Source organism: Hyla sarda, chromosome 3 (genome assembly GCF_029499605.1).
Source record: "Hyla sarda isolate aHylSar1 chromosome 3, aHylSar1.hap1, whole genome shotgun sequence".
Lineage (NCBI taxonomy): Eukaryota > Metazoa > Chordata > Amphibia > Anura > Hylidae > Hyla > Hyla sarda.
In genome coordinates, this window is record NC_079191.1 from 283,173,715 (window position 1) to 283,317,893 (window position 144,179).

At 45.5% G+C, this 144,179-nt stretch overlaps 1 protein-coding gene across 1 annotated transcript; it reads right to left on the reverse strand.

Annotated features, from left to right (window-relative positions):
* Positions 1 to 29,966: 29,966 nt before the first annotated feature.
* NUP43 (nucleoporin 43) lies at positions 29,967 to 89,994 on the reverse strand. The gene is made up of 9 exons (XM_056566774.1): positions 89,716 to 89,994; positions 72,218 to 72,340; position 71,921; positions 44,485 to 44,561; positions 42,948 to 43,119; positions 39,837 to 39,972; positions 38,196 to 38,347; positions 37,996 to 38,115; positions 29,967 to 30,351 (listed from the first exon to the last, which is right to left on the reverse strand). Exons 1-9 carry the CDS (start codon positions 89,833 to 89,835, stop codon positions 30,131 to 30,133), a joined length of 1,122 nt encoding a protein of 373 aa, XP_056422749.1. The 5' UTR covers positions 89,836 to 89,994; the 3' UTR covers positions 29,967 to 30,130.
* Positions 89,995 to 144,179: the final 54,185 nt, after the last annotated feature.

Genomic DNA, 144,179 nt, shown 5'->3' on the forward strand with positions numbered 1-144,179 from the left:
GGGGGGTATTGGTGGTGTTGCTAGTGGATGATGGGGGTGCTACTACTGGGGGGGTGTTGCTGAAGGGTGATGAGGGTGCTACTGGCCATCCCCCCTGGCAGTATCACCACCATCATCCATCGGCAGGATCATCCTCCTGGCAGGAGCACCGCCATCATCCACCATCAGGATCTGCTGATGGAGGTGCTACTGCTGGGGTGGGGGGGGGGGGTTGCTGGTGGATGATGAGGGTGCTACTGCCAGGGGAGGAGCATTAGGTAGGGAGCAGTTCCCCCACTTTAGGTAGGGAGCAGTTCCCCCACATTAGGTAGGTAGCAGTTTCCCCACATTAGGCAGCATAGATTCCCCACATTTAGTACCAGTTCCCCCACATTAGGTAGGTAGCAATTTCCCCACATTAGGTAGCACAGATTCCCCACATTAGGTAGCAATTTCCCCACATTAGGTAGCAATTTCCCCACATTAGGTAGCACAGATACCCCACATTAGGTAGCATAGATTCCCCACATTCGGTAGCACAGATTCCCCACATTAGTTAGCATTGACTCCCCACATTTGGTAGCACAGATTGCCCACATTAGGAAGCAGTTTCCCTACATTAGGTAGCATAGACTCCCCACATCAGGTAGCATAGACTCCGCACATTTGGTAGTAGTTTCCCCACATTAGGCTGCAGGTTCCCCACAATGGGTCAAAGTCTCCCCACATTAGATCGCTGGTTCAACCCCCCCCCCCCCAAAAAAAAAAACACATACAACACAGAAAGACACACACACAAACACACACACAGTCAGAGACACACACTCAGTCACACACACAGACACAGTCACACAAACACACAGTCACATACACACAGCCACACACAGGCAGAGAGAGAGAGACAGACAGACACACACACACCCATCCAGCGCAGCGATCCTTCTCTCCGGGCGCCCTGCGAGTGACGTCACTGACGTCCTCCTGCGCGGCCATGCGGTGGGACGTCAGGCCGGCGCAACCGAAGACGTGGGAGCGGAGGCCGGGCACAGTGCTGGTGAAGGCGAGGCGGGGGGGTGATGACGGACGGGCGCACAGTGCAGGTGAAGGCTGGGGGGGGGGGGAGTGGTGCTGACGGACGGGCGCACAGCGGCGATGAAGGCCGGGGGGGGGAGTGGTGCTGACGGACGGGCGCACAGTGGCAGGTGAAGGCCGGGGGGGGGGGGGGGGGTCGAGGGGTGCTGACGGATGGGCGCACAGAGCAGGTGAAGGCCGGGGGGGGAGGTGCTGTGTAGCTGAGGAGGGGTGGGTGGGTGCTGCGGAGCATCTTGGTGTCACCACATTAGGTTGGTGTCACCCGGTGCGGGCCGCACCCGGGTCGCAACACCACTGATTCGGCCCTAATCTTCTATTTTTGGGATAAGCTAATCAGGTGCTAACTGGCACTCAGTGCCGCTGGCCGCAGCGCCGCCCAGCTCATCAATATTCCTCCCCTCCCTCTTCTCCCCGCTCTGTAATGAAGAGAGAGGGGAGGAATATTGATGAGCTGGGCGGCGCTGCGGCCAGCGCCACTGACGTCAGAGTGCCAGTTAGCCCAGCGTCATCTATAAATTACACAGAATGATCGCAACGGAACCGGGGCGATCTGTCAATTAGTACAGGTACTACTACTCCCATCATGGAACAGTGTGTGTTCCATTCTGGGAGTAGTAGTACCACCTAAAAAATAAAGAATAAAAAGTGAAAAACACACACACACTATTTTTATTATTGTTGGCTATATTTTTAGGTCCCTACCTGCGCACATAAATTGATCCCTGTTTAAAAATTTATAAAAATGTTATGAAAAAAATACATTTTGTTAAATACAGTTTTTCCATCACTACTGTATCTCTTATTATTTTTTTTAATGGTACCCTACGAAATGTTATAAAAAAAAAAGGTATCTCCATCACTTATTTGGATCGTTAAAGTCCAAAAGAGAATGAAAACCGCCTGAAAAAACACCAAAGTTAAAACCCACATGGCATTTTTCTTGGTGTTTTTTTTCTCCCATAGACTTCTATGAGAGAAAATCGCCAGGATTTCCAGGAAAAAAAAACCGCCAGTAGCTCAGCATGCTACGATTTTGCAAAACCACCAAGGAGCTGAAAAACGCCAAAAAAGATTGCAAAAAACGGCAAACTGAAAAACACCAAGTGGAAAAAGAATTGTGCGATTTCTCATTGATTTACAGCTAACATCTGGCCGCAGTGTTTTTTGGCCAAAAAACCGCCATGTGGCAGAATTGTCTTTTTACTTGGCATTTCCCTCCCCCCCCCCAAAAAAGTAGAAACTTAGCCTAAGGGTACGTTCACACTACGGAATTCCGCGAGCGGAAACTGCGGAATTTCAGCGGCGGACAATTCCGCCGCTGAAACTGTTCCGTGCAGGGAAAGAACATGTTCATTCTTTGCACGGATTCCGCGAGCACTGCTTAGCCATCAATGGTGACGGCTCAGTGCCCCGCGGCCCTAGCGCCAAAGTATTTTTGGCGGCGGCCGCCAGACGGAATCTCCGCACGCTGAGATTCCTCAGTGTGAACGCACCCTAAGAAAGATTCACACCTGTGTTGTGGCTGCGTTCTGGGCCTCCACTGCAGTATCTGTTTGACAAACACAGGTGGACAGGCTGCAGCATGGCAGGTTTCTGTCAGGTACTTATCATTTTACTGGAGCACAACCTAAGAAAAAATACTGCATGTAGCATTTTCTTATTTCAACAGATTCTAACAAATGCCCCAAAGGAAGCTTCCATCACAGATGTGAACATAGCCTAATGTGATCTCCTGCGATATTGTGTCACTTTATTTAGCTTATACAAATGGAAGGCGACCCAAACTGAGTCACTAGGTGACACTGTTAAGGGCACTGAAATGAATGACACCTGCTGTTGTATGCCACAGTATGCGCTGGAATCCTAATGCGGAACGAAGTGTGAAGCTACCCTAAGCCTATCACTTCAATTCAAATCGAATTGAGAAAATTACAGTTCCTTGCATAAGTTCTCCCCCCCTCCTGAGTGCCATCTAGTGATTTGCGGTGGTTAAGAAAACCCACTTGGTCAAAATGAATCAGTGAGGGTAGAATGTTTGCTATACGATTTGCATATAGTTTAGAATATATTTTTAAGTCTGAGTTAAGGAGGGCAATGGGTTGGAAATTTTCAGGTGTGGCGGGTGATTTCCCTGGCTTTGGTATTGTAACCACGGTTGCCTCAAGCATCTCAGACAGAATCAATCCATTTTTAGCTATTTGATTAAAGGAAAACTGTCAGCCTGTTCATCCACACTAAACCCAATACATTGGGTTATAGTGTGGGTGAACAGGAGTCCAACAGGGGGTCACTTACTTAAATATGTCCAGTAGATCCTGAGATATGTCCCCAGAAGATCCTCTGCTAAATTCATTGAATCGTGCATGGGAAGCGGTGCTCCACCCACTCAATTTACATATTCATTGAGGGAGATTTATCAAAACCTGTCCAGAGGAAAAGTTGCTGAGTTGCCCATAGCAACCAATCAGATCGCTTCTTTCATTTTTGAAAAGGCCTCTGAAAAATGAAAGCAGCAATCTGGTTGCTATGGGCAACTCAGCAACTTTTCCTCTGGACAGGTTTTGATAAATCTCCCCCATTCTCTGTGACTCCACATCGTAGTGAAGTGGAGTCCCAGACAACGAATATGTAAATTGAGTGGGTGGAGCCCAGCCCCCTGTGCGCAAATCACTGAATTTAGCAGAGGGTTTTGTGTGGATGAACAGACTGACAGTTTTCCTTTAAATAATAAATAATGTGGAGTTAAGATATCTTGGTGGAGTCTATAAAATTAATTAACCAATCTGTTTGGAATGGGGAATTTATAGCCTTTTTAATGTTTTAATCACACCCAACACCTCCTTCAAAGAAAAAGGAAGAAAATCTGAACCGGGTGACAGTGAGGAGAGACATAGAAGAGAGAAAATCAGAAATAGCCAGAGATGAAGACACCTTATATTTATCTCCCATTTTTCTCATTTACCTAAAAAATCAATGTAAATAACAGTCAGCATAATTCTCATGTTATCAACTGTTAAGAGTACAATTCAAATTTTATTGAACAAACCTCCTAATGATAACAGTATTTCTCTATCGGCTCCATTGGGGGACACAGACTGTGGGTATATGCTGCTGTCTCTAGGAGGTATGACACTATGGCAACAAAGAAGTCAGCTCCTCCCAGCAGGATATACCCGCCTCCAGGCCCTGAGCTAATCAGTTTTAGCTTAGTGTCTGAAGGAAGTGGACATGGTCTGGAATTCTCCAGGCCAGGTCTTCTGTGTTATTATTTTCCTAGTTAGGGAATGTGTTAGTTTTTTATTCCGTTTTCTTTAATTTTTTCAGGTGGGGACTCAGGAACTGCGGCTCACTGTTTCCCCATTGCGATTGAGGGGGCACAGACATTGCGTATATGCGCTGTTCACCCCCTCTCGCCAACAGTCAGCGCCTGGGGTTGTACCTCATGGGTCCTGGTCCCCCTATTCCCTACTCGCCTCGCTCGCACATGGTAGCTCGGCGTGATGCAGGTAACAGAAAGCTGACTGAAGACCTCACAGAAGACTCCATTAGGTAAGTTCTTCTGACTGAGGTGAGTATATCTTCTTCTCCCTTTAGGTGCTGACTTGCAACCTCTGGAGACTCTCATTTTTTGGCCCACCTTTCAGGGTCCAAGGGGCTGGCCTGTGTTAGGGGCTCTATCTTTTATTCTAAAAAAGGGGCGAGCAATGGCATATTGGGAATGAATGGTTTACTTTATTATTATGCACGTGTGTGTTATACTATGCGGCTGACAGCCGCGGCGCTTGTACTGTTCGGGCGCATGAAGCGCCGACTTACTTTCACTTTCGGCAGCCATCTGCTGTATATGTGTTTTGCCCGCTCACTTCCCCGTGGGTGCATATGCGGCTGACATGTGCGCTCGGGGCAAGGAGCATTTCTATTGTTCTTCTCGGCGGCCGAGGCGCTATAGCTCTGCCCACAGGGCCGCCGGAGCTTACTGGAGGCGCGAATCGCCCTCCAATCAGCACTGTGCGTGCGATGCAGGTGGCAGGGGCCAATCAGACAGTGCCCCTGCTCCAGGAAGGCCCTCTCCAGCTATTGGCTAGCCTGTTCTCCTCTCTGATAGACCAGAGTTTCCTCACAGCAGGGACAGAGTGTTACAGTGTTGGGGTTAAAATCTGTTCCTCCCTCTAAACAGACAACTGGACTGTTAATCTCCTATTTTGTCTGTATGACATGTAATTCCAAAATTCCTGGTTCTGCTGAGCCCACTGGCTCTGCCTGCTCCACTGCTCCCCCAAACCCCCTAGCTCCCATGGATGTTACAGTTCCGGTGGATTTGGCCGCGCCTCCAGCCTGGGTTTCTTCCTATCCCAGAGTATGGCTGACTTGACTCAAGTCTCCCGTTCAGTGGCTGAGGGCTCCTGTGACATGGTGTCTGCCTTGAAGAGGTCTGCCCTGCGGGCCCTCTGGAGGGTCCCGCTCCTCTTCTCCACAAGCCTCACGCTCTCACAAGCGTACAAGGGGTGCTTCTTCTGACTCTTACATTGAGTCTTCAGGTAGACGTGGGCGTCCCCCCATGAGTTTCGCCCTCCGTGTCATCTGGTCACAGGCGTCGCTCCTCCAGAGGACGTTCCCGGAGTCGCCGCTCTGCCTCTCCAGAGCCGCATGCCCAGTCAGGGTCGCCCCCCTCCAGGACTGCCTCCACTCGTTCACATTCTCCTGGTGAACTGGCGGATGAGGCTTCCGAATCGGCATCTGACTCAGAGGACCGCTCGGATACAGTTGAAACGGTGAACTCATTGATTGCGGCCATAAGAGACACCTTTCACTTAGAGGACCCAGGATCTTCGGACGTGTCTCCTGAAGTATCCTTCCATTGTGCTAAACCAGCACCTCCAAGGTTCAGCTCTCTCGCTGAAGTTCACATCCTTCTGGAATCTGCATGGAGACATCTGGACAAGAGGTTCCCGGGAATGAAGAGGGTTCAAGTGTGTTACCCATTCGCCAAGGACCTTGCCTCTAAGGTGGTTTCCCCTCTCTCGGTGGATCTACCAATTTCCCGCCTCTCCAAGGCTACTACACTACCGCTAGCAGATGCGGCTGCCTTCAAGGACTCGACAGACAAGAAGGCGGAGTCCTTAGCGAAGTTTGCCTTTGAAGCAGCAGGCTCTTCTCTGCTTCCCACCTTCACCTGGGATTCCCACCCAGAGGATCTATTTTGCCCTGGTTCTCCAATGCTCTAAAGCTGGGGACTTTCTGTGCACAGCTTCCATGCAGTCAGTCCGTTGTGCTGCCTTTGCTGTGGGTCTCCAAGCGGCCCTCCGCCGCTCCATGTGGCTTAGGGCGTGGGATGTGGATGCCGCCTCCAAAACGTCTCTTACCGAGTTTCCTTTTACTGGTACCCGTCTTTTTGACAAGCGCCTTGATGAGATTATCTCTGAGGCAACGGGGGGTAAGAGTTACTTGTTTCCTCAAAATAAGGCTCGCTTTTCTTCCCAGAAGAAGCGCTCTTCCTTTCGGTCCTTTCGGACCTTTGGCCCCAATAAGGGGTCTGGGCAGGCGCCATCGCGGGACAAGAAGTCTCCCTCGTTCCGGGCGCGTCTGTCTTGGAAGTCGGAAACCAACCGTTCCGGCCGTTTTGCGGCCAAATCGGGTAACCGCAATCCCACTTCCGCATGAAGTGAAGCCCCCACCCGCAGATTTTTCTCGGGTGGGAGGTCGTCTCTTACTTTTTCGAGACATCTGGACCACACACATTCAGGAAGTCCCGAGCCCCCCGGTCTCCTTCTCTGGCGAATCAGTTTCGGGAGGCCCTCCAGTCCCTCATTGTCCCCGTTCCTCCAAGGGAGTGTTTTCAGGGTTTTTGTTCAAATTTTTTTGTGGTCCCGAAGGAATGCGGTTCTGTGCGACCGATTCTGGACCTCAAGCGTCTCACCATCATCTTCCCCGCCACTTCCGAATGGAATCTCTCCGTTCGGTAGTGGCATCCATGGAGCAAGGGGAGTTTCTTTCTTCATTGGTCATCAAGGATGCCTACCTCCATGTTCCAATATTTCCCGGCCATCAGTGGTACCTCTGCTTTGCGGTTCCGAAGGGGCATTTTTAATTCATAGCCCTCCTCTTTGATCTGGCCTCGGCTCCTCGGGTCTTTGCGCCAGTAATAGCCCTGTTGCGGTCGAGAGGAGTCTCAATGATCCCTTACCTGGACGACCTTCTCATCAAGGTTCCCACCAGAGTCCAGACTCTAGAGAATGTGGATCTCACTCTCTAGACTCTGAATCGTTTCGGGTGGATGGTCAACCGGGACAAGTCTGTCCTCTCTCCCGCCCAGTCTCTGATTTTTCTTGGGACTTCAATTCAACTCGGCCTCTGCCCGGACTTGCCTTCCGACGTACAAACGTCTGACGCTCCTGTCCGGAGTCCGCTCTCTTCGGGCCCAGGCCCCAGTTTCCATCCGCAATTGCATTTAAGTCTTGGGTCGGATGGTAGCGGCCATGGAAGCCATACCCTTTGCCCAGTTTCATTACCGTCCCCTTCAACTGGCGATTCTCTCTCGATGGGACAGATCTCCTCTGTGTCTCGATCGCAAGATTACTCTCCCTCGTCGGATCCGTCAGTCTCTGCTCTGGTGGCTCCGCTCCCCCCTTCTTCTTCAAGGGCGATCATTTCTTCCCCTCCACTGGCAGGTAGTTACAACAGATGCCAGTCTGTCGGGCTGGGGCAGTGTGTTCAGGGACTGGATGGTTCAAGGCCTCTGGTCTCCCCGGGAAGCCCTTCTTCTGATAAACATCTTGGAACTGAGGGTGATTCTTCTTCTTTGGGAGTCCCTGCTTCACTCCCGCCCTGTCCGTGTCCAGTCGGACAATGCCACGGCCGTAGCGTACATAAATCGGCAAGGCGGCACTCGCTGCTCGGCAGCCATGGCCAAGGTTACAAAGGTTTTCATCTGGGCGAAAAACAAGGTTCCGGCCATTTGGCGATTCACATTCCGGGTGTGCTCAACTGGGAAGCGGACTTCCTCAGCCGGTACTCAGCCAACCCCGGAGAGTGGTCCCTGCGTCCAGAGGTCTTGGCGCAGATCTGCAACCACTGGGGCATTCCAGACGTGGACCTCTTCGCGTCGGCACAATCGGAAAATCCTTCCATTTGTGTCAAAGTTCCGGGACCCCCTGGCTCTAGCCGTGGACGCCCTAGTGATTCCTTGGGCGGGGGTTTGCTCTGCCCTATCTGTTCCCTCCCCTTCCACTCCTTCCCAGGTTCTGAGGAAGCTCAAAGCGGAGGACGTTCCCTCCATACTTGTAGCTCCAGATTGGCCCCGTAAGCCGTGGTACGCCAACGTAGTCAGGCTCCTGTGCGATACTCCACTGCGCCTTCCACTCCGTTCGGACCTGCTGTCTCAGGGTACTCTTTGCCACCCCAATTTACAGTCGCTGCATTTGATGGCGTGGCGGTTGAGACTGCGGTTTCTCTTCCCAAGTCATTCGCACCATGCTCAGAGCTCGCAAGCTCTCCTCGGCGCAAATTTACTACTGTACCTGGCGGTTTCATTTTCGTTGGTGTGAAGCTCAGGTCTTGTCTCCTGTTACTTTTTCTGTTCACCGTCTTCTCTCCTTCTTGCAGTCGGGATTGGAACTGGGGTTGTCTTTCAGTTCCCTTAAGGGTCAGGTTTTGACCTTTTCTATTCTTTTCCAGCGTCCTCTGGCTTCTAATTCTCATGTCCAGACCTTCCTTCAAGGAGTGGCGCATGCTACCCCTCCTTATCGGTCACCTTCTCCCCCTTGGGACTTGAATCTGGTTCTGGGGGTACTCCAAGGTGAACCTTTTGAACCCCTTGGGGAGGTGTCCCTGCGCCTCCTTTCTTGGAAAGTGGCGTTTCTTGTTGTTACCTCCTCCATTCGGAGAGTGTCTGAATTGGCAGCTCTCTCCTGCCGTTCTCCGTTTCTGGTGCTTCACCAGGACAAGGTTGTCCTCCGGCCAGATCCTTCCTTTTTGCCTAAGGTTGTTTCGGCCTTTCATCTCAATGAGGACATTGTTCTTCCGTCCTTTTGTCCCGCTCCTTCTCATTCTATGGAGCATTTACTCCACAAACTGGATGTGGTTCGGGCTGTTAGGTATTACCTCTCTATCTCTTCTTCGTTTCGTCAGTGCGATTCCTTTTTCGTCCTTACGGAAGGTCGTCGTAAGGGACAACCTGCTTCCAAGGCCACCACTTCTCGGTGGATCCGGTCTGCCATTTCGGAAGCCTATCACTGTAGTGGGAAGATTCCTCCCTTCAGGGTTGTGGCTCATTCTACCCGTTTCTGTTGGGGCATCCTGGGCTCTCCAGAACAAAGCCTCGGCCTCGCAGATTTGTAAGGCAGCTACTTGGTTGTCTTTGCACACTTTCTCGAGGTTCTACCGGGTTCATACCTTTGCATCGGCTGATGCTAGTCTGGGCCGTGAACTGCTGCAGGCGGCAGTGGAACAGCCGTGTGCCTGACTGATTATCTGCCCACCCTAGGGATGGCTTTGGTACGTCTCACGGTCTGTGTCCCCCAATGGAGCCGATAAAGAAAAGAAGATTTTTTAACACTTACCGTAAAATCTCTTTCTCGAAGGATCCATTGGGGGACACAGCTCTTTGGCTCTCTGTCCGAGGGTGTGTTCAATTATATCTTTTCTTCTGGTTCTCGGACAGTTCGTGTTTTTTCCTTGACCTGTCAGTCCTCTCCTATTGCTCTGGTACTAAAACTGATTAGCTCAGGGCCTGGAGGCGGGTATATCCTGCTGGGAGGAGCCGACTTTGTTGCCATAGTGTCACACCTCCTAGAGACAGCAGCATACACCCACGGTCTGTGTCCCCCAATGGATCCTTCGAGAAAGAGATTTTACGGTAAGTGTTAAAAAATCTCCTTTTTTTAAAACATAAAAAACTTACAATGTACTGATCCAAATTATTACGCACAGTAAGTTTCAAAACAATATATAGGTTGTAAAGAACTGAAAATTGTAATTGGTTGTGTTTGCAGTATATTTACTGAAATCAAAAGCTATTTCAATCAAACTTTTTTTATTTAAAGTATTTATTTATTAAATGTTGATGCATAAAATAAACAAACAGAACAATATAGTGCAGAACACAACCAGTGCTTCTGTAGGTCCACGAGTCAACTCCATCACTATGACAGGGATAAGATAACTGAAGGCAATCATACACTTAAGGAAAGAGCATTCCTGTTACCGTCCAGAGAAATCCCACAACAACAGACAAGCATACAGACAATATGGAACCATCCCCCCCCCCCCCCCTTAATACAGGGAATAGAAGCTGCAGGGCAACTATTTCTTGCTAAGTATGCCAAAAGTTACCCATTCTTATCACCAAATGCAAAAAGTGCCGCTTCCCTATCTGCTAACCTCAATTGAACCCTATCCTTCTGGACAACCAGTAGAGCCCTCTGCATCTTAGCCCACGTCCGTGCACCATCAGGTGTAGGATCTCAAATATAAGCCGTCTTTAAGATACCAACGTCTTGCAACATCTTATGCTCCGTGGCCAACCTGAGCTTCCGTTGTCCCGCTACCCCTGCTATAAAAGCGCCCCTAATCGTAGCCTTGTAGGCGTCCCACTGAATTAGGGGTTAGGGGATCAGGATACAGAACATAATGCTGCCAGTACTTCCACTACTTCCTCCGTCTGTAGCCAACCATGGTGCATGCGCCAAATACGGGAAGGGGGAGTAGGACTTAGAGTTAGAACTACCAATATTGCAGAGTGGTCTGAGATCTCCCTAGTGGTGTAGGAAACGCCAGAGCGAGATCAATGCAAGAGAAGGATCTGTGAGCAGCAGAGTAGAAGGAGAAAGCAGAAGGCGTAGGATTTTTCCATCTCCAGAGGTCAGTCAGGCCCAATGCCGTGCGCCATGTATAAAAATGGGAGGAGCCAGGGTCAACAGCAGTAGTGCGATTGAGTTTAGGGGTCAGGAACCACATTGAAATCTCCTACAAGTAAAACAGGATCAGGGGAAAAGGACAAAAGTTTGTTAGTAATGAACACCAAGACAGAGACCTGAAATGGAGGAGATACATAAACAGAGACAAGAACAGACGAGAAAGAGCCAATAGAACAGTGCAAAACGACAAACCTCCCAAAGTGATCACAAGCTACCTGGGAAACCACCAATGGCAGGGACTTAGTAACTAAGGCCAAGACACCCCTAGCATAACTAGAATAGGAAGCCTGATATCCCTGTGCTATCCATGCCCTCTTCAGGGCAAGTACCTTCTGGCCCATGATGTGAGTCTCCTGCAAGCAAATAATGTGGGGCGATTGTCGTTTTACAAAGTCTAAACATAAAGCCCTCTTGAACATGGAATTAAGCCCTCGGACATTCCAGCTAAGAACTTTCAAGGTACCCATCACTAATAACCAAAATAGGAGCAGTAGGAAGAAATGAAAGGCCAGGAGGAGGAAGGACGGAGCACCAGGACCACACACATACCACAAAAAGACAAACAGGGCCCAAACACTTAACAGAGAAACAACGGCAACAAAGCATAAACAAAACAATCCCATGAATTCCCTGTCTAACACTAAACGGGACATAGCTACTACTATCCCCTAACACAGTGCAGACCTTCACCCAAAAACTACAACTATTGCGGGGCATCCGCAAAACACCAAGCAAACTAGAAGACTACTTAAACAGAGCACTCCCGCTACCCCACCGACAGTAAATCAGCTGGTAGTTAAGAATTACCCAAGTACACTGGGAACCTATGGGGTCCCTAGTAACCTATCTCCCTTCCTCTAACTAAACCCAAGAACATGGTGGAAGGAGTGATGAGCAGGACAGTCCATGGCAATTCAGTCCGGAGGTCTGACAGGAGGAGCAGCATCCACCCAGTGAAGTGCTTCCATTGGGGGAGGTGAAGAACTTAGTCGAAGTTCTGTCTACCACTCGCAGGTGAGCAGGATAGAGCATGGAATAGCGATAACCTTTGGCACGTAACTTCGACTGGACCTCGGTAAAGTGCACCCTTTGCTTGCGGAGTTCCACAGAGAAGTCCGGATAGAAGGACACTCTGCTCCCTTCATAAATGACCTCTCCCTTAACTCGGACAGCTCGCAGAATAGCATCTCTATCCTTGAAATGGATATGCTTGGCCAGAAAAGGACATGGGAACCCCTGGGAGGAGGAGGTCTGGCTGGGACTCTGTGTGCTCATTCAACTGAGAAGTATTGAGAGAAAGTGTCCACAGGAAGGAGTTCTTTGAGCCACATTTCAAGGAAGAGCACTGGATCCCTCCCTTCCACCTTCTCAGGAAGGCCCACCAGGCGGATATTGTTGTGCCGCAGGCTATTTTCCATATAGTCTACCCAGAACTCCCGGTACTTGGCGCTGCAGTGAGTCCATTCTGTTTGGCAACGGCTGAAGAGTATCCTCCACTGCAGACACCCTACGTTCCACCTCTACAGTGCGCTCATGTATCTTCTGGGTCTCATGGTGCAAAATAACAAATTTTTGCCACAATTCATCAACTATTGTCACCATGATGGATTGACAGGAAGTAAAGGCAGTCAACAATTCGGAAAACCTCTGATCCAAAGCAGCTGCATTATAAACAGGTCTTTCAGAGGATAGGCTCTGTGAAGAAGTTGGAGAACCGTCCAGCAAGGATAAAGGGGGAACGGGAGAGGCACCCCCATGTCAGTCCGGAGGTCTGCAAAACTGGCTCAGTGCTTTCGCTGCATGCACAGACACTTTAGTAGCAAGCGGGGTCTGAGCTCCAGAATCCCGATGAGAGGGGCCACAGGAACGAGAGGATCCATCAATGGAGGCATCCTCATAAGAGGTCGGACTGGAGGCATCAGCATTCTGTGTAGATTTCCTATGACCACCTTTACCAAGGGAGCACCTTTACCCCCATGGCGAGCAGGGCACACTATGCAGGTAGAAAATCACTAGTATGTAAGTCCCAAAAACACTGCACTCCCTTGATGAAAGGAAGAGTTGCCCACTGCCAATGGGGAAGGCCCCACCAGTCCCAGCAATCCCCCAGGTCCCTCTCAGGGTACTCACAGTCCACCAGGCCAGCAGGATATCAGGGGAACGGAGGAAGCAAGCACCAGACAGTCCAAGGAGTGCACCCCACAATGCAGGCAAGACAGCAGCAAGGAGCCGGACAGCAGGACCAGAAGGGGTTAATATCTTTCAGCCACAGCAATCAGGATGCTCCAGCACTTTGTCCCAGCAGGGGACACTGGCACACAGCATTTGGCCGCACAGCAGGAGATATGCTTCACCTTCACAGCAGCCGCTGCGGGAGTAACCACAGGAACCAGCTAGGCCAAGCCAATGAAGGCCGAAGATGGCGCCCAGCTCCAAGGAAGGCCGGAACCCAGAATCCAATGCCACCAACAGGAAGGACTGCCACACCACTCACACCGCCACGGCCCAGGAACCAGAGGCAGCACTGGACCACACCACTTTGCAGCCTCACAGCACCACACCGCCAGGGACCGGATCCACAGGCTGCGGCAGCCGACCACCACCGCGACCACAACTGCCAACGGGACCAGACCACAGCCTCCCCACGCGCTCAGCTCCCACTGGAGACAGACCAGCACATCAGGGTAAGGGTTAATCAGGGTAAATTCACCTGGGTAGTGGGAGCTCCCACGGGATGCGACCGCTCACTCTGGCATTCAGGCCATGACCCCTTCAATCAAACTTTTAACAGCATTTTAACTTTAAACATTTAACAGGTCACTTTACATTTTAACATAGGACCTCTTATTTGATAGCAGCTTCACAAGTCTTGCATCCATTGAACTTGTGAGTGTTTGGACAGTTTCTGCTTGAATTTGTTAGCAAAATGTCAGAATGGCCTCCCAGAGCTGCTGTTTGGATGTAAACTGCCTCCCACCCTCATAGATCTTTTGCTTGAGGATGCTCCAAAGGTTTTCAATAGGATTGAGGTCAGGGGAGGATGGAGGCCACACCATGGCTTTCTCTCCTTTTATCCCCATAGCAGCCATTGATGCAGAGGTATTCTTTGAAGCATGAGATGGTGCATTGTCATGCATAAAGATGATTTTATTACTGAAAGCATAGTTCTTCCTTCTGTACCAGCGAAGAAAGTGGTCAGTCAGAAACTCCACATACTTTGCAGAGGTCATGGTTACACCTTTGGGGACCCTAAAGGGGGTGACCAGCTCTCTTCCTATGATTCTGACCCAAAACATGACTCCACCACCGCCTTGCTGAAGTCGCAGCCTTGTTGGAACAGGGTGGCCATCTGCCAGCCACCCACTACTCCCATCCATCTGGACTATCCAGGGTTGCATGGCACTCAGTGAAAATGAGTTAACATGTATTTTTCTGTCCAATGCAGTCATTTCTGCTTGTGAGCATTGGTTACTGGTGGCCGAATATAAGGTTTATGCACAGTTGCAAGACTCTGGAGGACTCTACACCTTGATGTCCGTGGGACTCCAGAGGCACCATCAGCTTTAAATATCTGTTTGCCGCTATGTAATACTATTTTAGCAGCTGCTCTCTTGATCCGATGCATGGATCTGGCAGAAATCTTCCTCAATGTGCCTTTATCTGCACATACCCATCTGCGCTCTGAATCAGCCACAAATCTCTTAATAGTGCGATGATCACGCTTAAAGGGGTACTCCAGCCCTGAGACATCTTATCCCCTAGCCAAAGGATAGGGGATAAAATGTCTCACCGCGGGGGGTCCCGCCACTGGGGACCCCCGCAATCTTGTATTCGCCACCCACCTGTTTGAGCTGCATGCCGCGGTGCCAGCTCACAAACAACCGGGTGGCAAGGCCGGAGTATCGAGACATCACGACTCCGCCCCTGCTATGCAAGTCTATGGGAGGGGGCGTGATGGTATATTACTGGTGTGATGCCTCCTCCCATAGACTTGCATAGCAGGGGCGGGGGGTGATGTCACATGGGGGCGGAGTTGTGACATCACAATACTCCGGCCCCGTGGTCGCCACCCGGCTGTTTGTGAGCTGGCACTGCGGCGTGCAGCTCAAAGAGGTGGGTGGTGAATACAAGATTGCAGGGGTCCCCAGCGGTGGGACCCCCGCGGTGAGACATCTTATCCCCTATCCTTTGGATAGGGGATAAGATGTCTCAGGGCCGGAGTACCCCTTTTAGTTTTGATGAAATATCTAATGTTTTCATACCTCGTCCAAGGCATTGAACAATTTTACTCTTTTTGGCAGCAGAGAGAGACCCTTTTTCTTCCCCATATTGCTTGAAAATGGTGCTCTACTTAAAGGGGTACTCCGGTGGAAAACTTTTTTTTTTTTTAAATCAACTGGTGCCAGAAAGTTAAACAGATTTGTAAATAACTTCTATTAAAAATCTTAATCCTTCCAGTACTTATCAGCCGCTGTATAATACAGAGGAAATTTTCTTTTTGAATTTCTTTTCTGTCTTTCTTCTCTGCTGACACCTCTGTCCATGTCAGGAACTGTCCAGAGCAGGATAGGTTTGCTATGGGGAATTGTTCCTGCTCTGGACAGTTCCTGACATGGACAGAGGTATCAGCAGAGAGCACCGTGGACAGACAGAAAATAAGTTCCTCTGTATTATACAGCAGTACTGGGAGGATTAAGATTTTTTAATAGAAGTAATTTACAAATCTGAAAAATACAATGTAGCCCGGACCTTCTAGGTGAGTAAAAAATGGGTATACAAGGATCGTGCTTCAATAATAATTATCATTTATTTATAAAAATAAAATTTCAACACTTCTCACAGGGCCCTTGTGAGAAGAGCATACATAATAAAAAGGCAACCTAACAAGATATTAGGCAATGGTATTAAAATTAAAATTCTACACTTGGCATAGAGTATAGAATAATAAAATAAAATAGCATAGCAAAATAAGAGCTGTACCATACAAATATATTAGAAAATTGCTCTTCTAGATGTTTAGGGTAAATATGTCCCTTTTTTTGGGATACAGTGACAAACAGTCTGTATTGATGGCAATTATTACCGGTCTGTTGGTTGTGGCTCAGGCGGTGGATGTTGCTCCCGCAATAGCTAAGTGTCCGTAATGTACAGTCCACTGTATGGTGCCTCCGATCATAAGCCTGGTCCAGTCGGGTCTAAGCGTGGTGGCAGTCACTGTCGGATAAGGCGCTGGCAGGCGCCAAAGATCGTGATGGTGTCCGGGGACTGCTGGCGCTGGCGTGCGCTAAAGCTGATATTCCTCACCGCTTCATTAGTTGGAAAGCAGGACCATATACTGGAAGGCTGGAGGTTCACCTCGTGGTGCCGGCGTCTGACGTCAGAGCCGGAATGGTTACAGCCAAGTAGTTGCACCGGGATGACTGTGCCGGAATGGATCCGAACCGCTGGACCGGGTAAACAGCAAAGCGTGAGCACAAATGGTGGTACAGTTCATAGAATGTAACTGGCCGTAGAATTTGGGCACAGTTTTGATACTACTATGCCAGTAGATGAAGACTAGACGCGTTTCAGGGTTGTATGGTATAACCCTTTCCTCAGTAGTCATAATGGTTGCCATAGATCATCAGTTATTTTATATGGGCACAAATCCCACCCCTTAACACATTGATAGATAATAATGAAAAGCATGGATGGATTTAATGGATCGGTTCACCTAGAGAGCAATACTAGATATAGAGTAGTGTGTCAATTTTGTTGGAAAATTGTAGCGATACGTTTTCAAAATAAATGAGTTTTTCTTGTATAGTAAAAGAACATAGTATTGTATAACGAAGTGTTGGAAATAAATAAGTGAAGGAATGCAATGAAATTAAAATAAAACAATATAGTGAGACAAAGTGAAATAAAACAGGAAGACATAAGTGAAAAATAAAATTAAATAAAAATAAAAATAAAGATAAAAATAAAAATAAAAATAAGATAAAAAAGACAAAATAACATGAAAAAAAAAAATAGAGATGAAAATGCATATGAAAATGAAAATAAAAATAAAAATAAAAATAAAAATAAAAATAGAAATAAAAATGAAAATAAAAATAATAATAAAAATAAAATAAAATGAAAATAAAAATAATAATAATAATAAGAGTAAAATAAAAATAAAAATAAATTAAGAATAAACTAAGATAAAATAAAATAAAATAAAATAAAGATAAAAATGAAAGATAAAAAATGAAAGCAAAAAATGAATAATTACATATAAAGATAATAATAACCCAAAAATAATAATAATAATAGGACGTCATTGTAGATGAATCTATAGGGGATAAGGTCAGCCCATGGGATAACCCCTTGATGACCAAATAGGGGTGTTCCGATGGGCCGAGTAAATCCCCTATAGAAATCCAAAGAGTTCAAAGTTGGAGTTGAGTCCGCCAGGTTCTAATGTTGCGAATTCAAATATTTTCTTACTTTCCGCTTTGGACATTTTCAATAGGAAACTGCCCCCACGCCAATCTTTCTTGATTAGCTGGAGACCGGTGAAGGAGAGGGAGGACATGTCACTATTATGGACTGTGGAAAAATGTGCAGACAGTGGGTGTTTCAGGTTTTTATTTTTAATATTATTAAGATGTTCAGCTATCCTCATTTTGAGGGCCCTTTTGGTTCGGCCAATATATTGCTTCTTACATCCACATTCTATGATGTACAAGACACCTTTTGAATTGCAAGTTATTAGATCTTCAATTTTCCATTTAAAAGTGTTGGTTTGAGAACATATTTCTACGACTTTTTTGGGGCCCTTTATTTTTGTACAGTTGGCACATGTTCCACACCTAATAAATCCTTTGGTGGTTAGCCAGGAGTTGTTTAGTTTTTTTGGGGGTGGTTTTATGGATGGAGCTATAGTCAAGCCTAAATTTGGGGCTCGGGTGTATACTATTGGGGGACGTGACGGTAGTAATGGGCCCACCTCTCGGTCTTGTTGTAATAGATACCAATGTTTTTTAATTATTCCTTCTATTTTTTTATATGATCTATTGAAAGGAATCACCAATTTACCTCCAAAGGTATCAGCAATAGTGGTTTTTTCTCTTTTTGAAAAAAGGTGGTCCTATCTAATGTTCTCACATGATCCAGAGATTGTTGGAGTAGCTGATCGGGATAATCTTTCTCTTTGAATTGATTGGTGAGTTGTTGTGCCTCTTCCAAAAATTGATCGTCTGAGGTACAATTTCTTTTTAACCTCCGATATTGTCCTTTTGGGACATTAGTTAACCATCTAGGAAGATGGCAACTAGTATAGCCTATAAAGCAGTTCTTGGCTGTTGGTTTGTAATATGTCTTACATATAAGGTTATCCCGATCAGCACCTACAACAATATCTAAGAATTCGATACTGGTTTTACTGATAGTGGATGTGAAGTGGAGATTGTGATCATTAGTGTTTAAATTAATTATAAAGTGTTCTAAATCAACCATATCCCCCTCCCAAATTAAAATGATATCGTCAATGTACCGCTTCCAGAGCACCAGGCCCGCGCCAAGCCGAGGCAAGATGGTACTCTCCTCCCATTTCGCCATAAATAAATTAGCGTAACTTGGCGCAAACCTGGTGCCCATCGCGGTACCAATTAACTGCAAATAAAAATCCCCTTCAAAATAAAAATAATTGTGAGTTAAAATAAAACGAATAGCTGATGTGATAAAATTAATCTGAGGTGATTTGATATGACCTTGTTGGAGAAAGTGTGTAACTGCTGCTATTCCTAAATCGTGTTTAATAATGGTGTACAATGATGATACATCTAAAGTGGCTAATATGTGTTTGTTAGTCCATTTGAATTTTTCCAAAATTTCTATGATCTGAGTGGTATCCTTTAAATACGTATGAGTTTTTTGAACAAATGGCTGGAGAAACCTATCCACGTACTGGGACAGGTTCGAAGTAATCGAACCTATCCCAGACACGATAGGTCTCCCCGGGGGGTCGATTAATGATTTGTGTGTCTTTGGGAGACAGTAAAAAACTGGGATTCGATCTGGAGTCCCAAGTATAAAAAGGTGTTCCCTTTCATTTAAGATTTCCTCTGCCGCTGCCTCTTTACACAATTGTTGTAATGTTTGAGAATATTCATGGGTGGGGTCTGATTTTAACTTCTGATAGACAGTTGTGTCTCCCAACTGTCTATTGCATTCTTGTATATAATTAATAGTATTTAATATAACCACCCCACCCCCTTTATCAGCGGGGCGAATGGTGATACCTTCCAATGTTTGGAGTTCTTTTATTGCCAATTTTTCTTTATGAGAGATGTTATTTTTATAATACTTAGTATCTTGGATACCCCTCAGATCATTTTCCACTAATTTTTTAAAAGTGGTAATATCAGGCCCCATTAGGTGTTTCGGGTAAAACCATGACTTTGGTTTACATTCAGTATGGATATATTCTGTTTCACTTGTTATACGTTCAAATGGAGTTTTCTGAAAGTGTTTTTTTAAACAAATATTGCGAATGTATTTTTCTACACCCACATATGTCTGAAATTTATCTAGTGGGTGTGATGGGGCATATTTTAAACCTTTATTTAACAGTTTTTCTTGTGCTGGTGTCAAAATGTGATTACTTAAATTTATAATAGATGTGTTCTCTAATGAGGTTTGACTATTTTTGGTGGAGGCTGTGTTGTGTGGTCGAGCTCGATATCTTCTGCGTAGCCTCTTTTTTTGTTTGGTGTTCCTAATAACTGTTGGGGAGGGGGGGCCGAGTGTATCTCTGCTGATATCATGTGGGTTTTTGGTGGGACTGTGGATAATAAGACTTCCCTGTATGTTGGTTGATTGTGTTGGTATTTTGGTTGGGATTTGTTCTGATAAGATTGGTTTTTGGAATTTTTGTAATAATTTGGGCGAGGGTGGAACGGACTGTTCCTGTATCCTGTAAATGGTCTGTAATTGTTTCTTTGGGGAGAATTTTTGTATTGGGTATCTTCCCTCACATAATGAGGTCTTTTGTAGTTGTGACTTAGTTATTTTTATTTTCATTTTTATTTCTATTTTTATTTTTATTTTTATTTTTATTTTCATTTTCATATGCATTTTCATCTCTATTTTTTTTTTCATGTTATTTTGTCTTTTTTATCTTATTTTTATTTTTATTTTTATCTTTATTTTTATTTTTATTTAATTTTATTTTTCACTTATGTCTTCCTGTTTTATTTCACTTTGTCTCACTATATTGTTTTATTTTAATTTCATTGCATTCCTTCACTTATTTATTTCCAACACTTCGTTATACAATACTATGTTCTTTTACTATACAAGAAAAACTCATTTATTTTGAAAACGTATCGCTACAATTTTCCAACAAAATTGACACACTACTCTATATCTAGTATTGCTCTCTAGGTGAACCGATCCATTAAATCCATCCATGCTTTTCATTATTATCTATCAATGTGTTAAGGGGTGGGATTTGTGCCCATATAAAATAACTGATGATCTATGGCAACCATTATGACTACTGAGGAAAGGGTTATACCATACAACCCTGAAACGCGTCTAGTCTTCATCTACTGGCATAGTAGTATCAAAACTGTGCCCAAATTCTACGGCCAGTTACATTCTATGAACTGTACCACCATTTGTGCTCACGCTTTGCTGTTTACCCGGTCCAGCGGTTCGGATCCATTCCGGCACAGTCATCCCGGTGCAACTACTTGGCTGTAACCATTCCGGCTCTGACGTCAGACGCCGGCACCACGAGGTGAACCTCCAGCCTTCCAGTATATGGTCCTGCTTTCCAACTAATGAAGCGGTGAGGAATATCAGCTTTAGCGCACGCCAGCGCCAGCAGTCCCCGGACACCATCACGATCTTTGGCGCCTGCCAGCGCCTTATCCGACAGTGACTGCCACCACGCTTAGACCCGACTGGACCAGGCTTATGATCGGAGGCACCATACAGTGGACTGTACATTACGGACACTTAGCTATTGCGGGAGCAACATCCACCGCCTGAGCCACAACCAACAGACCGGTAATAATTGCCATCAATACAGACTGTTTGTCACTGTATCCCAAAAAAAGGGACATATTTACCCTAAACATCTAGAAGAGCAATTTTCTAATATATTTGTATGGTACAGCTCTTATTTTGCTATGCTATTTTATTTTATTATTCTATACTCTATGCCAAGTGTAGAATTTTAATTTTAATACCATTGCCTAATATCTTGTTAGGTTGCCTTTTTATTATGTATGCTCTTCTCACAAGGGCCCTGTGAGAAGTGTTGAAATTTTATTTTTATAAATAAATGATAATTATTATTGAAGCACGATCCTTGTATACCCATTTTTTACTCACCTAGAAGGTCCGGGCTACATTGTATTTTTCTGGTTTCCCTTTTTTAGCAATTAAGGTATAGTTGCTTGCCCTGTTTGACCTCGGTGCGTAATAGTTGTGAGCTGCACACATCCACATTTCTTTTCCTAATTTACAAATCTGTTTAATTTTCTGGCACCAGTTGATTTAAAAAAGTAAAAATGTTTTCCACCGGAGTACCCTTTAAATAATGAGGAACACCCACCTTTAGTCGTTTTTCCTTAAATTAGGCTCACCTGGCAATCTAAATATCACAGGTGTCCAAGATTGTTTTCATTGATCAAAAGACCCCTGAGACACAATGCCATCCATGAGTTAACCCCTTAGGGACTCAGCACATATTCATCTTAAGGACCAGGGCTGCCATGAGAATTTTCAGGGCCCCTTACACAGGTGAAGGCATGGGCCCACTTCCCCCAGGTGGCCTGCCCCTCAAGTCTGCCCCCCAGGGACAACCCACCCAGTTTTTTTTTCTAATTATGTATGTTTAATTAGATTGCACCAGAGGGTAGTGCCGTAAAACACTGTGCTGCAAAGTATGTAACTGTGCAGCACTCTGCTATAATCAAATAAATCCTATTCTGGTTACTGTAAAACTGCCCTAAAAAATTGTGAATATTCCCACATACTAGGGGAGATTTGTGAAAACCTGTGAGAGTAAAGGTGGAGAAGTTGTCCTTAGCAACCAATCAGGTAGCTTCTTTAATTTTTAACTCCTTAAGGACCCAGCCCATTTATACCTTAAGGACCCGGCCATTTTTTGAACATCTGACCACTGTCACTTTAAGCATTAATAACTCTGGGATGCTTTTACCTCTCATTCTGATCCCGAGAGAGTTTTTTCGTGACATATTCTACTTCATGTTAGTGGTAAATTTTTGCCGATACTTGAATCATTTCTTGGTGAAAGATTCCAAAATTTTATGAAAAAATTGAAAATTTGGCATTTTTCTAACTTTGAAGCTCTCTGCTGGTAAGGAAAACAGACATTCACATAAACAATATGTCTACTTTATGTTTGCATCATAAAGTTGATATGTTTTTACTTTTGGACGACATCAGAGGGCTTCAAAGTTCAGCATCAATTTTCCAATTTTTAACAAAATTTTCAAAATCAGAATTGTTCAGGGACCAGTTCAGGTTTGAATACCCCATAAATTACCCCATTATAAAAACTGCACCCCACAAAGTATTCAAAATGACATTCAGAAAGTTTGTTAACCCTTAAGGTGTTTCACAGGAATAGCAGCAATGTGAAGGAGAAAATTCAAAATCTTCAATTTTTACACTCGGATGTTCTTGTAGACCCAGTTTTTGAATGTTTACAAGGGGTAATAGGAGAAAAAGCATCCAAAATTTGTAACCCATTTTCTCTCGAGTAAGGAAATACCTCATATGTGGATGTCAAGTGTTCGGCGGGTGCAGTAGAGGGCTCAGAAGGGAAGGAGCGACAATGGGATTTTGGAGAGTGAATTTTGCTGAAATGGTTTTTGGGGGACATGTCGTATTTGGGAAGCCCCTATGGTGCCAGAACAGCAGAAAACCCTCACATGGCATAACATTTTGGAAACTACACCCCTCAAGGCACGTAACAAGGGGTGGAGGGAGCCTTAACACCTCACAGGTGTTTGACGACTTTTCGCTAAAGTCAGATGTGTAAATGAAAAAAAAAATTTTTCACTTAAGTGCAGATTTTCCCCCAAATTAATCATTTTTACAAAGGGTAATGGGAGAAAATGCCCCCAAAAATTTGTAACCCCATCTCTTCTGAGCATATAAATACCCCCTATTAGGACGTAAAATGCTCTGCGGGCGAACTACAATGCTCAGAAGAGAAGGAGTCACAATTAGCTTTTGGAAAGCAAATTTAGCTGAAATGGTTTTTGGGGGCATGTCGCATTTAGGAAGCCCCTATGGTGTCAGAACAGAAAAAAAAAACATGGCATACTATTTTGGAAACTACACCCCTCAAGGAACGTAACAAGGGGTACAGTGAGCCTTAAAGGGGTTCTCCGCCCCTAGACATCTTATCCCCTATCCAAAGGATAGGGGATGAGATGTCAAATCGCCGTGGTCCCGCTGCTGGGAAGCCCCGAGTTCGCTCTGTGCGTAATGACGGGCGATACAGAGGACGGAGCAGCGTGACATCATGGCTCCGCCCCTCGTGACATCACGGTCAGTCCCCTTAATGCAAGTCTATGGCAGGGGGCGTGACGACCCCCCACGCCCCCTCCTATAGACTTGTATTGAAAGGGGCGGGCCGTGACATCACGAGGGGCAGAGCCGTGATGTAACGATGCTCCGGCCACTGTATTGCCCGTCATTACGTGCAGAGCGAACTCGCTCTGTGCTGTAATGATAGCGCAGTGCCACAGCGGGGATCCCGGGGCTCCCCAGCAGCGGGACCGCGGCGATCTGACATCCTATCCCCTATCCTTTGGATAGGGGATAAGATATCTAGGGGAAGAGTTACCCTTTAATACCCCACAGGTGTTTGACAACATTTTGTGAAAGTTGGATGTGTAAATGAAAAAATAAACTTTTTTAACGAAAATGCAGTTTTTCCCCCAAATTTTACATTTTTACAAGGGGTAATAGGAGAAAATGACCCCAATATTTGTAACCCAATTTCTTCTGGGTATGGAAATACCCCATGTGTGGACGTCAAGTGCTCTGCTGGCGAACTACAATGCTCAGAAGAGGAGGAGCGCCATTGAGCTTTTTGAAAGAGAATTTGTTTGGAATGGAAGTCGGGGGCCATGTGCGTTTACAAAGCCCACCGTGGTGCCGGAACAGTGGACCCCCCCCCACGTGACCCCATTTTGGAAACTACACCCATCACAGAATTTAATAAGGGGTGCAGTATTTACACCCCACTGACGTTTGACAGATCTTTCGAACAGTGGGCTGTGCAAATGAACGGATTACTGTTCCAAACATCTGTCAGACACCTGTGGGGTGTAAATGCTCACTGTACCCCTTATTACATTATGTGAGGGGTGTCCATTGTTCTGGCGCTATGGGGGCTGTGTAAACACACGTGGCCTTCAATTCCGGATGGTGCTCCTTCTCTTCTGAGCATTGTAGTTTGCCAGCAGAGCACTTTACATCCACATATGGGGTATGTTCTTACTCAGGAAAAAAGCCTCCCAAATTTTTTTTTACCTATTTCTTCTATTTTCACTTGTGAAAATTAAAAATTTAGGGTTACACCAGCATTTTAGTGAAAAAATGTTTTTTTCATTTTCCCATCCAACTTTAATGAAAATTCGTCAAACACCTGGGGGGGAGGGGGTGGGCGGGGGTATCCGGGTATCAGGCTCACTATACACCTTGTTAGATTCCATGAGGGGTGTAGTTTCCAAAATGGGGTCACATGTGGGTATTTGTTTTTTTGCGTTTATGTCAGAACCGCTGTAAAATCAGCAACCCTTTGCAAATCCCCAATTTAGGCCTCAAATGTTCATAGTGCGCTCTCACTCCTGAGCCTTGTTGTGCGTCCGCAGAACATTTTCCGGGGTATTTCTGAACTCGAGAAATTGCGTTACAAATTTAGGTTTTTTTTTTTTTTGCTTTTACCGCTTGTGAAAATAAAAAGTATGGGGCAACACCAGCATGTTAGTGCAAAAAAAATAAAAATGTTTTTACACTAACAGGCTGCTGTAGCCCCCAATTTTTTCTTTTTTAAGGGGTAAAAGGAAAAAGGCCCCAAAATTGGAAGTGCAATTGCTCCAGAGTCTGGAAATACCCCATATGTGACCCTAAACTGTTTCCTTGCAATACGACAGGGCTCCGAAGTGAGAGAGCGCCATGCGCATTTGAGGACTACATAGGGATTGCATAGGGGTGGACATAGGGGTATTCTACGCCAGTGATTCCCAAACAGGGTGCCTCCAGCGGTTACTAAACTCCCAGCATGCCTGGAGAGTTAGTGGCTGTTCGGAAATGCTGGGAGTTGTTGTTTTGCAACAGCTGGAGGCTCTGTTTTGGAAACACTGCCATACAATACATTTTTCATTTTTATTGGGGGAGGGGGCAGTGTAAGGGGGTGCATATGTAGTGTTTTACCCTTTATTATGTGTTAGTGTAGTATAGTGTTTTTAGGGTACATTCACACTGGCGGGCGTTTACGGTGAGTTTCCCGCTAGGAGTTTGCGCTGCGGCGAAAAATTAGCAGTCCAAACTTGAAGCAGAAAGCTAACGTAAACCTGCCCATTTGAATGTACCCTGTACATTCACATGGGGGAGGCGCAAACCTCCAGCTGTTTCAAAACTACAACTCCCAGCATGTACTGACAGACCATGCATGCTGGGAGTTGTACTTTTGCAACAGCTGGAGGCACACTGGTTGGAAAACCTTCAGTTACCTGAGTATTTTCCAACCAGTGTGCCTCCAGCTGTTGCAAAACTACAACTCCCAGCATGTACTGATTGCCGAAGGGCATGCTGGGATTTGCAGTTTTGCAACATCTGGAGGGCTACAGTTAGAGACCACTGCACAGTGATCTCCAAACTCTGGCCCTCCCGATGTTGCAAAACTACAAATCCCAGCATGCCCAGACAGCAAACTACTGTGTGGGCATGTTAGGAGTTGTAGTTTTGCAAGTTCTAGAGGGCCACAGTTGGATCACTGCACAATGATCTCCAAACTGTAGCCCTCCAGCTGTTGCAAAACTGCAAATCCCAGCATGCTCACACAGCAAATAGCTGTCTGGGCATGCTGGGAGTTGTAGTTTCGCAACATCTGGAGGGCTACAGTTTAGAGTCCATGGTATAGTGGTCTCAGACTGTAGCCCACCAGATTTTGCTAGGCAACTCACCGGCTTCCGTAGGATCCAGGGAGCCGCATCGCCATCCTCTACTTTCGCCGATCATTGCCCGCTGCTGCCATTGATCGTCGCCCGCTGCCGTCGATGGGCGAGTGGACTCCAACGCCAGTCCTCCTCGGTTTTGGCGGGGCAGAACGGGGAAGCCGAATGGGCAGAACGGAGAAACCGAAAGTTAAACCCCCCAATCTGCTATTGGACGACCAATAGCAGGGAAAGGAGGGGTGGCACCCCTGCCACCTCACTCCTATGTCTTCAGGGGGACCGTGGGTGTCATGGACAACCGCGATCCCCCTTATATTCCGGGTCACCCGTAATCGGTGCAAATTGCAGGTGTGAATTAACTTGCGATTTGCGCCGATCGCCGACACGAGGGGATCTGATGACCAGGGCTGCCTCCAGCAGTTGCTAAACTCCCAGCATACCTGGACAGTCAGTAGCTGTCCAGAAATGCTGGGAGTTGTTGTTTTGCAACAGCTGGAGGCTCCGTTTTGGAAACACTGCCGTACAATAAATTTTTCATTTTTATTGGGGGGGGGGGAGACAGTGTAAGGGGGTGTATATGTAGTGTTTTATCCTTTATTATGTGTTAGTGTAGTGTTTTTAGGATCTATTCGCACTGGCGTGTTAGTGAGTTTCCCGCTAAGAGTTTGCGCTGCGGTGAAAAATTTGCCGCAGCCCAAACTTGAAGCAGGAAACTTACTGTAAACCTGCCAGTGTGAATGTACCCTGTACGTTCACATGGGTGGGGGGCAAACCTCCAACTGTTTCAAAACTACAACTCCCAGCATTACTGACAGACCGTGCATGCTGGGAGTTGTACTTTTGCAACAGCTGTAGGCACACTGGTTGGAATTCTTCAGTTTGGTTGGAAAATTCTGAGTTAGGTAACAGAACCTAACTGAAGGTTTTCCAACCAGTGTGCCTACAGCTGTTGCAAAACTACAACTCCCATAATGTACTGATCGCCGAAGGGCATTCTGGGAGATGTAGTTATGCAACAGCTGGAGGTACGCAACTACTACTGCATGTAGATTTTCTGCCATCGGACCTCTTCGGTTTCCCCGTCCTGCCCAGTCTATTGTGGGTGGGCAGAACGGGGAAACAGAAAATCAGCCCCCCCCCCATCTGCTATTGGTCGTTGCTTTTGGCGACCAATAGCAGGGATAGGAGGGGTGGCACCCCTGCCACCTCACTCCTATCCCTTCAGGGAGATCGTGGGTGTCTTAGACAATATTCCAGGTCACCATAGACCCGTAATCGGCACAAATCGCAGGTGTGAATTCACCTGCGATTTGCGCTGATCGCCGAAATGGTGGGGTGTTGTCTGATGACCCTCCCTGGGCATTTGCGCGGGTGCCTGCTGATCGATATCAGCAGTCACCCCGATCCAGTCCCTGCCCGGCGAGGACAGAAATTCCCATGGGCGTATGGATACGCCCTTGGTCCTTAAGTACCAGGAAGCCAGAGCGCATCCATATGCCCTAGGTCCTTAAGGGGTGTATCCTCTTATATACAGAAAAGGGTGCATCCTCTTGCCCCACAGGCTAGCCCTGGGCCTGCACATACACAATCTTTTTCACAGGGAAAATAAGTTTTCCTATAGTCTTCAATATCCTCAGAAGAGGAAGAAGCCAAAAAATCTCTTTGCTCTACAATAGTACAGTCCTCCTCCACAGGTAAGGGGGAGAATCGAGAATATCTTGGCCTCTTCTTAGAAGGCGGGGCCAAGGAATTCTTCAGGGAATCTATAGATCCCTCCACAAGTTGTCTAATCCACACATACATTTCCTGGATTGTGGGTTCTTCTCCAGATGGATTACGGGGTCTACATGCATAGCAAAGGATAAACTCACAGTTATCGGGAAAAAGTATGGAACAGTTGGTACAGGCTAAGGCTAAGTTTCCACTTTTTTTTTTAGGCAGTTTTTGGAAAACTGCCACTACAGCTTTTGAGCCAAAGCCAGACGTATATTCAAAACGTATAGGACATATAAAAAGGACAGACTTATACATCTCCCTTATGGATCCACTTCTGCGCTAAAACTGCCAAAAAAAAAAAAAAAAAGTGGAAACTTGTCCTAAATGATGCCTTTTTTCCAGGACTTTGCCACCAGAGGATCTCTCTTTTATGAAGAAAAAAAAAAAAAAAAAGAGAAACTATAAGGAAAAAGTGTCAGGCACATTAAAGGTGTACTCAGTGGAAAACTTTTTTTTTTTTCAGATCAACTGGTGCCAGAAAGTTAAACAGATTAATTGCAAATAAATTCTATTTAAAAATCTTAATCCGTCCAGTACTTCTTGAGTTCTTTCAGTCTGACCACAGTGCTCTCTGCTGACACCGCTGTCCATGTCCAGAGTACAAGCAAATCCCCATAGCAAACCTCTCCTGCTCTGGACAGTTCCTGATACGGACAGAGGTGTCAGCAGAGAGCACTGTGGTCAGACAGAAAAGAACTCCAGAGTGCTGCAATGCAGGAAAGAAGACAAATATGTAATAGAGGGGTAGAATCAAGAAACTCCATGTTAGCTATAGCAGAATAGTTTCATGATCTAGGGCCTACACCATAAAGTTGAACAGTTCAGAGGACAGGAAACTTGTGTACAATGCAGCATTCAACCACCTAAATGCTGATGTCAATACATCTAGTGAAAACCGGGCGCTCCAGTTTCCCAGCCAGACCCGGCCTGTATCACATTCATTTGAATGAGCCCACCGAAGTCATATAGTGACTCTGGTTGGCTCATTTTTGCCCCGTATCCGGTTTTCGGACCAGACCTAAAACCACAGTATACCACGTACAACTTTTGCCTAATCGGCATTTCATTTATTTGTTGTACACTGATGAATTAAATCACCAGGTTTAAGATTCACTTTTTGGAAATTTACGAGAAAAGCTAAACTGATCCTCATAATATACTCTATGGACCAACAGCCCAATAAAATGTAAGACAGATTAATTGATTTGCCTGGCCAGATCTGAGCACAGGTCCCCGCTTTGTTATGCAAACGCCATACAGAATTTGCTCTTCTTCACAGTTGTCATGTCTAGATTTCCATCTAATTTTTCTGCCAGAAGTAGATCCAACAGGAAGGAGAAATAAATATTTTCTTTATATTACCCATTCCTTTTGAATCAACTCTTGACTATAGGTCAAAAACTGCAGCAGCAGATTTTGAAAATAAACCTGTCATATGTGACACCATCTTTAAAGGAAATCTGTCATCAGTATTACACACACTAACCTGCCATATAGGCTTGTAGTGTGGGTGATACTGATCAAAACGATACTTACCGTGTCCCGAACTGTCCAGCCGTTACTTTGCTTGGGGCGTGGGCGGAGCTACAGCCGAAGCTCCGGGCACCCCATCGTCATCTTAGGCTGGGTGGAGCGCTCATCCATATGCATTATCGCCCTCTCAGCTGCGCATGCACCGTAGAGTATCAGCAGCGCGAGCAGGGAGGGCGATAATGCATATAGATGAGCCCGCCCGAAGAGGACGTAGGGGTGCCCATAGCTCTGGCAGTAGCTCCGCCCGTGCCCCAAGGACCTCATTTACATATGAAGGGGAAAAAAAATAACGGCAGAACGGCTGGACGGTTTGGGACACTAAGTATCATTTTGATCAGTACCATCCATACTACAAGCTTGTTTGACAGGTTAGTGCGGGCGATACTGATGACATTTCCTTAAAGGTACTTTTCAAGTCTATATTACAGATCAAACTTTGGGCTTATGAAATTGCCACAGACATGGAAACCAAAAGTCAGATTTTTTTTTTTTTAAACAATAAGTCAGTAGTAACACAGAATTATAATAAAGTATTATAGTAATATGAATTTTAACATTGAAGTATGTTCAACTATGTACAGTGGCCAAGCTTTCCTTATAAATGGTTTAGTTTTTCTGTCAGTTCAGTATTTTTGTAGCTTAGGCAAGTGGTCGCTTGAGAACATAGAGAGATTCTGCATCAGTTCCACAGACCAGATATTCTCCTAAAACATCCAAGCTGTTCACAGAGAGGGTGGGATTGGGTAAAAGGTTGGTAATTTCCAGCTGTCCTTTTGTGGGATCACTGTTCAGCCATGCGGTCATCAATGACTGGTTGAAAGACTGCCTCAGAGTGCTCTGGTTTACATTTCCTCTTCCTCCTGTAAAATTAGAAGAAAAAAAAAAAAAACCACAAAACTTATTAAACAGAAGGGTCAAAATTGACTGATTAACCTGGAACAGGAAGCAGGGACTTGCCAGTATACTGACAGACTGCCAGTATGGGCTAAGCCTCTTCAAGCTCTTGATGACTCCTCAGACAGCCAAGTAGCGAGAAAATACACTGCTCAAAAAATATAAAGGAAAGGGAACACTAAGATAACACATCCTAGATCTGAATGAATGAACTAATCGTGTGAAATATTTTTGTCTTTAGTTGAATGTGCTGACAACAAAATCACACAAAAATTATTAATGGAAATCAAATTTATCAACCCATGGAGGTCTGGATATGGTGTCACACTCAAAATCAAAGTGGAAAACCACACTACAGGCTGATCCAACTTTGATGTAATGTCCTTAAAACAAGTCAAAATGAGCCCCAGTAGTGTGTGTGGCCTCCACGTGCCCGTATGACCTCCCTACAATGCCTGGTCATGCTCCTGATGAGGTGGCAGATGGTCTCCTGAGGGATGTCCTCCCAGACCTGGACTAAAGTATCTTCCAACTCCTGGACAGTCTGTGGTGCAACGTGGCTTTGGTGAATGTAGCGAGACATGATGTCCCAGATGTGCACAATCGGATTCAGGTCTGGGGAACTGGCGGGCCAGCCCATAGCATCAATGCCTTCCTCTTGCAGGAACTGCTGACACACTCCAGCAACATGAGGTCTAGCATTGTCTTGCATTAGGAGGAACCCAGGGCCAACCGCACCAGCATATGGTATGATAAGGGGTCTGAGGATCTCATCTCGGTACTTAATGGCAGTCAGGCTACCTCTGGCAAGCACATGATTGGTTGTGCAGCCCCCAAAGAAATGCCACCCCACACCATTACTGACCCACCGCCAAACCGGTCATGCTGGAGGATGTTGGAGGCAGCAGAATGTCTCCAGACTGTCACATGTGCTCAGTGTGAACCTGCTTTCATCTATGAAGAGCACAGGGTGCCAATGGCGAATTTGCCAATCTTTGTGTTTTCTGGCAAATTCCAAACGTCCTGCACGGTGTGGGACTGTAAGCACAACCCCACTTATGGACGTCAGGCCCTCATACCACCCTCATGGAGTGTTTCTGATCGTTTGAGTGGACACATGCACGTTTGTGGCCTGCTGGTGGTCATTTTGCAGGGCACTGGTAGTGCTCCTCCTTGCACAAAGGTGGAGGTTGCGGTCCTGCTGCTGGGCTGATGCCCTCCTACGGCCTCCTTTACGTCTCCTGATGTACTGGCCTGTCTCCTGGTAGTGCCTCCATGCTCTGGACACTATGGCAGCAAACCTTCTTGCCACAGCTCACATTGATGTGCCATCCTGGATGAGCTGCACTACCTGAGCCACTTGTGTGGGTTGTAGACTCCAAAAAAGAGAGAGAGAGACCGGTATATGGAGGGTCAAAATATCCAATAAATTCTTATAGATCATCCAAGGATGAGCCAAAAATACCCATTCTTCCCATATACCCTAAAGACACAAGTTAAAAGTGCAATCTTTATTGTATTGTACGCACGCAATTTATATTAAAATATTAGGAGCCACTGTAATCCACTTCCCTAATAATTGTGAAATAACCAACTGGTTCAGTATTGGATATTGATTACACCAGATAGCGGTGCCTGCAGAACAACACTAAACTGGATACTTGGACAGATGGCTACCTATATTAAAATCTTTCACACTGCCCCCCTCGACATGTTTCGCTGGATCACCAGCTTTATCAAGAGGTAAGCGGGCACTGGTTAAAAAACGCCGATTCTAGGGGTTTTAAAACCTCCCCTGTGACATCACAGGAAGGGGATTGTATACACCAAAGGTTAATGAGCCAATCCACCGGCCGGATTGATGATGGATTTTAGCCAGGACCAATCGGTGTGAGATACATCATTCGCAATACTATCCAATTATATCTGTCCACCATCACTTGCCAATCAGGACAGCCTGGCCATGATTGACAGAATCGCTGATGCGCTGCGCGAGAAGGATCTGCGCGCACTGTTAGACACAGATTCCGTCTCGACAAACTACTGCGCCTGCGTGGTTGCTAAGTGCTTATTAGTAAACATTCACTCACCCGTTCTTCATGGTCTCCGCCTCCGATGACATACTACCTAGCTCTAGTTCGCACGGCCCGTGCGTTGTATTCGATCTGACTGTATAGCCAATGTTTGTCACCGGCTGCACAAAAACACATATGCGGGCTGATGAGAATAATAAGTAAAAACGAATAATTAGAACAGGTGCCTGGGTGAGTGTAGGTTTCTGTAATGGTGGATATAAAGGATAAGAAGGAATTATATATATATATATATATATATATATATATATATATATATATATATATATATATATATTTTATATTTTATTTTGAAAGTAGAAATTTGGTAATCTCACAGTATCTTGATTCCTCTAGGGTATCTGATATACTGTCCTGTAATTGATAACCAGGTGTAAATGTTCTATAAACCCCTCTTTTACTATGTTGATTCGGCATGGTGCTTTAGTCCATAATATTCAGTCATTGATACGCAAATATTAAATGGCAGTACATTATTTTTCAAATGAATGCACTGAAGGTAAAGCCTTCATTTAAACCTCTTGGAGACATCGATCCCAATCTGTGGATCCATTTCGCCTCCTCACGCAAAAGCTTCTTGTCCAAGTCTCCACGTCTGGGTCCTAGCCGAGGTTTGGCAATGCCAATAAACCGTAGGCTAGACCAATCACCCCTATGAAGGGTGGCAAAATGTCTAGCTAAAGGGGTATCTGCCCCTGTACGTATAGTACTGACGTGTTTAGACACACGTCTTCTCAACTGTTGCACAGTTTTGCCCACATAGATCATAGGGCAACTACACTGTGCAATATAGATAACCCCCGTTGTTAAACAATTGATAAATTCTCTCAATACGTAAACACGTCCATCAATCGGATTACTGAATTCCTTACATTTCGGCATCATATGGCAAAAAGAGCAATTGCCACACGGAAAAGATCCAACCACAGGCGACCTTAGCCAGGTATCTGTTGTCCCTTCAGAGAAGTAGCTCTTGACCAAACTTTCTCTAATGTTAGTCCCACGTCTATATATGATAGCTGGATACGGAGTTAAAACCTCCTTCAAATCATTATCTGCAAGTAGGATTGGCCAGAATCTTTTCAATATACTTGTTACTTGACAGTTGTTATTGTCAAAAGTGCCAATGCACCTGACCCTTTTATTCTTGGATTCAATCTTAGATCTATCTGATTTTAGAAGATCACTTCTAGGAGTATCCCTGGCTCGAGAGAAGGCCCTATGGAGCACCTTCTTTGGATAGCCCCTTGCTAGAAATCTCTGGTACAGTAACTTACTCTCCCTTAGAAAGGCCTCCTGTGTAGAGCAGTTTCTTTTCGCTCTTAAGTACTGTCCAATAGGGATTCCCCTTTTTAGGGGGACAGGGTGGTGACTATTCCACTGCAGGAAACTATTCGTTGACGTTGGTTTTCGATATATCTCCGTTTGGATGCTGCCACTCGGATCCAAGGAAATTTGAAGATCTAGAAAGGTGAGAGTGCTCTGGTGTATTTCGTGCGTGAAGTGCATACCTATTTGATTAGAATTCAGTGTTGAAACAAATTGATGAAATTGTGCTCTAGTGCCATCCCAAAAAAGAACGACATCATCGATAAATCGACCCCAAAATAAAATGATTCGTGTATTCATGGTTTGTGTCAGAAAAAACTATAGTGTCTTCCCACCACCCTAAAAATAAATTTGCAAAATTAGGTGCACATGCCGTGCCCATAGCGGTGCCCTTACACTGTAAATAAAAGTGACCATCAAAAACAAAATAATTGTGAGTGAGAAGAAATTGAAGTAATGATAAAACAAACTCATTGTGTCTGGTGTGCTGTGTTCCCCGAGTGCTCAAAGTACCGTACTGCCTCCAGACCTAATTCATGTTGGATGTTTGTGTATAGCGCCTCCACATCCAGGCTTGCTATGAAAGTCTGGGGCGGGAAGGAAATTTCCTGTAAACGAGTGACAGCATCCCCTGTATCCCTAATAAATGAGGGCAAAGATGCCACAAAAGGGGCTAAGATCTGATCCACATATTTACTTATGCCTTCCGTTATATATAAAAAATTGGATTCTAACCCAACGGGTAGATATGTGACTGAATTGAAGTCGATCTTATTGGAAGCAAAAGAAGGTTCTCTCATTACGGATGATGAGTTCCGGGTTATGTTTAACCCTAAACCGGTCTTGGCAACTTTATATGCATTGCCCAAGATCCATAAACAGAGAACTCCTATTCCCGGACGTCCGATAGTCTCGGGTAATGAAAATTTGACGGAAGGCATAAGTAAATATGTGGATCAGATCTTAGCCCCTTTTGTGGCATCTTTGCCCTCATTTATTAGGGATACAGGGGATGCTGTCACTCGTTTACAGGAAATTTCCTTCCCGCCCCAGACTTTCATAGCAAGCCTGGATGTGGAGGCGCTATACACAAACATCCAACATGAATTAGGTCTGGAGGCAGTACGGTACTTTCTGAGCACTCGGGGAACACAGCACACCAGACACAATGAGTTTGTTTTATCATTACTTCAATTTCTTCTCACTCACAATTATTTTGTTTTTGATGGTCACTTTTATTTACAGTGTAAGGGCACCGCTATGGGCACGGCATGTGCACCTAATTTTGCAAATTTATTTTTAGGGTGGTGGGAAGACACTATAGTTTTTTCTGACACAAACCATGAATACACGAATCACATTTTATTTTGGGGTCGATTTATCGATGATGTCGTTCTTTTTTGGGATGGCACTAGAGCACAATTTCATCAATTTGTTTCAACACTGAATTCTAATCAAATAGGTATGCACTTCACGCACGAAATACACCAGAGCACTCTCACCTTTCTAGATCTTCAAATTTCCTTGGATCCGAGTGGCAGAATCCAAACGGAGATATATCGAAAACCAACGTCAACGAATAGTTTCCTGCAGTGGAATAGTCACCACCCTGTCCCCCTAAAAAGGGGAATCCCTACTGAACAGTACTTAAGAGCGAAAAGAAACTGCTCTACACAGGAGGCCTTTCTAAGGGAGAGTAAGTTACTGTACCAGAGATTTCTAGCAAGGGGCTATCCAAAGAAGGTGCTCCATAGGGCCTTCGCTCGAGCCAGGGATACTCCTAGAAGTGATCTTCTAAAATCAGATAGATCTAAGATTGAATCCAAGAATAAAAGGGTCAGGTGCATTGGCACTTTTGACAATAACAACTGTCAAGTAACAAGTATATTGAAAAGATTCTGGCCAATCCTACTTGCAGATAATGATTTGAAGGAGGTTTTAACTCCGTATCCAGCTATCATATATAGACGTGGGACTAACATTAGAGAAAGTTTGGTCAAGAGTTACTTCTCTGAAGGGACAACAGATACCTGGCTAAGGTCGCCTGTGGTTGGATCTTTTCCGTGTGGCAATTGCTCTTTTTGCCATATGATGCCGAAATGTAAGGAATTCAGTAATCCGATTGATGGACGTGTTTACGTATTGAGAGAATTTATCAATTGTTTAACAACGGGGGTTATCTATATTGCACAGTGTAGTTGCCCTATGATCTATGTGGGCAAAACTGTGCAACAGTTGAGAAGACGTGTGTCTAAACACGTCAGTACTATACGTACAGGGGCAGATACCCCTTTAGCTAGACATTTTGCCACCCTTCATAGGGGTGATTGGTCTAGCCTACGGTTTATTGGCATTGCCAAACCTCGGCTAGGACCCAGACGTGGAGACTTGGACAAGAAGCTTTTGCGTGAGGAGGCGAAATGGATCCACAGATTGGGATCGATGTCTCCAAGAGGTTTAAATGAAGGCTTTACCTTCAGTGCATTCATTTGAAAAATAATGTACTGCCATTTAATATTTGCGTATCAATGACTGAATATTATGGACTAAAGCACCATGCCGAATCAACATAGTAAAAGAGGGGTTTATAGAACATTTACACCTGGTTATCAATTACAGGACAGTATATCAGATACCCTAGAGGAATCAAGATACTGTGAGATTACCAAATTTCTACTTTCAAAATAAAATATAAATATAAAATATATATATATATATATATATATATATATATATATATATATATATATATATATATATATATATATATAAAATTCCTTCTTATCCTTTATATCCACCATTACAGAAACCTACACTCACCCAGGCACCTGTTCTAATTATTCGTTTTTACTTATTATTCTCATCAGCCCGCATATGTGTTTTTGTGCAGCCGGTGACAAACATTGGCTATACAGTCAGATCGAATACAACGCACGGGCCGTGCGAACTAGAGCTAGGTAGTATGTCATCGGAGGCGGAGACCATGAAGAACGGGTGAGTGAATGTTTACTAATAAGCACTTAGCAACCACGCAGGCGCAGTAGTTTGTCGAGGCGGAATCTGTGTCTAACAGTGCGCGCAGATCCTTCTCGCGCAGCGCATCAGCGATTCTGTCAATCATGACCAGGCTGTCCTGATTGGCAAGTGATGGTGGACAGATATAATTGGATAGTATTGCGAATGATGTATCTCACACAGATTGGTCCTGGCTAAAATCCATCATCAATCCGGCCGGTGGATTGGCTCATTAACCTTTGGTGTATACAATCCCCTTCCTGTGATGTCACAGGGGAGGTTTTAAAACCCCTAGAATCGGCGTTTTTTAACCAGTGCCCGCTTACCTCTTGATAAAGCTGGTGATCCAGCGAAACATGTCGAGGGGGGCAGTGTGAAAGATTTTAATATAGGTAGCCATCTGTCCAAGTATCCAGTTTAGTGTTGTTCTGCAGGCACCGCTATCTGGTGTAATCAATATCCAATACTGAACCAGTTGGTTATTTCACAATTATTAGGGAAGTGGATTACAGTGGCTCCTAATATTTTAATATAAATTGCGTGCGTACAATACAATAAAGATTGCACTTTTAACTTATGTCTTTAGGGTATATGGGAAGAATGGGTATTTTTGGCTCATCCTTGGATGATCTATAAGAATTTATTGGTTGTAGACTCCGTCTCATGCTAGCACTAAAGTGAAAGCACCTCCAGCATTCAAAAGCAACCAAAACATCAGCCAGGAAGCATAGGGACTGAGAAGTGGTCTGTGGTCTCCGCCTGCAGACCCACTCCTTTATTGGGGGTGTCTTGCTAATCTGCCTATAATTTCCACCTGTTGTCTGTTCCATTTGCACAACAGCATGTGAAATTGATTGTCAATCAGTGTTGCTTCCTGAGTGGACAGTGTGATTTCACAGAAGTGTGATTGACTTGGATTTACATTGTGTTTAAGTGTTTCCTTTATTTTTTTGAGCAGTGTACCAACAACTATCAGTGAATTGCAACAACAAATTCATCTCAGCCAACAGTGAGGATCTCAGAGACTGTCATAATTGAGCAAAAGGACAGCGACATTTTAACAAAATCAGTTAATGTAAAGTCATCAAGGATTACTGTCTTACATTTAGAACGTAATTCATAAACACATGTTTGCAATTCTGGAATCAACTCCCCAACAAATCCTATACTCACCCAGTAGAAATGAAGGCCTGTCCATAACTTCAGTTGAAGCATCCCAGTGCCACAAAGATCCATCCTCAGAACACGTGAATAAATTATCTGGTTTTGATGGGTGAAAATGGACCTCCCACACTAAAACACAAGAAGTCAATAAAAATTTTTTTTTTTTTTACTCAAGGACAGGTAATACAAATTTGACAGTGGCAACTTACTCTCTGCATCATGAGCTTTGAGGAGAGATATTGGTGTCCGGCTCTGTCTAACATCCCAGATACAAAGCATACCATCCTGACCACCTGTAGCTACAACATGCTGCTGACTTGGATGTCTGTCTAAGCAGTGTAATGGCACACGTTCATTGGCTCTGCAAGGTAAAAAGAAGACACTGAGCATTTGTTTCTAGTATATGAAGTGACCAAAAATCAGCAGTTTCGGGGAGGGGGAGAGAGAGATATGTATTTTTTTTTTGAGCCATACATTGGGCAGTTTCATTAATATTATATTTTTATAGTTCGGACATTTTCACACATGGACATACCAAAAATATTTATTTTTGTTTTATTATTTTATTTGAAAATTGGAAAAAAAGGACTGATTTAAACTCATTAGGGGAGGGGTTTATTTCACATTTATTATTAACACTTGTTTTTCACAATTTGTGTGTCCCCATAGGGGACTATCACATGCAATCATTCAATTGTACACACTGTTTAATGCTATGGCATCCCATAGAATTGATCAGTGTTATCGGCAATACAGGAATTTAGGTGCACTACTGTGGTAGATGTAAACAATGATATTGGCTAACCCTCAAAACTGAAGGTTTCTCAAGTGGCACGGGACCGAACACTAACCTACCTGTGCATGATAAGAAAAACCAGGGGCCAGTGGGCAATTATGGCAGCATTAGGCCAGCAACTATATCAGCCAACTTGGGTGGGGCTTATAGTCTGCCCTCCTCCTCCCATTGGAGGTAACCTGGGAGGAGGCTGTGAGTCGGCTTAATGCTGCCCTAATTGCCCACTGGCCCCTGGTTTTGCTTATCACGCACAGGTAGGTTAGAGTTAGGTCCGGTGCCACTTGAGAAACCTTGGCGTTGGCGTGCGGGCTCTGTGTGTCCATCTAAGGATACACTGGCTAATGTCTCAATTTTAACATCAGTGTTGAGGGTTAGCCAATGTCATTGCATACATCTACCACAGTAGTGCACCTAAATTCCTGTATTATTCTAATTGTTACACATCCACACCGTCTATCTGGTGTAGGATTCTATTGAAGCACTTAAGTCTTCTGCAGGCATCCCCCATTGTATGCATTTTAGGCTGGGGATTGCCCCTAACAGACCACAAGGGCAGGATCTGCTCCCCCAGCATAAATGCACAATTGCATTTGGGGTTGAACACCTCCAGCCATTTGAGACCACGTCTTTGTTGCAGTGTTATCGGCACACTGCATCTCCAGCCTACAGAATCAGGCTAGGGAAGCAGATCGACAAGTGGACAGCACGGAGGCAGGTAATAGCCCTCTGGCTGTCATGTTAGCTGATCTGGACCAGTCGATCGCGCAGCGGAGGTCTCAATCAGCCCACTGAGCTAGATGGTAACTATATTTTTACAGTTTAGATATTTCAATCAATTTTAATATAAGACAGCAGATCATAGCTGCATTTAGGCACATAGAACCATGGAAACATTTATGTTGCTTTGATCCTGCTGCTGAGTGTAGTGCAACCTTCAATGTTTCTCATTTTGTCGTGTTACAGCCCTAGGTTACAATGTAAACCAACTAATAACTTTTTAGATTTTAAAACACAAACAAAAAGGTTGCTGTTGATGGCTAAAATTTAAACTTACATAGAAAATATATGAGTAGGGTCATTTCCTTGTTGCCTCAAGTCCCACATCTTCAACTGACCAATGGAATTAACTGTTAAGATTTCAGTAGTACGAAGAAAAATTACAGCATGGATGGTACTACTATCTGCATCATCTAGGCAAAAAAAAAAATCAAACTTATGTTTAGCGTAAACAAAAACACTGAACCTAGCATAAGTTTAATACTTCTAAAAAAGGATAACAAAAACCCTGCCTTGCATTATAAAAAATGTCTGTATACCTTTTTTTGCAGTACACAATAGCCTAGTCACCTACACTTAAATGTAATGAAATGGGAACTAGTGAAACTGACACAAAACGCAGTGTGAACCTAACCTTATATTTACGAATATTATCAAATACTTCTCTATAGTATCATGTGTGACAAACATTAGATGTAGCCAAACCCTAGAGCGACTAGTAATGAGAGACCAACACACCCTCAGTTGGTAAACTTGCAATGGAAAGTGCCCTGCCCTGTGATCGAGTGTGCATTTCCTTGATGTAGCGATGGAGATCAGGAAGCTCTAAGCAGTGGGGCAGGCACCGTCATGGGAATGGTAGCAGGCGAGGAGAGTATGTATATAAACATATTTACTGAGACAGCCACTTTAAGGTTTGCCCAGAAGTGTTATAAACTGGACATTAAAAAGAGGAGTACAAGGGAGATCACAGAACTAAGAATATATTCATACCTAGCAACGTACTCACATAGTAAGCAGTAGGGCTGCAACGATTATTCGATAAAATTCAGCTGATTCATTGGCAGCAGTGGTCATAAGGCTTCTGCGGGCGGGGCGGTCAGATGCTAGGCAGCACCGCTGCAGCCTCTGTTCATCAAGTACCTGTCCCAACCTCCACTGACCCAATGCTTAATCCCGACCGCTGAACGCCCTCCTCGCATGCGCAGTCACAGGCCCACCCACCACTCACATTACAAGCAGCACCCAACCCCCCTCCCCCCGGGACACTGAGCGCTCCAGCAATTGCCACAGTGGTCCCCCCAGTCCAGCAGTGTAAGCAAATATCTCCATCCCCCCCCCTCCACCCACACAGTCCCACAGTGTGAGTGTGCGTGCAAACATCTTATGCAAAGGATAGGGGATAAGGTCTCTGATCACGGGGATCCTGCCACTGGGACACCCCGCGATCTCTCCTGCAGTACCCCTGTACATCAGCAGCCTGGAGCTCCGTTGCTGATGACAGGCGATGCAGGGGACGGGGTATCGTTAAATCACCCCCCCCCCCATAGGCTTACATTGCAGGGGCGGGGCCGTGATGTCACGATACCCACGTCTCCTGTATCGCCATCAGAAGCCACGGAGCAAACATAGCTCCAGGCTGCTGATGTATGGGGGTGCAGCAGGAGAGATTGCGGGGGTCCCCAGCAGCAGGATCCCTGCGATCAGACATCTTATCCCCTATCATTTGGAGTACCCCTTTAAATGACAGTGTTTGCGCACTACATAAAGGGCACTTGTCACAGCCCGAACCATGGTCACGCGCTCCCTTATCACAGCGATCTGATTCAGTCTAAACAGCTGAGCCAATTCAGAGTAATTATAGTTGTAACTATGGCAGGGAATGGGGCTTCAGGCCCTAAAAGTATATAGGGAGAGATTTGTCAGTCAGGACCGGCAGATAGTGTTGAAGACTCACACCCTATTTCAAACACAAGTAATTATGATTTCTTTGAAACTGTGCAGCCGTTCTAAGTTTTTCATCCTTTCCTTTATTTAGGCAGCATTAAACTAGTAAGAAGGCTATTTTTCCCCTTTACTGATTACAAACATAATAAAACATGTTTTTTTTCCAATCTGTTTCTCTTTAATGATTGTAATTTTTTTTATTTACTTTTCTTTTTTACTTTTGGGGCAACCATCCTGCCCAGGCTTCTGCATTCTGAGATATGCTTTACAGTAGACACAAGGACAATAGGAAAAAATAGAATGGCGTTGCCTAAATGACTTGTATGGGCAAGCATTCTAGCCTTGCTTTAAAGGAAAATTGTCAGTAAACTCCCCCCCCCTAAGGTACTGGTGTGTAGTGCGGGGGACGCTGATCAATTTTCTGCCTACCATGCCCGGATCCGTCCAGCTGTTCGCCCACTTTCTTTTTTGTGGATATGCAAATGAGGTAATAACTGCTGGCACGGGCAGGTTTACAAGGCTCCTTCTGGCACTCTGACGCCAGTGCAGCACCGCACAGCTTGTGAATATTCCTCCCTCCGACTGTTCCTCCCCGCTCTGTACTGGGCTCCACTGAGGAGGGAGGGGGAGAATATTCATAAGCCGGGCTGTGCTGCGGACGAGTGGCACTGACGTCAGAGTGCCCAAAGGTGCCTTGTAACCCCGCCCATGCCAGTTAGCAGCTCATTTGCATATCCACAAAAAAGAGGATAACAGGCGAACGGCAGGACGGATCTGGGCATGGTAGGCAGCAAATTGATTAGCGTCCCCCGCACTACCAGACAGTACCTCTGGTTACACAGGTCTTAAAGGAAAACTGTTGGTAAACCCCCCCCACACACACTAGAGGATATAGTGCCATCAAAAAACATTCAACATGAAAACTTGATTTAAAGGAAATCTGCAGTGAAAGAAAAAAAATGTAAAAAAAAATGTATCCCCTATCCACAGGATAAGTGTCTGATGGCCGGGGGTGGGGGGGGGGGGGTCGAATGCTGGGACCCCCCTTGATCTCCTGCACGGAGCAGGAAGTGCGTTTGCTGACACGCCCCCTCCATGTATCTCTGTGGAAGAGGCAATGATACACCTATCCCTTAGAGCTTTATGAACTGAGTTTGTCAAGCTCCGTGAACTCGACACTACGCACATTAGCCAAACACAGCGCAGCAAATTTAAACCAGTTTTTCCGATGACACTTTCCCTTTAATGTAGATGCCAGCAAAAAACATTTATAGGCCTCCATTCTCTTGACTCTTGCCAGGCCAGTATAGTATATGGTTTTTCAGCTGTAGATGAAATCACAACAGACTGTCTTCCTGTAGGGCCACAAAAATGCATTGCATACAGAGCCTTTTAGTTTTTAACTAAAGGTTAGCTTTATCATGGCAGTGACTGAACATACCAATTCTCCTCACTGTTTCTTTGCTGTCAGCTCTGAAAAGATTTATACGGCCATCTTCGCCAACAGACACTATTTCGGGATTGTTGCACACGATACCAGTGCAGGGAGCTCCTGCGCCTTCAGAACCAAAATGGCTATGAGCATACTCCCATTTCTGCTTTTCTGACAAAGTCTTTGTAAAAAGAAAGAGATTTAATTTAGTATACATTGGCAAACAAAAGTATTCAATGATCTGAAAGATTGAATCATATGCACATATATTAATGTATTAAAAAGGTATAATTCATGGTGCGGGAGTGGGGCTCCAGGGGTCTTTTTTGCTGGGTTGATGTTTATCCTCTGTCTCACACTCTTTTGACCGGCTTGCTTCTTGCAGTGGCCTTCCCTCCTCCGAGCGGCTTCATTATTTGCAACTTAGCCACTATATGTCCTCTAAATTGGGGTTGGCTGTTGTATCTCTACGCACGGGTTTTGAGCGATTGTGTCGTCAAGGTCCGCAGGTGAAGGGGATGCTTTCTGATGTATATTCCTTGCTTAATGTCCCTTCTGATGGTGCAGCCCCGTCCCATCATTATATGCACCACTGGGAGGAGGTCCTGAACGCTACTTTGATCCTTCAGTGGAGAATTATTTGGGAGAGAGCCTCTAAGGCTTCCATCTGCACGGCATATAAGGAGACCCAGTTTAAAATGCTTATGGGATGGTATCATACACCAGAGTTGTTAAATAGGCCTCACCCAGCTATACCTCCTCAATGCTGGCATTGTGGGGTGCGTCTAGGCTCTGTCTTTCACATCTTCTTGTCCTGTCTGCTCATTGTAGATTAGTGGAAGGGGGTGCAGCGTCTGATTTGTAATGTATTGAGTGTAACTGTCCCCTTGGATCCCATGACTTATCGCCTTCATCTTCCCTATAGGGCTTTGTCTAAGCGCCCTTTTAAACTTTTTATGCATATTGTTTTGGCGGCTAAGACCCTCGTTGCTAAATGGTTGGGAAAGCATTCTGCCTCATTCGGAGGATGCTCTTATGGCCAGCATTCATGAGATATGCTCTCGAGTCTCTTACTGCCTCCTTAAATAACTCCATACCATTGTTTCTGTCTGGGAACCATGGGATCAATTCTCTGATAGACAACCTCCTTTACCTCTCCTCCTTTTCATTCTTCTTGCCTCCATTTCCCCCCCCCCCCCCCCCCCCCCCACTTGTTTTTATGTTTTTTTTGTCTTTATGTGTCTGTTTTTGTCTAATGGTTTTACGGGGGCTTACTGCCTCTGGATTAGTGCCTCTATTTGCCCGTTTTGATGGTTGGTCTGTTTTTGTATTGTTTTCATAATCATTTTTTGGGGCTCTTTGGACCCTCTGTTATTTGCATTGTTGTTTTTATTATTGTTTTGACAAATTTCAATAAAAATTTACTAAAAAAAAAAAGGTGAAATTCAAGTTACTACAGGCATATACTAGTAAAAAACCATAGTTTTAACAAAAGGATAAATTACACAGTAATTATATAATTATTATAATTATATTGACAGATTACCTGATTGCCTTGATGGTGACGGAAGATAGTCACTCTTCCAGTTGAAGATGCAGTTACAATTCTCTCTTGATCTAAAACTGAAAATAAAATAAACATTACATTAGCCACTAAGAGAAAGTTTTATAGAATCTCAGTAGGAACTTTCCCCTATCCCCTCGGATACCAGGAATTACAATATACTGCTTTAACCCCTTGGGACGGAGCCCATTATGGGAGCATTTTTTGCAAATCTGACCACTGTCATTTTAAGCATTAACTCTGGGATGCTTTTACTTATAAAATTGTTTCAGAGATTGTTTTTTCGTCACATTCTACTTTATAGTAGTGGTAAATTTTTGTCGATGCTTGCATCATTTCTTGGTGAAAAATTGAAAATTTTGCATTTTTCTAACTTTGAAGCTCTCTGCTTGTAAGGAAAATAGACATTCCAAATAAATTATATATTGATTCACAAATACAATGGGGGAGATTTATCAAAACCTGTGCAAAGGAAAAGTGGCCCAGTTGCCCATAGCAACCAGATTGCTTCTTTCATTTTGCAGAGGCTTGTTAAAAATGAAAGAAGCAATCTGATTGGTTGCTATGGGCAACTGGGACAACTTTTCCTCTGCACAGGTTTTGATAAATCTCCCCCAATATGTCTACTTTATATTTGCATCATAAAGATGACATGTTTTTACTTTTGGAAGACATCAGAGGGCTTCAAAGTTCAGCAGCAATTTTCCAATTTTTCACAAAATTTTCAAAATCTGAATTTTTCAGGGACTAGTTCAGTTTTGAAGTGGATTTGAAGGGCCTTCAAATGAGAAATACCCCACAAATGACCCAATTACAAAAACTGCACCCCCCAAAGTATCCAAAATGAAATTCAGTAAATTTGTTAACTCTTTAGGTGTTTCACAGGAATAGCAGCAAAGTGAAGGAGAAAATTCAAAATCTTCATTTTTTACACTTGCATGTTCTTGTAGACCCAGTTTTTGAATTTTTACAAGTGGTAATAGGAGAAAAAGCCCCCCAAAATTTGTAACCCAATTTCTCTCAAATAAAGAAATACCTCATATGTGTATGTCAAGTGTTTGGCGTGGAAGAATATCGGTTCCGTGGTCCCGAGAAAAAAAGAGAAGTGCTTCTGTGGGCGCTCACCTCCATCACAGGTATGTGGAAGTTTCCGAGAACTTGGTAAAATAAAACCGCTTGGACACGGATGTATTTTGGAAAATAAAAAGAAGGTTTATTCCTTCAGTATGCAATACAGCAACGCGTTTCGAGGGGCGGGGACCCCCTCTTCATCAGGCTGTCTGATTGGGCAGTGTGGATGTCCTTTATTTATACCTCATTTGCCCACGAAAATCACGTGTGTGTTACATAACATGAAAATAAAACAATAAAGAAGAAAAAAAAATAAAAAATAAAATCAAAATAAATAAATAAATAAAATCCATAGAAAAGACGACATTTACATTAAAAATGAATGTGAGCATTCTGTAAAATAACCCACAGATGGTCAGTTTGACTAACCATTATATTATGCACCTTATCTTGTATTGCATATGTGATATGTAATAATTCTGCAGACGTCGGGCCATTTCAAACGCTCTCCCTTCGGAGATCTACAGTGGCTGGGTGAGAGGTCTGAGGCACCGACCGCCGGTCTGTCCACACATCCGTCCTCCTGGCCGCTTATTGGATGGGGGACCGGCGTCAAACCCATTTCCCCACACAGGGATGATTACATTTATTTAATGCATATGTGTATGTACATACACACACATCCATACGCATGGTGGATGGATGTGTACTTATCAGCTGTTTGTTTTGTTTTAATTCAGTTTGTTTGTTGTGGTTGTTGTGTCCGTTGTTAACTATCTCATCTTTTTAAGATATTAATTCCATCGCTTCATTCAGGCCATGTGGTTGTAATGTCTGGAGGCTGTAAATCCAGAACATTTCTTTGCGTGACAGGATTTCAAACCTATTTTTCTTTCCCGGTGGAATGTGCTCAATTGGGGTTATGGATATGGCTGTCATGTTTCCCTCATGCATCAGGTTCAGATGTCTAGATAGGCTATGGTGCATGAATCTCTTCTTTATGTTGGAACGATGCTGATTCAATCTCAAATGTAATGGTTGTGTTGTTCTTCCAACATATTGTTTACCACATTGGCACTCTATGAGGTAGATGACATTCCGTTTGGCATGTCATCAGATGTTTGATGGGGAAGGTTTCACCCGAATGGGTACTGGAAAAACATTTTTGGTTATGGCGTATGGTAAAGCAACATAGGCATCTAGGTTTTCTGCATTTGTATGTTCCCACGTTTCCAGTTTTGTCGTTTTTCTGGGAGGATTTGTTGTGGCATTTGAGATTGCTTGGGGCTATCATACCCTTTATGGTTGGTGCCCGCCTGAAAGTCAATCCCAGATTTTTTGGGAGAATTTTTCCTAGATGTGGATCACTTAGTAGTATTCCCCAATGTTTCTTCATGATGTTTCTGATTTTTGTTTGACCCGCTGAATATGTGGTGATGAAATTGCATCTGGTTTTTTCCTCATTCTCCTTTTCTTTTTCTTTCTTTTGTAGGTGGAAGACTCCCGGGTCCGTTGCCTCAAGACATTCCTCTTGGGTAAGTGCACATGTTTTTTCATATGCATTTTCAATTAATTCTTTCGGATATCCTTTTGCTATGAATCTGGACTTTAAGATTTTGGACTGTTCAAGAGATTAAGAAAAAATTGTACAGATATTGCCACCTTTTCCGAATTGTCCAAAGGGGATGTTTTGTTTCCACTTCTTATAGTGGCCACTGGTAAAGGATATATCATTATTGGAATCAACTTTCTTGAAAAAGGTGGATGTGATGAATCTATCCCCTTTATGGGTGATGTGGAGGTCCAAAAACTCAATTGAAGTGGAGGAAAAAGCGGGGGTGAATGTCAAACCCCAGTGGTTGGTATTAATATCCGTGACAAAAGATTTGATGTTCTCTGGGTGGCCACGCCATAATAAAAACAAATCATCTATATACCTTTTGTATATAGTAACATTTTTTTTTTTTTTTTTTTTACAGGGGATGTTTTTTTATCACCTGTTCTTCGAAGCAACCCATAAAGAGGTTCGCATATGATGGTGCCACTCTGGTCCCCATGGCCATCCCCCTTATTTGATGGTATAGGGTGCCATTGTATGAGAAAAAATTGTATTCCAGAATGAATTTCAGACAATTGGTAAGGAAAATAACCTGTTCGTTTGGGGTGTTTTTGTCTTTTTCCAGAAAGGAAATGGTGGATCGAATTCCCAGATCATGTTGGATATTCGTGTATAACGACGTTACATCCATGGTGAGTAAAACCATGTCATCTTCCCAGGGTGTATCATTTAAGATGGTGATCAGCTGATCTGAATTCTTCAGGTAACTTGGTAGATCTGCCACATATTCCTGCAATATCCTATCTAGATATTGGGACATGTTACATGTGGGACTATGTATCCCAGAAATGATGGGTCTGCCCGGGGGGTTTTGAGTGTCCTTGTGTACTTTTGGTAGATGGTAATAATATGGTGTCCCAGGGTTAGGATTAAAAAGAAATTTCTTTTCATTCTTTGATATGATTTTATCCTCCAGAGCTTTGTTTAAAAGACTTAGAATGTCTTTCTGTAATTTTGGAAAAGGATCTGTGCTGATTGTTTTATAGTAGTTATTGTCTCCAAGAATCCGGTTGGCTTCTTTGTTGTAATCTGTGTAATTTTGGATTACTATGCTTCCTCCTTTGTCGGCCGCACGAATGACAATGTCTTAATTCTTTTTCAGATTTCTCAGGGAGTTTTGCCCACCTTTGCTCAATCTTCCTTCGCTTTGTTTTCTTGGGAAAGCTTCTGGTAGGCTTTTGAATTCATCTGCCACCATTTCATGGAATGTTTTTATAAAATTGCCCTGACTCTCAGTGGGATAAAATTTAGTTTTTATATGAATTTCTGGGTGCTTCCCCAGGAGAATTTGTTCGTCTTTTTTCTCAGGACCTACGGTCCGTTCAGGATCCTTCTGGTTTTTTGGAAGGGAGAAATGCCGTTTTAAAGTTAGGCGGCGTGTGAATCGGTGGAGGTCTAAAAATAGATCAAATTTTTTGGGGTTATAGTGTGGACAAAAAGACAACCCCTTTTGTAAAAGGGATTTTTCATCTACTTCTAAAGTGTGGTTGGATAGATTGAAAATCTTGATTAGAGAATCTTCATCCTTTTTCCCCCTCTATTCGGAGTATTTTTTATTTTCTGTCTTTTTTGATGCAGCTTTCTAGATTTGGCCGTTGTTCCTCCTCTGGTTCCTCTTCTAGTTTTCTTTTTGTTGGTTTTCTTACAAAGAAGTAATCTTTGATAGTCCTGTTTCGTGCAGGACTGGCCCCTAAAAAAGACTCTCCGTGTGTGGAAGAGACAGGGATGTCAAGATGGTTTTGACTGGGACCTTCTCCAGGGTTTAAATCGACCTCACTCTGGTCTATCGGTATTGTATTTTCTTTAGTTCCATCTTTTGCTGTTTTGTTGTTTAGGGGTTTTAGAAAAGGGACTGACGCTCCTCTTCCTGCTTCTGTATTATCAATCAGGGTGATCCCTGATGTGTTCTGTGGTGGAGCGTGGCATGGGACCAAGTGTTGGAGCGGGGTGCATATTTTCTCCGATTCCTGGTCCTTTTTATTACTCTCTAAAAGGGAATTTGAATTAGAGCTCTCATTATGCGTGGGGGTGGGACATATGGAGACATCTAATAGAGAAAAACCCGTGGCTTCAGTGGGAGATGGAGAAAGGAACAATACTGTGGGGGTGAAATTTTCAGCCTCTGCATTGATGTTCTCCTTTAATTTCTTCTTTATTTGTTCGACCGTACTTCTCAGGTCCTTTAGGGGATCCTCCAGGATCAGAGGGGGGGGATCGGATTTGCAGGTGTTTTCTGTGTTTCATTGCCCCTCCTTGTGTTGTTATTTTTGTTGTTGTGGAGTGGGGTCGCTGGTTTCTTATTGTATGTGTTAGAATTGTGCCAGGTTTTTTTGTGGGTATATGTTCCTTTAAGATGTTTGAAAGTTTTTTTGTGGAATCTATGTATCCCTGGTGTACGGGCTGTGTTTGGGTCCCTGTTTGTACCTGCTCCAGGATCCGCATATTCACTTCGGGCAGGGTGGATTGTGGTGTTGGATGTGGAATTGTTCTTTTTATGCCAACATCTGTAAATCCCTTAATTTCTGTCGCCTCTATCTCGCACCAGTTTGCCTGCTTTTTTCGTGATGATTTCAAGTGTTTGGCAGGCACAGTAGAGGGCTCAGAAGGGAAGGAGCAACAATGGGATTTTGGAGAGTGAATTTTGCTGAAATGGTTTTTGGGGGGCATGTCACATTTAGGAAGCCCCTATGGTGCCAGAACAGCAGAAACCACCACATGGCATACCATTTTGAAAACTACACCCCTCAAGGCACGTAACATGGAAATACCCCATGTTAGGACGTAAAATGCTCTGCGGCGAACTACAACGCCATACTGTGTTTGTGATGGTTCGGATGGAGAAGCGGCTAGGGAAAACAGGCAGGAGCAAGTTTTAAATGCTCCATGAACCGCACATACCCGTTTCTCATTCGTAGCCTGTGACCCGCATAGTTCCGCCAGATATCATGATCCCGGAAGTGGCGTCACATACGCCACTTCCAGTCACAGCATATACACGATATAATAGCCGCTATGATCCCGGAGATGACATGAGACACGTCATTTCCGTTCTCGCCGTCGCTAGGCTACACTTGATAAAAACAAAACAGAGGGGAGGAGTCTACATGTAAACAAAAGGTGAGATGTTCAGCTCTGTTATTGAGATTCGTCCGCTCACCCGTGATCCATCTGATAGTAGATACATGTCCAGATCTGAGTAACTGAACTTTAAGTGATCAAGGGTCAGGAGCAGTTTTTAGAAAGGTAATTGGTACAATTACCCAATAATGAGCAGCCAGACAATAAATCAATCCATAAACCGTTCAAGATTTCACATATCTGGGCGCAAGGAAATGAGAGAGAGAGAGAGAGAGCGAGAGATCAATTATGCAATAGGTGATATTCCCTCCGGATATATCCCTGATGGAAAATCTGGATCAGGGATCATCAAGGGGTGCTTTTGCACACCTCCTGATAGGAATTTCGTGAAGATACTAATTTACTACGTCAAATGCATAAATAATATTAAATAAAGCAACCAAAAGATAGAGCCAAATGGGGTAAATGAGTGCATACGGTATATCTAGAGCTGGGCGGTATGAGCAAAAATGCGTATCACGGTATTTTTGTAACTTATGGAGGTTCCACGGTATATAATGGTATTTCTCCCCCACCCCCCCAACTAATCATGTCACCCGCAAGCGCTGCTCTCCTGGTCCTCCTGTTTGTTGCGGGCTGCCGGCGCTGGAACTCTATACTGTACGCTGTATCCCTATGCCAGGGATGCAAAAGATACACAAAATAAACTAACTCACCTCCCGTTGGTCTGGTACCGGCCTCACCTGCTTCCTGGGGATGGGAACGTTGGAGAGCCGTCAGCCGGCTTCTTACATGACAGTGCGCTCAACCTATCACCGGCCGAGGGGGAAGGAGAGTTAAACAAAATAAACTTTAACTTTTGCAGCCCAGGCAAACAGGAGGACGAGGAGGGCAGCGCTTGCGGGTGGCGTGATTAGTTCCCCGATGGGGACAGTGCAGCGCTGGGCTGATAATTTGGGGGGGGGGGGGGGGGGGGTGTTGAAGCAGAACAGTGCTCGAAGGTCATATATGATTAGTTCCCCGCAGCACTGGGCTGATAATTCATTCATTCCCGAGGGGGAAGGGCCCAACCGGTATTGCGGTATAGGAAAAATTCATATCGTACAGGACAAAAATTTCGGTATGAACTGGCATACCGCCCAGCACAAGGTATATCCATCCAAGTTCTCTCTGTAGGAGTAACCTGTTGTAATCGCCCCCTCTTGGCGACTGTGGTACTACCTCAATAACCATGAAGTTGATACCAGTCACATTCTCTTGATGTTTTTCATGCATATGTCTTGCAATAGGAGTTTTTCACTTGTGCCCAATGTCTCCTAAGTGTTCCGCTACACGTCTTCTCAGTTCTCAATGTCTTGCCCATAATCCATGGGGCATTGGCACAGATAGACCAGTCCTTTGGTTTTACAATTTGTAAGGTTCCTAGAGGAGAACCTTTCCCCCGTACTGGAGCTTATCCTTTGGTTGGAATGCATCATATATGGGCACATAAGTCATTACATGGCTACAATGGACAACATTCGGTAATTTACCAAGTATCCTGGCCCAGGGGTCTCGTATCATGGCTGTGTACCAGTCGATCTTTAAGGCTTTTGCCTTTTCGATACATAATCAATGGACGCTCCGCTATTACTTCCTCGATCTGAGGGTCAGATTGCAAAATATTGCATTATTTGAAAAATTATGTTATAGACTAAAGAGGATTTGTCATCACATGTCCCTATGATGCGCAAAAAGCCGTCCGCATTCCTCTTTTCTCGAGAGGTTAGCAGTTGGTTCCTATCAAGGCTTTTTGAGTGTGTAAAAGCTGATTTTAAACAGTTCATTGGGTATCCCCTAGCTCTGAACCGATCACGCAGGCTTCTTGGCTGCTTATGGAATTCTGCATCGGACGAGCAATTCCTCCGCATATACTGTCCTTTGGGGATACCACGTTTTAATGAGGTAGGATGATGGCTGGTCCAATGGAGTAGGGGGTTCATGGCAGTGGACTTCCTATAGAGAGTAGTAGATAGTGTGCCAGATTCACCTTTAGTTGCTTTTACATCAAGAAGAGATGGATTTTCTTGGATTTCCTATGTGAAATATAGTCAAATAGGGTTTTGGTTAAGAGTATCAATAAATTGATTAAACTCTGTCACTGGCCCAGAAGATAAAAACATAGTCTATGAAGCAAATCCATAATAGGATTCAAGAGGACCAACTGTTTTCGTCCGGTGGTAAAACAATTGTGTCCCCATGGCGGCCCCCCTGAGCTGGTGATAGACTATCGAAAAAAAAAAAAAAAAAAAAAAAAAAAAAAAAAAATTGTTGTGTGTTAACGTGAATTGGAGTAATGCTAGTATGAATTGGTTGTGTGCCGAAAATTGATTCGCTCTCATTTATAAAAAGTACTCAACAGCTTTGAGCCCGATTGTGGGGTATCTAGCTATAGAGCGACTCCACGTCAATGCTTGCAAGGACCGTGGAGTTCTCTACCGGGACATCAATACGTCATAAGAAATCAATTGTATCTCTTACATATGACGGAAGAGACAACGAATGGACGAAGAATCTGGTCAATGTAAGTACTAATACCTTGTGTAAGGGAATTGTTACCAGACACTATGGGCCTGCCCTTCAAGGGGGTGATATAGAATGTGGCTACCATAGGTGTTTTCGGATATAAGTTAAATTCCTGGCTATTGATTAATCCACTCTTGCCTGTGCTAGCATTTGATAAATTGTTGTTTCAGAAAGGTCACGTGTAGGGGAACACTTAGGAGACATTAGGCACAAGCGAAATACTCCTATTGCAATATATATGCATAAAAAACATCAAGAGAATGTGCCTCTTATCAAATTCATGGTTATTGAGGTAGTAACACCGTCACCAAGAGGGGGCGATTACAACAGGTTACTCCTACAGAGAGAACTTAGATGGATATACCGTACGCGCTCATTTACCCCATATGGCCTCAATGACGCTCTATCTTTTGGTTGCTTGATTTAATATTTTACCTAACTTAGTTTTGAACTGGTCCAGACCTATTTATGCATTGGATGTAGCAAATTAGTATCTTTATTCACGAAATTCCTGCCAGGAGGGGCACAAAAGCACCCCTTTATGATCCCTGATCCAGATTTCCCAGAGATATATCCAGAGAGAATCACCTGTTATATAATTGACAACACTCTTTCTGTATATATGTGTATATAATATATACACACACACACACACACACACACACACATATATATTAATTTTTTTATTTCTTCTCCTCGCGTTCCGTTATGACAATTGGATTTCCTTCTATATTTAAGAAACCCGCCCAGATATGAGAACTCCTGAATAATTTTTTACACCCAATTTATGGATTTATTTTTGTCTGGCTGCTCAATACTGTATTGGGTAATTGTACCGATTACCTTCCTAAAAACTGCTCCTGACCCTTGATCACTTAAAGTTCAGTTACTCAGATCTGGACATGTATCTACTATCAGATGGATCACGGGTGAGAGGACGAGTCTCAATAGCAGAGCTGAACATCTGACCTTTGTTTACATGTAGACTCCTCCCCTCTGTTTTGTTTATATCGGGTGTAGCCTAGCGACGGTGAGAACGGAGAGGACGTGTATCACGTCATCTCCGGGATCATAGCGGCTATTCTATCTTGTATATGCTGCGACCGGATGTGACGCCACTTCCGGGAATTATGTCGGGCGGAAGTATGCGGGTCACAGGCTACGAATGAGAAACAGGTACGTGTGGTTCATGGGGCATTTAAAACTTGCTCCCGCCTGTTTTCCCTAGCCGCTTCTCCATCCGGACCATCACAAACACAGTATGGCGTGCTCATGGTATCCTGCTCCTCTCAGTTTTCTGACAATCTGAGCAATGAAACGTGTTGAGACGAAACGTTTACATCCTCATAATCTGGACACAAAAGTTTCACTCCTATTATGGCATTACTGCGATTGTTGGTTACCCTGCTTCTTTTTTATCTGCTCTGTTGATAAGCAGGGTTTTAAACCTGGGGGCTCTGTGCTATATGCAGCCAACGGCTAATTTATCAATGGCATACTGGTCATGATAGGTGCGCTGCGGAATCTGTAGGCGCTATATAAATAAATAAATAAAATATAGTTCGGGCCGCAATACATTAGCATATATGCACCACTATATTGCAGCATATCATCAGTTACTTTAATTGTTGGTCTCTACCTGGATAGGATGGGCTGTATCTATTACATATAAAGCACAATCCTACCATCTGTTATAACTTACTCATCTCTCAATTCTACTGTATATAGAAATACCAGGTACTACTAATTTTGAGTACTTCTGTGCTTTTCTAGAGTTAACAACCATACTGGTATATTCTTATCTACAATTTTTACCATAAGGGGGACTCCTACATATGCATTTTATATTATATTAAAAAAAAATGAGTATGCATAGGGTCTGACCCAGATGACAGATAGCCCACCCATCTAGCCAGTGAGCTAGTTCTTGTAGGGACATCTAGTAAGAACAGGGCAGGGCCGTCCTCATCAGGGCAGGTGTACATTACTGATACCATAGGGCTCTATAGGTTCCCGTGCCCTGCCCTCCCTGTTGTCCTCACCCTTCCACTCCCCGAGCCATGGGGTTAGGGCTAGTGATAGTCAGATGTGATACTTTGTATAACTTATCTGTAGTATTATCTACATTCCTATATCACCTTATTTGAGGCACAAGTTTATCCTTGTTTCAGTTTTGTGCACTTTATTTGGTGTATTACTTTTTGATGGTAGCCCTGGATTTATGGGCATTTTATAGGAGATCCATAGGTCTATGGCTAACTATGGCTAACTACTCCTAACACTCCTCCTGCGCTTAAAAAAAAAATTGAGCTTTAAAAAAGCTCTGTATCATACCTTTCCCCTTGCTCACATTATGTAAGCAGGAGAAAGTGGGCATTCCCCAGCAGGCGTGAAGTCACTGAAGCCTGCGAGAGCTGCGCCTCGCCATGCCCCACACGCACTTCCTGAGTTTGGTCTTCTGCCAGGCCGGGAGGAGACCAAACTTGATGGTGGTTGATGTCTGAGGAAAATTATGACAGTGGGTATAAGACTTGGTTGGACGATAGCGGTCACTGGATGGTCAACATACAGGGTTATAGCCTATTCAGGAAGGATCGGACAAAACAGAAAGGGGGAGGAGTTTGTCTTTATGTGAAAGAGTCTGAAGGCCGCACTGCGTGAGGATATATATACGGGAGTGAAACAATAATGTGGAGGCATTATGGGTAGAAATATATGTATATATATATAAAAATAATTCTGATAAGGGTTTGCTATAAGCCACCAAACATAATGGAAGAGGCAGAAGAGCAAATACTGAGGCAAATAAACAAGGCAGAAAATCAGAATGAGGTGATAATGGGGGACTTCAACTATCCTGATATAAATTGGGAGACAGACCTGTGAATCTCATAAAAGAAACAGGTTTCTGACTATAGCTAGAGACAATTATCTGTCCCAAATGGTGCAGAGCCCAACCAGAGGGGGCACCCTACTAGACTTACTATTAACCAACAGACCTGAGAGTAACTAATGTGCAAGTAGAAGAATACCTAGGAAATAGTGATCATAATATAATACATTATAGCTTGTTCTTCAATAAGGGAATCTCTCTAGGGGCCACGAAAACAATGATCTTTAGGAAGGCAAAGTTTGATCAACTCAGAGAAGCCCGTAACAATATAAATTGGGATAATGTCCTCAAAAAGAAGAATACTGACACTAACTGGGAGACTTAAGAATATCTTAGATTCTCACTGTAAGAGGTATATATACCTTACGGGAATAAAAGGGTCAGGAATAAAAGAAAACCAATAAGGATGAATAGGAACATTAAGGGGGCAATAAATGACAAAAATAAAACAATTTAAACTACTAAAAACAGGACGGCAGTGAAGAAGCATTAGAAAGCTATAGAGGAAAAATTTAAAATGAGTAAAAAACAACGATAAAAGCCGCAAAAATAGAGACAGACACTCATTACCAAAGAGTTAAACTCTTTTTTTTTTTAACTACCGTATTTATCGGGGTATACCACGCACCGGCCTATAACACGCACCCTCATTTTACCAAGGATATTTGGGTAAAAAAAGTTTTTTACCCAAATATCCATGATAAAATGAGGGTGCGTGTGTGCGCGTGTATACCCCGATATACCCCCAGGAAAGGCAGGGGGAGAGAGGCCGTCGCTGCCCGCTTCTCTCCCCCTGCCTTTCCTGGGGTCTAGAGCGCTGCTGTCGGCCCTTTTCACCCCCTGGTTATCGGCGCCGCTGCCCGTTCTGTCCCCCTGACTATCGGTGCTGGCGCCGATAGCCAGGGGGAGAGAAGCGGCGCCGACAGCCAGGGGGAGAGAAGGGGCAGCGGCACCCATTGCCGGCGCCGCTGCCCCGTTGCCTCCCCCCATCCCCGGTGGCATAATTACCTGAGTCGGGTCCGCGCTGCTCCAAGCCTCCGTCGTGCGTCCCCGGTGTCATTGCTATGCGCTGAACGGCGCGGCGCTCTGACGTCATGCGCGCGCCGTTCAGCGCATAGCAATGACGCCGGGGACGCACGGAGGGCTGGAGCAGCGCGGACCCGACTAAGGTAATTATGCCACCGGGGATGGGGGGAGGCAACGGGGCAGCGGCGCCGGCAATGGGTGCCGCTGCCCCTTCTCTCCCCCTGGCTGTCGGCGCCGCTTCTCTCCCCCCTGGCTATCGGCGCCGGCACCGATAGTCAGGGGGACAGAACGGGCAGCGGCGCCGATAACCAGGGGGTGAAAAGGGCCGACAGCAGCGCTCTAGACCTCAGGAAAGGCAGGGGGAGAGAAGCGGGCAGCGACGGCCTCTCTCCCCCTGCCTTTCCTGGGGGTGTATCGGCGTATAACACGCACACAGACTTTAGGCTAAAAATTTTAGCCTAAAAAGTGCGTGTTATACGCCGATAAATACGGTATATAAACAGCAAAAAGGTTAAAATTAAAGTGTTGGCCCTTTAAAAAATGATGAGGAATTATAAACGGGGATCAGGAAAAAGCAAATATATTAACCCCTTAACCTTTTAAGGACCCAGGGTTTTTCCATTTTCGTTTTTCTGCCTTACCTTTAACCCCTTAAGGACGCAGACCATTTTCAGCTCTAGGACGCAGCCCTTTTTGCACATCTGACCACTGTCACTTTGAACATTAATAACTCTGGAATGCTTTTACTTATCAATCTGATTCAGAGATTGTTTTTTCGTGACATTCTACTTTAACACAGTGGTAAATTTTGTGGTAACTTGCATCCTTTCTTGGTGAAAAATCCCCAAATGTGATGAAAAAAAGAGAAAATTTTGCATTTTTCTAACTTTGAAGCTCTCTCCTTGTAAGGAAAATGGATATTCCAAATAATTTTTTTTGGATTCACATATACAATATGTCTACTTTATGATTGCATCATAAAATTGAGGTGTTTTTACTTTTGGAAGACATCAGATGGCTTCAAAGTTCAGCAGCAATTTAAAAAATTTTCACAAAATTTTCTAACTCACTATTTTTCAGGGACCAGTTCAGGTTTGAAGTGGATTTGAAAGGTCTTCATATTAGAAATACCCAATAAATGACCCCATTATGAAAACTGCACCCCCAAAGTATTCAAAATGACATTCAGTAAGTGTTTTAACCCTTTAAGTGTTTCACAGGAAAAGCAGCAAAGTGAAGGAGAAAATTCAAAATCTTCATTTTTTTACACTTGCATGTTCTTGTAGATCCAATTTTTGAATTTTTACAAGGGGTAAAAGGATAAAATTTATACTTGAATTTGTAGCCCAATTTCTCTCGAGTAAGCACATACCTCATATGTCTATGTAAATTGTTCGGCGGGCGCAGTAGAGGGCTCAGAAGCGAAGGAGCGACAAGGGGATTTTGGAGAGTACGTTTTTCTGAAATGGTTTTTGGGGGGCATGTTGCATTTAGGAAGCCCCTATGGTGCCAGGACAGCAAAAAAAACATAAAAAAAACAAAAAACACATGCCATACCATTTTGGAAACTAGACCCCTTGGGGAACGTAACAAGGAATTAAGTGAGCCTTAATACCCCACAGGTGTTTCACGACTTTTGCATATGTAAAAAAAAAATGTTTTTTTCACTAAAATGTGAGTTTCCCCCCAAATTTCACATTTTTGCAAGTGTTAATAGCAGAAAATACCCCCCAAAATGTGTAACCCCATCTCTTCTGAGTATGGAGGTACCCCATAAGTTGACCTGAAGTGCACTACGGGCGAACTACAATGCTCAGAAGAGAAGGAGTCATATTTGGCTTTTTGAGAGCAAATTTTGCTCGGGGGGCATGTCGCTTTTAGGAAGCCCCTACGGTGCACGGACAGCAAAAAAAAAAAAAAAAAAAACATGGCATACCATTTTGGAAACTAGACCCCTTGAGGAACATAACAAGGGATAAAGTGAACCTTAATACCACACAGGTGTTTCACGACTTTTGCATATGTAAAAAAAATATATATATATTTTTTTAACCAAAACTGCTTGGTTTAGCAAAAATTTAACATTTAAAAAAAAAAAAAAAGGTAATAGAAGAAAATACCCCCCAAAATTTGAAGCCCAATGTTTCCCGATTTAGAAAACACCCCATATGGGGATGAAAAGTGCTCTGCTGGCGCACTACAGGTCTCAGAAGAGAAGGAGTCATATTTGGCTTTTCGGAAGCAAATTTTGCTCTGGGGGCATGCCGCATTTAGGAAGCCCCTATGGTGCCAGGACAGCAAAAAAAAAAAAAAAAAAAAAAAACACATGGCATACAATTTTGGAAACTAGACCCCTTGAGGAACGTAACAAGGAATAAAGAGAGCCTTAATACCCCACAGGTGTTTCACGACTTTTGCAAAAAAAAAAAAAATTTTTTTTTTTTTTTTTTACACTAAAATGCTTGTTTTCCCCCAAATTTTACATTTTTTACAAGGGATAATAGCAGAAAATACCCCCCAAAATTTGTAACCCCATCTCTTCCGAGTATGGAAATACCCCATAAGTAGATGTGAAGTGCACTGGGGCGAACTACAATGCTCAGAAGAGAAGGAGCATCATTGAACTTTTGGAGAGAGAATTTGGCCATGTGCATTTTACAAAGCCCCCCGCAAAACTACACCCCTCACGGAATGTAATAAGGGGTGCAGTGAGAATTTACACCCCACTGGCATTTGACAGATCTTTGGAACAGTGGGCTGTGCAAATTAAAAATGTTATTTTTCAATTTCACAGACCCCTGTTTCAAAGATCTGTCAGACACCTGTGGGGTGTAAATGCTCACTATACCCCTTGTTACATTCCGTGAGGTGGGTATTTATTGTTATGCTTATGGCAGAATCGCTGTAAAATCAGCCACCCCGGTGCAAATCACCAATTTAGACCTCAAATGTACATGGTGCACTCTCCCTTCTGAGCCTTGATGTGCGCCCGCAGAGCACTTTGCGCCCACATATGGGGTATCTTCGTACTCAGGAAAAATTGCGTTACAAATTTTGGTGGCTTTTTTTCTTTTACCGCTTGTGAAATTTAAAAGTATGGGGCAACACCAGCATGTTAGTGTACAAAATTTTTTTTTTTTTTTACACTAATATGCTGGTGTAGACCCCAACTTTACCTTTTCATAAGGGGTAAAAGGAGAAAAAGCCCCCAAAATTTGTTAGGCAATTTCTCCCGAGTACAGCGATACCCCATATGTGGCCCTAAACTGTTGCCTTGATATACAACAGGGCTCCAAAGTGAGAGCGCCATGCGCATTTGAGGCCTAAATTAGGGATTGCATAAGGGTGGACATTGGGAATCACTGGCTTAGAATACCCCTAACAGGGTGCCTCCAGCTGTTGCAAAACTCCCAGCATGCTTGGACAGTCAATGGCTGTCCGGAAATGCTGGGAGTTTTTGTTTTGCACCAGCTGGAGGCTCCGTTTTGGAAACACTGTCGTAGGATACGTTTTTTCATTTTTATTGGGGGGGCAGTGTATGTGTGTATATGTAGTGTTTTACTCTTTATTTTGTGTTAGTGTAGCATAGTGTGTTTTTAGGCTACATTCACACTGGCGGCGGATTACACTGAGTCTCCCGCTAGGAGTTTGAGCTGCGGCGGAAAATTTGCCGCAGCTCAAGCTTGAAGCGGGGAACTCGCTGTAATCCGCCGCCAGTGTGAATGTAACCTGTACATTCACATGGGGGCAAAACTACAACTCTCAGCATGCACTGACAGAACGTGCATGCTGGGAGTTGTAGTTTTGCAACAGCTGGTGGCACACTGGTTGGAAAATACTGAGTTAGGTAATAGAACCTATTACCTAACTCGGTATTTCCCAAACAGTGTGCCTCCAGCTGTTGCAGAACTACAACTCTCAGCATGTACTGATTGCCAAAGGGAATGCTGGGAGATGTAGTTATGCAACAGCTGGAGGCACGCAAGTACAACTCCCAGCATGCCGAGACAGCCTTTTTCTACAACTACAACTCCCAGCCTGAATGCTGGGAGTAGTAGTTTTGCGAGATTTAGAGGGCTACAGTTTAGAGACCACTGTCAGTGATCTCTAGCCTGAACCCCATCTTGCAAAACTACAAATCCCAGCATGCCAACACAGCAAATAGCTGTCAAGGCATAGTGGGAGTCTCCAAACTGTCGCCCTGCAGATGTTGCTAGGCAACAGGCTCCCGGACACGCCGCCGCCATACTCACCTCCACCGCCGCCATGATCACAGTAAGTGACCGCCGCTACTACACGGTTCCCCCGCTGTGCCCAGACACCGATGGGTGGGCATAGCGGGGTGAACCGAACTTTAACCCCCCCCCCCCCCCCCCCCCCCCAGTCTGCTATTGGTCGGTCGCTCCGCCGATCAATAGCAGGGATAGGAGGGGGTAGCACCCCTGCCACCTCACTCCTATCTCTTCACAGGGATCGAGGGTGTCTTGGACACCCCCGATCCCCCTTATTTTATCGCGGCGCCGCCGTTAGTGGGCAGGGGGAGAGCGCTCCCCCTGCAAACACCATAGATGCCATGATCAGAGCTGATCACGGCATCTATGGGGTTAATGCTGCCGGGACCGGCGCGATCGCGGCCCCGGCAGCTGCGGTAGGACTCAGGCTGTGATTGACAGCTGAGTCCCGCCGGCGATCTCCTGCGCTGCCCGCGGTAGAGCAGGAGATCGCTTGGACGTATGCATACGTCCATTTGCACGAACGTGTATGCATACGTCCAATAGTGGGAAGGGGTTAAAAATTCATAACTTTCAATTGTGCACCTAAAAATCCATATGAGGGCTTATTTTTTGCACCACCAATTCTACTTTGTAATGACGTCAGTAATTTTACCCAAAAATCTACAGCGAAACGGAAAAGAAAAATCATTGTGAGACAAAATTGACAAAAATAAACGCCATTTTGTAACTTTTGGGGGCTTTTGTTTCTACACAGTAAATTTTTCGGTAAAAATTACCCCTTTTTCTTCTATAGGTCCATACGATTAAAATGATGCCCTATACTTATGTAGGTTTGATTTTGTCGTAATTCTGGAAAAAACATAACTACATGCAGGAAAATTTATACGTTTAAAATTGTCATCTGCTGACCATTATAATTTTTTTATTTTTCCGCGTATGGAACGGTATGAGGGCTAATTTTTTGCGCCCTAATCTGAAGTTTTTAGCGGTACCATTTTTGTATTGATCTGACTTTTTGATCGCTTTTTATTCATTTTTTGATATAAAAAGTGACCAAAATACACTATTTAGGACTTTGGAATTTTTTTGCATGTACGCCATTGACTGTGCAGTTTAATTAATGATATATTTTTATAATTCGGACATTTCCGCACGCGGCGATACCACATGTTTATATTTACACTTTTTTTTATGGGAAAAGGGGGTGATTCAAACGTTTATTAGGGGAGGTGTTAAATGATCTTTATTCACAATGTTATAGCTCCCATTGAGGGCTATAACACTGCACACACTGATCTTTTACATTGATCAGTGGTTTCTCATAAGAAACTACTGATCGATGATTCTGGGAGAACACTTGGGACAACTGACGTGGAAAAGGACTTGGGAGTCTTATTTAACAGTAAATTTAGCTGTAGTGACCAGTGTCGGGCAGCTGCTGCAAAGGCAAATAAAGTCATGGGTTGCATCAATAGGGGCATAGATGCCCACGACAAGGAAATAATTCTACAGCTGTACAAATCACTAGTCAGACCACACATAGAACTATGTACAGTACTGGGCACCAGTGTACAAGAAAGAAATAGTGGAGCTGGAGAGGGTTCAAAGATGGGCAACCAGGGTAATACGGGGAAAGGGATTATCAGAATTAGGGTTATATAACTTAGAAAAAATAAGGCTTAGGGGGAGATTAAATATGTCAGGAGGCAGTACAGAGATCTCTCCCATGATCCATTTATACCCAGGACTGTATCTATAAGAAGGGGGGGGATCCTCTATGTTTAGAGGAAAGAAGGCTTCTATACCAGCACAGACGGGGGTTCTTCACTGTAAGAGCAGTGAGACTGTGGAACTCTCTCCCGGAGGAGGTGGTAAGGTTAACTCAGTAAAAGAATTTAAAAGGCGTCTGGATGCATTTTTTGGAGAGTGATAACATTACAGATTATGGATTCTAGATCTATAGGGACATAACGTTGAACCAGGGATTTATTCTGCAGTCGGGAAGGAATTATCTCTAGTATGAGGGTTTTTTGTCTTCCTCTGGATCAACTCAGTCGGGACTCAATAGGGATATAGGTTGAACTTAATGGACTCTGGTCTTTTTTCAACCTTATGAACTATATTACAATGTTCCAGTACTTAGCTGCTGTATACTACAGAGGAAGTTCTTTTCTTTTTGAGATTCCTTTCTGCCTGACCACAATCCTCTCTGCTGACACCTCTGTCCATTTTAGGAACTGTCCAGAGTAGGAGCCAATCCCCATAGCAAAACTCTCTTGCTCTGGACAGTTCCTGACATGGACAGAGGTGTCAGCAGAGAGCACTTGTGGTCAGGCAAAAAAGAAATTCAAAAATAAAAGAACTTCCTCTGTAGTATACTGCAGCTGATAAGTACCGGAAGGAATAAGATTTTTTTTAATAGAAGTCATTTACAAATCTGTTTAACTTTCTGGCACCAGTGGATTTAAAAGAAAATGTTTTCCAGTAGAGTACCCCTTTAACAGCAAGTAAATAGCAAGGGTCTTATAATTACATAAGGAACAATATATCAAAAGTTTAGTTTGGTGACAGGTACTCTTAACATTGAGGTCTATGGATGACGTATGACAACTAATAGCATCCATTAGTGTCCGTTATTTGTATATTCCGTTATGGTCCGTTTTTGCTACTGAGCATGCTCAGTAAAGCCTCACAACCAGGAAGTCAAATCGGAAAAAGGGAGGTGTTAAAAAGGGGTTAAAATTAGCAGACAATAACAGATCATAAAGGATGGCCAATGTCCATTATTTTAACAGATTGTATGTTAAAACAACAGACATTGGCCATCTGTTATGATCCATTGTGATCAGTTATTTTATCCGTTTATTCATAAACCGTTATGAACGGATAACGGGCAGGTCTATGAGGGCAGTGTGAAACTAGCCTTCGTGTGCTTCTTACATATATATATTTTTTTTAAATTGTTTATTAGCTTTATTAGAAGGGGAAAAAAAATAAAATTTAATATAAAAAGACAGTCATGGCCGTAAATGTTGGCACCCCTGAAACTTTTCTAGAAAAATTTAAGTATTTCTCACAGAAAAGGATTGCAGTAACATGTTTTGCTATACACATGTTTATTCCCTTTGTGTGTATTGGAACTAAACCAAAAAAAGGGAGGAAAAAAAAGCAAAATTGGACATAATGTCACACCAAACTCGAAATGGGCTGGACAAAATTATTGGCACCCTTTCAAAATTGTGGAGAAATAAGTATGTTTCAAGCATGTGATGCTCCATTAAACTCACCTGGGGCAAGTAACCGGTGCGGGCAATATAAAAATCACACCTGAAAGCAGATAAGGAGAGAAGTTCACTTAGTCTTTGAATTGTGTGTCTGTGTGTGCCACACTAAGCATGGACAACAGAAACAGGAGAAGAGAACTGTCTGAGGACTTGATAAACAAAATTGTGGAAAAATATCAACAATCTCAAAGTTATAAGTCCATCTCCAGAGATCTAGATTTGCCTTGTCCACAGTGTGCAACATTATCAAGAAGTTTGCAACCCATGGCACTGTAGCTAATCTCCCTGGGCGCGGATGGAAGAGAAAAATTGATGAAAGGTGTCAACGCTGGAAAGTACGGATGGTGGATAAGCAGCCCCAAACAAGTTCCAAAGATATTCAAGCTGTCCTGCAGGCTCAGGGAGCATCAGTGTAAACGTGAAATATCCGTCGAAATTTAAATGAAACGCTATGGCAGGAGACCCAGGAGGACACCACTGCTGATACAGAGACATGAAAAAGAAAGACTACATTTTGCCAAAATGAACTTGAGTAAGCCAAAATCCTTCTGGGAAAATGTCTTGTGGACAGATGAGACCAAGATAGAGCTTTTTGGTAAAGCACATCATTCTACTGTTTACCGAAAACGGAATGAGGCCTACAAAGAAAAGAACACAGTACCTACAGTGAAATATGGTGGAGGTTCAATGATGTTTTGGGGTTGTTTTGCTGCCTCTGGCACTGGGTGCCTTCAATGTGTACAAAGCATCATGAAATCTGAGGCTTACCAACAGATTTTGGGTCGCACTGTACAGCCCAGTGTCAGAAAGCTGGGTTTGTGTCCGAGATCTTGGGTCTCCCAACAGGACAATGACCCCAAACATACGTCAAAAAGCACCCAGAAATGGATGGTAACAAAGCCAGAGTTCTGAAGTGGCAAGCAATGAGTCCAGATCTAATTCCCATTGAACACCTGTGGTGAGATCTTAAAATTGTTGTTGGGAAAAGGCGCCCTTCCAATAAGAGACCTGGAGCAGTTTGCAAAGGAAGAGTGGTCCAACATTCCGGCTGAGAGGTGTAAGAAGCTTTTTGATGGTTATAGGAAGCCACTGATTTCAGTTACTTTTTCCAAAGGGTGGGCAACTAAATATCAAGTTAAGGGTGCCAATAATTTTGTCCAGACCATTTTTGGAGTCTGGTGTGACGACATGTCCAAGTTTCCTTTTTTCCTCCCTTTTTTGGTTTAGTTCAAATACACACAAAGGCAATCAACACATGATAGCAAAACGTGTTACTGTAATCCTTTTCTGTGAGAAATTACATTTTCTAGAAAAATTTCAGGGGGGACAACATTTACAGCCATGACTGTAATAGGTATTTTTGGGATATTTGTAAATTATTTATAGCCTTTCCTCAGGATAGGCCATCAACTGATCAGTGTGCAACTTACATAAACTGTGTAAAACAGCTCTTAGCTTTTCTGGACACCTGTGGCAGCCACAAGCAGGCCGGCTTTTTTCCTGAGGATAGGTGCAGGTCCCAGAGGTGGGACACACATCTATCATGTAGATATGCCATAAATATTAAGAGGCTGGAAGAATAAAAATTGGAGGAGCGGACACACTTTTCCGCACAGCAGCTGAAAACACAGAAAATTAGTAAGTCGATCCACTTCATCGAGGGGAGCTGAAGTCCATTTTGCTCCCCTCGTGACGGCAAGCCTATCTTTCCAGCTGTTCTCTCAGCCGATACTCCAAAGTTGATATTCTGCCTGGAGATCTCTCTCAGAAATTTATCAGGACAGGCTTCACTTCATGTAAGAAGATAATGACATTACACATAAAAAAAAGTTATACATCTGACACGTTGCGGAGTTGCCTCCTGCCTCCAAAACTCTAATTTTCCTCTGTCACCAGAAATGACATATATAAAATATATTTATCTCCCTCACACCCCAGGGATGTGGAAATCCTATAGCCCGACGCCCGGGACAAGTAGTTTTGGGCTTCGGGCAGGTGAATTGTTTATAGATTTAGCCCTGTATCGGGCAGGGACAGACAGACAGACTTCCTTCCCCCTTATTTTTCTTTAATGTCGGTGTGAGGCGCAGTCTGTACCTCACACCGGGGTGTATGGAGTGTATGGAGGGGGCGGCGGCCTCCAGCTGACTGCAGAGCCCCCTTATCTCCCCTCCCGGAGGATGGATGGAGCTCAGAAGACAGCAGGGGGAGAGAGAGGATGTAGACAGCTCCGTGCACAGCTCCATCCCCCGCACACAGCTCCCCCCTCCCCCGCTCTGTCTAGACAGGACCTAATCCACCACGGGGCGGTTGCTTGTTTGCACGGGGAAAACACAGAGCAGGGGTGAGGGGAGAGGACGGAAATCTCACCTCACACCGGCGGTGACTACAGCTCTGATGTCCACTCATGGCCGGATCAGGTGAGGAGGCCGAGAATACAGGCGGCGGCAGGAAGGGTGGTTGTATATGTAGGGTGTGAGTGTATGTGTGATGTGTGTATGTAATGTATGATGGGGGGGCAGCGGCAGGTGTATGTATGATGTGTGCATATGTATGGTGTATATCAGTGTTTCCCAACCAGGGTGCCTCCAGCCCTGGGCATGCTGGGAGTTGACGTTTTGCAACAGCTGGAGGCACCCTGGTTGGGAAACACTGGTGGATATGTATGGTGTGAGTGTATGTGTGTATGATGTCTATGTGTGATGTGTATGTAATGTATGATGTGTGTATAATGTCTAAGTGTGATGTGTATGTATGTGATGTATGATGTGGGGTGGGCAGCGGCAGGTGTATGTATGGTGTATATGTATGGTGTATATGTATGGTGTGAGTGTATGTGTGTATGTAATGTATGATGTGGGGGGGGCAGTGGCGGGTGTGTGTGTGTGTATATGTATATGGGGCAGTGGCTGGTGTATGTATGATGTATGCATATGTATGGTGTATATGTATGGTGTGAGTGTATGTGTGATGTGTGTATGATGTCTATGTGTGATGTGTATGTAATGTGTGATGTATCTGTGATGTGTATATGTAATGTATGATGTAGGGGGGGCAGTAGCGGGGGTGTGTGTGTATGTATGATATGGGGGCAGTGGCTGGTGTATGTGTGATATGTGTATGCATGAATGTTTTGTATAGGAGCGGACTGTCACGTCGGGCATTAGGGCAGTTGTGCCATCTAATTTTATTTATCTTTAGTGGCACCCGCACTAAATTACACCCCCAGAATCCCCCCCTTCATACTCACCCGCCAACCAAGAGCCCCACGGATGCAGACAAACACGCCCGAACCAAAACTACAACTCCCAGCATGTTGGACCATAACCTAAACTATAGAACTATAAAGTGTAACATGCTGGGAGTTGTAGTTTTGGTTCGGGTCAGCTTCAGAGCTGTAGGCTGCATCAGGGCATGCTGGGTGTTGTAGTTACTAACTGTAATTCCCAGTATTCCTTGACACAGACTATGGCTCTGCAGCTGACACAAACCAAAACTACAACTCCCAGCATGTTACACAATAACCTTAACTGTAACACTATACAGTGCAACATGCTGCAACACCCACACAACCATAGACTGTATCAGGGCATGCTGGGAGTTGTAGTTATCTACTAACTAAATGCAACTTCCAGCATTTTCTGACACAAAATGCACCATATAAACTGGAGAAGCAGAACCCCCCCCAGTAACACATAAGTCCCTATTGAGACTGAAAAATAGTGATTAAAATATTTTAAAAAGTGCGTATATATGTGAATAAGCCCCTTTCCTAATAAAAGTTTCCAATTTTCTTTAAATAAAAATAATGTACAAAAAGAAACATAAGTGGTATCTCTGCATGTGGAAATGTCCAGACTATTAAAGTATAATGTTAATTAAACCGTACGGTGAACGGTGTAAATGTAAAGAATAGTCCAGAATTGCTCATTTTTGGTCACTTCATATTAGAAATTTTTTATAAGGTGATCATAAAGTTATATCTAGACTTTTCTGGGCTTGTCTGGGGGGGTAAGAGGATCTACAGCTCTCCCGCCGCTAATAGCCTGACATGCTGCGATCACCTATTAACCCATTAGATCACCGCTGTCAGCAGTGTCTAAAGGAATCTTCTATCCATCCCTGGTGGTCTAGTGGGGGGGGGGGGGGGATCAGACTATTTTGGTTGAAATTATTTTATCTACCAGGACAAGTAGATTTTCTTGAGGGACAAGTAGATTGTGTTCCGCTTTAGTCCCTTGGACAAGTAGTTTTTTTTTTTTATTTCCACACCCCTGCACCCGTTCCAACATTTCATTAAAACCTTTTGGGGATAAATCAAAATTTAAATATAGAAAAACTCTTTTACACAATGTTGAAAATCTATTCAAGCTTTTTTTCTATTTGCTCTATTGGAATAACTTAACAGTTCGGGATTGGCATCGCAGGGATTGGCATAGCAGGGATTGCGATGTCCTCCCTACATATTGGATCCCACATGGGTATTCTAAAACATAAATTACATATTCAGAACTGCAGTTTAAAAGTGTTTTAAATTTCTCTCTCTTCACCTGCAGAATTACAAATAACTGACTTTGCACCATGTTTAATATTTTTACATGTTCCACATTTTTTTTATGTCCACATTTTTGAACTCCTATTCCTGAACTTTTAATGGCTTTAGTGTTTTTAATGTCCCTTAAACAGGGATAAGAAGAGGCAATTTGTTGGGCAATGGTTTTCGCTTTCCTATAAATACATCTCGGTCTATTTCCATCTCCTAATGCTTTTAAAAAAGGTAATTTTCTAAAATATTCCAGTGTTTAAAAATGTTTTCTATTTGTTTGCCATTTTGGGAGAACCGTGAAATAAAAGCTGTCCCATAATCTTTTCTGCTTTTTATTTTTCTATCCTAATTTTTGATTTTCTATTTGTTCATCTCGATTTATATTATCTGCTTTTCTTGCTCCTTTAACTACTTCTCTTGGGTAATTCTTTTCCATAAAACATTTTTCTATAATAATTTTAGCCTGTATTTTGTAATTTTTCTCTTCCGAACAGTTTCTTCTTATCCTTATTAGTTGACCAAACGGAATATTTATCTTCCAACTTTTAAGATGACCACTCGCAAAATGCAGGTACTCATTCGCATCCACTGTTTTAAAAAGTGTCTTCGTATGAAATAAATTATTCTTCACATAAATCTCTAGATCTAAAAAATAGTGATGCTTTTTTTTTTCTTACTTACAGTCTCCGTGAACTTCAAACCCCAATCGTTCTGATTGAGCGCATATAAAAATTCATTATTCTTTACTCCCATGCCAAATAATAATGAGGTCTTCTATGTATCGTTTAAAAAAACTTATGGCATAAAAAAAAAACTGTCTTCTATAAAATACTTTTCAAATGCCCTCATATATAAATTAGCGAAAACTGGTGCGCATTTCGAGACCATCGCCGTCCCATTATGTTGTATAAAAAATTCTTCATAAAAAAAAAAAAGTTTTTGTTTTTAAGTATAAAATCTAAACTGTCTATTAAGAAAGCTTTGTGTGTTATGGGCATTAAAAGATCTTCCCTTAAAAATTCTGAAACTACTTGTACTCCTTTATTATGTGGGAAATTCGAGTATAATGACCCCACATCTAGCGTAACTAGCCACAATTCCTCATTCCATTCTATATTTTTTTTATTTCTGCCAGGAGTTGACCCGAATCCCTCAAATATGAGGGCAGCGAGATGACATAAGGCTGCAATATCCGATCGATGAATTCTCCTAAATGGTTAGTAAGAGAATCCACCCCTGCTATGATTGGTCTCAGTGGATGCGAATGAGTACCTGTATTTTGCAAGTGATCATCTTAAAAGTTGGAAGATAAATATTCCGTTTGGTCAACTATCAAGGATAAGAAGAAACTGTTCGGAAGGGAAAAATTATGAAATACAGGCTAAAATTATAGAAAATCGTTTTATAAAAATTACCCAAGAGAAGTAGGCAAAGGAGCAAGAAGAAAAGCAGATAATATAAATCGGGATGAACAAATAGAAAATCAAACAATAGGAAAGAAAAAGTAAAAGCAGAAAAAAGAAGAAGATTATGGGACAGCTTTTATTTCACGGTTCTCCAAAAAAGCCAAACAAGTCGAAAAAATTATTTTTAAACACTGGAATATTTTAGAAAATTACCTTTTTAAAAGCATTAGGAGATTGAAATAGACCGAGATGTATTTATAGGAAAGCGAAAACCATTGCCCAACAAATTGCCTCTTATCCCCGTTTAAAGGACATTAAAAACACTAAAGCCATTAAAAGTTCAGGAATAGGAGTTCAAAATTGTAGACAAATGTGGAACGTGTAAAAATATTAAACATGGTGCAAAGTCAGTTATTTGTAATTCTACAGGTGAAGAGATAGAAATTAAAACACTTTTAAACTGCAGTCCTGAATATGTAATTTATGTTTTAGAATGGGCATGTGGGATCCAATATGTAGGGAGGACATCGCAATCCCTGAGAAAAAGAATTACATCCCATAGATTTAATATTAGACACCGTTATTCCAAACATAGTGGCTTCCGACATTTTGCTGTAGCCCACAATGCGAATCCTGAACTGTTAACCGTTATTCCATTAGAGCAAATAGAAAAAAGCGTGAACAGATTTTCAACATTGTGTAAGAGAGAGATTTTCTATATTTAAATTTGATACTTTACCCCAAAAGGTTTTAATGAAATGTTGGAATGGGTGTGAGGGGTTTTTGTATATATTTTTCTATATATATGTCACAAGTGGTTTTAGATTGTATATATGGCATTTCCGTCGAGAGAGGAAAATTAGAGTAGAAATAGGAGCTTTGTATTTCCAAGTATAATTCCCTGAGGAAGAGGCAACTCCGCAACGCGTCGGATGTATAACTGTTTTTTTATGTGCAATAAATGTCATTATCTTACATAAAGTGAAGCCTGTCCTGAAATATTTCTGAAAAGAGGAGATCGCCAGGCAGAATATCAACTTTGAAGTATCGGCTGAGAGAACAGCTGGAGGAATGAAAGTGGGAAAGATAGGTTTGATGGCACGAGAGGAGCAAAATGGACTTCGGCTCCCCTCGTTGAAGTGGATCGACTTACTAATTTTCTGTGTTTTCAGCTGCTCTGTGGAAAGGTGTGTCCGCTCCTTCAATTTTTTTCCTTTCTTCCAGTCTTGTTCATTTTCGGATGGAAATTCTTCCACCAGAGAGGAGTGTAGCGGCAACCGAAGATTTCTCCATTTTTATCGAAGACGTCCGTTAACAATTGTGAGTGGTCCCTGTCGGCCACTCTCAGAGTAAGTTTGGATACTTAAATTGTGTTGTTGAAGTTTCTGGTATTAAGAGGATCTGAGACCTGCAGCTGCTCCCAGTTTTTTTGTGTTTATTTTTAATAAATGTTAAGAGGAAACACTCTTTTTAAAGTATATATGAACTTATGAATGTGCTTCTCTCATTTAGGAGCTGTGTAGCAATTCTTACACAGGACAAGTTCAAGTGAACATAAGGGGTGCATTTGTGTGTGTATTATAGTCAGAAATCACCCAAACTAATAGCATCATGTCCCATTTTACAGTCGCGAAACACTGGCCTAAAGGAAAAGTAGGGTTAAAAGGGGTCCTGCTTCTTGCGATCTACTCACCACACTGCCGCTCATCTAAATCGCCTGCAACAATTATGTCCTGCTCCAGCCAGTGATAGGCTGAGCGGTAGTGTAATATATTGAGCCCCAGTCTTGTTCTTGTTGCCAGGGATGAATACATCTGACTAGCACTCATGAAGAGGAGCAGTGAGAAGTCTCCTTCATTTCTACATTTTTATGTTTAACCTTTCTTTAATGGCAAAAAAATAAAAAGTATCACAATGCAAAACAAAAAAGAACAATGACCTCTTATATCTACATTTTTATTGGAATGAGACAAGAGTAATGTTAGACAGATACCTGCAGGTCCATCACATCTCCTTTATGTTGGATATCACACAACAATTTAAGGTCAGCTAGGTAATCTTCCTCCACACTGATTGTGCCAAAGTCTCCTGTAGACCATATGGATACCTTGTTCTCCTACAAAATTACAAAAAAAAAAAAAAATATTAAAAGGGTTGTTCTGACCACAAAAAGATCATAGCCATAGGATGTGTCATAAGTACATGATCGGTCCGAGAACCCTATGACATTTAGTACGTATGGAATTCCATTAAATCAAGCAAAATGGCAGGCACAGCATGCACAATGGGACAATGCTACAATAACTATTTCAGCTAGAGTTTCTCTGGTATAGGCAAGAAAATAAAATACATGATTACACTGGGTACTATGGGTCACTGCCACTGGTTTTCAAACATGATGTGTCTTGTGTATAGCTATACTTACTTGTTGCACTACAATGTGGACACCTTTAGACATGCTTGAGACACAAACCGGAAAAATACTGCTTTTTATAGATCAGGGTCCGAGTGTTCAGACCAACCAATATTCCAAACGAACCAGAAGCGTGCGTCTGAGTGCTTCACTCCCTGGCTTGCTGCGATCTTTGTCTCACCACAAAAGATGAACTCATAATAAGCGAAAAGGCCGCGAGTCGGAGAGGGAGGTGCATAACTGCATGCTTCTCATGGCACATTTTAGATATAGGTGGGGGCCTGAACACGCTGACCCTAACCAATCAAACTTTTGAAACTTTTTTTCTACCCATTGAAGTCAATGGGGGAGATTTATCAAAACTTGTCCAGAAGAAAAGTTACTGAGTTGCCCATAGCAATCAGAGTGCTTTGACTTCTAAGAGGCCTCTTCAGAAATGAGAAGCGATCTGATTGGTTACTATGGGCAACTCAGCAACTTTTCCTCTGGAAAGGTTATGATGAATCTAACCCAATGGGTAGCAAAATCATCTGTAAAAAATATGCAGCAAAATATGGCATGTGACCCCCACCCTTGAAATGAATTGCAGCTTCTGGCCCCACCCACTTTATACATTCACAACTTTATATGGAGATCGATATAGATATATATATATATATAATATGTATAAAAAGGTCTTGAAAGCTTGCAATCTATATCCTCTCAGCCAATAAAGGCATCATCACTTCTTCACTCGTCTACTATATTTCTATGGCTAACACGGTACAAACTCTCATCTGATTTTTTATTTTAGACATTATTGTGGAGATTCATAAAGACCTGTGCTGAGGAAAAGTTGACCAGTTGCCCATAGCAACTAGATTGCTTTTTTTTCCCCCACAGGCATTTAAAAAAAATGAAAGATATCCGATTGGTTGCTATGGGCAAATGGTCGACTTTTCCTCTGCACAGGTTTTAATGAATCTTCCCCTATGACTTTTAGTGGCCCAAAAGACCCAAGGAGCATTTTACAATTACAACAATTTTTTTTTTTATTGCCGATTGTCTCTGTAACTGGGTCTGACATAATCCCAGTTACATGTCACATGTTCCTCTAGATGGGAAGCAAAAAGCTTAATCCCTCAGGGAATCAGCCTATTTTCACCTTAAGGACTCGTTATTTTTCTTTTTGCATCATCGTTTTATCGTCCTTCTAAAAACCATAATGCTTTCAATTTACAACCTACAGAACCATAAAAAGGCTTGTTTCTTTTGCGTCACCAATTGTACTTTGTAATGACATCACTTATTTTATAATATAACCTGCTGCGAAACAGAAAAATTATTTGTGGGGTGAAATGAAAAAAAGAAACGCCATTTTGTAACTTTTGGGGGCTTCCGTTTCTACGCAGTGCACTTTTCGGTAAAAATGACACCATATATTTATTCTGTAGGGCCATACGGTTACAAGGATACCTAATTTATATAGGTTTTATTTTATTTTAATACTAAAATTATAAGCTACATGCATCAAAATTTGTATGTTTAAAATTGGCCTCTTCTGACCCCTATAACTTATTTTTCCGTGTATGGGGCTTATTTTTTGCGCTGTCTGTAGTTTTTATCGGTACCATTTTTGTTTTGATGGGACTTTTTGATTAATATTTTGATTAATATTTTTATGGTATATGAAGTGACCAAAAATGCACAATTTTGGACTTTGGTATTTTTTTTACGTGTAAGCCATCGACTGTTTGGATTAGCTAACTTTATATTTTAATAGTTCGGACATTTACGCACGCAGCAGTACCAGATATGATTATTCTTATTATTACACTATTTAAAAATTGGGAAAAGGGGGGTGATTTTAATTTAATAGGGAAGGGGTTAATGAACTTTTATTACATAGTTCCACTTTGAGTTTAGACGCTGCAATCAACTGATCACGGCGTCTAAAGGGTTAATGCCAGGCATCGGCCCGATCAGCGGTGCACGGCATTAGCAGCAGGTCCTAGCTGCCCGTAGCAACTGGGACCCACAGGGTTTAACCCGTTCTCCGCTAGTGAGAACAGCTTAAACCCAGTTAGAAGTACCAGAGCGTGCAGGTACCCCGAGTCCTTAACATCTTAAGGACCCAGGTCATTTTCACCTTAAGGACCAGAGTGTTTTTTTCCCACATCTGACCACTGTCACTTTAACACCTTAAGAACCCAACCCATTTATACCTTAAGGACCTGGCCATTTTTTTAAAATCTGACCACTGTCACTTTAAGCATTAACCTGTTGGGGACGTATCCCCAAGGGCGTATCCATAAGCCCGTGGGAATTTCGGTCCCCACCGGACCGAGGTGACTGCTGTTATCAGCAGGCACCCCGTGCAAATGCCCAGGGGGGTCATTAGACCCCCCCCATGTCGGCGATCGGCGCATATCGCAAGTGAATTCACACTTGCAATTTGCACCGATTCCGGGTCAATGGTGACCCGGAAAATAAGGGGGATCACGGTTGTCTAAGACACCTACGATCCCCCTGAAGGGATAGGAGTGAGGTGGCAGGGGTGCCACCCCTCCTATTGGTGGTCTAGACGTGACCACCAATAGCCGATCAGGGGCGGGGCAGGACGGGGAAACCGGCGCCGAAGATCCACTTACCGATCCGGAGGCAGCGGGCGACTGATCGGCGATGTCGTGCGGCAGAAGAGGACGACTCCCTGGATCCTACGGAAGCCGGTAAGTTGCCTAGCAACATCTGGAGGGCTACCGTCAGACCATTATACAGTGATCTCTAACCTGTAGTCCTCCAGATGTTGCAAAACTACAACTCCCAGCATGCCCAAACAGCTGTTTGGGCATGCTGGAATATGTAGTTTTACAAAAGTTGGAGGGCTACAGTTTGAGACCATTATACAGTGGTCTCTAAACTGTAACCCTCCAGATTTTGTTTGCTGTCTGGGCATGCTGGAATTTGTAGTTTTGCAACACCTGGAGGGTCACAGTTTGGAGCAGTGGTCTATAAACTGTAGTCCTCCAGATGTTGCATAACTACATCTCCAAGCATGCCCTTAGTTTTGCAACAGCTGGAGGAACACTGGTTGGAAAATACTGAGTTAGGTAACAGAACCTAACTGAAGGTTTTCCAACCAGTGTGCCTCCAGCTGTTGCAAAAGTACAACTCCCAGCATGCACGGTCTGTCAGTACATGCTGGGAGTTGTAGTTTTGAAACAGCTGGAGGTTTGCCACCCCATGTGAACGTACAGGGTACATTCACAAAGGCAGGTTTACAGTAAGTTTCCTGCTTCAAGTTTGGGCTGTGGCAAATTTCTCGCCGCAGCGCAAACTCCTAGCGGGAAACTCAACGTAACACGCCAGTGCAAATGTACCCTTAAAACACTACCCTAACAAAATAAAGGGTAAAACACTACATATACACCCCCTTACACTGTCTCCCCCCCCCCCCCCATAAAAATGAAAAACATATTGTACGGCAGTGTTTCCAAAAATGAGCCTCCAGCTGTTGCAAAACAACAACTCCCAGCATTTCTGGACAGCCACTGACTGTCCAGGCATGCTGGGGGTTAAGCAACAGCTGGAGGCACCCTGTTTGGGAATCACTGGCGTAGAATACCCCTATGTCCACCCCTATGCAATCCCTAATTTAGTCCTCAAATGCGCATGGCGCTCTCTCACTTCGGAGCCCTGTCGTATTTCAAGGTAACAGTTTAGGGCCACATATGGGGTATTTCCGTACTCGGGAGAAATTGCACTACACATTTTGGGGGGCTTTTTCTCCTTTTACCCCTTATGAAAAGGAAAAGTTGGGGGTTACACCAGCCTGTTCGTGTAAAAAAAAATAAAAAAAAATGTACACTAACATGCTGAAGTTGCCCCATACTTTTTATTTTCACAAGCAGTAAAAGGAAAAAAAGACCCCCAAAATTTGTAACACAATTTCTCCTGAGTACGGAAATACCCCATATGTGGACGTAAAATGCTCTGCAGACGTACAACATGGCTCAGGATTGAGAGCGCACCATGTACATTTGAGGCCTAAATTGGTGATTTGCTCAGGGGTGGCTGATTTTACAGCAGTTCTGACAAACGCAAAAAAATACCTACATGTGACCCCATTTTGGAAACTACACCCCTAACGGAACGTGACAAGGGGTATAATGAGCCTTAACACCCCACAGGTGTTTGACGAATTTTCATTAAAATTGGATGGGGAAAATGAAAAAAAAATTTCACAAATGCTGGTGTTACCCTAAATTTTTCATGTTCACAACGGAAAATAGGAAAAAAGCCCCCCAAAATTTGTAGCCATTTCTTCTAAGAAAATACCCCATATGTGGATGTTAAGTGCTCTGCTGGTGCACAACAATGCTCAGAAGAGAAGGAGCACCATTGGGATTTTGAAGAGAAAATTTGCCAGGAATTGAAGCACACGTGTGTTTACAAAGCCCCCATAGTGCCAGAACAATGGACCCCCCCCCCCCCCCCACATGTGATCCCATTTTGGAAACTACAACCCTTATGTAATGTATTAAGGGGTGCAGTGAGCATTTACGCCCCACAGGTGTCTGACAGATTTTTGCAACAGTGGTCCAGGAAAATTAAAAATTAAATTTTTCATTTGCACAGCCCACTGTTCCAAAGATCTGTCAAACAACAGTGGGGTGTAAATACTCACTGCACCCCTTATAAAATTCTGTGAGGGGTGTAGTTTCCAAAATGGGGTCACATGTGGGGGGGGTCCACTGTTCTGGCACCACGGGGGGGGGGGGCTTTGTAAACACACACTGCCCCGACTAGGGATCGACCGACTATCGGTTTGGCCGATAATCCCGATTTAGGGCATTATCGGTATCGGCAATTACCTTGCCAATAAGCCGATAATGCCCCCCGACCCGCCGCACCCCCACGGCCCCATTGCCTCCCCTATCCCCAGTTTTATAATTACCTGTTCCAGGGGCCCACGCTACTTCTGGCTCCTGTTGCGTCCTGCATTCCGCTGTGCGCAATGACGAGTGACGTGACGTCACCGTCAGTGCGCACAGTGACAGCTCAGGAGGACGCCAATGTAGCCAGATGTAGAGTGGACCCCGGAAACAGGTAATTATAAAATCGGAGATGGGGAGGGGCGGTACGGCGGAAGGACTAGGGACCCCCAGACAGGCAGGGGGAGAGAAGCGGGTGGCCGCGGCGGTCTATGGCACCGCAAAAGCCACTGCAGTTCATTGATTTAAAGCGCCCGGAATATCGGTATAAGTTATCGACTATCGGCCCTAACCTCCACCGATTATCGGTATCGGCCCTAAAAAAATAATATCAGTCGATCCCTACCCCCGACTACCATTCCAAAAGGAATTCTCTTTCCAAAAGCTCAATGGCGCTCCTTCTCTTCTGAGCATTGTAGTTCGCCCGCAGAGCATTTTACATTCTAACATGGGGTATTTCCATACTCAGAAGGGATGGGGTAACAAATTTTGGGGGCATTTTCTCCCATTACCCTTTGTAAAAATGGTAAATCTGGGGAAAAAACTGCACTTTAGTGATAATTTTTTTTTCCATTTACACATCTGATTTTAACGAAAAGTCGTCAAACACCTGTGGGGTGTTAAGGCTAACTGGACCCCTTGTTACGTGCCTTGAGGGGTGTAGTTTCCATAATGGTATGCCATGTGGGGGTTTTCTGCTGTTCTGGCACCATAGGGGCTTTCTAAATGTGACATGCCCCCCAAAAACCATTTCAGCAAAATTCACTTTCCAAAATCCCATTGTGGCTTCTTCCCTTCTGAGGCCTCTACTGTGCCCGCCGAACACTTGACATACACATATGAGGTATTTCCTCACTCGAGAGAAAGTGGGTTACAAATTTTAGGGTGCTTTTTCTCCTATTACCTCCTATCAAAAACAGACTACAAGAACATGCGAGTGTAAAAATGAAGATTTTGAATTTTCTCCTTCACTTTGCTGCTGCTATTCCTGTGAAACACCTAAAGGGTTAACACACTTACTGAATGTCATTTTGGATACTTTGAGGGGGTGCAGTTTTTATAATTGGGTATTTCTAATATGAAGGCCCGTCAAATCCACTTCAAAACTGAACTGGGCCCTGAAAAATTCCGATTTTGAAAATTGTGAAAAATTGGAAAATTGCTGCTATACTTTAAAGCCCTCTGGTGTCTTCCAAAAGTAAAAACATGCCAACTTTATGATGCAAATATAAAGTAGACATATTGTATATGTGAATCAATATATAATTTATTTCGAATGTCTATTTTCCTTACAAGCAGAGGGCTTTGTGGTACCTTGGTGGAGGTATAGGGTAGTTTGGGTGTTGCTTTCTTGAATTATAAAGGGCGCTGTTAACCCTTGTCACTCGTGACGCCAGGATGAGGGTTAAATACTATAACGGTGCTGGGCCTATCGTCACCCTTCCCAAGACCGATAGGTGAATGCGTAATAAATGGATTGTCCACAACCACTGTCAACTGAAACTTGCAGGAACTTTTACTGAAGATTTTCTGAAGCAGACAATAGCAATAACAGTCCATGAACAAAGTCTATTTGTATTTGAGCAGCGATTGACAGTTGGTCGAGATCAGGTATACTTAATTTAGCTTTAGGAAGATTCAGTTGCATAGATCCGCTGGATTAAGGGGTTAATTAGGTCCAGTGATCTTGCGGTGAGTAGCAGGGAATTAGATATCTATAACCGCGGTGATGCAGGCCGAGGCTGCAAGACTTTGGCCTAATAAACGTACTTGAAAGTTGCGGAGGTCCTACCTCATTCAGCGTCAGCAACCCAAGAGAGCGATTATTGGCCGCAGCTCCCTTATATGGGCAGGGGCGGGCCGTTTTGGATTGGTCCGAAACAACTGTCACTCACCGTTACATGGCATTATGGGAAAAACGTGACTCAAGAACCACCTAAGGTCCTTTAACATACCATAGAGTTCTGAACCATGTCACATGACCCGCAGGTCCTGCGACGCTAAGACAAGTGAGCAACACCATACATATTTACATGGATAATATTTATAAATATCAAGTTACTAAGGGGTGACTAGGGGTTAATTAGGGAAGTGAACCCCGACAGTCCTAGGGACTCTGACGACTAATAACTAAGGCACAGTATGAAATACGGTGCCAGGACACCACAAACCCCCTTACTTAAAACAAGGCGACCCCGACGCCTGTCCCCTAAGGTAGAGGGACTAGGACAAGGACAGAATTATTAAAACATTCTATATACATTCTGACAAAATTTTCTTTTACTCTGACTAGTATCCTTACTAGATAATTATGAAGCTATCTAGACATTATGAAGCTCTCTAGACAGTTTCTAGCTACTTAGACATTTTTATAGCTCTCTATACATTTGTGAGGCTAACTAGACATTAGTACAGCTCTTTATACCTTTAGTTTCAAGCTGACTAAACATTTTTGAAATCTCACCACATTTACTTTTGTTTTGCCACGATGAGTCACCTGTTAGTACACAAAAGGGTATATTGGCTTGCCTGAGGCTATCTACCAATAAGGTTAGCTACTAGGGTCTATCGGCTACACGCTACTTACCCCTAGAACATAACAGTATAACCTTACCTAGGTTACCTTTAGAAATACGTGTTTAATGTTAAGCTCGCAAGAGCACCTACTGGCCAGGTAGAGCATCTCACACACGAAATAAAGAGAAGAAAGATTAGTGTACCTAACAGTGGCAGGAATTGAATATCAATAGGCTAAAGTGTTTCTTAAGTGTGAGACATTTTTATTTTGTGTATGTACTGAAGACGACTGAGGTAGTACATTTAAGTGGGCAATTAAAGGTACTATGTGTGCAAGTACTGCTAAGTAGTCAGTCTTGGTATCTTAAGGGTAGTATTTTTTTATGACAGGTGCTAGCGATTGGCGACTGGAATGCTACTCTCGGAGGAGCCGGGAGAGTCACCTATTTAGCAACTACTAAAACACCTTTCTTAGTATTTTTATACATTTGTATGTACATGTATACAAGAATTATTAACATTTTTGTTTTTAGTGTACACTTGCATCTAGCGGACATTTTCTCGTGTACAACATTTACCTACTTTTTATGTACACAGACACAAGGCTATTTTTTTGTGTACAAGAACCATATACATTTTTATTACACAGATTTACATATTTATTAACACTCCAACAAGGTTCAGGTGCATACACCTGATAAGTGCAATTTTTACCAAGAAAGTCTCATGAATATAGGAATATATACACAAACGGACGTGTAAGGATCTGCAGTCTACCTACACTAGGAGTCTATGTTTCACGGCTGCCACAAATCAGCCGGGCACAAAACCTACAAATCTCCTACTGGCTAGAAGTCTCTTGACCTGATGGTCAGGCACAAAGCTTAATGGTTACGTTACTGAACTTGGAACTGGAACAGCCTTAGCATAGTCCTGCTAGGCACAGTTTTTCTTGAACTTGGTTACTGGAAAACAAATGGTTAGCAAAGAAAACAACAGCCATTACTTTACAGTCCTTTAAAAAATATTCTTCCGCACTCTTCTTGTGCCTCTTGTAGACCCCCTAGCCCTTCCAACATCAGGGACTGGCTGGGAGTTAATGTAACTCTCCCACACCACATTGGTGAGAGTAGAATGGGTAACAGGGGGATTCAAAGTGACCAGGGGTTTACTGGTCGGGATCAAGGTTGGTGCATAAGGTTTTAGCCCCATCTTCATGCCAGGAGTGGGCCAGAGCACTTTCGTTGGTACCCTTGCAGGAGGCAAACTCTCATTGCTCCGAGAGGGTCTAGGTACGGTCTTTGGTGCCCGCAATTTGGGCCTACTTTCTTGGTCTTGAGCAGGCCTTGGCACTGTGCTGCATTCTGAAGAAATTGACTGATGTTGTAGAGGCTCCTCCTCCTTTAGTACGTTGGTGGAGGCATCAGGGGCAGACCATTTCAGCCTCAGGTTAAAGAGATCCGATTCCCTATCTATAGACGGAAAGTATTTGAAAGGAAGCTGTGTTGGGGAGGTTGGTCTGGTGACCGCAGCAGCCCATTCTCCACGCAGGCCCTGGACGGGGGTGTACTCCACTATCTCACCCACCTCTAGAGAGTAGAACTTTTTATGTAGCTATGGCCTCTGTACTTCTCGCCGGTTTACGAGGATGTTTGCCCTGCATGGCAATCTAGGAGTGTCCAATAACCTCTGACCATGACGAACTTGGCCACAGTTGCTCTTTGTCCTAGAGGCCCCTACCCTTCTCGGGGATGATCCCACTTGCGGATGTAGAGTGACTCAATTTCTTTAGTCTCCTGATAACGAATTCTTTCCTCAGGAGGCAAATGCACATGCTTAGGGGCGTACAGTTCTGTGTCAGGCCTTTAATTTGTCCATCAACTCAGCCAGCTCGGCTTCCTGACGGGCCCTTTCTCTTTGTGTGGTTGGAATTGGTGGGAGTGGCTTCCCAGGTATAGGTTGTAGAGCCGCGTGCATATACTCGATGAGTCCCGGCTCGTCCCCAAAAATCCACTGGGGCAAATCTGGTGAGCGCGGTCGCGCACATGGCAAGCTGGATAGGGGTATTTCAGGCTCAGGGCTGGAGGAGGAAGAAAAGGCCGCCTCTGGCGGGGTACTCACTGCAGACTCCTCCAATGGGATCTCGGCCCACGAGCCCCAAGTCCTGTGGTGAGGGGACAATCTCACCGGCGATGCTACTCCAGGTGTCCCAGCGCAGTCTCCTGGAGGTGTATCCGGCCAGTCATCATCATCATCATCGGGCAGTGGGGGAAGATTGCAGGCCCCCTCTTCGTCCAATGACAACCGCTGCAGACTGTCGGCAATCTCCTGGAATAGTTAGGCTGCGACTGCCACAACTTTCCGTTGCTCCGGCGCCATTTTGCTGTTCTCACCACGTGGAACACTGCTCTCCTCCATGTCTGTACTCTCCGGCTCCTTGTGCAGACTGAAGAGGTCGCTGTGCAGGGTGTCTTATATTGGGCTTCCCCAAAATGGCGGCCGACAGGAAGGACGTCATCGGTGCAGCCCCGACTTCCTGTCCTCTCAGAAACGACTCCCCTGTTTCCAAGTTCCCTTTTGGCTGTGACAAAGCAACTTGATAGCCACGCCCAGGGGCGGGACGTGGCTCAGCACGGGACTTTCGCGCGCTTCTCCGGCAGCAGGTTAGCTCTTCCTGTGCTGACCGGACCAGAGGATCGGAGCATATATTCATTTCGCAGTTTACACATTCTTGCAGCAAATAAATCTTCGTCTCCCCCTTACTTTTCGCGGAAATGTGGTTTGCAGCACATGAATAAAGTCCGTTATATTAGGAGAGGGGGGGGGGGGGGTGTGAGTACAATTTCATTAGTGGCAACAGCAGCAGGCACACACCCGAATCATGTTCATCAGATGCCAAAAAGGCTTTGTGGTACATTGGTGGAGGTATAGGGTAGTTGGGGTGTTGCCTTCTTGAATTATAAAGGGCGCTGTTAACCCTTGTCAATCGTGATGCCAGGGTGAGGGTTAAATACTGTAACGGTGCTTGGCCTATCGCCACCCTTCCCAAGAACGATCGTGGTTGTGGACAATCCATTTATTACGCATTCACCTGTCAACTGAAGCTTGCAGGAACTTTTACTTTAGATTTTCTGAAGCAGACAATTGCAATAACAGTCCATGAACAAAGTCTATTTGTATTTGAGCAGCGATTGACAGTTGGTTGAGATAAGGTATACTTAATTTATCTATGGGGGCGCATAGACGTAACTTGTGTAGACGTTACTCGTCTGGGGTAGGAGGAAATATGTTCGGACAATATCACAAAAATCAAGAACAACATATTTCATATGCAATATATTTATTGCATTGTAGTGTAGGCCTAGGTCATTAGGACAGGGGACCTACAGTATCGCCAGGCAGGGCTACTAGATAGGGATATACCAGTCACCCTATACTCACCTATGATCCAATGTATACTATCCATTTTTGTGAATGTAAATAATACTTGCCCACACCAGTCACTACACGAATATAGTGTTGTACTTTAATAAATATATTGCATATGAAATATGTTGTACTTGATTTTTTAATTTAGCTTTAGGAAGATTCCGTTGCATAGATCCGCTGGATTTAGGGGTTAATTAGGTCCAGTGATCTTGCGGTGAGTAGCAGGGAATTAGATATCTATAACCGCGGTGATGTAGGCCGAGGCCGCAAGGCTTTGGCCTAATAAACGTACTTGAAAGTTGCGGAGGACCTACCTCATTCAGCGTCAGCAACCCAAGAAAGCGATTATTGGCCGCAGCTCCCTTATATGGGCAGGGGCGGGCCGTTTTGGATTGGTCCGAAACAACTGTCACTCACCGTTACACGGCATTATGGGAAACATGTGACTCAAGAACCACCTAAGGACATACCATAGAGTTCTGAACCATGTCACATGACCCGCAGGTCATGCAACGCTAACACAAGTGAGTAACACCATATACATATTTACATAGATAATATTTATAAATATCAAGTTACTAAGGGGTGACTAGGGGTTAATTAGGGAAGCGAACCCCGACAGTCCTAGGGACTGACAACTAATAACTAAGGCACAGTATGAAATACGGTGCCGGGACACCACAGATTCAAAGTTAGAAAAATGCTAAATTTTAACATTTTTCATAAAATTTTAGCATTTTTCACCCAAAAAAATCATGCCAGTATCGACAAAAATTTACCACTACCATAAAGTAGAATGTATCACGAAAAAACTATCTCGGAGTCATATTTATTAGTAAAAGCATCCCAGAGTTATTAATGTTTAAAGTGATCAGTGGTCAGATTTGCAAAAAATGCTCCCGTCCTTAGGGTCATAATGGGCTCCATCTCCAAGGGGTTAAAGGGGTTCTCCGGTGCTTAGACATCTTATCCCCTATCCAAAGGATAGGGGATAAGATGCCTGATCGCGGGAGTCCCGCCGCTGGGGACCCCCGTGATCTTGCACGCGGCACCCCCGTTTATAATCAGTACCCGGAGCGTGTTCGTGACATATTCTACTTTATGTTAGTGGTAAATTTTTGCCGATACTTGAATCATTTCAAAATTTTATGAAAAAAATTTAAAATTTAGCATTTTTCTAACTTTGAAGCTCTCTGCTTGTAAGGAAAACAGACTTTCAAAATACATTATATTTTGATTCACAAATACAATATGTCTACTTTATATTTTCATCATAAAGTTGGCATGTTTTTACTTTTGCAAGACATCAGAGGGCTTAAAAGTTCAGAAGCAATTTTCCAATTTTTCAAAAAAAATTTCTAAATCGGAATTTTTCAGGGACCAGTTCAGTTTTGAAGTGGATTTGAAGGGCTTTCTTAAAAATACCCCATAAATGACCCCATTATAAAAACTGCAAAATGACATTCAGAAAGTTAACCCTTCAGGTGTTTCACAGGAATAGCAGCAAAGTGAAGGAGAAAATTCTAAATCTTCATTTTTTACACTCACATGTTCTTTTAGACTCCGTTTTTGAATTTTTACAAGGGGTAATAGAAGAAAAGGCCCCCAAAAATTTGTAGCCCAATTTCTCTCGAGTAAGGAAATACCTCATATGTGGATGTCAAGTGTTCAGCAGGCGCAGTAAAGGGCTCAGAAGGGAAGGAGCGACGATGGGATTTTGGAGAGTGAATTTTGCTGAAATGGTTTTTGGGGGCATGTCATATTTAGGAAGCCTCTATGGTGCCAGAACAGCAGAAAACCCCCCCATGGCATACCATTTTGGAAACTACACTCCTCAAGGCACGTAACAAGGGGTACAGTGAGCCTTAACACCCCACAGGTGTTTGACGACTTTTCGTGAATTTTTCCGGCCCTTAGCCCGGCTTCGGGCGCTCAGAGGAGTGTATGGAGTGGGCTCCCGACTCGTGCCTGCTCCATACTCTGCAGCCCCCAGCTGTTCTCAGTAGCCGGGGGCCGACGCTAATAGCCAGCATGCGGCGATTGCCACGGCTGGCTATTAACCCTTTAGATCACCGCTGACAGCAGCATCTAAAGAGACACGTGAATGCTCCCTGGTGGGCTACTGGGGTTTATCGATCCACTATAGAGGTAGCCAGAGGGCTTACCTCTGCTTCCCTGGCGTCCCGTGGCTCTGTCATTGATAGAGCCTGGCTGGACTAGGCTCCATCAATGGAGCACAGAGCACACAGATCAGTGGGGTTCAATAGAACTCTATTGGTCTGTATGAGGAATCTAATGATTCCTCCTAAAAGTCTAATAAAGTGTTAAAAAAAAGTTTTAATAAACGTTTAAAAGACCCACATTAACCCCTTCCATGTTAAAAGTTCAAATCCCCCCCCCTTTTCCTATATAAAAACAAACATTTAGTATCGCTACGTGCGTAATTGTACGAACTATTAAAATATAATATTATGTATCCCATAAGGTAAATGACGTAAATGTAAATAAAAAATACCAAACCACAGAATTGCAATTTTTAGAATATCCCAGAAAAAAAAATTAAAAAGGCATTAAAAAGTCAGATCAATACCAAAATAATAATACAAAAAACAGATTATGGCGCAAAAAATTAGCCCTCATAACACCTGGTATGAGAATTTTTTTTTTTTAAAGGCTACAGGGGTAAAAAAAAATGGCAATTAAAAAAAATTCTAAAAAAGTTCACAATATGACCCCGCGTCATATCAGGTCGGTCCCGGCATGTATCTGATGCCGGGACCTGGGGCTAATAGCGCGCGGCAGCGATCGCGGTGCAGCGCGCTATTAACCCTTTAGACGCTGCGTTCAAGGTTGAACGCCGCGTCTAAACCGAAAGTGAAAGCTGCCCGGCTGCTCAGCGGGGCTGATCGGGACTACTGCAGTGAAAATGCGCTGTCCCGACCAGCTGGGACACGAGCGGAGGTCCTCTTACCTGCCTCCGGTGTGTCCCCTCAGCGATTGATTGCTCCAAGCCTGAGATGCAGGCTTGAGCAATCGACAGCCGATAACGCTGACCATTGCAACAGTGCTGGCCATCAGTGTGTGCAGTGTTATAGGTCCCTATGGGAGCTATAACACTGTAAAAAAAAGTTAATAAATGTGATTTAACCCTTTCCTTAAAAGTTCCAATCACCCCCCTTTTCCCATAAAAAAAAACACCACATAAATAAAAATAAATAGAAACATGTGGTATTGCCGCGTGCGTAAATGTCCAAACTATAAAAAATATATCGTTAATTAAACCGCACGATCAATGGCATACGCGCAAAATAAATTCCAATGTCCAAAATAATGTATTTTTGGTCGCTTTTTAAATCATGAAAAAATGAATAAAAAGCGATCAGCAAGTCCGATCAATACAAAAAACATCAGATCACGGCGCAAAAAATTAGCCCTCATACCGCCCCATATGCGGAAAAATAAAAAAGTTATAGGGGTCAGAAGATGACAATTTTAAACATATAAATTTTCCCTCATGTAGTTATGATTTTTTTTTTACAGAAGTACAACAAAATCAAACCTATATAAGTAGGGTATCATTTTAACCATATGGACCTACAGAATAAATATCAGGTGTAATTTTTACCGAAAAATGTACTGCTTAGAAACGGAAGCCCCCAAAATTTACAAAATGGCGTTTTTTCTTCAATTTCGTCGCACAATGATTTTTTGTTTCCGTTTCGCCGTAGATTTTTGGGTAAAATGACTGATGTCACTGCAAAGTAGAATTGGTGGCGCAAAAAATAAGCCCTCATATGGATTTTTAGGTGCAAAATTGAAAGGGTTATGATTTTTAAAAGGTGAGGAGGAAAAAACGAGAGTGCAAAAACGGAAAAACCCGTGGTCCTTAAGGGGTTAAAAGGGTAGTCCAGCGGTGAAAAACGTATCCTCTATCCTAAGGATAGGGGATAAGTTTCAGATGGCGGGGGTCCGACTGCTGGGGCGCCCCACGATCTCTCTGTACGGGGGCCAGGCTCGCTGGCCAGATAGCGCGTGTTTACCACCACACGAAGCGGCAGCTGACACGCCCCCTCAATACAACTCTATGGTAGAGTCAGAGATGGTCGAAGGCAGCGCTCCGGCTCTGCCATAGAGTTGTATTGAGTGGTCGTGTCAGCCGCTGCTTAGGATAGGGGATAAGTTTTTCCCCACTGGATATCTCCTTAGTAAAACATGACGTAAACTATACAAATCTGGTATCACTGTAATCAGGCGCCTAAAGTATCAAAACAACATGTTATCACAACCACAAGGTAAATGGCGTAGAAAAGAAAACCACCAAATCTGCAAAATTATCTTTTATTATTTCTATTTCACTTCACCGATTATATATTTATTTTTTGGTTCGGGGGAATATGTTATTGAAAAGTTAAAAGGTATCATTATAGTAGGTAGTTATGGCTATTATAGGGCGAGGAGGAAAAAACGAGAGTGTAAAAGTGAAAATTGGCCCGGACAAGTGGATCGTCATGAGGGACAAGTAGATTTTGCTCCGGTTTAGTCCCATGGACAAGTAGTTTTTTTTTTTTTATTTTTTTTTTTTAAATTAACCCCTTAAGGACGCAGCACGTAAATGTACGTCCTGGTGAGGTGGTACTTAACGCACCAGGACGTACATTTACATCCTGTGCATAACCGCAGGAATCAGAGCGATGCCCGTGTCATGCGCGGCTGATCCCAGCTGCTGATCGCAGCCAGGGACCCGCCGGCAATGGCCGACGCCCGCGCTCTCGCGGGCGTCCGCCATTAACCCCTCAGGTGCCGGGATCAATACAGATCCCGGCATCTGCGGCAGTGCGCGATTTGAATGAATGATCGGATCGACCGCAGCGCTGCTGCGGGGATCCGATCATTCAGAACGCCGCACGGAGGTCCCCTCTCCTTCCTCGGTCCGGCTCCCGGCGTCTCCTGCTCTGGTCTGTGATCGAGCAGACCAGAGCAGAAGATAGCCGATAACACTGATCTGTTCTATGTCCTATACATAGAACAGATCAGTATTAGCAATCATGGTATTGCTATGAATAGTCCCCTATGGGGACTATTCAAGTGTAAAAAAAAAATGTAAAAAAATGTAAAAGTAAAAAAAAAAAAGTGAAAAATCCCCTCCCCCAATAAAAAAGTAAAACTTCCGTTTTTTCCTATTTTACCCCCAAAAAGCATAATTTTTTTTATAGACATATTTGGTATAGCCGCGTGCGTAAATGTCCGAAATATTAAAATAAAATGTTAATGATCCCGTACGGTGCACGGCGTGAACGAAAAAAAATATATAAAAGTCCAAAATTCCTACTTTTTAATACATTTTATTAAAAAAAATAAAAATTTTTTTTTTTTTTATAAAAAAATAAAGTTTTTTATATGCAAATGTGGTATAAAAAAAAGTACAGATCATGGCGCAAAAAATGAGCCCCCATACCGCCACTTATACGGAAAAATAAAAAAAGTTAGAGGTCATCAAAATAAAGGGATCATAAACGTACTAATTTGGTTAAAAAGTTTGTGATTTTTTTTAAGCGCAACAATAATAGAAATGTAATAATGGGTATCATTTTCATCGTATTGACCCTCAGAATAAAGAACACACGTCATTTTTACCATAAATTGTACGGCGTGAAAACAAAACCTTCCAAAATTAGCAAAGTTGCGTTTTTCTTTTTAATTTCCCCACAAAAATAGTGTTTTTTTGGTTGCGCCATACATTTTATGGTAAAATGAGTGATATCATTACAAAGGACAACTGGTCGCGCAAAAAACAAGCCCTCATACTAGTCTGTGGATGAAAATATAAAAGAGTTATGATTTTTAGAAGGCGAGGAGGAAAAAATTATAATGTAAAAATTAAATTGTCTGAGTCCTTAAGGCCAAAATGGGCTGAGTCCTTAAGGGGTTAAATTTCCACACCCCTGCAGCTAGTACGTGTTATCAGGGGGGAAAGCATAATCACTAAACGGTTTATAAGATCTGATGCTGAAAAGTTTTTGCACCACTTCCATAGTGAAAACTAATAGAAAACAATATTCGCCAAAATGTGCAATACATCATCTCTGGACCCACGTGAAGGCATCCTGGACATGTGTCAGGCTGTAAGAACCCGATTGCTGCCGTGCCCGCTGCACCCACCTCGTTATCCCACGAGCCCGCCGCAAACAAATCCGGCTGCTGCAAAGAGGAGGCCGGTACCGGACGCCATCGCGTTTTACTGATCTTCTGGGACACGTATTTAGCGACCATGTTCTCCATGTTGTTTCCCAGTATATCAGGCGCCTGGCTGGAAGTGAAGACAGATGTTTCTACCTCCCGCTCTTCAACGCACACAGGGCGACCTATCAGGCGGCTTCACTGACGGCTCCGGCGTGGACCCAGAGGCGCGAATCACTTCCTGCCCACATCAGACTGTTGCGCATGCGCGTGAGCACCGTGGAGCAAATCAAACCCTCTGTTGTTAGGAACCTGTCCGTGTCTTCAACAAGATGGCGAAGACTAAATAGGACGCCATTTTTCCTGTGATTTTCTTAATAAGTTTTCCAAAGATTGACATTTCCCATGTTGTTGCTTACATTGAAATAATACACCATTGAATACTCAACACTATAAAGATACAGCAAAAGGTGTCTACCTTATCAATGTCAGGTACAATTCTGGACAACAGATAAAAAGCCTCCATGTAAACCCTTAGCAGAAGTACAAGCTGTGACAATGACAGGCAAAGTGACCCCATTAGGAGTGCCATAAGGTGCCAGCTGCTATAAAGCCCAGAGGATGAGGCGGTAGAACATTAGTTAAAACCAGTGATTCCCAACCGGGGTGCCCCGACACACTGGGGTGCCAATAGGCACTGCCCGGGATGCTGCCGCATTTTGCAGTGAATCTTTACTTTTTTTTAAATTTCCCGGCCTGCGCGCCTGTGACTTACAGTGCCGCAGGGGAGAAGGTAAGCCGGCATGCGCACAGCGTCTCTCAGCGTCCCCCTCCCCCCTGCGGCGCAGTGAGACGAAAATGGTGCCCTGCTACACTGAAGAGGGGAAGGTGCCGTGGAACTGCAAGCTGCACCGGATACCCGTGCCGTGGAACTGCAAGCTGCCCCAGATTCTCATGCCGCCTTGCTTAAGATACTTTACCCTTTCCACCCCTCTGTTACCCCTTCTCAATCCTGTCCAACCCCCGCCCCCGTCACCCATGTCCACCCCCTGTAACACATGTCCACCCCCTGTCACCCCTTCTCAACACTGTCCAACCCCCGCCCCCGTCACCCATGTCCACCCCCTATTCACCCCTCATTCACCCCAGTCCACCCCTCTCTGTCACTCCTGTCCACCCCTCTTTTACCCCCTTTCCCACCCCTCTGACCACCTGTCTCCCATGTCCACCCTCCTGTCATCCATGTCCACCTTGACCACTCCCCCTATCCACCCCTCTGTCACACCTGTCCTCTGTACACCCCTCTATAACCCCCTAAACCCCTCTGTCACCCATGTACACTCCTCTGTTATCCATGTATACTCCTGTCACTCATGTACACTCCTCTACACCCTCAACACCCCTCTGTCACCCATGTACACCCCTCTATCACCCCCTACACCCCTCTGTCACCCCCTACGCCCCCTGTCACCCATGTACAGTCTTCTACACTCCTCTTCACCCCTCTGTCACCCATGTACACGCCTCTACACCCCTCTGCCACCCATGTGCACTCTTCTACAACCCCAACACCCCTCTGTCACCCATGTACACCCCTCTATCACCCCTACACGCCTCTGTCACCCCTTATGCCCCTGTCACCCATGTACACTCTCCTACACCCCTCTGTCACCCATGTGCACTCCTCTAAATTACTCTGCCACCCATGTACACTCCTCTACACCCCTCTGCTACCCATGTACACTTCTCTACACCCCTCTGTCACCCATGTACACCCCTCTACACTCCTGTCACCCATGTACACTCCTCTACACCCCCAACACCCCTCTCACCCATGTACACCCCTCTGTCACCCCATATGCCCCTTGTCACCCATGTACACTACACCCCTCTATCCCCATTGACACTCCTCAGCCACCCATGTATACTCTTCTACACCCATCTGTCACCCCTCTGCCACCCATGTACACTCCTCTACATCTCTCTGCCACCCATGTACACTCCTCTACACCCCCTCTGTCACCCATGTACACTCCTCTACACCTCTCTGCCACCCATATGCACCCATCTATCAACCATGTACACACCTCTGTCACCCATGTAAAAAGAAATTGTCATGATGGCCCGGACCAGATGGAGAAGAAAAGGGAACGATGCTGATTAGAGAAGATGTCATTTGTGAATTGCTGTCTAAAGCAGCACTGTAATCTACATACCCACAGATACAGTGGGGCAAAAAAGTATTTAGTCAGCCACCAATTGTGCAAGTTCTCCCACTTAAAAAGATGAGAGAGGCCTGTAATTTTCATCATAGGTATACCTCAAAGGGGTTCTCCACCATAAGGTGAGTTTAGTACGTGCTTGGCAGACAGTAATGGACATGCTTAGGAAGTATCTGTGCTTGTCTTGGGGCTAAATGGCTATGTTGTGAGATTACCATACTACTGTGGCTAGCTTTTTGTGAACTGGTGTTTCCTGTTTGAGTTTTCTTTTTTTGCCTGCAAATCCTGTAATTCCATTTTCCTCCCTCCCACGCATCAGCCACCCTACTCATTGAAACATAAATGAGCTGCATCCATTCCAAAGACCTGTGGTTTTCAATCAGTGTGCCTACAGCTGTTGTATTTGTTGCAGATTGAGCTCTCTCCCACCAAGCGATCCCTCCAGCCATTGAAGCAGACAGGCTCACTGTCATCAGCTGACTAGTGAGGTCAGGTCTCGACCGCACTGCAACCTGGGAAAAATCTGAGACAACAGACATTTTGTATGCTGTTAAAAATAAATATTGGGGTAAAAATCACAAAGGAATTGTGAGAAAACCGTCACACACAGGTACAGACACTATATTATGAACTACACTAACTTTACAGCCCCTGTAGCATAGTCAAATAAACAAAATTCCTGGAACACCCATTCAACTATGAGAAACATAATGAGAAAAAAAATCCATAAAATCACATTGTCTGATTTTTAAAGAATTTATTTGCAAATTATGGTGGAAAATAAGTATTTGGTCAATAACAAAAGTTCATCTCAATATTTTTGTTATATACCCTTTGTTGGCAGTGACAGAGGTTAAATGTTTTCTGTAAGTCTTCACAACGTTTTCACACATTGTTGCTGGTGTTTTGGCCCATTCTTCCATGCTGATCTCCTCTAGAGCAGTGATGTTTTGGGGCTGTCGCTGGGCAACACTGACTTTCAACTCCCTCCAAAGGTTTTCTATGAGGTTGAGATCTGGACACTGGCTAGGCCACTCCAGGACCTTGAAATGCTTCTTACAAAGCCACTGCTTCGTTGCCCAGGGGTGTGTGTTTGGGATCATTGTCATGCTGAAAGACCCAGCTATGTTTAATCTTCAATCCCCTTGCTGATGGAAGGAGGTTTTCACTCAAAATCTCACAATACATGGCCCCATTCGTTCTTTCCTTTATACGGATCAGTCATCCTGGTCCCTTATCAGAAAAACAGCCCGAAAGCATGATTTTTCCACCCCCAAGCTTCACAGTAGGTATGGTGTTCTTTGGATGCAACTCAGCATTCTTTCTCTCCCAAACATGACAAGTTAAGTTTTTACCAAAAAGTTCTACTTTGGTTTCATCTGACCATATGACATTCTCCCAATCCTCTTCTGGATCATCCAAATGCTCTCTAGCAAACTTCAGACAGGTCCAGACATGTACTGGCTTAGGCAGGGGGACACGTCTGGCACTGTATGATTTGAGTTCCGAGCGGTGTAGTGTGTTACTTATGGTAGCCTTTTTTACTTTGGTCCCAGCTCTCTGCAGGTCATTCACTAGGTCCCCCCATGTGGTTCTGGTATTTTTGATCACCGTTCTTGTAATCATTTTGACACCACAGGGTGAGATCTTGCATGGTGCTCCAGATCGAGGGAGATTATCAGTGGCCTTGTATGTCTTCCATTTTCTAATAATTGCTCCCACAGTTGATTTATTCACAACAAGCTGCTTGCCTATTGCAGATTCAGTCTTCCCAGGCTGGTGCAGGTCTACAATTTTGTTTCTGGTGTCCTTCGAAAACACTTTGGTCTTTACCATAGTGAAGTTTGGAGTGTGACTGAGGTTATGAACAGGTGTCTTTTATACTGATAACAAGTTCAAACAGGTGCCATTAATATAGGTAACGAGTGCAGGACAGAGGAGACTCTTAAAGGGGTACTCCGCCCCTAGACATCTTATCTCCTATCCAAAGGATAGGAGATAAGATGTCTAGAGGCGGAGTACCCCTTTAAAGAAGAAGTTACAGGTCTGTGAGAGCCAGAAATCTTCCTTGTTAGTAGGTGACCAAAAACTTATTTTCCACCATAATTTGCTAATAAATTCTTTAAAAATCAGACAATGTGATTTTATGGATTTTTTTTTCTAATTATGTCTCTTATAGTTGAAGTATACTATGATGAAAATTACAGGCCTCTCTCATCATTTTAAGTGGGAGAACTTGCACAATTGGTGGCTGACTAAATACTTTTTTGTCCCACTGTAAATAGATATTGTGCATTGCAGCTTTTTCCTTTTTTCTTTGCTTGTGAACTTCTGTAGGGGTGCCCCGCAGAAAAAAAAAATGTCCTCTTCGGACTCCTATAACTTTTATTTTTCTGCATATGGGGATGTATGAGGGCAAATTGCGCCGTGATCTGAAGTTTTTATCGGTACCATTTTTGTTTTGTTCTGACTTTTTGATCGCTTATACATTTTTTTATGGTATAAAAAGTGACAAAAAATACGCTATTTTGGACTTTGGAATGGTTTTATGTGTACGCCATTGACAGTGCAGTTTAATTAAGGATATATTTTTTATAGTTCAGACATTTACCACATGGTAATACCACATAAGTTTATATTTATTTTTATTTACATGTTTTTTTTTATGGGAAAATTATTAGGGAAGGGGTTATTCACACATTTATTAACTCTTTTTACACTTTTATTTGCAATGTTATAGCCCCCGTTGATTGTCAGCACTGATCAATGCTATGCCATAGATTGCATTGATCAGTGTTATCGGCGGTCGATTGCTCAAGCCTGGATCTCAGGCTTGGAGCAATCAATCGCCGATCAGACACTCAAGAGGCAGGTAAGGGATCCTCAGCTTGCATCCTAGCTGATTGGAACACTGCGGTTTCATCGTGGTGGTCCCGATCAGCCCAACCGAGTTTCTGGGAGTGCTTTTTCTTAAATTTTTGACGTGGTGATCATTGAAGTCCGGTATTAGCCCGTGACCCCATGTTATATGACGGGAGCAGGTGCAGGACGTACAGGTTAAGGGTACATTCACAGGTACGCAGATTTGATGCACAGGATTTTCTGCTGCAGATTTCAATGTAAACTAAATGACTGCGCACAGCTTCTAATCGGCAGTTACAAATCCTGAGTATCAAATCTGCGCAGGATCCTATATTTGTGAACGTACCCTATAGGAAATCTATCATCAGTGTCACCTGCACTAATCTGTTACAGACAAGTAGTGCAGGTGACACTGATGACAACAATACTTTCCTAGTCCTGTGCTGTGGTTTTTTGGCCATCCCCTTTAGTATCTTCAGCTCCGGGCCCGACTTGGAGCATGGGAGCAGCTTAGTGACGTCACCGCTGCTGTTCTCTGCTGGCTCCAGCATCGGTGACGTCACTAAGTTTCACCCATGCTCCAAGTCGGGCTCGGCGCTGAAGAAACAGCAGAAGATTGCTGTAGAGCAACAGTAGGGAACAGGACCAGGTAAGAATCATTGTCATGAGTGTCACCTGCACTACCTGTCTGTACCAAAAAATGTTGGGGAGTTCACAACACGGTAAATATGTTATGTTAACTCTATGCTATGGGTATGTACGATTCCAATGATACTAAAAAAAATTTTTGTTGTATGGTAAAAAAAGAAAACTAGAAAAATAAAATAAAGTTTGTTTAATGCCATGTTTTGCCCTCTATAACTTCCTGTAGAGCTGTGCTACGGTTTATTTTTTGTGGTTCTTATGATTCCAAACTTAGATTTAAAATTTTCATTACGGTTTGTTACGGTTTATTTTTTGCGCCATGAGCTGTAGTTTTTAACTGTACTTTTGCGTACATGTGACTTTTTGGTCACTTTTATTACTTTTTTCTGGGACTTAATGTGACCAGAAATCAGCAATTTTGGTGTTTACGCCATTCACTATGCAGAATCAGTAACATCATAATTTATTAGTGCGGACAATTAAGCATGCGGCAATACTAAATATGTTTTTTTTTTTGTGTTTTATTTGTAAAATGGGAAAAGGGGGTGATTACATTTTTTATTATGTAGAAAAGCAGGTGGAGCAGCACTCACGAATAGAACTAGGTGCAGTGGGTGCAAGCTGTGGATGGGCCCTGGTCCTCGAGCCCCAATTAGATACAGCAACCAAGTAGACGCAGCAGCACTCCAGCGTAGTGAAGAATAGTGACTTTTATTTATCACCAAAATGCAATAGCGACGTTTCAACCACCTCACGTGGCCGTCCTCAAGCAGTTCAAGTTACATAATACGTGCTTTAAATAAGGAGAGACAATGTGACCTCACTTCCTGTGGGCGTACAATAATTCGCATGTGTAAACAAACAAGTAGGTACACAGTAATAGACCTCTATACATCTCATGTACAGGGACCCTGTTATACTGCAAAATTAACCCGATAACGACCAAGGACGAGTATAGACGTCCAGGTTGGCGGGCGTTCCCGCCCCTGGATGTCTATACTCGTCCATTCTTCTCATGGGTGCTGCCCAGTGCACCCACGAGATCGCGGCAGGGACTCAGCTGTATCACACAGCCGGGACCCTGCTGCATTGCCAGGACCGAAGTAAACTTCGGTCCCGGCAGTTTTAACCCTTACAGCCGCGGTCGGAAGTGACCGCGGGCTGTAAGTGTTATGACAGAGGGAGGGAGCTCCCTCTGTCACTCCTGCAGCACCCCGCATCGCGATCGCGGGGTGCTGCGTGTAATACGCGGCTGGCCGGGATCTGCCGCACTGCCGGGAGTGAAGTTCACTTCACTCCCGGCAGTTTAACCCTTACAGCCGCGGTCAGAAGTGACCGCGGCTGTAAGGAGTTCTGACAGAGGGAGGGGGCTCCCTCTGTCTCCTCTGCAGCACCCCGCAGCGCGATCGCGGGGTTCTGTTTGTGGCCGCACTGCCGGGAGTGAAGTTCACTTCACTCCCGACAGTTTAACCCCTACAGCCGCGGTCAGAAGTGACCGCGCGCTGTAAGGAGTTCTGACAGAGGGAGGGGGCTCCCTCTGTCTCTCCTGCAGCACCCCGCATCGCGATCGCAGGGTGCTGCTGCATACCTGGGCTGCCGGGGGTCCTACAAAGACCCCCAGGTCTGCCCTGGGTATTGCCTGCCAGTGAAATATGCTGCCTGCTAGTGAAAACTGGCAGGCAGCATATAACTGCAATGCTTTGGAATACTAAGTATTCCAAAGCATTAAAAAGTGTAAAAATAAATAAAAATGTAATAAAAGTGTAAAAAAAAAATATATATTAAATATACATTTATTAAATGAATCTAATAAAAAAAAAAAGCATAATGTGTAGGATCGCATTGGCGGACATCCGCAGCATGTAATATGCTGCGGATGTCCGCCACGTGATCCTACACATTATGCAGCAGTCACGGTAATGAGCTCGCTGCTGCGGCTGGGTAGCTTTGTGCGTCCACTCATAGCGGCGGATTTTCCGCCAGCAGTCATGAGCGGACACACTGAGCTACCCAGCCGCAGCAGTGATGGATATATTCGCCATGAGCGGGTGCTTATTCCCACAACATGGCGGATATATCCATCAGGAGCCTTAACTGTCACAGACAGACGCGTTATACTGCCAGCCGACCAGCCAATAACTTGTAGGGGTGCGGTATATAAATGGGGTCACTTGTGGGGGTGGGGGTACTGTTCTGCCCTGAAAGCCAAATGGCGCTCCTCTCCTTCTGAGTCCTACCACGCGGCCAAGGAACCATATATGGCCAAAGCGGGGGTATTTCCGAACATGGGACAAGCAGCTAAATAAAATATAGGGTGCATTTCTTTCAATATCAGAAGTGATGTACAAAAAATATGCCCCCCAAATGATGCATTTGTGAAAAATTGCAATTTTCGAATTTTTAACACTGACTTTGTAATAATTCCTGCCAAAAAACTATGGTGTTAAAATACTCACTGTACCCCCTAGCGAATACCTTGAGGGGTCTAGTTTTTAAAATGGGGTCATTTGGGGGGTGTTCCTATGTTCTACTACCTTTTAATTTCTGCAAACCTTGCATAGCACATAAAAAAAATTTACTTTTCAAATTTTCAAAATTTTCAAAATTTCAAGTTAAATTGTTAGGGTTCTAACTAATTTAAAATGTTAATTAAAAACTAAAAAATGACGTAAAAATAAAGTAGACATCTGAAAGTATAAGTTTCATGAACTATTTGGTCAGTAAGTATAAATATATGCAACCAATTAGTGTTAAAATAGCAAAAAATCGTAATTTTTTGTAAAAATTTCATGATTTTTTGCATTGTAAAAAAAAACTACAAATGATATCGGCTTACTTTTACTATGTACATGAAGGACAACTTGTGACAAAAAAACAATGTCAGAATTATCGTGATTGGCAAAACGTTACCAGAGTTATTCTCTAATAAAGACAGACATCCCCGATTTGAAAAAACAGGCCTGGTCTTTCAGGGGCGTACAGGTTTATTTGCATTGGTCCTTAAGGGGTTAAGTGTAACAACAAATAAAGTGTAGAAAAACAAAACACTTGTGCTAAACACACAATATACAATTACTATGCAGTACAGTGTTGTAAAACAATGTTCCGTGTCAATCAGTCCATACCTCCAGTCCCGGACGTGGGACCCGAACACAGAGATCTCAAACATACCCCTGACTCCTCCATAGGAACGAAAAAAAGCAATAATATAGATAATCGGCGTTCTTGCCGACTGTAGTACTTTCCGGTGACCGGATCCAAGCTTCCGGTTCCCAGGCCTGTGGTGTTCCAATTTACGCATGCGTGGTGTACCAGCTGGAGACTTCAGGTCATCTTGGGTGTTGGCAGGCCCTCTCTCGGAGTATTGGCGCCTGCCCACTAGTCGGCCGAGCTCGCGCCTGCGCCTCGGCACCTTGAGCTCCCGGTCAGCCATCTTAGGTGCTGGAAAGTGGACAATTTAAGGCTTGACATAATCCCTGTGTTGCCAGTACTTCTCCCAGCGGGCCCACGGTGTCAGTGCAACTGGTGATTGGCTCCCCACTGTTAGGGGTTGTTCATCAGTGTACCGTAATTCTTGCTTGACCACCTAAATGGTACGGATATAGCGGAGAAAACACCGGCCCCTGATATGGAGATTTAATGTACCTGATGAATGTCTAGCCCGTCCACAGCATCCAGTTCTCCATGACAGGAAAAACACCACTCTAGTTAAATTGGAGTCCACATCTTGGCCCAAAGTAAATAGTGAAAAGAAATTTTTTTTTTGAAAAGAGGATAATCCTAATGGAGGTTTCAACTTTCAGGTGGATGATGGAGATCTGGTCGGGTTTCCACGTCGGACCTGGGTCGGAACACAAAAAAAAAAAAAAATACAATAGAATAGAAGGGGGATCGCGGATGTCCTAGACACCCACGATCCCCCTATAGCGATAGGAGTGAGGTGGCAGAGGTGCCACCCCTCCTATCTCTGCTATTGGTGGTCTAGACGAGACCACCAATAGCAGATGGGGGGCGGAGGGGTTTACTTTCGGTTTCCCCGTTCTGCCCACCCACAATAGGCGGGGCAGGACGGGGAAACGACGGAGACCAAACGCCGAAGATCCACTTACCCATCGGCGACAGCAGCGGGTGACGATCAGCAGCGGCAGCGGGTGACGATCGGCGGAAGAAGAGGACGACGACGCAGCTCCCCGGATCCGACGGAAGCCGGTGAGTTACTTAGCAACATCTGGAGGGCTACAGTCTGAGACCACTATAGTGGTCTCTAAACTGTAACCCTCCAGATGTTGCAAAACTACAACTCCCAGCATGCCCAGAGAGCTGTTTAGGCTTGCTGGGAGTTGCAGTTTTGCAACAGCTGGAGGTCTACAGTTTGAGACCACTGCACAGTGATCTCTATACTGTGCACCTCCAGATCTTGCAAAACTACAACTCCCAGCATGCCCACACAGCAGTTTGCTGTCTGGGCATGCTGGGAGTTGTAGTTTTTCAACATCTGGAGGTCCACAGTATGGAGACCACTGTGCAGTGGTCTCTAAACTATAGCTCTCCAGATGTTGCAAAACTGCAACTACCAGCATGCCTAAACAGCAAACAGCTGTCTCTGCATGCTGGGAGTTGTAGTTGCGATCTCTCCAGCTGTTACATAACTATATCTCCCAGCATGCTTTTTGGCGATCAGTACATGCTGGGAGTTGAAGTTTTGCAACAGCTGGAGGCACACTGGTTGGAAAATACTGAGTTAGGTAACAGAACCTAACTGAAGGTTTTCCAACCAGTGTGCCTCCAGCTGTTGCAAAAGTACAACTCCCAGCATGCACGGTCTGTCAGTACATGCTGGGAGTTGTAGTTTTGAAACAGCTGAAGGTTTGCCCCCCCATGTGAACGTACAGGGTACATTCACACTGGCGGGTTTACAGTAAGTTTTCTGCTTCAAGTATGAGCTGCGGCAAATTTTTCGCCGCAGCGCAAACTCCTAGCGGTAAATTCACTGTAAACCTCCGCCAGTGTGAACGTACCCTAAAAATACTACACTACACAACACTTACACATAATAAAGGGTAAAACACTACATTTACACCCCCTTACACTGTCCCCCCAATAAAAAAAAAAAACGTATTGTACGCAGGGTTTCCAAAACAGAGCCTCCAGCTGTTGCAAAACAACAAATCACAGCATTTCCGGACAGCCACTGACTGTCCAGGCATGCTGGGAGTTAAGCAACAGCTGGAGGCACCCTGTTTGGGAATCACTGGAGTAGAATACCCCTATGTCCACCCCTGTGCAATCCCTAATTTAGTCCTCAAATGCGCATGGCGCTCTCTCACTTCAGAGCCCTGTCGTATTTCAAGGAAACAGTTTAGTGCCACATATGGGGTATCTCCGTACTCGGGAGAAATTGCACTACTAATTTTGTGGGCTTTTTTTCCTTTTACCCTTTATGAAAAAGAAAAGTTGGGGTCTGTTGGTGATTTGCACAGGGGTGGCTGATTTTACAGTGGTTCTGACATAAATCCAAAAAAATAAATACCCACATGTGACCCCATTTTGGAAACGACACCCCTCACGGAACGTAACAAGGGGTATAGTGAGCCTGAACACCCCACAGGTGTTTGACAAATTTTCATTAAAGTTGGATGGGAAAATGAAAAAAAAAATGTTTTTTTCACTAAAATGCTGGTGTCACCCTAAATTTTTCATTTTCACAAGGGAAAATAAAAAAAAAGCCCCCCAAAATTTGTAACCCAATTTCTTCTGAGTAAGAATATACCCATATGTGGATGTAAAGTGCTCTATGGGTGCACTACAATGCTCAGAAGAGAAGGAGCGCCATTGGGATTTTGAAGAGAAAATTTGTCCGGAATTGAAGGCCACTTGTGTTTACAAAGCCCCCATGGTACCAGAACAATGGACCCCCCCATATGTGACCCCATTTTGGAAACTACACCCCTCATGTAATGTAATAAGGGGTACAGTGAGCATTTACGCCCCACAGGTGTCTGACAGATTTTTGGAACAGTGATCCGTGAAAATGAAAAATTTAATTTTCCATTTGCACAGCCCACTGTTCCAAAGATCTGTCAAACGCCAGTGGGGTGTAAATGCTCACTGCACCACTTATTAAATTCTCTGAGGGGTATAGTTTCCAAAATAGGGTCACATGTGGGGGGGGGGTCCACTGTTCTGGCACCACGGGGGGCTTTGTAAATGCACATGGCCCCTGACTACCATTCCAAACAAATTCTCTTTCCAAAAGCTCAATGGTGTTCCTTGTCACGATGCCGGCTGGCAGGTAGTGGATCCTCTGTGCCAGAGAGGGATTGGCGTGGACCGTGCTAGAGGATCGGTTCTAAGTCACTACTGGTATTCACCAGAGCCCGCCGCAAAGCGGGATGGTCTTGCTGCGGCGGTAGTGACCAGGTCGTATCCCCTAGCAACGGCTCAACCTCTCTGGCTGCTGAAGATAGGCGCGGTACAAGGGAGTAGACAGAAGCAAGGTCGGACGTAGCAGAAGGTCGGGGCAGGCAGCAAGGATCGTAGTCAGGGGCAACAGCAGGAGGTCTGGAACACAGGCTAGGAACACACAAGGAAACGCTTTCACTGGCACTAAGGCAACAAGATCCGGCGAGGGAGTGAAGGGGAAGTGAGGTGATATAGGGAAGTGCACAGGTGTAAACACTAATTGGAACCACTGCGCCAATCAGCGGCGCAGTGGCCCTTTAAATCGCAGAGACCCGGCGCGCGCGCGCCCTAGGGAGCGGGGCCGCGCGCGCCGGGACAGAACTGACGGAGAGCGAGTCAGGTACGGGAGCCGGGGTGCGCATCGCGAGCGGGCGCTACCCGCATCGCGAATCGCATCCCGGCCAGAGGCGGTATCGCAGCGCCCCGGGTCCGTGGAACCGACCGGAGCGCTGCAGTGAGAGGAGTGTAGCGAGCGCTCCGGGGAGGAGCGGGGACCCGGAGCGCTCGGCGTAACAGTACCCCCCCCCTTGGGTCTCCCCCTCTTCTTGGAGCCTGAGAACCTGAGGACCAGACTTTTGTCCAGGATATTGTCCTCAGGTTCCCAGGACCTCTCTTCAGGACCACAACCCTCCCAATCCACTAAAAAGAAGGTTTTCCCTCTGACCTTTTTAGATGCCAAAATTTCCTTGACGGAGAAGATGTCCGAGGAGCCGGAGACAGGAGTGGGGGGAACAGATTTGGGAGAGAAACGGTTAATGATAAGTGGTTTAAGAAGAGAAACATGAAAGGCATTAGGAATACGAAGAGAAGGAGGAAGAAGAAGTTTGTAAGAGACAGGATTAATCTGGCGCAAAATCTTGAAAGGACCAAGATAGCGTGGTCCCAACTTATAGCTAGGGACACGGAATCGGACATATTTGGCGGAGAGCCATACCTTGTCTCCAGGGGAAAAAATGGGAGGAGCTCTTCTTTTCTTATCCGCGAATCTCTTCATGCGTGAAGAAGCCTGTAAGAGAGAATTTTGGGTCTCTCTCCATATGATGGAAAGATCACGAGAAATTTCATCCACAGCGGGCAGACCAGAGGGCAAGGGGGTAGGGAGGGGGGGAAGAGGGTGACGGCCGTACACCACGAAAAACGGGGATTTGGAGGAAGATTCAGAGATTCTGAAATTATACGAGAATTCGGCCCAAGGTAGAAGATCTGCCCAGTCATCCTGGCGGGAGGAAACAAAATGTCGTAAATAGTCACCCAAGATCTGGTTAATTCTTTCTACTTGTCCATTGGATTGAGGATGGTATGCAGAAGAAAAATTTAATTTAATCTTGAGTTGTTTACAGAGAGCCCTCCAGAATTTAGACACAAATTGGACGCCTCTATCCGAGACGATCTGCGTAGGCAACCCGTGAAGACGAAAAATGTGTACAAAAAATTGTTTAGCCAACTGAGGCGCTGAAGGAAGACCAGGAAGAGGGATGAAATGTGCCATTTTGGAGAATCGATCAACGACCACCCAAATAACAGTGTTGCCATGGGATGGGGGTAAGTCAGTAATAAAATCCATACCAATCAGAGACCAAGGTTGTTCGGGAACAGGCAGAGGAAGAAGAAAACCAGCGGGCTTCTGGCGAGGAGTCTTATCCCGGGCACAGATAGTGCAGGCTCGCACAAAGTCCACCACATCAGTCTCTAGAGTCGGCCACCAATAGAAGCGAGAGATGAGTTGCACAGATTTCTTGATGCCCGCATGACCTGCGAGATGGGAGGAGTGACCCCATTTGAGGATTCCGAGGCGTTGGCGTGGAGAAACAAAGGTCTTTCCTGGAGGAGTTTGCCTGATGGAGGCTGGAGAAGTGGAAATCAGGCAGTCAGGAGGAATGATGTGTTGAGGGGAGAGTTCAATTTCAGAAGCATCTGAGGAACGAGAGAGAGCATCGGCCCTAATGTTCTTATCAGCAGGCCGAAAGTGAATTTCAAAATTAAATCGGGCAAAGAACAGAGACCACCTGGCCTGACGAGGATTCAGCCGTTGGGCAGACTCGAGGTATGAGAGGTTCTTGTGATCGGTGTAAATAATAACTGGAAATCTTGATCCCTCTAGCAGATGCCTCCATTCCTCAAGTGCTAATTTAATGGCTAGAAGCTCTCGATCCCCGATGGAGTAGTTCCTCTCCGCCGGAGAGAAGGTCCTAGAAAAAAACCCACAAGTAACAGCATGCCCGGAAGAGTTTTTTTGTAGAAGGACAGCTCCAGCTCCCACTGAGGAGGCATCAACCTCCAATAGGAAGGGTTTAGATGGGTCAGGTCTGGAGAGCACGGGAGCCGAAGAGAAGGCAGACTTGAGTCGTTTAAAGGCGTCTTCCGCTTGAGGAGGCCAAGACTTGGGATCGGCATTTTTTTTGGTTAAAGCCACAATAGGAGCCACAATGGTAGAAAAATGTGGAATAAATTGCCTGTAATAATTGGCGAACCCCAAAAAACGTTGGATGGCACGGAGTCCGGAGGGGCGTGGCCAATCTAAGACGGCAGAGAGTTTATCTGGATCCATTTGTAGTCCCTGGCCAGAGACCAAGTATCCTAGAAAAGGAAGAGATTGGCATTCAAACAGACATTTCTCAATTTTAGCATAGAGTTGATTGTCACGAAGTCTCTGAAGAACCATACGGACATGCTGGCGGTGTTCTTCTAGATTGGCCGAAAAAATTAGGATATCATCAAGATATACAACAACACAGGAGTATAACAGATCACGAAAAATTTCATTAACAAAGTCTTGGAAGACAGCAGGGGCGTTGCACAGGCCAAAGGGCATGACCAGATACTCAAAGTGTCCATCTCTGGTGTTAAATGCTGTTTTCCACTCATCCCCCTCTCTGATGCGGATGAGGTTATAGGCGCCTCTTAAGTCCAATTTAGTAAAGATGTGGGCACCTTGGAGGCGATCAAAGAGTTCAGAGATGAGGGGTAAGGGGTAGCGGTTCTTAACCGTGATTTTATTAAGTCCGCGGTAGTCAATGCAAGGACGTAGAGAGCCATCTTTTTTGGACACAAAGAAAAATCCGGCTCCGGCAGGAGAGGAGGATTTACGGATAAAGCCCTTTTTTAGATTCTCCTGGACGTATTCAGACATGGCAAGAGTCTCTGGGGCAGAGAGAGGATAAATTCTGCCCCGGGGTGGAGTAGTGCCCGGGAGGAGGTCGATAGGACAATCATAAGGCCTGTGAGGAGGTAGAGTCTCCGCTTGTTTTTTGCAGAAAACATCCGCGAAGTCCGTATAGGCCTTAGGGAGACCGGTTACTGGAGGAAGCAGAGAGTTACGGCAAGGGTTACTGGGAACCGGTTTTAGACAGTACTTGGAACAAGAGGGCCCCCAACTCTTGATCTCCCCAGTGGACCAATCCAGGGTTGGGGAATGAAGTTGAAGCCAGGGAAGTCCAAGGAGAATTTCCGAGGTGCAATTGGGGAGGACCAAAAGTTCAATCCTCTCGTGATGAGATCCGATGCTCATTAGAAGGGGCTCCGTGCGGAAACGTATGGAACAGTCCAATCTTTCATTGTTTATACAATTGATGTAAAGGGGTCTGGTGAGGCTGGTCACTGGGATGTTGAACCTGTTGACGAGAGAGGCCAAAATAAAATTTCCTGCAGATCCAGAGTCCAAGAAGGCCACAGAAGAGAAGGAGAAGGCAGAGGCAGACATCTGCACAGGCACAGTAAGACGTGGAGAAGCAGAGTGGACATCAAGGATTGTCACACCTTTGTGCGGAGTCAGGGTACGTCTTTCCAGGCGGGGAGGGCGGATAGGACAATCCCTCAGGAAGTGTTCGGTACTAGCACAGTACAGGCAGAGGTTCTCCATGCGGCGTCGTGTCCTCTCTTGAGATGTCAGGCGAGACCGGTCGACCTGCATAGCCTCCACGGCGGGAGACACAGGAACAGATTGCAGGGAACCAGAGGAGAGAGGAGCCGAGGAGAAGAAACGCCTCGTGCGAACAGAGTCCATATCTTGGCGGAGCTCCTGACGCCTTTCGGAAAAACGCATGTCAATGCGAGTGGCTAGGTGAATAAGTTCATGAAGATTAGCAGGCATTTCTCGTGCGGCCAGAACATCTTTAATGTTGCTGGATAGGCCTTTTTTAAAGGTCGCGCAGAGGGCCTCATCGTTCCAGGATAATTCAGAAGCAAGAGTACGGAATTGTACGGCATACTCGCCAACGGAAGAATTACCCTGGACCAGGTTCAACAGGGCAGTCTCAGCAGAAGAGGCTCGGGCAGGTTCCTCAAAGACACTTCGAATTTCCGAGAAGAAGGAGTGTACAGAGGCAGTGACGGGGTCATTGCGGTCCCAGAGCGGTGTGGCCCAAGCCAGGGCTTTTCCAGACAGCAGGCTGACTACGAAAGCCACCTTAGACCTTTCAGTGGGGAACTGGTCCGACATCATCTCCAAGTGTAATGAACATTGGGAAAGGAAGCCACGGCAAAACTTAGAGTCCCCATCAAATTTATCCGGCAAGGATAGTCGTAGTCCAGAAGCGGCCACTCGCTGCGGGGGAGGTACAGGAGCTGGCGGAGGAGATGGTTGCTGGAGCTGTGGTAGTAACTGTTGTAGCATAACAGTCAGTTGAGACAGCTGTTGGCCTTGTTGCGCAATCTGTTGTGACTGCTGGGCGACCACCGTGGTGAGGTCAGCGACAACTGGCAGAGGAACTTCAGCGGGATCCATGGCCGGATCTACTGTCACGATGCCGGCTGGCAGGTAGTGGATCCTCTGTGCCAGAGAGGGATTGGCGTGGACCGTGCTAGAGGATCGGTTCTAAGTCACTACTGGTATTCACCAGAGCCCGCCGCAAAGCGGGATGGTCTTGCTGCGGCGGTAGTGACCAGGTCGTATCCCCTAGCAACGGCTCAACCTCTCTGGCTGCTGAAGATAGGCGCGGTACAAGGGAGTAGACAGAAGCAAGGTCGGACGTAGCAGAAGGTCGGGGCAGGCAGCAAGGATCGTAGTCAGGGGCAACAGCAGGAGGTCTGGAACACAGGCTAGGAACACACAAGGAAACGCTTTCACTGGCACTAAGGCAACAAGATCCGGCGAGGGAGTGAAGGGGAAGTGAGGTGATATAGGGAAGTGCACAGGTGTAAACACTAATTGGAACCACTGCGCCAATCAGCGGCGCAGTGGCCCTTTAAATCGCAGAGACCCGGCGCGCGCGCGCCCTAGGGAGCGGGGCCGCGCGCGCCGGGACAGAACTGACGGAGAGCGAGTCAGGTACGGGAGCCGGGGTGCGCATCGCGAGCGGGCGCTACCCGCATCGCGAATCGCATCCCGGCCAGAGGCGGTATCGCAGCGCCCCGGGTCCGTGGAACCGACCGGAGCGCTGCAGTGAGAGGAGTGTAGCGAGCGCTCCGGGGAGGAGCGGGGACCCGGAGCGCTCGGCGTAACATTCCTCCTCTTCTGAGCATTGTAGTTCGCCCGTAGTGCACTTCAGGTCAACTTATGGGGTACCTCCATACTCAGAAGAGATGGGGTTACAAATTTTGGGGGGTATTTTCTGCTATTAACCCTTGCAAAAATGTGAAATTTGGGGGGGAAACACACATTTTAGTGAAAATAATATATAATTTTTTTACATATGCAAAAGTCGTGAAACCCCTGTGGGGTATTAAGGCTCACTTTATTCTTTGTTACATTCCTCAAGGGGTCTAGTTTCCAAAATTATATGACACGTGTTTTTTTTTTTTGCTGTTCTGGCATTATAGGGGCTTCCTAAATGCAACATGCCCCCCGAGCAAAATTTGCTCTCAAAAAGCCAAATATCACTCCTCTTCTGAGCATTGTAGTTCGCCCGTAGTGCACTTCAGGCCAACTTATGGGGTACCTCCATACTCAGAAGAGATGGGGTTATAAATTTTGGGGGGTATTTTCTGCTATTAACCCTTGCAAAAATGTGAAATTTGGGGGGAAACACACATTTTAGTGAAAAAAAAATATATTTTTTTTACATATGCAAAAGTCGTGAAACACCTGTGGGGTATTAAGGCTCACTTTATTCCTTGTTACGTTCCCCAATGGGTCTAGTTTTCAAAATGGTATGCCATGTGTTTTTTTTTACTGTTCTGGCACTATAGGGGCTTCCTAAATGCAACATGCCCCCCAAAAATCATTTCTGAAAAACGTACTCTCCAAAATCCCCTTGTCGCTCTTTTGCTTCTGAGCCCTCTACTGCGCCCGCCGAACAATTTACATAGACATATGAGGTATGTCCTTACTCGAGAGAAATTGGGCTACAAATATAAGTATACATTTTCTCCTTTTACCCCTTGTAAAAATTCAAAAATTGGGTTTACAAGAACATGCGAGTGTAAAAAATGAAGATTGTGAATTTTCTCCTTCACTTTGCTGCTATTCCTGTGAAACACCTAAAGGGTTAAAACACTTACTGATTGTCATTTTGAATATTTGGGGGGTGTAGTTTTTATAATGGGGCCATTTGTGGGGTATTTCTAATATGAAGACCCTTCAAATCCACTTCAAACCTGAACTGGTCCCTGAAAAACCAGCGAGGTTCAAAATTTTGTGAAAAATTGGAAAATTGCTGCGGAACTTTGAAGCCCTCTGGTGTCTTCCAAAAGTAAAAACACATCAATTTTATGATGCAAACATAAAGTAGACATATTGGAAATGTGAATTAAAAAAAATATTTTGAATATCCATTTTCCTTACAAGCAGAAAGCTTCAAAGTTAGAAAAATGCTAAATTTTCTAATTTTTCATCAAATTTTTTGATTTTTCACCAAGAAAGGATGCAAGTTACCACAACATTTTACCACTATGTTAAAGTAGAATATGTCAGGAAAAAACAATCTCGGAATCAGAATGATAACTAAAAGCATTCCAGAGTTATTAATGTTTAAAGTGACAGTGGTCAGATGTGCAAAAAATGCTCTGGTCCTAAGGTGTAAAATGGCCTGGTCCTTAAGGGGTTAAAACATTTTTAGTTAGGATTTACCTTTATCTAGTATGAATGAGCTGCTTTATACCAAATAGGCCTATACAGGTCTATGGTATTATTCTTGGCCTGATTGTATAGCTGAACAGCTTAGAGGCTGGCAGCAAACTGTATGGGAGACCGACTGTTGAAGGGGTGAAGTTGTTACAATTTAACTTTAACTGTCATGTAAGGTCAATAGGTTAAGGGGTTTGTGGTTGGAATGGATACAAAAGGAAATGTTCATCCAATTGAGTTATTGCTTAAAGACTTTGTGGTTACAAATCATTGACAATTTCTCAGGCTTGGAACAGTGTTGTGAATACTGTGTTCTGCCAGTTGGTGGTGCTACAAACTTGTACATCATATAAGTGTGTGAGATGGTTATTCTGTTTGCAGAAACTTACGGAGGGATTTTCAATGGGTTATGTTTGGATTTATTTTAATGTTGTTAGTTTGATGTTAATCCCTTTTTGTATTTTTTAGGGTTTGGGATTACATTTTTGATTAAATGTTTGATTAAATTGAGCAGTATTCTTTGTATTTAGGTTATTAATTCTGTTGCATCATTAAGACCATGGGGCTGTAGTGTACCTAGTCGGTAGATCCAGTACATCTCCCTTTTCTTCAGGGAGGTGAATCTGTCATTTTGGTGTAGCGGGATGTAATCTATGGGACAGAAGTCTGGATGCTTTTCGGAGCAGTGTCTTGATACACTGTGTAATGTGAATTTCCGTTTGATGTTATTCCTGTGGTTATTGAGTCTGGTGTGTAGTTTCTGGGTGGTTCTTCCGATATACTGTTTATTACAGACACAGGTGATGAGATAGATGACATAACTGGATTTACAGTTTAGGTGAAATTTAATGTTGAATGTTTCCTTCGTTCTTGAGTTAGAAAAAGTTGTTTTTCTGTGGTCAATGGTGGTGCAACATAGGCATCTTTTGGTTTTGCAGCGGAATGCCCCTTTAGGTTTGAAGTTGGAGTCAGTGCTCTGACGCTTAGTGTGGCGTCGAAGTCTGCTTGGGGCTATTAGATTTCGGATGGTGGGTGCTCGCTGGAAGGTGAGTCCTGGTTTGTTCGCTAAAGTGCTTTTCAGGATGGGGTCATGTTACGCCTAGCGCTCCGGGTCCCCGCTCCTCCCCGGAGCGCTCACGGCGTCTTTCTCCCTGCAGCGCCCCGGTCAGTCCCGCTGACCGGGAGCGCTGCACTGTTTTGGCCGTTGGGGATGCGATTCGCACAGCGGGACGCGCCCGCTCGCGAGTCGCATCCCAGGTCACTTACCCGTCCCGGTCCCCTGCTGTCATGTGCTGGCGCGCGCGGCTCCGCTCTCTAGGGCGCGCGCGCGCCAGCTCTCTGAGACTTAAAGGGCCAGTGCACCAATGATTGGTGCCTGGCCCAATTAGCTTAATTGGCTCCCACCTGCTCCCTGCCTTTATCTAGTCTCCTCCCTTGCACTCCCTTGCCGGATCTTGTTGCCTTGTGCCAGTGAAAGCGTTTAGTGTGTCCAAAGCCTGTGTACCTGAACTTCTGCTACCCATCCTGACTACGAACCTCGCCGCCTGCCCCCGACCTTCTGCTACGTCTGACCTTGCTTCTGCCTATTCCCTTGTACCGCGCCTATCTTCAGCAGCCAGAGAGGTGAGCCGTTGCTAGTGGATACGACCTGGTCACTACCGCCGCAGCAAGACCATCCCGCTTTGCGGCGGGCTCTGGTGAAAACCAGTAGTGGCTTAGAACCGGTCCACTAGCACGGTCCACGCCAATCCCTCTCTGGCACAGAGGATCCACTACCTGGAAGCCGAATCGTGACAGTAGATCCGGCCATGGATCCCGCTGAGGTGCCGCTGCCAAGTCTCGCTGATCTTCCCACGGTGGTCGCTCAGCAATCGCAGCAGATTGCCCAACAGGGACAGCAGCTGTCGCAGTTGACCGCCATGTTACAGCAAATTCTGCCTCTGCTACAGCAGCAACCATCTCCTCCGCCAGCTCCTGCACCTCCTCCGCAGCGAGTGGCCGCTCCTAACCTCCGCTTGTCCCTGCCGGACAAATTTGATGGGGACTCCAGACTCTGCCGTGGATTTTTGTCTCAGTGTTCCCTGCATATGGAGATGTTGTCAGACTTGTTTCCTACTGAACGGTCTAAGGTGGCATTCGTAGTAAGTCTTCTTTCAGGAAAGGCCTTGTCTTGGGCCACACCGCTCTGGGACCGCAATGATCCTGCCACAGCCACAGTCCAGTCCTTCTTTGCTGAAGTCCGAAGTGTCTTTGAGGAACCTGCCCGAGCCTCTTCTGCTGAGACTGCCTTGCTGAACCTGGTCCAGGGTAATTCTTCCGTTGGCGAGTACGCCATACAATTCCGTACTTTTGCTTCTGAACTATCCTGGAATAATGAGGCTCTCTGCGCGACCTTTAAAAAAGGCCTATCCAGTCGCATCAAGGATGTGCTGGCCGCACGAGAGATTTCTGCCAACCTCCAAGAACTCATCCATTTGGCTACCCGCATTGACATGCGTTTTTCTGAGCGACACCAAGAGCTCCGCCAGGAAAAAGACTTAGATCTCTGGGCACCTCTCCCACAGCATCCTTTGCAGTCTTCGCCTGGGCCTCCCGCCGAGGAGGCCATGCAAGTGGATCGGTCTCGCCTGACCCAGGAAGAGAGGAATCGCCGTAGAGAAGAAAATCTCTGTCTGTACTGTGCCAGTACTGAGCATTTCTTGGTGGATTGCCCTATCCGTCCTCCACGCCTGGGAAACGCACGCACGCACCCAGCTCACGTGGGTGTGGCATCTTTTGCTTCTAAGTCTTCTTCTCCACGTCTCACGGTGCCCGTGCGGATTTCCTCTACAGCCAACTCCTCCATCTCAGCCGTGGCCTGCTTGGACTCTGGTGCCTCCGGGAATTTTATGTTGGAGTCCTTTGTTAATAGATTCAGCATCCCGGTGACCCGTCTCGTCAAACCGCTCTACATTTCCGCGGTCAACGGAGCCAGATTGGACTGCACCGTGCGTTACCGCACAGAACCCCTCCTGATGTCTATCGGACCCCACCACGAAAGGATTGAGTTCTTCATTCTCCCCAACTGTACCTCTGAGGTCCTCCTCGGTCTGCCTTGGCTCCGGCTTCATTCCCCCACCATTGATTGGACCACCGGGGAGATCAGGAACTGGGACTCTGCCTGCCACAGGAAGTGTCTCTCCCCCCCTCCCAGTCCCATCAGGCAAGCCTCTGTGCCTCCCCATGGCCCCCGTCCTGGTGTCACACTGCCCCGTGCCAGGCCTCGCCCTCTGCCCTCCCTCCCCATTCCCACTCCTGCTGTACTGCCTGCCGTTGAGGAAACCCTCCATTCTTTCCCGGTGTCCTCATCCCAGGGGAGGCAGTTACCGGACAAAGAGAAGGGGAGACCTAAGGGGGGGGGTACTGTTACGCCTAGCGCTCCGGGTCCCCGCTCCTCCCCGGAGCGCTCACGGCGTCTTTCTCCCTGCAGCGCCCCGGTCAGTCCCGCTGACCGGGAGCGCTGCACTGTTTTGGCCGTTGGGGATGCGATTCGCACAGCGGGACGCGCCCGCTCGCGAGTCGCATCCCAGGTCACTTACCCGTCCCGGTCCCCTGCTGTCATGTGCTGGCGCGCGCGGCTCCGCTCTCTAGGGCGCGCGCGCGCCAGCTCTCTGAGACTTAAAGGGCCAGTGCACCAATGATTGGTGCCTGGCCCAATTAGCTTAATTGGCTCCCACCTGCTCCCTGCCTTTATCTAGTCTCCTCCCTTGCACTCCCTTGCCGGATCTTGTTGCCTTGTGCCAGTGAAAGCGTTTAGTGTGTCCAAAGCCTGTGTACCTGAACTTCTGCTACCCATCCTGACTACGAACCTCGCCGCCTGCCCCCGACCTTCTGCTACGTCTGACCTTGCTTCTGCCTATTCCCTTGTACCGCGCCTATCTTCAGCAGCCAGAGAGGTGAGCCGTTGCTAGTGGATACGACCTGGTCACTACCGCCGCAGCAAGACCATCCCGCTTTGCGGCGGGCTCTGGTGAAAACCAGTAGTGGCTTAGAACCGGTCCACTAGCACGGTCCACGCCAATCCCTCTCTGGCACAGAGGATCCACTACCTGGAAGCCGAATCGTGACAGGTCATTTTGAAGTATGTGCCAATGTTTGTTGAGAAGAGATCTGATGTTGTTGTGTGAATAATTGTAGGTGGTTATGAAATTTAGTTTGCTCCTTTCTTCTGAGTTTTCTTGGTTCTTTTTTGGTAGTAGGCATTCTTCTTGAGTTAGTGTTTTAGTTTTGTTGTACGCTTCATTAAGTAATTCTTTTGGGTATCCTTTCGATAAAAATCGATTTTGCTGAGTTTTTGCCTGAGATCTGAAGGTGCTGTTGGATGAGCAGTTTTTTCTAATGCGTCTGTATTGGTTGAATGGTATGTTGAGTTTCCATTTTTTGAAATGTCCACTGTCAAAAGAGAGGTAGCTGTTTGAGTCAACTTTTTTTTAAATGGGTGGATGTAATGATATTGGTGCCCTCATGGGATATCTGAAGATCTAAGAAGTTGATTTTTTCAGAGGATAGGTTTAAAGTGAGCGTGACGCCCCAGTTGTTGTCATTGATATGATTGATGAGTTCTTGGATTGAATGGACGGGTCTGTTCCATAGGAGAAATAAATCATCTATGTAGCGGTGGTAGATTATTGCATGTTGTTTGAAAAGAGGGTGGGAGGTGATGAAGGATGTCTCAAAGGCTCCCATTACCAGATTTGCGTACGACGGTGCCACCCTCGTCCCCATCGCGGTGCCCCGCGTCTGGTGGTAGGTGGCACTGTCGTACGTGAAATAGTTGTGGTTCAAGATGATATTCAGGCATTCAAGCAGAAATGAACATTGTTCTAGTGGAATTTCGGAGTCTCCTTCCAGTGTTGATTTTATGCAAGACAGTCCGATGTTGTGCCTGATATTAGAATATAAGGCTGTAACGTCCAATGTAATGAAGAAAAGATTGTTCTGTCAGGGTATGGGTCGTAATAATTTAATGAGGTCATCTGAGCTTTTTTTCGGGAGTGCTTGTACATATTCTTGCAGGATGAGATCTAGATAGTGGGAGATGTGTGAAGTATGGCTGTTTATGCCCGAGATGATGGGTCTGCCTGGTGGATGAGTTTGGTCTTTGTGAATTTTTGGTAGATGATAATAAAAAGATATTGAAGGGTTGTCGATATAGAGAAATCTTTTCCTTAATCATTTCTTGTATTCCTAGATAGGGGTTGTGGGTTAGTTTCCGGTAGTAATCAGGGTCTTGGAGGGTTCTCAGAGCTTCCGTGTGGTTATCTTCATAGTTTTATAAAACTATACCTCCACCTTTATCCGCTGCTCTTATCACGAAGTTTTTGTTCTCTTTCAAATTATTCAAGGCTTCTTTCTCTTTTTTTGTGAGTCATCCATTTTTAGTTTTTATTATTATTGATGGGTAGTTGTTGGAGATCTTGTGCTACCAAGTCATGAAATGTTTTAATCAGGTGTCCCTGACTTTGAATTGGGTAGAATGTGGATTTATTTTTGACCGGCGGGTGTTTCCCTTCTGGAGGGTTGGATGTTGTAGGATCAGAAGTCTGTTGGTTGGGAAGTAAAAAATGTCTCTGTAGTGTTAATTTTCTGGTAAATTTGTGTAAATCCAGAAATAAGGAAAAGTCATCTGGTTTGTTTGCTGGGCAGTAGGATAAACCTTTTCTTAGAAGTGATAGTTCATAAGGATTTAGAGTGTGTTTTGATAGTTTGAAAATTTTCACGGATGTTTGTTTCCTCTTTTACATTTGTAGGTATTATTGGTGAACTTCTGATTTTCTTTCTCTCTTGCGTTCTTTTTCCTCCTCTGTTGCCATAGATAGACCATAGACCTGTATAGGCCTATTTGGTATAAAGCAGCGATTCATACTAGATAAAGGTAAATCCTTACTAAATTTTTTTTTAAAGCGTAGTGGAAGGTCATGGAGGCTGACGTCATGACCCAGACCCCCATGACCCCACTTACCCGCCAAATTTTGAAATCCTAATGCACCTACACTGTATATAAGGACACCAATCACATAATACCACAGACCTGAGGAAGAAAGTGTTACCTTTCGAAACGCGTAGTCTCCTGTAAACCCCCCCTGTTTTTTGTTTTATAACCTGTATTATAATAAATACATTTTTAATTATAATACTATAGTCCGCAGTCCTATTTCAAAGGTACCAGTGAAGCGCTCCAGCACTGTCGGTTATTTGGGGAAGCCTCCTGCCAGAGACACCCCGCACTCATCCTATTGAACTTTACCGCTCTCCAGCGGTTCCGACATCCAGCCGCTCCTTATAAATAAAGTGGTCCCCCACCGACCCCTGCACACTACCCGTGCAGTGAGACGTGTGACCTCCATCACCCTCCAAGCTCGGCCATCCCTAAGGGCTGAGGTGTACAGGGATCTCCCGATATCTGCCCCGCATCTGGATACCTCTGCCTGCATCTTGCAATCAACATCAGAGGACTTAAGCACCTCCCCCCGCAGTACCGCTGCCTGCAGCACCGCTTTTCCAGCCGACGAGACCAGCAGTAACCTTGCTCCTGCAGAACATCCACGGCCAGCGGAGAAGATTCAGCAGCAGAGAAAACCTCCAGCGGCATCGGGACTCCCGCTGCACTCCCCCCAAAGCGTTGTCCCGAGTTGTGCCTGCCCTCTAGCACAACTTCAAAAGGTGAGCAGGCATTTCATTCATTTTTTTCTACCTCTGCATACCTAATGCTCTTGTTAGCAAAGGTAAAGGCACCATCACGGCGCCATCTCTGTGTTTTTTTTATCCACATATATCCTATATATATTATGTTATAACTTTAAGAAATGTTCCCATGTGATCTTCAGTTGTCATGTGAGTGTTTCCCAGGAGGTATCAGTGTCCAGGTGACTTAAGGGTGAACAATGGGATCCCACCAGAGTCTCCCCCATAAAATCCCTGGGAGGAGTCTCTTCTCGCTCTTTCTGCTAAGCTGAGGTCCAGTGCTGTTGAGTCTAGGAGTGTGTCTGGAGTCATAGGAGGCCTCAAGCCAAGTCTGCAGCCACAAGCTACAAGTAAGCCACACAGTCACAATCATTGTAAGTCACAAGTCAGACAAGTCAAAGTCATCTGTCAAGTCAACGTGGCCTGTACTAAATTGTCCCAAACCACTGCAAGTCCCAACAAGCCCTTAATGTCTCTGAAGTCACTGGTCACCTCTGTGGACCTGGCTACACTATACCATCTGTCACCCAGTAAAGCTACTTGACTTCGGAGTAATTATTGCCCCCGAGCCTAGCCCAGGATCCAGCAGTATACCTTCGGGTGGTATTGAGGATAAACTACGCCCTGGTGTCAAGAATACAAGGGGTTGATGCCATCTGCCCCAAGGGTAATTCCATCTGCCCTGCATCACACCCCATACCACATATTGATCTATGTTATCTGCGCTTGATTCAGCAATCACAGAGCCAGGGAATCCCGATTTGCAGAGGTAAGTCGATGTGACCACTAGACAAAAAGGAATAGCAACACTGAATGTTTAAATGTTGTGTTCTGTATAGATCACGGTATTAAACCAATTAAAAGGGTACTCTGGGGAACTTAACCCATAGCCCATCCTTTTCCCTCTCACCAAGCTATGTATTTGTCTAAATATCATTCATTAGCTATATAGAGCAGTTTTCCTCTTTCAGCTGTCACTTACATGCAGGGAATGAGAGAAAAATATTATTCTCAGATCCACTTTGTCTCCTCAGTGAGACCTAGCCCCCTCCATTCAAGACAAAGCCACCTGATTTCTGTCTGTACAGCCACACCTCCCCTCCCCCTCCTCTCCCTGTGTGCCATGTGATAAGATAAGTGAAGTTTTTCAGTCACAGCTTATCACATGGCACACACGGAGACCCATATGACCTGGAATCGCCACAAATCGCCAGTCTGAATTAACCAGGGGGGCATCCCGGTCTGGACCCCACCCGTCGAACGTCGGGGATCAGAATTCCCACGGATGTACAGGGTCCCTAAGGATCGGGGATGCAGGACGTATGCATACGCCCTGTGTCCCCAAGAGGTTAAACTTATGAGAGGTGGACTATATGCTCCACTATAAACTGTATAAGGCCACAGAAACAAGCGTGTAGCTTTGGCTGGCCTTTCACAGTAACTAAGCCCAAATTAGTTTTACAAGAAAATATATCAAAAGACAGCACGTAGGTGTACATACAGTTTAAACTTATGAGAGGAGGACTATGTGCTCCACTGCAAATTGTATAAGGCTACAGAAAATTGGGTAGCTTTGGCTGGCCTTTCCCAGTAACTAGGCCAAAATTAGTTTTTCTTGAAAAAAAAAAAAATGTACACCACGTAGGTGTACTTACAGTTTACATTTATGAGAGGTGGACAATACTCTCCATTTAAAACTGTATTAGGTTTCAAAAACAAGTGTCACGATGCCGGCTGGCAGGTAGTGGATCCTCTGTGCCAGAGAGGGATTGGCGTGGACCGTGCTAGTGGATCGGTTCTAAGTCACTACTGGTTTTCACCAGAGCCCGCCGCAAAGCGGGATGGTCTTGCTGCGGCGGTAGTGACCAGGTCGTATCCACTAGCAACGGCTCAACCTCTCTGACTGCTGAAGATAGGCGCGGTACAAGGGAGTAGACAGAAGCAAGGTCGGACGTAGCAGAAGGTCGGGGCAGGCAGCAAGGTTCGTAGTCAGGGTGGATAGCAGAAGTTCTGGTACACAGGCTTTAGACACACAAAACGCTTTCACTAGGCACAAGGGCAACAAGATCCGGCAAGGGAGTGCATGGGAGGAGGTTAGATATAGTCAGGGACCAGGTGGAAGCCAATTAAGCTGATTGGGCCAGGCACCAATCATTGGTGCACTGGCCCTTTAAGTCTCAGGGAGCTGGCGCGCGCGCGCCCTAGAGAGCGGAGCCGCGCGCGCCAGCACATGACAGCAGGGGACGGGAACGGGTAAGTGACCTGGGATGCGATTCGCGAGCGGGCGCGTCCCGCTGTGCGAATCGCATCCCCAACGGCCATGACAGTGCAGCGCTCCCGGTCAGCGGGACTGACCGGGGAGCTGCAGGGAGAAAGACGCCGTGAGCGCTCCGGGGAGGAGCGGGGACCCGGAGCGCTAGGCGTAACAGTACCCCCCCCCTTAGGTCTCCCCTTTTTTTTGTCCGGTGACTGCCTCCCCTGGGATGAGGACACCGGGAAGGAATGGATGGTTTCCTCAATGACAGGCAGTACAGCAGGAGTAGGAATGGGGAGGGAGGGCAGAGGGTGAAGCTTGGCACGGGGCAGGGAGACACAAGGACGGGAGCCATGAGGGGACACAGAGGCTTGCCTGAAGGGACTGGGAGGGGGGGGAGAGGCATTTTCTGTGGCAGGCAGAGTCCCTAACGACCTTAGGGGGACCGGATACAGGAAGAACCACAGGGTCACGGCAGGGAGTACTGGGAACTGGTTTAAGGCAGTCCTTGGAACAAGAGGGACCCCAACTCTTGATCTCCCCAGTGGACCAGTCCAGGGTTGGGGAATGGTGTAGAAGCCAGGGTAGTCCAAGGAGAATTTCGGAAGTGCAATTGGGAAGGACCAAAAATTCAATTTTCTCGTGATGAGGTCCGATGCACATTAGGAGGGGCTCCGTGCGGTAACGCACGGTGCAATCCAACCTGGCTCCGTTGACCGCGGAAATGTGGAGTGGCTTGACAAGACGGGTCACCGGAATGCGGAATTTATTCACCAAGGACTCCCGAATAAAATTCCCAGAAGCACCAGAGTCCAGGCAGGCCACGGCTGAGAGGGAAGAGCTGGCTGAAGTAGAAATCCGTACAGGCACCGTGAGACGTGGAGAAGCCGACTTAGCATCAAGAGACGCCACACCCACGAGAGCTGGGTGCGAGCGTGCGTTTCCCAGACGTGGAGGACGGATAGGGCAATCCACCAAAAAATGTTCGGTACTGGCACAGTACAGACAAAGATTCTCTTCCTTACGGCGATTCCTCTCTTCCAGGGTCAGGCGAGACCGATCCACTTGCATGGCTTCCTCGGCGGGAGGCCTAGGCGCAGATTGCAGTGGAGACTGTGGGAGAGGTGTCCAGAGATCTAAGTCTTTTTCCTGGCGGAGCTCTTGATGTCTCTCAGAAAAACGCATGTCAATGCGAGTGGCTAGATGAATGAGTTCATGCAGGTTAGCAGGAGTTTCTCGTGCGGCCAGAACATCTTTAATGTTGCTGGATAGGCCTTTTTTAAAGGTCGCGCAGAGGGCCTCATTATTCCAGGATAGTTCAGAAGCAAGAGTACGGAATTGTATGGCGTACTCGCCAACGGAAGAATTACCCTGGACCAGGTTCAGCAGGGCAGTCTCAGCAGAAGAGGCTCGGGCAGGTTCCTCAAAGACACTTCGAATTTCCGAGAAGAAGGAGTGTACAGAGGCAGTGACGGGGTCATTGCGGTCCCAGAGCGGTGTGGCCCATGACAGGGCTTTTCCAGACAGAAGGCTGACTACGAAAGCCACCTTAGACCTTTCAGTAGGAAACTGGTCCGACATCATCTCCAAGTGCAGGGAACATTGCGAAAGAAAGCCACGGCAAAACTTAGAGTCCCCATTAAATTTGTCCGGCAAGGACAGGCGGAGGCTAGGAGTGGCCACTCGCTGCGGAAGGGGTGCAGGAGCTGGCGGAGGAGATGATTGCTGCTGAAGTTGCGACTGAAGTTGCTGCACAATGGTGAATACTTCCGACAGCTGGTGGGTTAGATGGGCGATCTGTCGGGATTGCTGGGCGACCACCGTGGTGATATCAGAGATATAAGGCAGAGGGACGTCAGCGGGATCAATGGCCGGATCTACTGTCACGATGCCGGCTGGCAGGTAGTGGATCCTCTGTGCCAGAGAGGGATTGGCGTGGACCGTGCTAGTGGATCGGTTCTAAGTCACTACTGGTTTTCACCAGAGCCCGCCGCAAAGCGGGATGGTCTTGCTGCGGCGGTAGTGACCAGGTCGTATCCACTAGCAACGGCTCAACCTCTCTGACTGCTGAAGATAGGCGCGGTACAAGGGAGTAGACAGAAGCAAGGTCGGACGTAGCAGAAGGTCGGGGCAGGCAGCAAGGTTCGTAGTCAGGGTGGATAGCAGAAGTTCTGGTACACAGGCTTTAGACACACAAAACGCTTTCACTAGGCACAAGGGCAACAAGATCCGGCAAGGGAGTGCATGGGAGGAGGTTAGACATAGTCAGGGACCAGGTGGAAGCCAATTAAGCTGATTGGGCCAGGCACCAATCATTGGTGCACTGGCCCTTTAAGTCTCAGGGAGCTGGCGCGCGCGCGCCCTAGAGAGCGGAGCCGCGCGCGCCAGCACATGACAGCAGGGGACGGGAACGGGTAAGTGACCTGGGATGCGATTCGCGAGCGGGCGCGTCCCGCTGTGCGAATCGCATCCCCAACGGCCATGACAGTGCAGCGCTCCCGGTCAGCGGGACTGACCGGGGAGCTGCAGGGAGAAAGACGTCGTGAGCGCTCCGGGGAGGAGCGGGGACCCGGAGCGCTAGGCGTAACAACAAGGGTCTAGCTTTGGCTGGTCAATCACATTAACTAGGCCCAAATTAGTTTTACAGGAAAAAAAAAATGTACACCACCTATGTACACACAGGTTACACTTATGAGAGGACAATAAGCTCCGCTACGCAACCTGTATTAGGCACTGTAATCAGGTGACTATGGCTTTTCGTGCTCACCCTAACTGGCCCCTGTTAGCTTTACAGTTGTTGTACACCCAACTGCAACAGTACAGAATCGCTGTGTAGTAGAGCCCAGTACAGTATTATTAGGCACTAATAGCAGGTGACAATGGCTTTTAGTGCTCAGCCTAAGTGGCCCCTATAAGCTTTAGTGTTGCTGTACACCACTGCAGCAGTAGAGTCACTGTGCTTTTTACTCAAAAGTGTACTTTCTCTCTCCCTTTCCTGTTAGTGCTTTTCTGCAGTGATTTTGGCTTGTGCTGAATCACTGCTGTCAAGCTATTTTTTTGTGCAATGCACACTCTGCTCTATCTCTTCCTAATAAAATGCTTTCTCTGAAATAGAATGCTGGAATGCCTGGCCGCAAGATGGCTGCCTATTATATAGGGCTGTGACATCACAGGGCTGTCTGTCTGCTGATAGGCTGCATGCTGCATGTGATTCAGGGTCATCCTGCCTACCAGCCTTCCCAGAGTTCCTTGCCCCATGCCATCACATGTGGATCCGCCATTTTAGATGCCCTGGAGCTTGGACCGCACTAAATACAGTTTAATGAAGCAATTTGTGCAATAAAATCGCGGTAATATTCGTAGCGAAGCAAATTTTTCCTGAAATTTGTAACGAATTCGGATTTGTCAGATTCGTTGGGACAGGGTGGCCAGGGTGGCCATCCACTACTCCATCCATCTGGACCATCCAAGGTTGCACGGCACTCATCAATGAACAGTACTGTTTGTAAATGAGTCTTTATGTATTTTTCTGTCCAAGCCAGCCATTTCTGCTTGTGAGCATTGGTTAGTGGTGGCCAGATAGAAGGTTTATGCAAAGTTATTAGACTCTGGAGGACTCTACACCTTGATGTCCATGGGACTCCAGAGGCACCAGCAGCTGCAAATATCTGTTTGCTGCTTTGTAAGGCTAAGTTTCTACTTGTTTTTTTGTGCTGCATTTTTTGGGATAAAAAAAAAAAAAAAACGCCTGAAAAAACACCAGTGCAATTTCCGGCACCTTTTGGCGTTTTTCTTTTTTGGTACCCTAAATTTTGGGTACCAAAAAAAGAAAAAAAAAAAAAAAAAAAAAAAGGATGCAGCAGTGATGGAAAAAATGATATTAAACGAAATGTATATATTTTATAACAAAATTGTTATTTTTTAATAAAGTGTGTGTTTCACTTTTTTTCCTCTATTTTTTACATTTTTTTTAGGTAGTACTACTGTACTGTACATCTGTTCCATGATGGGAGTAGTAGTACCAGTACTGGGGTGTCAGTCTGACACCCGATGCGATCGTCCATTATATAGCAGAGATGCGGCTCTAAACAGCGCTCACATCTCTGCTCTATACTCCGGCTGGTGATGTTAATAGAACATTGCTCATTCATCTTTTCTGCCCAGAGTGGTGATTGGCCAGATGGTTGCAGCCAATCACAGCTCTGAGGGAAATATCAATGAGTGAGTGGCTGCAGTACAGAGCAGAGATGCAAGTACTGTATACAGTCACTCCATCTCTGCTATAGACAGGACGATCACAGCGGGTGTCAGTAGTGACATCCACCGTGATGTGTCCTTAACTGCAGGTACTACTTCTCCCAACATGGAGCACACTCTTCTCCATGCTGGGAGCTGTAGTATCTGCATTAATAGACAGATCGCAGCGAGTGTAACTTCTGAATGCAGATACTACAGCTCCCAGCATTGAGCAGAGTGTGCTCCATGTTGGGAGTAGTAGTACCTGCAGTTAAGGAAAGATCAAAGCGGGTATCACTACTGACACCCGCTGTGATCCTCCTGTATAATGTATAGATGCAGCGGCCGCTCTCCTATGGTCCCCTGCACTGCTGTATATATACACACATTCCGATTTCCCACAGAGAGCTGTGATTGGCTGGAAGCATCTGGCCAATCACAGCTCTCTGCGGGAAATATGAATATGTGTATATATATATATATATACACGTCAGTGCAGGAGACCAAAGAAGAGCGGCTGGCCGCATCTCTACATTATAGAGGAGGATCGCAATGGGCGACCTGTCAATTAGTACAGGTACTACTATTCCCATCATGGAACAATGTGTTCTGCTGGGAGCAGTAGTACTACCAAAAAAAAAAAAAAAAAAAATTAATAAAAAAATTAAGTGAAAAAAAAAAAAAAAAAAAAAACAGACACACACACACTACATTTTTATTATTGTGGGCTACATTTTTAGGTCCCCGCCCGCCCACATAAATTGATCCCTGTTTAAAAATGTATAAAATTGTAATAAAAAAGATACATTTCGTTAGAAATCATTTTGTTCTTCACTTTTTTTTTTTTTTTTAAATGATACCCTACGAAATTTTATTAAAAAAAGGTCCATCACTTTTTTGGATCTCTAAAGTCACCCCCCCCCCCAAAAAAAAAAAGATCAAAACCGCCTGCAAAAACGACAAAGTTAAAACCCACATATTGTTCTTCTTGGCATTTTTTCACTCCCATAGACTTCTATGGGAGAAAAACACCACGATTTTGAAAATAAATAAATAAAAAAAACGCCAGTGGCTCAACATGTTGCGATTACCAACGATTTCAAAAATGCAAGAAAAGAGTGAAAAAAATCCAAAAGGATATAAAAAAAAAACATAGTGAAAAACTCCAAGTGGAATAAGAATTTTGCGATTTCTCAATGATTTACAGCTAACATCTGGCCGCAGAGTTTTTTTGCCAGAAAAAACGCTGTGCGTTTTGGCAGAAAAAAGAAGTAGAAACTTAGCCTAATGGTATTTTAGTAGCTGCTCTCTTGATCTGATAAATGGATCTGGCAGAAATCTTCCTCAATGTGCCTTTATCTGCACAAACCAGTCTGTGCTCTGAATCAGCCACAAATCTCTTAATAGTGCGATGATCATGCTTAAGTTTTCATGAAATATCTAATGTTTTCATACCTCATCCAAGGCATTGAACTATTTCACTCTTTTCAGCAGCAGAGTGATCCTTTTCCTTCCCCATATTGCTTGAAAATGGTTCTCTGCTTAATAATGTGGAACACCCATCTTTAGTAGTTTTTCCTTAAATTGGGCTCACCTGGCAATCTAAGTATAACAGGTGTCCGAGATTGTTTTCAGTGATCAAAATAGCCCTGAGACACAATGCCATCCATCAAAATATTTAATCTTTGTGACACTTAAATAGAATCTGCATAATAATTTGGAACAGGGTGTACAGACCCATATGATGGCTTGTTTTATGCGTTACCAATTTTACTTTGTAACGACATCAGTCATTTTACCAAAAAATTTACGGCAAAACCCCCCAAAAATTATTTGTGGGACAAAATTGAAAAGAAAAAAACCCCACCATTGTGGGGGCTTCCGTTTCTACGCAGTGCACTTTTCATGCAAAAATTACACCTTAAATTTATTCTGTAGGTCCATATGATTAACCTCTTCAGGACGCCGGGCGTATGCATATGCTCTGCATCCCGAGTCCTTAATGCGTATGCATTCGCCCGTGGGAATTCCGATCCCCGCCGCCCCGTTGGGGACCGGACCGGGATGCTTGCTGAAATTCAGCAGGCATCCCGGCACATCGCCGAGGGGGGCCAACGTGCACTCCCTAGTAGCTCCCCCTCCAATCCCTGCAAGGCACTCCATCTAAAAAGCAGCTCCACCTATCCTCTGATGCCTTAGCAATAATGTAGTTTCCTGCACAGCTTAGCTCTCTGAGTTATCTGCTGATCGAGAGTTCCTGACCATTGCCTGACTACTGGACCTTGCCCCTGTCTTATCACTTGGAACCTGACCTGTCTCTCCTTGCTGCACCTGTAGCCATCTTGTTCTCACAGTTTCTGCTATAAACACTTGTTCAGCTCTGCTGTGTCTGACATTATCTATAGTGTTGGTTTGCCCCATTCTGCCTGCCTGGCCAGCTGACACTTGTGGCACAGTGGTTCCACACCCGTGGGATGTTACAGTTCTCTAAGGCTACAAGTGGGCACTCAACACTCTAAGGAGTTTAGCTTTTATGTCTTGCCAGACTCTACTGATCCTGTACTTTTGGGACTGCTCTGCTTGCAACAACATTCTCCAGTTCTATATTGGCATATGGGTAATATTCTCCTCTGGGTACCTCAGAGCCATGCCTTGTGCCAGTCTGAGGTTTATTCAGCATCCTCCTATATGCCTATTCCTGTAGGAGCTAAACCTGAGGCTGCTCGAGGAAAGCTGAATCCTAGCTCCGCATCTATGTTCCAGAGACGTATTCAGACCCCTGCTCCTGCCCTCCAAAAGGAATCCTTCTCTCCTGCTGGTTCCAAGAAGAGGGGGTGTAAGTAGGGTTGGGGGAGTACTGTAATGCCAGTGGTTTTCAACCTTTGCTGCAGTTTCCATCTAGTCCACTAGGACTGCGTGAGCACTGCCTGGAACATATAGGGCCAAAGTCTACTCCCTAGTAGTTCCCCCTCCAATCCCTACAAGGCGATCCATATAAAAAGCATCTCCACCTGTCCCCTGATGCCTGATAGTTTAGTTTCTTACAAAAGTAGGTCTCTGAGTTATCTGCTGATTAAGTGCTCCTGACCATTGCCAGGCTACTGGACCTTGCCTCTATCTTATCCCCTGGAACCTGAACTGTTACTCCTTGCTGCACCTGTAGTCATCTTGGCTAGTTATTTTTACAACTTTTGCTATAAACACCTGTTCAGCACCTGTGGGGCGTTACAATTACGATGGTGTCACCACCATGCTTTAAAGTAGGGATGGTATAAGCAAGTGATAAGCAGTGCCTGGGTTCCTCCACGCAAAAAATCAGTTTTTGTTTTATCAAATCAGAGAATCTTCTTGTTTCTCACAGTATGTGTTTTTTGCAAACTCCAGGTGGCCCTCCTCCATCAAAATGACGTAATTTGGTAGGGACGGCCAGCTCTACCTGGTTGTTCCAAACTGTGCTCTTGCAGCTTTTCAGACTTCATTTCTCCCTCATAGCTTGACTTATGCTTTAATCTGCATTGTCAGCTGTGAGGCCTTACATAAGGGGTCTGAAGCATCATGGCAAAGGGTCCGAATATTTATGTCTACATGAAATTTTAGTTTTTTCTTTTAATAAATTTGCATACATTTCAAAAATGCTGTTTTCATTGTCATTATTGTATGCTACTATATAGCTGTGCAGTGGAATATGTCAGAAGTATACAACAGAGGTGTATGGTAATAAACATGGCTCCATATCTTTTATCTAAAAGATTCCCCAGCTAATCCAATAAAAACATTTACTGTGCTTACACATAATAGAAAAGATGTGCAAAATCTCAGTAGTTTCTTGATGTATGCTGACACGTTTTACCACAAGGTGGCAATGGCGTGCCAAACAATTTCATACCTTATTTTCCTGAAAAACACATTTTTTGCGGCCTTTTCCATGACATTTTTGTGAGCATTTTTATTGGACAAAAACCAGCAGCTGTTACATTACAATCTATTGTAAAAAAAAGCATTAGAAACAATTGGGGCAGATTTAAAAAAAAAAAAAAAAAAAAAAAATGTTTGCCAATAGCACCAACCACAGCTCAGCTTTTATTTTGGAAATTGCTCTGTGAAACTTTTGTTTGTGGCATTTTATAGCCTTTTTTTATTTTTACTGTTTTTTTTTCTTCAAAATATTGCATGTTCTTTAAACCATAGGCTTTTCTATAGATGTTACGCCGAGCGCTCCGGGTCCCCGCTCCTCCCCGGAGCGCTCGCTACACTCTCTCCGCTGCAGCGCTCCGGTCAGATCCACTGACCCGGGGCGCTGCGATTCTGCTGCCAGCCGGGATGCGGTTCGCGATGCGGGTAGCGCCCGCTCGCGATGCGCACCCCGGCTCCCGTACCTGACTCGCTCTCCCTCGGTCCTGTCCCGGCGCGCGCGGCCCCGCTCCCTAGGGCGCGCGCGCGCCGGGTCTTTGCGATTTAAAGGGCCACTGCGCCGCTGATTGGCGCAGTGATTCCAATTAGTGTCTTCACCTGTGCACTTCCCTATATCACCTCACTTCCCCTGCACTTCCCTGCCGGATCTTGTTGCCATTGTGCCAGTGAAAGCGTTCCTTGTATGTTCCTAGCCTGTGTTCCAGACCTCCTGCCGCTGCCCCTGACTACGATCCTTGCTGCCTGCCCCGACCTTCTGCTACGTCCGACCTTGCTTCTGTCTACTCCCTTGTACCGCGCCTATCTTCAGCAGCCAGAGAGGTTGAGCCGTTGCTAGTGGATACGACCTGGTCACTACCGCCGCAGCAAGACCATCCCGCTTTGCGGCGGGCTCTGGTGAAAACCAGTAGTGACTTAGAACCGATCCACTAGCACGGTCCACGCCAATCCCTCTCTGGCACAGAGGATCCACTACCTGCCAGCCGGCATCGTGACAGTAGATCCGGCCATGGATCCCGCTGAAGTTCCTCTGCCAGTTGTCGCTGACCTCACCACGGTGGTCGCCCAGCAGTCACAACAGATAGCGCAACAAGGCCAACAGCTGTCTCAACTGACCGTTATGCTACAACAGTTACTACCACAGCTTCAGCAGTCATCTCCTCCGCCAGCTCCTGCACCTCCTCCGCAGCGAGTGGCCGCTCCTGGGCTACGCCTATCCTTGCCGGATAAATTTGATGGGGACTCTAAGTTTTGCCGTGGCTTTCTTTCCCAATGTTCCCTGCATCTGGAGATGATGTCGGACCTGTTTCCCACTGAAAGGTCTAAGGTGGCTTTCGTAGTCAGCCTTCTGTCCGGAAAAGCCCTGTCATGGGCCACACCGCTCTGGGACCGCAATGACCCTGTCACTGCCTCTGTACACTCCTTCTTCTCGGAAGTCCGAAGTGTCTTTGAGGAACCTGCCCGAGCCTCTTCTGCTGAGACTGCCCTGTTGAACCTGGTCCAGGGTAATTCTTCTGTTGGCGAGTATGCCGTACAATTCCGTACTCTTGCTTCAGAATTGTCCTGGAATAATGAGGCCCTCTGCGCGACCTTTAAAAAAGGCCTATCCAGCAACATTAAAGATGTTCTGGCCGCACGAGAAATTCCTGCTAATCTACATGAACTTATTCACCTAGCCACTCGCATTGACATGCGTTTTTCCGAAAGGCGTCAGGAGCTCCGCCAAGATATGGACTCTGTTCGCACGAGGCGTTTCTTCTCCTCGGCTCCTCTCTCCCCTGGTCCCCTGCAATCTGTTCCTGTGCCTCCCGCCGTGGAGGCTATGCAGGTCGACCGGTCTCGCCTGACACCTCAAGAGAGGACACGACGCCGCATGGAGAACCTCTGCCTGTACTGTGCTAGTACCGAACACTTCCTGAGGGATTGTCCTATCCGTCCTCCCCGCCTGGAAAGACGTCCGCTGACTCCGCACAAAGGAGAGACAGTCCTTGATGTCTACTCTGCTTCTCCACGTCTTACTGTGCCTGTGCGGATGTCTGCCTCTGCCTTCTCCTTCTCTACCGTGGCCTTCTTGGACTCTGGATCTGCAGGAAATTTTATTTTGGCCTCTCTCGTCAACAGGTTCAACATCCCAGTGACCAGTCTCGCCAGACCCCTTTACATCAATTGTGTAAACAATGAAAGATTGGACTGTACCATACGCTTCCGCACGGAGCCCCTTCTAATGAGCATCGGATCTCATCACGAGAGGATTGAACTTTTGGTCCTCCCCAATTGCACCTCGGAAATTCTCCTTGGACTTCCCTGGCTTCAACTTCATTCCCCAACCCTGGATTGGTCCACTGGGGAGATCAAGAGTTGGGGGCCCTCTTGTTCCAAGGACTGTCTAAGACCGGTTCCCAGTAACCCTTGCCGTGACTCTGTGGTTCCCTCAGTAACCGGTCTCCCTAAGGCCTATATGGACTTCGCGGATGTTTTCTGCAAAAAACAAGCTGAGACTCTACCTCCTCACAGGCCTTATGATTGCCCTATCGACCTCCTCCCGGGTACTACTCCACCCCGGGGCAGAATTTATCCTCTCTCTGCCCCAGAGACTCTTGCCATGTCTGAGTATGTCCAGGAAAATTTAAAAAAAGGCTTTATCCGTAAATCCTCCTCTCCTGCCGGAGCTGGATTTTTCTTTGTGTCCAAAAAAGATGGCTCCCTACGTCCTTGCATTGACTACCGCGGTCTTAATAAAATCACGGTTAAGAACCGCTACCCCCTACCCCTCATCTCTGAACTCTTTGATCGCCTCCAAGGTGCCCACATCTTTACTAAATTGGACTTAAGAGGCGCCTATAACCTCATCCGCATCAGAGAGGGGGATGAGTGGAAAACGGCGTTTAACACCAGAGATGGACACTTTGAGTATCTGGTCATGCCCTTTGGCCTGTGCAACGCCCCTGCTGTCTTCCAAGACTTTGTCAATGAAATTTTTCGTGATCTGTTATACTCCTGTGTTGTTGTATATCTGGACGATATCCTAATTTTTTCTGCCAATCTAGAAGAACACCGCCAGCATGTCCGTATGGTTCTTCAGAGACTTCGTGACAATCAACTCTATGCCAAAATTGAGAAATGTCTGTTTGAATGCCAATCTCTTCCTTTTCTAGGATATTTGGTCTCTGGCCAGGGACTACAAATGGATCCAGACAAACTCTCTGCCGTCTTAGATTGGCCACGCCCCTCCGGACTCCGTGCTATCCAACGCTTTTTGGGGTTCGCCAATTATTACAGGCAATTTATTCCACATTTTTCTACCGTTGTGGCCCCTATCGTGGCTTTAACCAAAAAAAATGCCGATCCCAAGTCGTGGCCTCCTCAAGCGGAAGACGCCTTTAAACGACTCAAGTCTGCCTTTTCTTCGGCTCCCGTGCTCTCCAGACCTGACCCTTCCAAACCCTTCCTATTGGAGGTTGATGCCTCCTCAGTGGGAGCTGGAGCTGTTCTTTTACAAAAAAATTCTTCCGGGCATGCTGTCACTTGTGGTTTTTTTTCTAGGACCTTCTCTCCGGCGGAGAGGAACTACTCCATCGGGGATCGAGAGCTTCTAGCCATTAAATTAGCACTTGAGGAATGGAGGCATCTGCTGGAGGGATCAAGATTTCCAGTTATTATTTACACCGACCACAAGAACCTCTCCTACCTCCAGTCTGCCCAACGACTGAATCCTCGCCAGGCCCGGTGGTCTCTGTTCTTTGCCCGATTTAATTTTGAGATTCACTTTCGTCCTGCCGATAAGAACATTAGGGCCGATGCTCTCTCTCGTTCCTCGGATGCCTCAGAAGTTGAACTCTCTCCGCAACACATCATTCCACCTGACTGCCTGATCTCCACTTCTCCAGCCTCCATCAGGCAAACTCCTCCAGGAAAGACCTTTGTTTCTCCACGCCAACGCCTCGGAATCCTCAAATGGGGTCACTCCTCCCATCTCGCTGGTCATGGGGGCATCAAGAAATCTGTGCAACTCATCTCCCGCTTCTATTGGTGGCCGACTCTGGAGACGGATGTTGTGGACTTTGTGCGAGCCTGCACTATCTGTGCCCGGGATAAGACTCCTCGCCAGAAGCCCGCTGGTTTTCTTCATCCCCTGCCTGTCCCCGAACAGCCTTGGTCTCTGATTGGTATGGATTTTATTACTGATTTACCCCCTTCCCGTGGCAACACTGTTATTTGGGTGGTCGTTGATCGATTCTCCAAAATGGCACATTTCATCCCTCTTCCTGGTCTTCCTTCAGCGCCTCAGTTGGCTAAACAATTTTTTGTACACATTTTTCGTCTTCACGGGTTGCCTACGCAGATCGTCTCGGATAGAGGCGTCCAATTCGTGTCTAAATTCTGGAGGGCTCTCTGTAAACAACTCAAGATTAAATTAAATTTTTCTTCTGCATATCATCCCCAGTCCAATGGACAAGTAGAAAGAATTAACCAAGTCTTGGGTGATTATTTGCGACATTTTGTTTCCTCCCGCCAGGATGACTGGGCAGATCTCCTTCCATGGGCCGAATTCTCGTATAACTTCAGAGTCTCTGAATCTTCCTCCAAATCCCCATTTTTCGTGGTGTACGGCCGTCACCCTCTTCCCCCCCTCCCTACCCCCTTGCCCTCTGGTCTGCCCGCTGTGGATGAAATTTCTCGTGACCTTTCCATTATATGGAGAGAGACCCAAAATTCTCTCTTACAGGCTTCTTCACGCATGAAGAGGTTCACGGATAAGAAAAGAAGAGCTCCTCCCGTTTTTTCCCCTGGAGACAAGGTATGGCTCTCCGCTAAATATGTCCGCTTCCGTGTCCCTAGCTACAAGTTGGGACCACGCTATCTTGGTCCTTTCAAAATTTTGTGTCAAATTAATCCTGTCTCTTACAAACTTCTTCTTCCTCCTTCTCTTCGTATCCCTAATGCCTTTCACGTCTCTCTTCTTAAACCACTCATCCTCAACCGTTTTTCTCCCAAATCTGTTCCTCCCACTCCTGTTTCCGGCTCCTCGGACATCTTCTCTGTCAAAGAGATCTTAGCCTCTAAAAAGGTCAGAGGGAAAACTTTTTTTTTAGTGGACTGGGAGGGTTGTGGTCCTGAAGAGAGATCCTGGGAACCTGAGGACAACATCCTAGATAAAAGTCTGCTCCTCAGGTTCTCAGGCCCTAAAAAGAGGGGGAGACCCAAGGGGGGGGGTACTGTTACGCCGAGCGCTCCGGGTCCCCGCTCCTCCCCGGAGCGCTCGCTACACTCTCTCCGCTGCAGCGCTCCGGTCAGATCCACTGACCCGGGGCGCTGCGATTCTGCTGCCAGCCGGGATGCGGTTCGCGATGCGGGTAGCGCCCGCTCGCGATGCGCACCCCGGCTCCCGTACCTGACTCGCTCTCCCTCGGTCCTGTCCCGGCGCGCGCGGCCCCGCTCCCTAGGGCGCGCGCGCGCCGGGTCTTTGCGATTTAAAGGGCCACTGCGCCGCTGATTGGCGCAGTGATTCCAATTAGTGTCTTCACCTGTGCACTTCCCTATATCACCTCACTTCCCCTGCACTTCCCTGCCGGATCTTGTTGCCATTGTGCCAGTGAAAGCGTTCCTTGTATGTTCCTAGCCTGTGTTCCAGACCTCCTGCCGTTGCCCCTGACTACGATCCTTGCTGCCTGCCCCGACCTTCTGCTACGTCCGACCTTGCTTCTGTCTACTCCCTTGTACCGCGCCTATCTTCAGCAGCCAGAGAGGTTGAGCCGTTGCTAGTGGATACGACCTGGTCACTACCGCCGCAGCAAGACCATCCCGCTTTGCGGCGGGCTCTGGTGAAAACCAGTAGTGACTTAGAACCGATCCACTAGCACGGTCCACGCCAATCCCTCTCTGGCACAGAGGATCCACTACCTGCCAGCCGGCATCGTGACAATAGAAAAACACATAGTAAGTGAAATAAAATAAATAATGCCCCCCAAAAACAGATAAAGCTAGATTCCTATTGCACCATGCTGATGGCAGGGTAAGAATTGGGTGCATTCAGTATGAATTCAATGAACCCTCCTTGTCAGGTGTATGACTAATAGGGTCAGTAAAGTAGTGTGACCCTACCCTAACACACAGGCGGGGTTTAGAATAAGTGTGGCCCTGGGCAAAAAATAAAAATGGGGCACATGGGTCACATGACCAAAGATCCCCTTGTAGATTTGTGCTGCATCTCAGCTGAAGGCTATAACACAAATGCAATATAGGGTCCAAATCTAAGATATAGAGTGGGAGATTTATGAAAACCTGTCCAGGGGATCAATGGTGGAGTTGCCCATAGCAGCCAGAGTCCTTTTTAAAAATGAGAGTAGTAATCTGACTGGTTGCTATGGGCAACTGCACTACTGATCCTCTACATAGGCTTTTATAAATTCCCCCTATAGTGAATACTTTCTTTGTTTAAAGTGCAACTGTCACATTAAAATAGGTCAATAACCTGTCAGCACAGCACAGGCTGATCATTGGTATACTGCAACCATACATTTGTTTTGGCAATCCGTGTCTTCTTTGCTGTAAAAACCACTTTTATCCACAGTTTCCAAAAATCAGAGAGGCGTAGTCAGGGATCTACAGTCTCTTTTCCGACGTCACAGCACCGCACAAGTGACATAACAGAAAGAAACAGAGCTGCCTGTCAGTCAGACTGGGGCCGTGCTTTGACGCCAGAGAAGAGAGGCTTAGCAGCCCAGGGGCATTGTAGATCCCTGACTACGACTCTCTGACTTTTGGCGACTGTGAATAAAAGTAATTTTTACAGCACAGAAAACAGGGAGTGCCAAAACAAAGGTTTTTGACTTATTTTTATGCTACAGTTGCGCTTCAACCATTAAAATAAATCAGACCCTAAAATACTCCTGTATTCTGGGCATGTAAGAAAACCTCTCACCTGATCAGACGCAGTTACAGAATACAGGTCAATTACATCCAGTGACCACAGGGTGCGTCTTCTCTGATTGTTTATGTTCTCTTCTCCATCCAGCCCAAGCAAATTGTTACGCCTAGCGCTCCGGGTCCCCGCTCCTCCCCGGAGCGCTCACGGCGTCTTTCTCCCTGCAGCTCCCCGGTCAGTCCCGCTGACCGGGAGCGCTGCTCTGTCATGGCCGTTGGGGATGCGATTCGCACAGCGGGACGCGCCCGCTCGCGAATCGCATCCCAGGTCACTTACCCGTTCCCGTCCCCTGCTGTCATGTGCTGGCGCGCGCGGCTCCGCTCTCTAGGGCGCGCGCGCGCCAGCTCCCTGAGACTTAAAGGGCCAGTGCACCAATGATTGGTGCCTGGCCCAATTAGCTTAATTGGCTCCCACCTGGTCCCTGACTATATCTAACCTCCTCCCTTGCACTTCCCTGCCGGATCTTGTTGCCCTTGTGCCTAGTGAAAGCGTTTTGTGTGTTTAAACCCTGTGTACCAGAACTTCTGCTATCTCCCCTGACTACGAACCTTGCCGCCTGCCCCCGACCTTCTGCTACGTCCGACTTTGCTTCTGCCTACTCCCTTGTACCTCGCCTTTCTTCAGCAGCCAGAGAGGTGAGCCGTTGCTAGTGGATACGACCTGGTCACTACCGCCGCAGCAAGACCATCCCGCTTTGCGGCGGGCTCTGGTGAAAACCAGTAGTGTCTTAGAACCGGTCCACTAGCACGGTCCTCGCTATCCCTCTCTGGCACAGAGGATCCACCTCCTGCCAGCCGGCATCGTGACAGTAGATCCGGCCATGGATCCCGCTGAAGTTCCTCTGCCAGTTGTCGCTGACCTCCCTACGCTGGTCGCCCAGCAAGCTCGTCAGATCGCCCAGCAGTCGCAACAGATAGCGCAACAAGATCACCAGCTGTCGTACTTGACCACCATGACACAGCAACTCCAGTCACAACTACAGCAAGTACAGTCGCAGCTACAGCAGCAACAACCATCTCCTCCGCCAGCTCCAGCACCCCTTCCGCGGCGAGTGGCCGCTCCTAGCCTCCGCCTGTCCTTGCCGGACAAATTTAATGGGGACTCTAAGTTTTGCCGTGGCTTTCTTTCGCAATGTTCCTTGCACTTAGAGATGATGTCGGATCAGTTTCCTACTGAAAGGTCTAAGGTGGCTTTCGTAGTCAGCCTTCTGTCTGGAAAAGCCCTGTCATGGGCCACACCGCTCTGGGACCGCGATGACCCCGTCACTGCCTCTGTACACTCCTTCTTCTCGGAAATTCGAAGTGTCTTTGAGGAACCTGCCCGAGCCTCTTCTGCTGAGACTGCCCTGCTGAACCTGGTCCAGGGTAATTCCTCCGTTGGCGAGTACGCCATACAATTCCGTACTCTTGCTTCTGAACTATCCTGGAATAATGAGGCTCTCTGCGCGACCTTTAAAAAAGGCCTATCCAGCAACATTAAGGATGTTCTGGCCGCACGAGAGACTCCTGCTAACCTGCATGAACTCATTCATCTAGCCACTCGCATTGACATGCGTTTTTCTGAGAGGCATCAAGAGCTCCGCCAGGAAAAAGACTTAGATCTCTGGACACCTCTCCCACAGTCTCCACTGCAATCTGCGCCTAGGCCTCCCGCCGAGGAGGCCATGCAAGTGGATCGGTCTCGCCTGACCCTGGAAGAGAGGAATCGCCGTAAGGAAGAGAATCTTTGTCTGTACTGTGCCAGTACTGAACATTTTTTGGTGGATTGCCCAATCCGTCCTCCACGTCTGGGAAACGCACGCTCGCACTCAGCTCTCGTGGGTGTGGCGTCTCTTGATGCCAAGTCGGCTTCTCCACGTCTCACGGTACCTGTTCGGATTTCCACTTCAGCCAGCTCTCCCCTCTCAGCCGTGGCCTGCCTGGACTCTGGAGCTTCTGGGAATTTTATTCGGGAGTCCTTTGTGAATAAATTCCGCATTCCGGTGACCCGTCTTGTCAAGCCACTCCACATTTCCGCGGTCAACGGAGCCAGGTTGGATTGCACCGTGCGTTACCGCACGGAGCCCCTCCTAATGTGCATCGGACCTCATCACGAGGAGATTATATTTTTTGTCCTTCCTAATTGCTCTTCTGAAGTTCTCCTTGGACTACCCTGGCTTCAACACCATTCCCCAACCCTGGATTGGTCCACTGGGGAGATCAAGAGTTGGGGTCCCTCTTGTTCCAAGGACTGCCTTCAACCGGTTCCCAGTACTCCCTGCCGTGACCCTGTGGTTCCTCCTGTATCCGGTCCCCCTAAGGTCATTAAGGACTCTGCCTGCCACAGGAAATGCCCCTCCCCCCTCCCAGTTCCATCAGGCAAGCTTCTGTGTCCCCTCATGGCCCTCGTCCTGGTGTCACACTGCCCCGTGCCAGGTCTCGCCCTCTGCCCTCTCTCCCCATTCCTACTCCTGCGGTCCTGCCTGCCGTTGAGGAATCCCTCCATCCTTTCCCGGTGTCCTCATCCCAGGGGAGGCAGTTACCCGATAAAGAGAAGGGGAGACCTAAGGGGGGGGGTACTGTTACGCCTAGCGCTCCGGGTCCCCGCTCCTCCCCGGAGCGCTCACGGCGTCTTTCTCCCTGCAGCTCCCCGGTCAGTCCCGCTGACCGGGAGCGCTGCTCTGTCATGGCCGTTGGGGATGCGATTCGCACAGCGGGACGCGCCCGCTCGCGAATCGCATCCCAGGTCACTTACCCGTTCCCGTCCCCTGCTGTCATGTGCTGGCGCGCGCGGCTCCGCTCTCTAGGGCGCGCGCGCGCCAGCTCCCTGAGACTTAAAGGGCCAGTGCACCAATGATTGGTGCCTGGCCCAATTAGCTTAATTGGCTCCCACCTGGTCCCTGACTATATCTAACCTCCTCCCTTGCACTTCCCTGCCGGATCTTGTTGCCCTTGTGCCTAGTGAAAGCGTTTTGTGTGTTTAAACCCTGTGTACCAGAACTTCTGCTATCTCCCCTGACTACGAACCTTGCCGCCTGCCCCCGACCTTCTGCTACGTCCGACTTTGCTTCTGCCTACTCCCTTGTACCTCGCCTTTCTTCAGCAGCCAGAGAGGTGAGCCGTTGCTAGTGGATACGACCTGGTCACTACCGCCGCAGCAAGACCATCCCGCTTTGCGGCGGGCTCTGGTGAAAACCAGTAGTGTCTTAGAACCGGTCCACTAGCACGGTCCTCGCTATCCCTCTCTGGCACAGAGGATCCACCTCCTGCCAGCCGGCATCGTGACACAAATATTGTGAGGTCTCCTGATGTCTGAAGACTATACCAATACATCTGTGGCCCCTCACTTCTAAAATCTACCCTGAACTCTATAGTAACACAAACTCCATCTTTACACTGCCATCCTGCTCCACTAATGCTGTGCTTGCTGCTGCCCCATTACCTTGCCTACAGCATACCCAGGGGACAGTGTAAAAATCTAATCGGTAGGATCCGACCACTGGAACCCATGGTGACTGGAGCAGCAGCACATTCTCTATAGGGTCTCCATACATGTGAGTGCAGCGATCAGCAATGTTCCTAACTCCCATAGAGAACAAGCAGGTGACCATGTGCTGCTGCTCCATTCATTTTGGGGGACAAGGGACCTCTATTCTCATGATCGGTGGTGGTCCCAGGGGTCAGGTCTCACCGGTCAGATATTCTGTGTATAAGTGATGACCTTTGGTGTACAGATCCCAGATTGGACCAGTTTGCTGCTCCTCTGCTGCCGTATGACTACGTCGCGGCTGCCCTACACTGTTGCTCTCCATCGCCGCTCACGCCGCCCCTACTGGACGATGGAGTGTCGTGATGATGGCGCAGAGAGTGATGGCGCAGGGCAGCGGCAGCAGTGGAGCGGTGAAATAATGGGCTGGAGCGGCGGGAACATGTAAGTATCATTCAGCGGGCACATGGGGCACATTAAACGGATATCCTGTAGCAGCTGAAGCAGTCAGCACTGCCATATAGCCGTTTTTGCGAAGGCCCAGACACATAGAAGCATTGTATGTTGATGTTGCCTTTAACATAATGGCTTCTGAGAGGCCATCGTATGTTGAAATGATCGTATGTCAGGGCCTTCGTATGTTAGGGGACAACTGTATACTTTTCTGTATGACCACCTATCTCACATATACTGCTCTGTATGATCCCCTATCTAACATATGCTGCTCCATATGACCCCCTATCACATACAGTACAGACCAAAAGTTTGGACACACCTTCTCATTCAAAGAGTTTTCTTTATTTTCATGACTATGAAAATTGTAGATTCACACTGAAGGCATCAAAACTATGAATTAACACATGTGAAATTATAGACATAACAAAAAAGTGTGAAACAACTGAAAATATGTCATATTCTAGGTTCTTCAAAGTAGCCACCTTTTGCTTTGATTACTGCTTTGCACACTCTTGGCATTCTCTTGATGAGCTTCAAGAGGTAGTCACCTGAAATGGTCTTCCAACAGTCTTGAAGGAGTTCCCAGAGTTGCCTTCATTGGGTTCAGGTCTGGTGACTGTGGGGGCCAGGTCATCTGGCGCCGCACCCCATCACTCTCCTGCTTGGTCAAATAGCCCTTACACAGCCTGGAGGTGTGTTTGGGGTCATTGTCCTGTTGAAAAATAAATGATGGGCCAACTAAATGTAAACCGGATGGAATAGCGTGCCGCTGCAAGATGCTGTGGTAGCCATGCTGGTTCAGTATGCCTTCAATTTTGAATAAATCCCCAACAGAGTCACCAGCACCCCCACACCATCACACCTCCTCCTCCATGCTTCACGGTGGGAACCAGGCATGTAGAGTCCATCCGTTCACCTTTTCTGCGTCGCACAAAGACACGGTGGTTGGAGCCAAAGATCTGAAATTTGGACTCATCAGATCAAAACACAGATTTCCACTGGTCTAATGTCCATTCCGTGTTTTCTTTAGCGCAAACAAGTCTCTTCTGCTTGTTGCCTGTCCATAGCAGTGGTTTCCTAGCAGATATTATACTATGAAGGCCTGATTCACACAGTCTCCACTTAACAGTTGTTCTAGAGATGTACAACAACCTACATAAATAAGACCACCCAATACATAGAACAATACTGGAAAGAATGATTTAAAAAAAAAAAACAAGGTCCAATACCCAATATATATGACCTACAGAAAAGACCCCATACCATAACACTATCAATTAAAGAATATACACATCTGTGCCACAAAATACATTTTTATTAGTACAAAAAATTGTTGAACAACTAGACCCCCCATCAGGGCCGGACTGGGTGTGAAAACCAGCCCTGGAAAAAATTACATACCAGCCCCATAGTGTTGCGTCATTATACCAGCACGTCATCATTTTCTTGTTCATAAAAGGTAAAATCATGCATTTTAAAGCATATTAGTTTCCCCCACATTAGGTGCAGTATAGTTCCCCCCACATTAGGTGCAGAATAGTTCCCCCCACATTAGGTGCAGTATAGTTCCCCCACATTAGGTGCAGTATAGTTCACCCCACATTAGCTGCAGTATAGTTCCCCCACATTAGGTGCAGTATTGTTCCCCCACATTAGGTGCAGTATAGTTCCCCCACATTAGGTGCAGTATAGTTCCCCCACATTAGGTGCAGTATAGTTCACCCCACATTAGGTGCAGTATAGTTCCCCCACATTAGGTGCAGTATAGTTCCCCCACATTAGGTGCAGTATAGTTCCCCCACATTGGGTGCAGTATAGTTCACCCCACGTTAGGTGCAGTATAGTTCCCCCACATTAGGTGCAGTATAGTTCCCCCACATTAGGTGCAGTATAGCTCCCCACATTAGGTGCAGTATAGTTCCCCACATTAGGTGCAGTACAGTTTCCCACATTAGGTTCAGTACAGTCCCCATATTAGGTGTAGTATAGTTCCCCACATTAGGTGCAGTCATTGAGGACAAGCAGTGCTCTGTACACTGAGGACAAGCAGGGCTCTTTACACTGAGGACAAGCAGGGCTTTGTACCTGAGGACAAGTGGGGTTCTGTACACTGAGGACAAGCAGGGCTCTGTACACTGAGGACAAGCGGGGCTCTGTACACTGAGGACAAGCGGGGCTCTGTACACTGAGGACAAGCAGGGCTCTGTACACTGAGGACAAGCAGGGCTCTGTACACTGAGGACAAACAGGGCTCTGTATACTGAGATCAAGCAGTGCTATGTACACTGAGGACAAGCAGGGCTCTGTACACTGACGACAAGCAGGGCCCTGTACACTGAGGACAAGCAGGGCTCTGTACACTGAGGACAGCCCCCCCCCAATCCTCAAGTAGAAAAACAAAGCCACCCCCCCTGCCCGCATCTCCCACCTGCCAGCTAGCTGTTGGAAGACTAAACTCCCAGCGTGCTCTTACAGTGAGGACATGCTAGGAGTTGTCGTTCTACCAGCTAGCCAGTGGGAGGTAGATGCGGGCAGATGGCCGGGGAGCGGAGCTTCACAAAAAGTTGTACAAAAAGTAGCAGTTTGCGACTTTTTTGTGCACCTTTTTTTTTAAATGCTACAGCACGTTTTGTAAGCCAGGTCTGACCTGGCTTAAATTTGCAACTTTTTTTAAGGGGGTTTGGACTGGGACCAAAAATACACTCTGACATTTAAGAATAAGCAGTCCATTTTTTTTTTTGTTGGCGGGGTCTGAATGCTGGGACCTCCACCGGTCACCTCGCTTCAAGTTGCTCTCCAGCTGTTGCAAAGCTACAACTCCCATCATGTCTGGAGCCTCAGGCATTATGGTATGCAGTTTTGTAACAGCTGAAGGCCACAGATTGGAGTACAGTGTCCCCATCATCACTGCAGAACTTACAAATTACAGCAGTGATGGGACAGTCAGGAGAATACAGAATGTGATCACTGACCTGAGTGATGTCTTCTCTGTTGTCGTTCCTTTTCCTCTGGTCCAGATGCCAGGTCTTCTTCCAGCTCCATCTTCTCTGCAGAGTCTGAGGCCCAAACTTCATTGTCTCCTCACTATGTCAGCAGATCCTCATCCTCTGTATAACGACAATAATCATTATAATACTGCCAGATACTGTGCCCTAAATAAAATACTGCCACACACTGCACCCACTGAATGTAATACTGCCACACACAGTACCCACTGAATATAATACAGCCATACACTGAGCCCTGAATATAATACTGCCATACACTGCACCCACTGAATGTAATACATCCATACACTGAGCCCTGAATATAATGCAGCCATACACTGAGCCCTGAATATAATACAGCCATACACTGAGCCCTGAATATAATACAGCCATACACTGAGCCCTGAATATAATACAGCCATACACTGCACCCACTGAATGTAATACAGCCATACACTGAGCCCTGAATATAATACTGCCATACACTGCACCCACTGAATGTAATACAGCCACACACTGAGCCCTGAATATAATACAGCCATACACTGAGCCCTGAATATAATACTGCAATACACTGCGCCCTGAATATAATACTGCCATACACTGCACCCTGAATATAATACTGCCATACACTGCGCCCTGAATATAATACTGCCATACACTGCGCCCTGAATATAATACTGCCATAGACTGCGCCCTGAATACAATACTGCCATACACTGTGCCCTGAATATAATAATGCTATGCACTGTGCCCTGAATATAATAATGCCATGCACTGTGCCCTGCATATAATGCTGCCATACACTGAGCCCTGAATATAATACTGCCATACACTGCACCCTGAATATAATACTGCCATACACTGCACCCTGAATATCATACTGCCATACACTGTGCCCTGAATATAATACTGCCATACACTGCACCCTGAATATAATACAGTCATACACTGCGCCCTGAATACTGCCATACACTGCGCCCTGAATATAATACTGCCATACACTGCACCCTGAATATAATACAGTCATACACTGCGCCCTGAATACTGCCATACACTGCGCCCTGAATATAATACAGTCATACACTGCGCCCTGAATACTGCCATACACTGCGCCCCGGAATATAATACTGCCATACACTGCACCCTGAATATAATACAGTCATACACTGCGCCCTGAATACTGCCATACACTGCGCCCTGAATATAATACTGCCATACACTGCACCCTGAATACAATACAGTCATACACTGCGCCCTGAATACTGCCATACACTGCACCCTGAATATAATACAGTCATACACTGCGCCCTGAATACTGCCATACACTGCGCCCTGAATATAATACTGCCATACACTGCACCCTGAATATAATACTGCCATACACTGCGCCCTGAATATAATATTGCCATACACTACGCCCTGAATATAATACTGCCATACACTGCGCGCTGAATATAATACTGCCATACACTGCACCCTGAATATAATACTGCCATACACTGCGCTCTGAATATAATACTGCCATACACTGCACCGTGAATATAATACTGCCATACACTGCGCGCTGAATATAATACTACCATGCACTGCGCCTTAAACATAATACTGCCATTAGTCTTTGGATTAGCCTTTGGATAGGAGATAAGTTATAGATTGCGGGGGGTCCAAGCATTGAGAACCTCCACGATCTCCTGCGCGGGGGCCCAGTCATTATGCCAGAAGCCGACGTCTGACCCCACAGGAAGCCGTGGTCGGCACGCTCCCTCCATGTATCTCTATGGAGTATACGGAGGGGTGTGTCGACCGGCACTTAGTGCGGGGTCGGCATACCTCTTTTCCAGCTGACTGCCAAGGCCCGTACTGGAGATCGCGGGGGTCCCAGCGCTTGGACCCCCCCACAATCTATAACTTATCCCATATTCTTTGGACCCCGCATCTATCAATCATGCATATACACCTCCCCCCTTATCCTTGGTTTCCTCAGCCTCACACCTCCCCAAACTCCCCCATTCTTGTTATCCTGACCAACACTCCCCAGCCTCCCCCCTTCAATCATAAATATATACCCCTCCCCTCATCCTTGGTCCTAACCCCCCAGCCTCCCCCCATCAATCATAAATATACACCCCCCCCCCTCATCCTTGGTCCTAACCCCCCAGCCTGCCATCAATCATAAATATACACCCTCCCCTCATCCTTGGTCCTAACCCCCCAGCCTGCCATCAATCATAAATATACACCCTCCCCTCATCCTTGGTCCTAACCCCCCAGCCTCCCCCCTATTAATCATAAATATACACACCCCCCTCATCCTTGGTCATAACCCCCCAGCCTCCCCCCCATCAATCATAAATATACACCCCCCTCCTCATCCTTGGTCCTAACCCCCAAGCCTCCCCCCCCATCAATCATAAATACACACCCCCCCTCCCCATCCTTGGTCCTAACCCCCCACATTAATCATAATTATACACCCTCCCTCCTCATCCTTGGTCCTAACCCCCCAGCCTCCCCCCATCAATCATAAATATACACCCCCCTCCTCATCCTTGGTCCTAACCCCCCCAGCCTCCCCCCATCAATCATAATTATACACCCCCCCTCCTCATCCTTGGTCCTAACCCCACCAGCCTCCCCCCATCAATCATAAATATACACCCCCCTCATCCTTGGTCCTAACCCCCAGCCTCCCCCATCAATCATAAATATACACCCCCCCTCATCCTTGGTCCTAACCCCCCAGCCTCCCCCATCAATCATAAATATACACCCCCCTCCTCATCCTTGGTCCTATCCCCCCAGCCTCCCCCCATCAATCATAATTATACACCCCCCCTCCTCATCCTTGGTCCTAACCCCCCAACCCCCCCATCAATCATAAATATACACCCCCGTCCTCATTCTTGGTCCTAACCCCCCAGCCTCCCCCCATCAATCATAAGTATACACCCCTTCCTCCTTGATCGTCACCCCCAGCCTCCCCCCATCAATAATACATATACAACACCCCCCCTCCTCAGTCTTACCTTAATCACACGCAGATCCGTCCCGCGGTCGGCAGCAGTTCCGGGCTCCCAGCTTAACGGCGTGAAGACGCAGGGGGGAATGAAGCCGCACGTGACGTCGCACGTGACTCCCCTGCGCTCCCAAGGCTGGACAGGGTGGCAGACAGAGCGGGCGGACACAGACCCCCCCCCCCCCGGACTGCGTACCTGGCCACCCCTAAGCGGGCGCTTGGTCCGCCTGGTTAAAGAGCCGGGCCTGCAGGCGGCCTATGCGGCCGCCTGTGCAGCCCGCTGATCCTATTTTCATGTAAGGGCCTGGAGCCCCTATGTTAATCCGACCCCAAAGCGGCCCCAGGCCCAGCAGCCCACCGGAATTTAGGCAGTATGCATGTATAACAAAACTGAAAATGAATCAGCAAATTATAAAGTGCACCAAACTGTATATATATAGTTATCAAGGTACTATAGCAAAAAACACAGTAATAATGTCATATAGATTGCAACTTGCCCATACGTATAATGGCAGTGAGAGTAATGTCCCACTGTCAATGAACACATATACTGACCAATAGTGAATGTGATGCCTGTCGCAGTGTTCCCCCACCTCTCACTCCAACGCGTTACGCTCGCTTCGTCCGGGAGTGATGAGGAGGGGGGACACTCTGAGCTATATATAGGGGAGACCCAATTATGCTTACCAATCATAGCCTGATGTATGTGGGGCCAAACACTCGGCACTCTATGCGGCATCCGCCGATGTCGCGCGCATCCCGGAACTCCGTCATCATCCCGCGAGATCAGCCGCAATAAGCGACGTCACTCGCGAGAGGAGGATGGGGTCCGGGCTAGCGCTCAGCTGCCACTCAGCCACCTAGGAACCTGGAACTCTGCCAGCAATAAAGAGAGCAGAATCGTGATACTGGGCCTGCGCAATAAGCGCTCTGCACAGGGAGTGATAATTTTAGTATTAGGCTGGTGCCCCAAATATAAAATATTATATGATATATTATAAAAAAAGAGAGAACTTATAAAGAGAGCCCAGTGAAAAAAAGCAATGCAAAGTGAGCACACGTGAACACACAGTGCCAAGTGCAAAAACAGTGCAGCAAGTGGAAAAACAAATAATATTGCATTAGTATCAGTTAAGTTTTTATAAATTCTAAGATATAAAGAGAAAAATACAAAGACATATGTACATTGAGGAGACATGTCTGGAACATATAAGAAAAAAAATTAAAAATATGATATTATATTATAAAATTTATACATATATCTCCCTCCAGGGACAT

Excerpts from the sequence above, each read along its gene's own strand:
- NUP43 (XM_056566774.1), bottom strand. The coding sequence starts at position 89,835 with ATGGAGAACATGGTCGCTAAATACGTGTCCCAGAAGATCAGTAAAACG. Across the intron at positions 43,120-44,484 it reads GTCACCATCAAGGCAATCAG|ACTTTGTCAGAAAAGCAGAA; the intron begins GTAATCTGTCAA and ends CTTTTTACAAAG. Across the intron at positions 30,352-37,995 it reads CAGGCCTTCATTTCTACTGG|GAGGAAGAGGAAATGTAAAC; the intron begins GTGAGTATAGGA and ends CTAATTTTACAG.